This window comes from Rhea pennata, chromosome 2 (genome assembly GCF_028389875.1).
Source record: "Rhea pennata isolate bPtePen1 chromosome 2, bPtePen1.pri, whole genome shotgun sequence".
Classification (NCBI taxonomy): domain Eukaryota; kingdom Metazoa; phylum Chordata; class Aves; order Rheiformes; family Rheidae; genus Rhea; species Rhea pennata.
The window spans coordinates 113,818,510-113,949,847 of NC_084664.1; the positions used below are offsets into that span (position 1 = coordinate 113,818,510).

A 131,338-nucleotide genomic window follows, 5' to 3' on the forward strand; every position below is an offset into this window, starting at 1 on the left:
GCGCAGGGCCCTGCGGAGGCGCCTGACGGACGTCGCCGGAGGAAGCAGCGGCTGTCGCGGCGGCCTGGGGCTCCGGCAGGTCCCTGTGTGCTGCTTGGGGTCCTGCTGCTTATGAGCCCTGGCTAGGGGAATGGACACGCTGCTCTTTAAACAGCCACTCGTGATGCACAGGGAGAAAAGCTGCTTCCACAGGCAACAACAAAATGTGTGCAGGCTGTCCAAAGACAACAGTAACTGCAGTACGCAAGAAAGCATAACTAAATACTGGACCTCTTTCTCCCCAAGTATGCAAGCTCATTCATCACTGACCTAAAATTAGCAGTTGCCTAGGTACCAAATCTGATTAAACTTATTTTGTGCAAACAGAACACAGAACCAGGGAGTAATGTGTACAGTTTGAAGTCTCAAAGAGCAAATTTCACAAGGTTTGAGATGGCTGTTGGCACAACCAACTGGGAATATGAATTCAAAGAGCAAAGTGTCAAAAAGCTAAAATGCATTTAAAGACACTCTGTTGATTCACCCAAAGGCCATGATTACGCAATCATGGAAAAGAAAGCTATTCCGGATGAAAAATATTTAGATTATAGAGAAATGCAGAAGAAAGAAAATTGTCAACAGAAAAATGTTACTTGAGTGGGAGAGGGGAAAGGCAAATCTAATGGCAATTACAATTTTCAAAATCCTCTGTGAGAGATTATTGATAAGGAAAACCAAAGGATTTATGTGATAACAATGGCCAAGAGCACTCAAGACAATAAAAAGAGCAGTTTTAAAGATATTAGGAACAATAAGCACAAACATGAGTCTCAACTACTTACAAAAGCTCTTGCTATTAGGCTGGGATTAAAGAAACTGAACCAATACTTCAATGTATAAAAATAAGTGGAGTACCAGAATGAGACATTTTTAAACCCTCCTCTTCCTTTCCTCAGATCCTTCTTAGCTACCACCCCTGGAAACCTCACCACTACTACCTTCAGCTCCTCTCCAACTTAAAACTATGAGAATTTTTGCTACTGTTTGGTCGTATACATTTGCACTTCTTGCCCACTTTTGTTATAGAAAAGAGATATACTGAAAACAGGAAGGGTCTTGGCAACCTACTACTCACAGAATGTGATTTTCAGTTCTGAACAGTTGAAAAAAGACATACAAAATGGAAGGCCATCAAAACAGCCCAAGGCTTGAAAATAAGCCTTAAGAACTGAGGCTTAAAAAATAAAGTCTTTTCATTTTGTCATGGAGAAGAACGAACATTGATTTCATTGTTCAGTGTAAGGTCGTAAACGTCGAGAGGAAATTAATTTATTTAATGCTTTATAGTCTGAAGTTGAACTGAATACATTCTCCTCCGTGTAACCTTTAGAGAATCAGGTCCCATCTGAAGTCATTACAGAACATTTGGTTCCAGAATTTGGCGAAGGCACTGGAGGGTGCTGTGCTGGAGGGGGAAAAAAAAATCAGAGTTTCTATCTGCAGGAAAACACTTCCTGACCTCCCCAAGATCAAGAACTATACTTCCCTCTTTTCCTCTTCTTTCCTCAGAGATCATTTTGGTCTTTTCCACCCAAAACAGCTTTTCTTAAGTACAGGATCAATAGACAGATGCTGGTTTCCTTGACGCTTGCATAAACTGACATAAAGAGTAAAGAAAAGAGTCCAGCATGGTGTATAAATACGAGTTCAAGAACAGATTACCTTGACTACATTAAAATAGTAAAACACAAGTTAGCATTATCATAGGCATCTCTTTTCGTAGTGAAGAAGCCTTAAAGGAATCATGGCTTGGGTTTGCAGTAGAAGTTGGAAGGAGGAACTGCCTGTGGTGACTCTATCCGTGGCCTTTTGCAGACCGACCCAAGCTCTTTTCCTTCATGTTCCAAGCTAGCTGCATGGAAGCCAGCTTCAATCCAAAAGCTGAGCTGGGTAGTCCTGTTAGCACAATACTGCATGCAGGCCAATAGGCTTAGCAGGATTTATTATGGCTGGAAGATGCGTCGGAGCAAATTCAGATCTGTTCACAAGACAAGTTACTCCATGAAATTTACAGCAGCTCCATTCTGAAAAGCACAGGTAACAAGGGAACCCTCAAACAGTGCAAGCAGATGCTATGGTACAGCAAAAAGGGTGGAGAAGGAAGGCAAGTCCTTTTGCAAGGCATGTTTTAGGCACCCGTGCAATGTCTGTGATAGAACAAAGATAGTGTTCTTCATTTTAAATGATTAAGTCTTAAGAATTAAAATACTGTATTTACATTTCTTATTAAAGGGGAAGATGTGCCATCCTCATCCAATACATTGATATGAGCATTTGTTACTGTACATTTTAATTTCTGTGAGGAATGTAATGCTCTTGGGAAGCTTTCTACGTATGTGTAGTCATAGCACAGATATGATCATACCACACATTTAACTCTTCTCTTACAGAAAACTGCCATGCCTATTAAAATCAAAAGAACCCTAGTTTTCAGTGCTTGAGGTCTGATTTTACATTGTACTAGTGCTATGCAGTACTTTGTTTAAATGCTTAAGCATACGTTTAAATAAAAGTTTTCTTTCAAAGCAAAAGTGCTTACCACAAGTGAGCTCTCAACATTTCTGCAGCACAAATCTTGATTATCTCAACAAGAGCACCCAGAAAATGAACTCCCAAGAACAAAGGATCTGCAAAAACTGCAGGACGCACGATCTGCCCACAATCTCAAACGATGCTGTAGCTGAGCACAGTCAGAGCGGAGATCAGCTAGGCTGCCTGGCACAGCAGGGTCTCCGAAAGCTGCTTGCTTAGGAGCCTGGGGTGCTGCTCGGCCCAAGCATCCACTTTAGAAATCCAGCTATGTTTGGTCTCTATGTCATGGTAAGAACAAACTGAAAAATGCAATGTAAATAAGGTGTGACTTCTACGTGATATGTAAAATGTCATGGCTGGCTAAAGGAAAAGGTAGCAATCCAAGAGCTGTTTCAAGTAGCGTACCTAGTATATACCATTCCAGTGTTACATGCTCCCTTTCAGTGCTTTTCAAACTTCTGAGTTCTAGATCACTACAGGGAAGAAGAAAAATAAAGGAGAGTCAAAAAACAGCACAACCATTCCTATATATAGTCTATATAGACTTTGATACTCTTTTCATTAACGAATAAAAAACTCCCTAGAAAGTTAAATCATTTATGAAATACTTCTCATTTGTTCGAGTTTTTTTTCCTTTAAAGCCTTGATTTTAACTTGGTTAACTGGCTATTAGGTAGAGATTGTGGCACCAAAGTGTCACTTGTTTGGTGATACAATAAATAACAAGAATAGTACATCAATGTGGAATCTTGCATCATCCATTGAAAATTAAGTGGAATAAAAAAAAGCAAAAAAATTGAGTTAGAGGTACAAAATCTGAGAGAGAATCAGGCCGTTTTCTCTACAGATTTATTTTAATAACACCAAAATGAGTATTTCCATCTAAGAACAGTAATGTTTCTGTTGATGTATCTCCGGTCTGGTGTTACCTTGCCCCTGCACTTCTATCTTCACATACTCCTTGTACACATACTAAAACACAAGACAAAGAAGTAATAAAGAAAACAGAAAAGAACAACTTTTAGATCAGCGTCTCTCTGCCCTTTTTCCAAATATCTTTTAAGGCGGTATGACACAGAAATGCTACAGTCCTATACCAATGCTCTTATGATCATTTGAAAACTGTGAAGATTAAAGGAAATGGAAAGCAAGCATAAGAAAATGGAATGTCAACACAAGGAAAAGGAAAACAGCAAAGGAAAAGGAGAGGTAATCGTTTCATATTGTATTTCATTTTTCCACTTTCTATATGTTTCTACTAATACGCAGAAGAGAATCATAAAGAAAATGGGGCAGTCTTTACAGTTACACAAAAAATATTAGTTTTTATGATCAATGCCATCTTTTACAAATTTACACTATTTTCCATTTCTAATAAAAAAAATTATGGTTCCTTTTCTCTATTTGCACTTCTCATCTGTTCTCAACTAGTACGTGAAAAATTACCACTAGAGTTCATCAGCTCTTAAAAGAAAGGAAGCTCTGCCCCTGTGGCCACTTCTCTCAAAGGAGCTGCATGATAGCTGACTTGCTTTTGGCTATAGCCTAGTTGGTTGCTGCTAAATCCCGCTTTCAGGAGATGCAGTATCTTCTTCTCAGACTGCTTTGCCACAGTTAACTACTTTTCCATTATTTTCTTTTCCTGTTTCCTTCAGCAGGAACGGGGAAATTTGAAAAGCGAAAGACACTGAGCAGATTTTGGCATTCTACCAATGTTAATGAGCCTCCAGCCTACTGCACTAATAGAAAACGGAAAAAAACGTGGAAGCAAATGAACCAAAATCAGTCACTTTTAGGCAGAAAAATCTAGCCTTCTCAGTTTTTCAAATGGTGTATAAAACTACATCTTCACTGAAATGACTGAAATCGTGTTGATTTATGCCAGCTCTTCATAGCTGATACGTTCACATATCTTGATGACTCTCCATGGCACCGTATTAGATCTGGCTAGGTAAAACAATCGTGTAAGAGATTAATAATCACAAAGATAATAGTTAAGCAAAGTAAGCACAAAGTTAAGCACAAAAAGGTAGAGTTGTAGTGAACACAGCAGAGAATTAGTGTCTTTTTTTTTGAATGGCTGATAGCTTGCTAAAGATTTAAGAACAATCCATTTTATACCCAAAATATCTGCCTGCACAGTTGAAATTGTAGGAATTACGTTTTAAAATGCTAAAAACATTTGATAAACTATAGCTATTCCTGTAGATAGACATCTTGCTCATACCAGCCTACGTCTGTGTATCAGAACACGAACTGTAATTTACATGTCTAGACTTTATTATTACAGTATTTTAGTTGCAACTTACCCCACATACAAGTCAATGTAATTTTACACTGTCTGCTGCTTTTACAAGCATTGAAAAACAAGTGCAGAATTTCAGCATACTACCATTTCCACAGCTTTTTTAGCACTCTGTGAAACAAATCCATTTTTCCACAGTTCTTCCCTCCTCCCACTAGTCATTATCTATTCATAAGAGTTTTCATGCTGTTTTTCCAATCATGAAACCTGGAATTATGAGATAAGCCTTTTTTGGGTTAAGAAATGAATCAGAGTTTTTGAGGCTGTTCACACAGTCAGTTACACATAAGGGAAAGTGGAAAAGCAATCTAAATATAAATCAGTTCAGCTCTTGAGAATGACCTGACCATAGGCCTTTTCTATTGTTCCGTTTCCTACAATAATGTAGGTATTTAAGTGAGATACATTTACATTTATTCAGCTTACTATATTATTTCCCACTGGGGCATGACAGGCGAATAGAGCAGGTCACAGTTATCACCTGTACTGCTTTGCAAGCTAACGGTCAATGCTGCGAGAGACTGGAGAGCTGGAAGGTAGTCTTTAGCATACTACATCCACAGCTTTGAACACTGCTGACATTTCTGATGTACCCAGCTCAGTAGAGAGGAACTTTCCAAAATCTGCTGGGTTACATACAGCTATTATCTCTACTTCCAACCTATGGGACCTGCAGTGGACCTACAATCATCTCCCTCATAACTTGTGCCTACTCCACTGTCTGGCAGGCCTTAGCAGACTACCCAGGGAGACACATGGACAGCTTCATGGGATGCATAGGCTGCTAAAGGAGGGCAGCCTGGTCCAAAAGTCAGGCTTTTTCTTTTGAACAAACAAGGTTCCTTTTTCTGGATTCCCGCCCCTCAAATAAGTGGGATTTCTGAAACATCAAACCTGCATCATGAAGGATGAAGAACCTTTACACCAGAACCTCAGCAATCACAAGGTAAGTTCAGGGTGGTGGCTGAACATACATAACGGAATCAGGCTGCTACAGCATTAATCCAGTAAGTTATACAAAATATATATTTTTTCATTTGTACAGTATTAATACAATTCATATTAAATTATATTTACTATGGTACTTACTTATACTTGTAGAATAGTAAGAAATTTTTCAGAGTTCCATAGGCATTACGTTACAAACACACCTTGCACAAGAACCCCTTCAATGTCTGAATGCTTACAAAAAAGTGCAAACTGCAATCAGTAGAAAACACCATGCCAGTCATTTTCAAAAGGGTCCTTCCATAAATTACTTTATTTCTCATTAAATGAGCACAGAGTCATTACCTTATTAATAACAGATATGTTTATTATTACATATCCATCAGTGCGGCTTTCAATACCACTTGAAACATGCAAATCGTCCTAAGGACGAATCAGTTTTCCAGTGCTTCTTATTTAATACACAACTGCAAAGCCATTATAAATTACTGAGGAGGTATTTGGTTAAGAAATAAAATAAAATAAAACCATACTGCCCATACCATGAATGTATTCCCGCTACAAAGCAAGAGTTTGACAGCATTTACTGAAAAATCCTGAATTATCTGGAGTTTGGGTGTTGTATGTTTTTGTTTGCATTGCCTACACATCTCTTGCCTTATGAACCAGACCAGTCTTTCTTTGTAAGAGGAATTCTCATTCAAAGATAACATTTAATTTAGAAAATGTATCTAGCATCTACAATACTTCAACCAATTAAAGTTCAGTAAAACCCACTGATATGCAATAGTTTTTTAGAGGTTTCCTTTGTTTAGTTTTAGAATTCTACATTTATTGACATGGCAATAATACAATTATCTCAAATGAAGGCACTAAAATGACAACGTAAAACCCAGTAAAGTGTTCTAAGAATAATTTACATTTCAAACAGTGCATACATTTCTTAAATGTTTGTTAACTTAATGTATGTTATCACTTAAAATTGTAAGGCAATACATTAAACAGTTATAGAAATTATGACCCCAAAATATGCTTCCAAACTTGTTTTTTTTTTACTGTTAGTTTCTAATGCCTCTAGTAGTAAAATAATTTGGTATGGCTTGGCAAAAATGCATAGATTAAATGCAATTACTTGTTGTCCCCCCTTTACAAATTTGCTAAATCAGTGTTTTGTAAAGCATAACGCAAAATATTTAACACTTTGATCCATTCCATAGTGGGTGATTAGCATTAAGGTTGCTAAGAATAAGAACTCTGCAGTGAAGGCACTGAAGTTCAAGTGATAAGGCTTCATTTTTAATCTAGTTCTGCAGTCTTCAAGAACTCAACTTTGGGTCTTGAAAGCAATTGCAGTCCTTCTTGTTGAGAAACCTTCCTCCTCTACGCAGTTTCATATGCTCATCTTTACATAAATATCCCCTTCACAGGGTAAACAGTCTTCTTCTTTCACTGATACGAAGAGAGTTGGCTGCATTTCATCATGATTGACAGGCTTTTTTTTTTTTTAATCCAAAAAGGCAGCACCTTTTTCATACACCTAGCTAAGCTTTATTTGCTTTAACTTGCATTACATAGTAATAATTAATCTAATCTACCTTTAGGCAAACCCGCAATTAAACACCCTCAGCGTGCTTTTGTGCCAAAGCAAGGAGGAGACAATAATAGCAATCTTAACCCTGAAGCCTGTGATAGTTATGTTGAAAGGAACAACAGCCCGTCTACACTGCTCTGTGTGGTTAAAAAAGCCCTGTTTTTCAGACCGCATCCCATGAGATTCCATTAAGCACTGTACATGTGGTTAGCTGGAATAAAGAAGAAAACAGACAATTAATGAAAAATGAATATAAAAATTAGCTTCATAATGTTAATGCATGTTTGCTAAGAGCTTAAATGAAAAATTCTTTATGTAACATCTTTTTTTTTTTATTTACATGTAAAAATATACCTATGCAATCTTCCACAAACTCTTCATAATTTTAAATGACATTAAATGAACACAGAGGTCAGACAGATGATGTTATTCCAGCTTTACAAGTAAATAATCAAGGGTAAACACTCATGGGTGTACTCACAGCAAATGCAAACTGACCCTTTTTTGTTGCAGGACAAGAAAAGGCTAAAAGTAGGCAGACAGCAGTTGCCAGAGCTCAGCTGATGCACCAGATTCTTTCTTTTTTAAATACATATTAACTTTGTCAGGTGCCCTGGTCCAAATAGATTAAAATAAAACAACTCAACCATGCTGATATAGTATGTCTAGCTTAGCATACCATAACTGAGTAGTTTCAAATCTACAATCAGTAATGCAACTACTTGTAAGTTCATAGATGTCATAGAATGGTAAGGTTGGAAGGGACCTCTGGAGATCATCTAGTCCAACCCTCAGCATCATGAAGTCTTAGTTCATATTTATCAGTGATAAGTGATTAATGAATAAAATTAACTGAAATTATAATTACACTTAATTATATATGAAATTCTCTTTACTGGATCTGATACACCTCTCCATCAAGTCAGTAGAGTGGTGCCTATGAGCCACAGAGAGAGATGGATCAAACCTAAAAAGTCTTAAAAATATTCGTTAAAGTCTATGTCCATTCAGCAACACATTTAATGCCTACTTCAATGCTCTGAAGCCTCATCTGGAGTTCACTGAAGTAATAAAAAACCTTAAGTGAATTTACTTGCATAAAGCTAAGCATGTACGAAGTTACTGAACTGCATTGTGGTAGGTTTCCATCACAGATCAGGTTCTGCTCTACTGTCTGACAAGGCAACAATTTTCAAATGTTTGATAAAAGCTAAATGCATGTACTCCATAAAAATCATCACTGCTTCTCTTCCTTTGCATGCTTAGATAAAGAGATCAGGGTAAGCACAAAAAGCAGGGCACAGGACCTTGAGTTGAGGGCAGCTGATCGAACAACTCACTGCTACCTGTAAGGAAAAGGTTCCACTGTTCCTCCACTTGCTCTTTTTCTATTCTTTCCTCCCCTAAATATGAACACCCTCATATTTGCTTCTCATCAGCTTTAGCAATCACCACACTCCTCAGTGGGCTGCTTCCACTCACTAGCTCAGCAAGACCTTTCTGTCTACGGACACCTGCAGCTTTCTGTCTACAGACAACTGGATCATGGACCCTGACTGATGTAGATCAGTGCCGCTGCCTACTCAGGAGCAGACTGTGGAAGATCCATGAAGGAGGAGAGAAGCAAAACCCTCCTTCTCACAGTGGCAGCAGACTATCATATCAGATCAGCTGCTGTGCCGTCACCAGTTAGTACATAAGATCTGTTGAGTTCAGTACATAAGATCTGTTGTAAATAATTTGTTTAATTATCTACTATTTAAATATCTCTTTAAAGTCTGGTAAGTTAAAGTGAACTTTGCTAAAATAAATCCAAGCTTCCTTCTTCTTAGGTGTATAAAATGGAACCAGGTAGTGATATCAGGCACCGGCTGACATCCCATGAATTATTTTTAACCCCCTAAACCAAGAAGAAACAACCTGCCTTTTTCTTTTCTATTCTTCCCCCCTCCCCCGAAAAAGCATTCCTTGATTAATTTCCTGCTGGACTGGCAAATAAAATCAGTTTACTGAGGTAATCTGCAAGTAAGAGCTGACAAAAGATAAAGAGCAGAAAGGTGCAGCTCTCCTCCTTCTGGTGCTAGTGAGCTGTTAGATAGACTCCGTGTATCTCTAGAGCTCACAGCCTTAGAAAATGAGCATTAAAGATAATACTATCTTTTCATTTTAATAAAGTTCCTTTTCAATACTGAAATACGTCTGCAATTCTCTACCACTCTCACATGAAAAATGCCAATAATAATGGAAATTATCTGAATGACTGATCTCCTCAGACCCACTCCTTTAAGAGTTACTGTAAATTTTCAAATATGTATATCTGTTCATTATATAAGAAATGAGCTGCAAATTTATTCTTGCTAAAGGCAACCACAAGTCAATACCTCTATTAAAACAAAGTGAAAAGAATCAACGAATTGATTTAAGAAAATTGATTTATTTCCATAAAAGAGTACAGATGAAAGCTCTTGTGCTTTTTCAATTATCTCTAGGTATACCTGGAAATAGTTAAGATCTGAAATGAAAAACCTCAGAAATCAAATGGTCTTAAAAAAAAAAAGAAAAGAAAAAAGAAAAAGAAAAAACCTACTGAAAAGCTGACAGCTATGAGACATTTGTATACCAGAGCTGTTTTGCCTAATATGGTACTACAACAGAATAACAGCAACATCTTTTTCAAAAAAAGAAAGAAAAAAAAAAGCAGAATTAAGACAGGCACAGATATGTTGGTATATGTATGTTGTGTGAGTGTGGGTAGGTGGATTTCATCTTCCGAACCTATCAGGAGGTAAAGTACACTAACTGCAGCATATCTCGCTGACCCCCTTCCCCTTCTGTCTCCCCCCCCCCCCCCAAAAAAAAAAAAACACCACCAGGGGCAAGCCATGCCACAGCCACAGAGCATTAAACAAATAACTCAGTTATTACAGCTACTAGAGGGCCTTGCAAGTGCAAATGGAAAGAACAGCATACTCGGAATGAAGTCCAAGCAATCTCTTGGAAAAGGGAAAAAAGACTACCACCCTGAAAATCTAAATGTGAAATAAGTAAGTGTGCACTGCCTTTAAAAAGTGAACTCCACATAAGCAAGGTTTGGCAGGGTGAAGAGAAGAATGAATATGCTCATTAACAGAGAAGCATTTCTCAACTGTACTATCAGGATGTTGATCTTCCAAGTGCTGTTCTACATGGTTCCAATTAATGCAGCTTTAAGATGCGCACAGATGGCGTATTAAAATAATTCTTTCCATCTCTACTTCAGTCTCTAAGAGAAGCCTTGGATATATTCCACAAAGATAATAAAAATGCACTTTCCTTGCACTGTCAGCATCCTTACACTTAAGGATGAAAATTCTCACGGATGACAGTGGAACACAACCTATAAGCAGGTATTTCATAATAACTTTTATCCTGAAAACTGTACATCAACTCACTATCTAAGAGCCCCCTGAAATAGTATCCTCTCATGGCACTGGGAGGGTGGGCAGGAGGGGCAACCCAGTAGGAGAGGTTATACCTCTCCAGGACATCAGTTAGTAGTGGAGGGAAGAGGAAGACAAAGTCTGTCTATAATGCAGAAGTTTGCATTTGGTTATTTTGGTAGCACTGCCACCCAGGAAGCCTCCTTCCCTACCGATGCACTCGTTTCCACTTCAATCTGCCTACTCCTTAGTTGTTCTCAGGGAAAGGAAGGGGCACGATGGATAAGGAAACAATCCAGATTAAGAATAACCTAGCAAAAGGATATTTTAAATCTGGCTCTGGTTAATATATAGGCTCACAAACAGCTTTGCCAAAACAACTGATGGAATGGAAGATAACAAAGAATGAGCAACCAAGGAGCAAGAAGGGAATTAATATTTAAGCTGCCACTGACACCAAAAGAAATGGCATTACAATGGACTGGGTATCACAGAAATTCCTCAGTGACCTCAGACAAAAATTCCTGAGTCATTAATGTGTAAAATCCTCATTTTGCTCCATTTGTGGAAGACTTGTAGTTTACACAAGCTCTGCGGGTCAGTCTATGGATGGCTATCTGTGGATCATCCGTGCAGTTAAATGCCACTGCCGAAATACCTGCTGAGCCTTGCCCTTGAACAGCCAAAACTCAGTCTACTCCCTCACATGCTTTGGCAGGCCAGTCACACGTATTTTGTTCCCTCACAGGGACTCTTCTGCCATCTCTACTGTATCTACCCAAATCCAAAGAACTGGTAAATTTACAAAAACAGCAACATTCTGTCTATTTCCCTTCTCATGATCTGAACAAAGATTTAGATCATCAGTTCCACAGTTCTAACTAGGGAATTATTACACAACTTCTGATTAAATAAGACTTCCAGAAGATTTTTGAGTTAAGGGATCTGTAGCTTTTATAGTTTATTTCTCACCTATTTTTTCCAGAAGTATTTTTAACAGCTTTTCGGAATGACTGATTCGCTGATGATCTTGTAGACATAGTTCTAGGAGAAGCACGAACAAAAGTAGATGGCGGTGTCTTAGGGATCTTCTTTACTAAATGAGTCACCCATTTCTTCTGTTCATCTTGACAGGATGCCAATAACAACATATCTCTTGCTGAAGTTACATCATAACTCACTGTAAGTAAAAGAAGGAAGAAGATTCAATCAAAACTATGACTGATTATCAGAATAAAAGTTATGATATGGCAATTGTGCCACTGGGAAGAACACTGGTATCAATATACACATCTAGGCCCAAATGGATTATTTATTCTTGGAACACAATAAAGACGGGAAATTACAAACACAAGAAGAAACTCTATAAATCTCTCTATAGAAAGATTCTTATTTCTCTAGTCTTGTCATCAGATCTCTAGTCTTGTCATCAGAATCAAGGAAGCTCGTGCTATTTCAGTCTGAAAAAACTGGGAAGTTGTGTGAGTGCTTTATGACTGAATTCCAGAGTATACACCCCAAATACTCCACTTTGCAGGAGTAAAGAGAGGAAAGCTTTCCTGCAACGGGTGAAGTAGCTGAAGAGCCGGTCTTCAAAGCTGCTAGCACAGCCTGTTCGACACAGCACTGCCACATCCCTAACATGGGCCATCTATAAGGATGGAGAGAAAGCAAGTAGCTGCTGAGTCTCTGGGCACAACCTTGTAGGAACCTTGTGCTCTCAGAGTCTGCAGCAGAACTGCACTAGTTACACCACCAAAGGCCTCCCTACAGAGGCCTGCCACTGCTGCCTCTTCATAAGCAGTCTTAATGGTCTATTATTTTAACAGCACCTTTCACATCTAAGTTCATAAATTTAAAGACTAGAATACTTTTATACTAAGAGCTTTTATTTGCACCTGATGACTTAACAAGTCTGGATAAAAATGCAGAGAAAACAAGATGCAAAAAACATGAGTATACCTTTGCATGGCGCAATTAATTCCTCCTTTTTATCCAAGTGGTCCCTATGGCACTTCACGTGGCATCTTCGACATTCCAGGGCAGGAGGAGGCTTAAAGACATGCCAAAGAGGTTTGGCACAGGCCTCACAGTTGGCTGGAAAGTGGTATAATGTTGGAATAAATTCATGGCCTTTGTGATTTAGAAAATTTGTCTTCTCTGCTGGCTGTACTGATTCTACTTCCAAATCCTTCCTGCATTCCCCCTCATTTGCATACAGAATCTGAAAAAGAATACTACCACGTTACTGTTGAAACACTACGTATTTTTACACACTTTTCAATGAAGCTGCTAAGCCTTTTTAAGAGAATTAAATAGAAGTAATTCATTCCTTTTTACCTGGAATATCTTAGGAATTTCTTCAGTTTCTGCTCTATATACATCTCCTTGAGTTACAGGTCGGACATGGAACAGTTTACTAGAATTAAAAGAAACAAGATTCAGACACTTAAAGGCTACGTAAGTTCTTGAAACACAGTTAGCAAATTGCTTTGAAAATCTTATAAATAAGTCTTGTTTATGCAAGCAATACCATATACTCAAGGCTGCAATATGATTTTAGGAATTCACTCATAAATCATATAGATCTTGTCTATCAAAGTAAGACTAAAACATTTCATAGCATGGAAAGACAATCTTGTAATAAGTTCAAGATCAAGATCCACCACGGCAAATTTACTTGTGAAAAAGGCTTTCAAATTCTTCCTCAAAACACTGGGAAGCCTAGCTGATTATTGCTAAAAAGGCATACTGATAACCCTGGATAGAGTAATTCTATGAAGTATATTGAGATTCACTAATTTTACAACCAAATCAACTTATCAACTGATGATCAGTCAATGCCAGAGGGTCACAAAAAGCCAGAGGGTCACAAAATGCAATCTGGGGCATGAAGAAAGAGATGTTATTAAAATCTGAGCAAACAATATCCTATACTGGATCAGGACTGTAAGACCATATAGCCCAACAATCTATTTTCAACAGTTACCTTTAAGAGATGCTTATGAAAAGAATATAAGAAACAGCTCAAAAAGAGAATGATTCTTTTCCTAATTAACAGCAATTGGCAGCTTAAGCACTTCCTGAGTTTGAGATTCCATCCACAGCACTGTATTTCTTAGTCACGATAGACATATTCATTAATTTTAAAACCATTTTCAGTTATTCTCTATGAAATCCCATAATATTGGTCAGCTGTTCAAATACACACTCAATCATATAATAGCAAGGGGCTTCTGTGATATTTGATGCATTTTTCCTCCTGCATAATCAATGTGTAGGGATTACAATGCATGTATGCTTCATTGCCTCATGCCCTCTGTGATAATGAGGCTCTTCACTTCCATAAATTCAGACTAGTTAATAGCACAGTGCCACACTACTTCATGTTTAGTTTTTTCTCTTTAGCGTTAGGTAACAGTAGGACAAAGAAACAAGTAGGATCTTCTCTTAAAGATAACAGAAATACATAATTTCTGCATCCTGAAATACTAAGGCAAACTAAAAATTATTTGTGGAATTTTTATTCCACGCTTCCACACCTTTTATCCATCATTTTATAAGAAATGCTCTTTTGTTGATTTACATCTCAAACTAACAGTAGCTTTACTTACTCTATGTCTAGTACCATGGATGGATTAGATTGGTCCTTGTCCTTTTCATCATTATAAAACAGTATCTTTTTACTGCTCACCACAACATACTGGGAAAAGAAAGAGTAAAAACAAGTTAAATTGCATTTTAAAAAGCAATATTTATCACACTCTGCTCCTATATGCACATAAAAAAATCTGAATAAATTAAGGTTTTTTAACCAGATTTTTAAATTACCATGCAGACAGCCATACTACTGAGAGTTGCATAATGCTACAGCTGCAATGATCAAAAACTACTAATGTATTGTCACCATAGCACTCAGATATGCTTGTGATAATTCTTAAAGTCTTTCTATCTATACAGGTAATTCTCCAAGTTCAGGTGCTACTTCAATGTTGCTATGAAAATCACCGCATCACTGAGCAACGCCTGGAGTGCTCATCACTTGCTGATTAGGTTGTAAACATCTCCTCTCGTCTAGAGACTCGCAGGACTTGCTAGTACTCTGTGCCAAACAACTGGTAGTCCAACATAAGTTAGCTGGAGCTGGGAGAATCTATTTCCTACACTTTCCATGTAACACACTGGAAAAATACAGAGCAAAACCATACGAGTAGTAGGAGAGACTACGGCATAGTCTGATACACGTGCTAAATCAAGGAATACACTGAGACAGTAAAGGAAGGGTTTGTAGAAGAGGAGGAAGTAGATGGGTATTCTCTTCTGATGTATCACTTAAATGTCAAACCACACAGTATTTTCCAGAGTGGTAAAGACATTAAAGAACAGAAATGTTAGGTGATGTGCCAGTAAGATTTTCCTGCCTAAGTGTTTTAAAAACCTTGCTCAAAATCTGCAACAACACTATCCCCACAACACTGAAAAAGCAGAGCACTCCAGAATGCACAGGATTCTGGAGAATATGCAAAGAGCTACTGAGAAGGCACTGTATCAGAGCCAGGGCATTGGACTGCAGGCCTCATTTTCAAGAGAGTTCCCAAATAGTGAGTATGTCTAGAACCCAAAAGAAGAAAAAAAAAAAGAAAGGAAGAAAGAAAAAGCAGCCTAATGAAGCTGTCCTCAACCTCTCAACCTGAAGCACATGGGCACCTTTCATCCAACACCACTTACAATTACACAGAATTATAAGCATGTGTTCATGTAGCAGGAAAAACCAAGCAAGATGCTCAGGAAAAAAAAATGTTCAGCATTGTAACCCATAAGCCAGTTTAGCTCAAACACCTCTAATCTAAACTTCCCAGTGAGCTCAGGCCTACAGAATTTGCTGTTTGTTTCTCTTTCTTGGGAGCTGCCAGTCCAATGCCTTGGCTCAAACTGTGTGTAAGCAGGAGCTCAGTGACAGCTGTGGCAGCTCCCTCTGAGATTTCAGATGTTTTGGAAACAAAGTATTAAAAGGTATGAGGTACTTCAGAGGAATTAAAAAGGACAGACTGTTCTGGCTGTATTCAGCTCCAGATTCAGGTGTAATACAACCCAGAAGTAAAGGGAAAGGAAAAAAAAAGTGATTACAGAATCCATCTTGAATTCCAGTTACTGGCAGATAACTGAATGGGCTTCTGCACAATACTAATCCTGATGATTCAGGTAAATGGTGTTTACTATTCCTAAAAGAGCAGGCTGAACCTCCTCATTAGACAGGGACTTCAAGTCTGACCTCACAAACTGAACTCAAACGTTACATTAACAGGTATGCAGAATAATGTTTTGCATGTGCAGAACAAGCTGTGTGCTGCAGCTGCACCTGTCTCCATTACCGGAATTTGGCTAAACAAGCCACAGGAGGTGTGTTTTGCCTCTGACTAAAAGGACTTCAAGTCTCTCAGACAGGGATTATGGCTGCTGTAGCATCGTTCTTTAATACAAAGCCTGATCAACTTGAGCAGAGGCTAAGTTGTAATGACGTGAGCCTCTTGTAATTATGCCCACTGAAGAAAAAAGGGGTTGTGCTTTTATTCCTTTGATCTACTTCAACAGAAAGCTAATGCCCTCTTTGCCTTTAAAGTTTGTGCCTCTGCCTTTCAAGATAAGGGTAAAGCCTTAAGAGGAATACTAACAAATGCAATTTCTGACTGAGTTGGAATTCAGTCATCACACGCGATATGAGTTTTGGTAAAACAAAAATGTAACCTTCCAAAAGAAAAGTTACCTATAAGGCTTACAACAGTCTCAATGTCACTCCTGTTACAACAACACAAAAATTGTTCTGAGAAAAGTTCTGGTTCTACAGTGGTACTTGAAGGGTATTTTTTATCACATCCCTTTGGAATACAAAGGGGGTTCTAGATAAAACTATGGCTAATTCTTTCTAATGTTAGCTTGAGCTATGTTTTCGCTATAACCTAAGTCTTTCTTCTCAAATGAGTCTTTTCCACACCAACACCTTTCTAGCTTAAGCTAAATGATTCAGAAGGCCCAGGGCAAAAACATCAGTACTACTGACATTTAAGTCAAAATGTAGCAGCTGAAGTTATAACACAGGTATCAATCAAATTATTCTGCTAATACAATTCTGCTTTCCTATTAATTTAAATTAATCTGGGCATGCCATATTTAAGGCTATATATCTCTACTAAACTCAAAATTGGAAGCACAGGAGAGTTTGGCACAGAAGCACCTGAAGAGACTGAGTACTTGCCAGCTTTGTTTCAGATGCAGTATCGTATAGTCAATGGAATACATATGTAAGAGACCATGGCCCCTCACTACGGTCTCACTGGTTTGAACCTCAGCTGGTTTAAGAAATCTTATCATCGTGATTCATTTTATGGAAGATGCATATATTTGTAGCTCAAATTCCTTCAACATGTGCGAACTATTATGCAAACTAGGAAAGTACAAATAGAGTAACTGCCTGTAACATCTTAAGAAAATTGAGCTTGCCCATAGTGGGCAAACCTAAAGAACATCAGATAGAGTCTTTCACTGGAGAAGCTACATTTATTGGAAATTTTTGAATTTCATCATCAGAGGGTAAATGAATATACTCCATTTCTAGAAGGCAAGTAGAAAAGGCTACTAGATGTATCCTGACAAGAGAAAGTTACAGCCTAGGTATTCCAGAACGGAATAAAGCTACACAACTTGTGCCTAAACACTGTCACTTCCATTTATGAGCGCTGCCAAAGGTCGAACTGCAACCTGGAGAATCAGTTCTGAAAGAGCAGGAATCAAACAGCCTTATCTATCAAACAGAACAATTTTCAATACATGTGCCAGGTCTGCTCTTCTGTTGCATCAGTCCTGGAATAAAGTTACAAATAGCTATGTTTCCTGTGACATCTGAAGAACATTCAAAGACTACTGCTGCCTGACTCAAATACAGCAGCAAGAACAGCTTCAACCTTGTCTTGATTTCCTGCAGCTCAGCCAGCATTTGCCAAATAGGGAAACAAAGTGAATGGCACAGAAAAGACTAATTTCCTCTGAAACTAATTGAGAAGTATTTCAAATATCTAACAAAACTTGGGTTCCAGACTGCAGTATGCAAACAGCTTCAAAGTGCTGCTCATTTACCTTGCTTCTCCTCTGAGGGTCTGTGGGGAATACTCTGAGTAGCCAATATTTGAAATAGGGTAGAGCTTAATGCTCACTCTCTGCAAACCAGAATTGGTAAGGGTTTTAACTAACAAGCAAACTTTCCCCTCAAGGAGGTCTGATGTTGATATAAAAATAGGTAGGTCTGGAACTGAAACCACTTCGATGGTATGAAGGAGGTCATGTTAACCAAAAGGAAAATGAGATATTTTGAAGGAGTTCAACACCTTAAGGCCCAATACACTTAAGTGTTTCTTTGACAGAAATTAAATCCCTCCCCTTTAAACTCTGTAGGAAACAATTCTGCCACTTGTGGTAAAAAAATGCATGTAAACAGGCACATTTGAGAAGGACCTTTCAATAAAAGCTAGAGCACGAGGTTAAAAGTGTCATGAATATCTGAATATATTCAAAGACTAGTTATTTGAAACTAAGTAAGGAAGACGTTGGGAACAATAAACTATTTCATATAAATTAGTTGCAAAGTTTTCAAAATCCTATTGTCCGTGTTCATTTTTGCAATTTGTTAAATAAAATAGTTCTAAATGATTGTCAAAGAGAGGGGAGGTGGAAAGCCAGAAAACAATCACAAACTGGTTCTAAATTTACAGACATCTCAGGACATTTGAAGTGTCAAAGAACCAGAGGAAAGATGACATTATACCTCTACTTTAGCCTGCTTCTGCAAGGCCTTCTTTTTTGGTATTTCTCCTGAAGTAGCTGTTGTTACAATATCCTCTGCAGAGGAAAAGCAATACTGCTTTCTTTAGACTGGGAATTCCTCCACAGAGGTCCAGTTTCTCAGAGTAAATCAGTTCTTTCCAAGTGAGAGTGACCATCTTAAAATAAGGGAGAAGGAAATGTCCTTGGAAATCGTACATGACAAGTTACAGTGAGAATAAAGACCGAGATAAAATAAGAGGCCCTACCACCTGTTGTGACATACCAAAATCGTAACAACATTCTCACTTTTGAAGAAATTTCATAAACTGTTCTCTTTATAGCAGACTAAGCCTTCATGGTAAACTGTTCTGCATTTTTATATGAGGCCAGAAGTGTTCTGTCTGCTAACCCCCAAAAGCAACTTTAATAACCATAATTGTAGGAAAAAAATATGTATATATATATATATAGTGCAGTATCAGGTAAAAAACCTGAAGGATCCACCTGTGCTTCCCACTCTGCAGACCATCAGTCAAAAAAGACGGTGTGATGGGCTCTTCTACGCCCTTCAGAACATTCATTGGTGGTATTCACTACTCAGAATTTTCTGTTGGCCAAATTGCACAAATAGCTTATATCTCAGTAACAGAAATAAAACGATGCTTACTCAAAGGAGAAATGATTTTTATTAATGGCTCCAAGGCAGCAACTGTGAAGCATTTTCTCACCCACCTTTTGTAAATCTAAACAATGTTATTACTCTTGATTGCAGACTGAACTTGAATTTTCTTGGTATCCTTTTCCTTCAATAAAGTAATATATACATACTAAATACAATTGTTTTGTCTGTTTCTTAAGATGTAAGCTGTAAAGCTAATACTGTCATCACCATATGCCTAAAGAGCAATTCAAGGGAAGGAAAGAAAAAAAAAATCCATTTTTACCTGTTTCTTCCAGCCATGTCGCTTTATATTTCCTTTGTTTGGTATTGAAAGCCAACCTTCAAGTCTTGATTCTGTTTTTTTTTTTTTTTTTTTTTTAAAAAAAAGTTTATTAAATAATTTTAAACATGTAATAATAAAGCAGAACAACAGAAGACAAACTATTGCTAGAAAGGAAAATGTACTACATGCGGCAATAGGCAATTACCTAACAGGTCAGCAAAGCAGAATAAAAAGCACAGCTAAATAAAATACAGATATAAGCATCTATTTCATGCTCCACCACAAGCTAACACTTTATTATACAGTTACTGCAGAATAAAGTGAAGCTGTTTTCCTTGACGCCAGTGTCTAACATTGTACATAAATAGTTTGCAAAGAGCCAGGCAGAAAAGATTTTGCTTTGAAAATGTGTTACAGCTTAAATGGAGGATGATTAAGAGATTTTCAACATAAATATCATTTGACATTCAGAGGGGGTATATGAAAATATTCAGCAGGAAGAGGCAGCAAATGAAACAAACCAGACCCACATTTTCCAAGGAAAAAAGAAAAAAGCGCACAAGAGAGCAAGCAAAACTATACAGGTGTCTCATTACTCACAGAAGATAAGCATAGAAGAGAAATAAATAAGGAATGCAGGAAGAATCGACTAGATATAAAGAATAAGAGACAAACATTTTATTCATTTTTGATTGAATAATTTTCCAATGAGTTTTGTAATAACATTTTCTTACCACATAACTACTGAAATAACAATGAATGATACAAAGTGCCACAAGAAACATAACCCTCTGATGCCTAATACAAAGCACAGATTAAAAAAGGTCCTCTAGCTAACTGATACAGTTAATTTGTTTAGATTTCTTGGTAGATATTTTTAAAATGAGGAAGCTAGGTAAGAGCAATGAGAATCTATCTTGATTCTATTAATCTAAAATGACATGGTAAGGCAGCTCACAATTTTGTAATCAAAACTTTATTTCATATTATAAATTTACCTCAGAGTTGAAGAAAATTTTGTGAAAACAATTTAAAATGATCATAAAAATTTGATCTGTTGCAAATTATTTCAGAGTACAGAAATATAGCTGTATAACACATGTATTCATTACAGTAACCTTAAAAAGTGGTAGCACTGAATACTTTAGGAAGATCAACTAAAAATATACTGAAATATTCTTCACAAAAGTTTACATAAAAAGGAGCTACTGTAGGGGATAATTCTATGTGAGGTTCAGCCTAGTAAGCTCTGAGAATATATACAAACATACAAAAATTTGCCCATATACTCTAGTATTTAAAATTTCAATGGGTCTGACAGCCTGATGTTCTAGAAAGCATTCAAATTCATCATGAAGAAAAAAAAAATCTACTTTCCCACATTAGCCTTACAGTATATGGAATTTAAAAGTGGACTATACTTTAAATACAATTCTACTTTAACATTTCTCCACACACTACAGAAAATCCTCAAAATACTTTGAAAAAAGGAGGGCCCACTGAACCACTGAGATTTAGATAGGCAAAGAACATGTGCACAGGACTCTTTCCATTAAGAAATATACCTGGAAAATTCTGTATTTCTCTGTCTCTTGTAGCTGCTTAAGTATTTGGAGAGGGAGGGATAGAAGGATTTTTTTTTCCTCAGAGCTCTTTACATTCAGCAGCTTTGAAAGAGGCAATGTATTTCCTTGATGTCTGCTGTCACGACGGCTAATATTTACCCTGTTTTGAATACTTGATTGTTAATTTTAAATCAAGAAGTTATTCCATTTTTAGAAATTTTAGAAATATTCTATAGCTGATGTCCTCAATTACAAAGTGAAGTGATTAACTGCCACTAAAGAACTTAGTGTGGACTAATGTGATTTAAAAGAAAGAAAAAGTACACATCCAGGGAAACTGCAACATATGAAAATCTGGAGAAATCCAACAACAACCCATTTTAAAAGATGCATCAGGTATTTTCTGCTTATAAGGGCAGTGTTAAGAGTGTTTTCCTAATTTCACTTCTACTTCAGTATGTTTTGAAAATAATTGTGAAGAAAGTAGAAAGTGGATTAGCTATTCAACATGAATTGATTGGCATTCTTTTCTGCCTATTACAGATCTATTTTAGCAAGCAAATTCTATTTGAATGAGAGATTTCTGAGCTGTGAATAGTATCTTGCAGTTGAAAATAGTAGTTTCTGAACGTACTCCCTTTCAACAGGGCTAACATTCTTCTGGAACCAAACGTGCTCTTGGGAGGGTAGATGAGCCCTTGCATTCCAAACCTTGCCACAAAGGTTTGTCCTGATCAATTTTTATAGTGCATATATTTCCCTTATTAGAGTTAGCTATCATAACTGCAAATGTTCACCCAGACACTTCACAGACATCTGATCCAGGAGAATAGTATTTATGAGTACTCCGATTAAGAAATTAAGAAAACATGAGCTATCTAGACTTAAAAAAAGAAAAACTTTGTTTTAAAAATAGGCTCAAAACTATTGCCTGACAACTTCACTGTATTTTGGAAAGAATTCCAAAATTGGCATTTTGTATTCCCAATGCAAAAAAGCCAAGAGAGGACTCAAAAACATCTGATGGCTAGTTAGACATAATTTGGGTATAAAGAAGTCTACACATGTTGAAGTTATCTCTGTATAAATATGTACGGTTTTACATTCTAAACATCTTTGATTAATATTCCCGTTGCCATGATCCCTCATGATTTGGCACGATAAACATGAGTTCTAATAATCTACATCTTCAATAAAAACACACAAGCAGACCAGGATAGTGCCAATTCTGAGACTGTTGTTACTGTTATTTTGGAGCTGAATAATACAGGTTCTGTTGTGAGTAGTACAGCCTAGCTTTTTAACATTCAGGAATTCCTTCTGTTCAGACTCTTTCCTTAGCATCCAAAAACCTGAAGCTATTTCCTTGATAATTCCTTCCTACCCACCTTTCCCATGTGACTGATTTTCTTTCCCTGTTTATCTTCTGATAGTTTGACACAGACCTTACTAAGGATCACTGGATCTTGCTCTGAGGCATATGCAGGTGACAGCTTCCATACAGTCATCTCAGTAAGTCATACATATATCCCATATTCCATAAAATTGTTGTCCTAAATGATCCACATTTATTTTCTATCTTAACTTTTTGTAAAATGTTATTTAACATGATACTATGTGCTGTAGTTAAACTTTTAGTAAATCTCAATTTTTTAAATTATCTTGCCAGTCAGAAGGAAAAAATAATTTCAGTTAAGGGCATGGTCAAGTGCCCTACTTCTGATTAGGAAAAAACACCCTTAATTCATGATTATGTACTGTTTTCTTAGAACAATTCTATTTACAATCATGTAAGTATTAAGACTTGCTGAGTCCAGCGAGCCGGAAGAGGTATTCTACAGGCCTCATTACGCAGCAAATACTCAAGCTCTTTTAGCAAGGATTCTATTCGCACTGGAGATATCAATTGAGACATGAGCTAGCGTATCAGCTGAATCAATTATTAGCAGTGAGAATTACAGAAAATGCCTAAAAGCAAATATGAAAGAAACCTTCCTCTGAGTCATGATCCCATCCAGAAGACACACAGCCTGAGAACAGTGCTGCTCTAAATGATCCAATTCCAGCCTTGGGAGCAGTATGAATTAGCCGGGGAACTAACAGACCTTGGAGGGTTTTTAGGTCTACGAAACACAAAACCATCTCCAAGTGAGATGTAGCTATGAAGTGTGTTATCATTTGATTTCTTTGCACCTGCTGGCAAATACATAGAAGTATTTTTAAATTTTTTCTCAGTATTAGGAATTCTTTTCCCATATCATGAGAGGGCAAATGCAAAGTCTGCTGACCACAAAGTTTCACTAGATTCTCCTCCTCTAAATTATGAATTCTATCCTTGTAGCCTCTCTGGTGCACAGTAACTTAAGCTCACCAATTTGAAAAAGGACTCTGAATGCTGGGAATCTCTTTGGAATTCTGCCAATATTACGAGAGCATGGTTTCATACCAAGTTTGTCCTCAGTTAAACTAGTGACTGCCCAGACTGCCCATCCTCAAGAACTGAGATGAAGGAGTCATTGTTTCATACGTGTTTACATTATCTTGTGTTTTCGTTTATCCCTGGTGATATTTTTAGCGTGATCTAGAGAACAAGAAACTGAACAAAACCTGCTATAATTATTTATTTAATCATCTACGGTCTGACTTAAACATTCTTACAGAATGTCTTTGTCTTAGGAATAGATGCATCATCCAGTGAATCCTATTGACTACCCATCAGATGCATCTCTGATCAAGAGGCTACCCAAGGTGCTCAGAAGGAATATCTATGTGTGGGTTCTTCGCAATAAAAAAAAAAAAAAAAAAGAAAAAGAAAAAAAAGAAAAAAAAGAAAAAAGTCACCAACCAAAATACCCCCAAAACATTTGAGAAAAACTATGGTGGTGCTACAAAAGCAATGGGAACCTGGCACACAGTTGAAGATAAACAACTTTGTATTACTTAGCTGTGCAAAATGAATTGCTGTGGTCTGCCTTCTTCTGTTCTGAATAATTCTTAGACTGCAGAAAAATACCTGTGCTAGATAATCTCTGCTTCCTATGCCATTAGGTGTTTCTACTTTGAAGACTGGCTTTCTTTTCTTGCTTATAATGCTGTGGCCCTCTTCCTGTACCCTCTACTTTCCTCTGTGTGAAATTTGCCTGTACTAATGCCACTTAATTAAATTTGCTAAATTGCTTCTTATTCAGATGCTAATCGACATAGGGCCTCACTCAAAAAAAAAAAAAAAAAAAGGTGTACAGACATAATCCAAATCTACTGCTAAACAAAGTACAAGAGAGGCCCTAAAAATCTGAAGAAGGCGGCCTACCTGTATGACACAATAAAACCAGCAAGACAACTCTCTAGCAACAATCAATCAGAGGTGTTTGCCCCAGTAAAGGGCAAAAAAAGAAGAAAAGAAAAATGAAACCCTGGTAAAAGAAATAAAAAGTAAGAGGGATCATGAGTATAAGGGAGGAAGACCATAAGAAGGTCTTCCAATAATTGTGATGTTCTAATCAACAGTGGAAAAGTTGCAGCTGACCTGAAAAGATCTTGCACATATAGGAATTTTTTACTAAAAATTGAAGTGGCAGGTCCTACAACCAGAAGCCTGCTTAGGCACATTTGTCTCCAAAGGTAAAAACAAAAATAACGTACATTATGAGACAGACAAATAAAAAGCATATTCCTACAAAATTTCCAAGATCTAAGAGGTAACAGGATCATTCTGACATACAGCTACCAAGATGCTACCGGACAGAGATAAATTTTTTTTGTTTTTGTTTTTTTTACTTTAAACAGCCATTATGCTGAAAAATACTGAGAAGGAAAGCAAGGAAGTTCAAGACTACTCTCTCTAGGTATAATAAATCTAGTCTGTTTTGTTGTAGAACAAGTCAAGCTTTCCAGTTTTAGGAGTTTAGAAATTTTCAATAACACATTAGAAACTGTAGTCTTCTTCATTTAGGAGATGCTATCAAACATAAGGATTGATTCCAAACAGTAATTTAAGGAAAAAAAAAAGACACCAAAAATCTTAACATGTAAGATCTCTGATTTCTTTCTGACTCCATATGATATGGAATAAATTGAAAATTAACATCTAAGAGGAAAAATTCCTGGGAAGTACTATCAGCTCATAATACCAGAATTCATAGCAGGTGACAATTAAGACGTATTAATTCACAGATCTAATAGCCACAAGAACCCTTCAATGGAAGTTTCAATGGAAGTTTAGCCCAAAAGATGTTTCTAAACCAAAATCTAAGTATCTGTTCTAAAGCAGACATTTACTCTTCACAAGTTGATAATAGCCTGCAGGTTTACTGAACAAACTGTGTCAGAATGCAAAAGGTTTCTTGTGCAGAGCAGAAGTTGAAAAATGGACCATATCATTATCTGAATGAAAACATATTTTAGATCATTCATTTAAAAAACAACATCAAGATTAAGAAAAAATAAACTAACGGAAGACAGGACACAAAAACATACACAGAAAAAAGTAACTATGTAAAAACATATACTAAGGCTAACCTACCTGCAAGTTTCATCATTTTAAGATCCCTGGGAAAACTGTAGAATGTGGAAATCTGGGCAGCAAAGCGTATTAACAGCAAAAGAGACACCTAAAATGCTTCTATTTTTTTAATCCTATTACTCGTCCACTGAGGTCTTAAAATACCTAAAATACCATTCTGTTTTCACATATATGAATATATTTTTCTACAATAAAATTAGACTAAATTTGTAAGACAAGCATATTTATTATGAATCTCACAATAAATTACATAATAATAATTATTTAACTGTGCGCAGAAAATAAAACCTATCTCTAAAATATGGGAACGGTTGAGCACATCTTATTACTGCTAGAAGTTTTTCCATATCTGGAGATACAGAAATAGATCATGTAAGTAAAACTAGTACCTAATTACACAAAAAAGAAATCATTATCAAGTGTAATAGTGGGTCTCAAAATGTGATGCTGGAAACTGCAGCTACATGGGAACAGCTAGCAATGCTGTGATGTTTATTCTTGTTTTCGTCTGCTGAATCAGAGTACCATAATGCATAAACGCATTATGGAAACTTCTGTTACTATTTTTCACATAGGCAATTCCTGCCACTTCTCACAAAGGTGTTACATGACTATGAATAAGAACGAACATGATCAAAGCAATTTTGTATTCAAGATATAAGATACACAGTCGTGACACTGTGGAAATGCTGCATTCTTTGATGTATAGCACACTGCATTCATTACAATCAAACAGTAGCAGTGACAAATGTAAGAGTACTCTTTCTACAAAAACAGAGAAAAAGTGTATTGTTATGATAACATCAAGCCATTCAGTCAAAGGAGTGATGTGAGAAGAAATTAAGACTTAACTATAAACAGCCAAGACATGAATTTTTAAAAATAACCTCGATAGAAGTGGAGATATAGAAATTCAGTACAGAAAGAGATAGCCAAAAGGTATTTTTAAAAGGCAGCAGATTGTTTGAAAGATGGAAATAACGGACCATACCTTCCAAAACTATGTGTACACACAAAATCAAGTAGTCTAAATGTACTTTTCTCTTACCTGAAAGATTTCCATCTGTTTCATCTGGCTGGAGACTTGCAACACTGGTAGAATCCATACCTTGCTGGAGGTCCAAAATTTTCCTTCGTAGTTGTTCTATGTCACTCTCTTTACTATCCAGCTGCATCTGTAGCTCATTCCTGTATGTAGATTCTTCTGCTAGTTGCTGTAGTTATATATGCATGCAAAGTTATCATGATACCAAAAATATGGGTGTATAGTATTTTAAAATTTATATAAAAACAAAGCTCATTACTACATTTTTTCCCTACCTACCTCTAGATACATTTGATAGCATTATTAATAGAAGTGCTACTTTCTTAGAAAACAGTTAAATATCAAAGATGCAGCAATGTATTAAAGTATAAAATCGTCTGGTTAATTTATTATGATTTTTTTTGTAAAAAATTCATCTAGCAGTAAAATAAACTATATAAATAATATGCTACAACATTCACTTTTTTAGTCTTCATAATGTATCAATAGCTTCTACAGTTAAGAATTTCAAAAAGGGAAATGAATGATAAACAATAACAAGTATAGTTGCACACTTGTCAAGTTACTGCCTCACTAAAATTCTATAGCCTAGTACATCTTTTTCAGTGGAGAAGTTTTCATACTACGACAAAAACAAAGAATAATTTACCGCTTGCATTTCATTGAGCTCTTTTTGGTATTTTACTACCATCTGATTAAATTTTTCTTTTTCTTGATTAAGCTCTAATTGTAGCTTTCGGTTTTCCTTCTCCTTCTTCCTCAAATCTTGCATGTTAGCTTTCTTTCTGTCTATTTTAAAATCTTTCCGATTCATGATCTCAGCCAGTTTGTTGACAGCCTGTTAGGAAAGAGAAAAAGCAAATTCAGTAAGGATGATATATGCAAGCAAGTTTCACACAAAGCTCCCAAGTTTCTGTAGTTTGAGTATTAGATCAAATATAAATAGATGGATATATAGATATTTAGACATATTCTATTATTAAAATAGAATGAGAAAGTTTAGTTTGTATTACAGTAAAATATCACAAATAAGCCCAAAACTAAAAATATTTCAACACAAATACACTAAACATCTGTACCTCATAGTTTCTGAATCTATTAAACTGACATCCATTTCAAGTGGGGAAAGTATAGATCAGAGAGCTGAAAAAGAATATCCCCAATTTCCAGCTTTTCCAGTCACTTCCATCAATAGCTTTACACATTTAGATGTTCCAGAATATAACTACAGACATGTATTCAGTAGAGCAAAAAGTATCAATAGCATATCAATAGCAAAATTTCACAAATGTAAACAGCCCTAACCCATGTTAGAGGTAATACCAAAATGCGTACTACAGATCATGATTAACATAAATTCATCTCACAGGCACTTATTAGCACAAGAGCTAATTACACAAAAACAATAAAACAGAAATATCCAACATGTAAATTAATTACTACCTCATTTTTTAAACTGTATAGATATATACCTGTGTCTTCAGAGTTCTTTCAGTGTTGATGCTCTTCTCATAATGCATTCTAATATTATTGATTTCCTCTTCTTTTTTCATTTTGTATTCTGTTAAAATAATTTTCAACTTTCTAAGATATTTTAGGGCAAAATAATTATTTCTAAGCTTAATCACTTCTACATTTGCAGGGTTTTTTTCTCCATATTTTTGCTTTGTCATTTAACATGCAAAATACAGTTTGCAATGATAAAGGTTACTGCTGTAATACTACTGCAGTGACAGAAAAGGACCAGGAGGCTATCTTAAAGATACTAAAATGAAATAATAAAGCCAACATATGTATTTTTTGTTTCCTGATGATGACTAAATTTTTTGCCTCCAATTCCTCGGAGGCTACACTATCAAAACTGTTTCTGCAGTATCGAAAACATTTAAGCGAGTAACCAGACAAAATAAGAATGATATGACTGCACTTGCTTTCAGTACAGATTCTCAAGTCAGGCATAATGAGAAAACTGGTAAAAGGTTTTCTCTAAACAATATATGGTTTTGTTAAGTTCCCCACCCACCCCCAGTTACTCAACTCCACAGATCTTTTTATCACACCTCCAAGTTTCCTGATTTGTCCCCAAAGTTGCCAAAACTGTGCATTTCAATTACAAGGATTCCTCCACCAAAATTGCAGATTATCAATGAATAATTTCCAAATACCTGAAGTAACAAACTCCATAAACTAAGAGCTACTTAAAGCTGCTGGTTCACTCAGTCTTCCTGCTTACTAGAGTTGAGATTTTAATTGTTTTCAACAATGAAGGTAGAACATGGAAATAGAAGCAATGAACTAGAAAAAGTGGCAATTTGCCTGGAAGACACATTTTCAAGATTAAAAAAAAAAGGGTGGGGGGAGAGGCAATGACTGATGATATTTTCTATCAAACCATTTCATCCAGAATACTATCAAAGACATCCAGCAATGTGTTTTCACATTTCCCACTTTTGTTTTTCCACATACACTTAAATTAGGCTTCATAATAGATTATTTAAAACACCAAACATGACATACCTTCCTCCTGTTTCTTTATTTTTTCACTGATCTCTGAATTTTCCTTTGTTATTAAATCAACATCTTTGGTTAACGTGTTATTAGTTTCTTCCAGCTAAATGAAAACAAATATGTTTTAAAATGAGCATGCTCTACATTCTAAAAATATTTGTAATGCTATTATTTAAAATAACCTTAAATCTATAATAACCCCTCACAAAGAAAGTCATGCTTGGATTATATACAAGATAACACACTTAGCCTTTAGAATTTAAAAAAACAGTACTTCACTTCTAAGCTGTCATTGCTTCACCAGGAGGTTCAAAATACAGTTGCTCCAAGAAGAATTTTTTTTTAAATGATCTTTGCAAAACTGACAACACTTTCCCAAGATTCAGGAAATAACTACAAGCACAACTTAAGCAAAATTAGATAGACTGTCAGTGATTGAATGTGGCAGTTCTCAGTTAATTCTGTGGCACTTTGGAAGATGTGGTACCTAGAGGCCACATCCACGAGGTCCAGAAAAAACAGCATTTGAAAGATGACAATTCCTGTATTTAGATTGTTCTTCATCATTAGCATTATTTTCAGACCATGGAATCTACTGCTGAGTAACTGTCATATATGATGAGGCACAAGTATAAATTGGCAAAAAAAGAAAACTAGATTTGGTCTGAGTCAAAGTGAATACATACATGAATATGTACACAGATTTGTTAAAAAATAAAAAAAATGTAAAGGAAAGCCATTATGTTTTGAGTATGTTAGCTGCCAGAAGACACAGTCAGGATCACTTTGCTAGCTACTCTACAGATACATATTAAAACCAGACACAATTGCATCCATGAAAGTTTTGTCTGAAGTCTACAGAAATGATTGTGTACAAAGCTATCTGAAAGTTCTTAAGAAATTATGGTGTTCTGAAGAGTTTAAGCTTATAAGATGAAACACATACATGCTACTAGTGTAACAAAGGTTATTTCTACCACTTTAACAGAAATCTAGTATACATGATATTACTAACAAAAAAAAATTTGAGCAACTTTGAGCAACACCCCCAGGATTCTTCACAGCATCTGCACAGATGATGCTAAATTGAAAAATAGTAATGATAAAATAACAACACTACATGTGGCTTGTTATCTGAAAACTTTTGGTTGAGATATATTTATAAACATGGTATCAATACTCAACAGCTATCCTATACAGGACCTTCAAAAATTGTGCTTGTTTTTTATAGCTTACTGGGAAGAAGGTAGGGGGAGGGGTGTGAGAAGGAGGGACAGCAAGGCTTTCAAGCTTTTTTTTTCTGTTAAGATTAAATGATTTTGCAGTAAGACCATCTAATACACAGCTATACAAATTTACAAATATTTTTAAGATATTGAGTAATGACAAGAAATAACTGGAGAGGGTTGATTAATTGAATTACAGACATTGGCTTGACTTTCACTCTGGCCTCAGCTCTGATTCTCATGAAGTCTGTATTTCTTTACAAGTTCAAAAGATGGGATTTAAATGCTTAAGCACTCAAAGCACTCAACTGAGTCTACAACCCAGATACTTAAATAGTTACCACTTATGTTCCCAAGAAGACTTTACAAATTAGAAAAAAAGACAAGTTTCTGTTTCCAGCTGGAGGATATCTATAGTATTAATTACAGCAGACTAATTTACCCTTCTTATGATGCTGTCCTTATCAGTTATTTCTTGTCGATGTCTTGATGCTGCTTTTTTGCTTTCCTGACTCAGTTCAAAATACTGTTCTTCAAGGAGTGCACGTGCCAACTGTTCTGACTCAGCTTTGGTTTCAGCTAGATCCAATTGGGTAGTGAGCGTTTCTCTGTTAAAAAAAAAAATACTCGGATTTTATCTTTTCCTAGGCAAATATCTAAAATTTTCATAGAGAATGAACAAATTCAGATTATATCATTCAATGAATTGCCATTATCTTTGCTTCCTATGAAAACAAGATTTACAAGTCTCCACTCTGTACATTTGTGTACATACGCTAAGAGAAAAGTCTCCCAACAACCTTCCAGCACAGAGCCCATCTTCTACCATATTTGACAGAAGAGTAGAGATTCCAAAGTTATTTTACGTTTGAATATTTTGTGAAACAACAGGTAGAGGCCAGAGACTTTACGAATGCACTCACTGAAGAAAAAGCTACAGGCAAAACCAGTTGTCACTAGGTATCAGAGAATTCACATTGAAAAATCACTGACATAACCGACTTAATCATGAAAAATTCTAACTTGTTTCTCATTAGACCCCAGCAAATCCTCTCTTCATTCAAGGTTTCCTTTCCCACACATATCCTCTAGGGCATAATTAAGCATAAACTGTAGGTGAAGTTCTTCCCAGCAAAAGCCTGTACAATAGCACATTCTGTTACGATCTTCTGAGGTCTATGAAGCATAAGCTACAGCAGCAAGCTCACTATAATTCAATTAAAATTTCAATCAACCATGAAACACTAATCCTTAGGAAACCAGGTGTCATAAATCCTCCTGCCTTTCAGAAATAAAAAATAAAATAAAATAGTAGCAGTGTGGTCCATCAAAATATACTAAATCCTATCAACTACAAACTACTTCTCCACATATGATTAATCCTCATGAAGATGTGTACTCTAGACTATTTGGGCAATGATGGAAATTTCATACAGCGGTGCTAAGTCTACACAATCTTTTGCAGAAAGACAGCTGCAAGTTCTGTTTACAGTCTGAGAGAAAGGGGGCATTAACTTAGGTGCAGTTAATATAATTATACAACTTCTGATCAGTTCAGCACACAAGCCACGCTTTCTTGCACTTGCTTGGAGTACAGGCAAATGTATATTTGGCTGCAAAGAAATCTATATAAAGTGGGGTGATCAATACAGCATAGTTCGATGTACCCAGCAACATGTGACACAGCCCACAGCACGGGAAGGAAAATAGAAACAGCAGTACATGACAGTGGTCCTTCCTGCTCTGCAAAATAAAAGCACGCCTTAACCATGCAATGAAATACATGTTACCATCGAATACATTGATTTGGTATGATTGTAATAAATATAGGAATTTACTATAAACATGTAACTGCAAAGTGTGCGTCAGCAGCTCACATATTTGTATGAAGATGAAAAGATGTCTATAATGAACACAAAGTTGTGGTAAACAGGGAGGAAATAAAAGGAATTGTTAAAAGTAAGTGATAGTGGGAAAAGAAGAGAGGGGAAAAAAGCAACTGGACTGAAGGAAGTCTCTCATTCCTTTCCTCATCTTTTAAGCCAGATATTTGTTATTCCTACAAGCACTAAGTGAACAGGTATTTTCTGCTTATATCATACTTCTGAGCATAACACCTTGTCTTTCTCTCTTTCTCGCCTCACCAAAAAGCACAATGAATACTGTGTATAATTTTCTCCCTTGATTCTTTTCTGTATAACAAGAAATACCTATGTTTTAGAATGGGGAAATTTAATTCTGCTTCATTCATAAGGCTAAAATCCCCTTCTTCAGAATAAAAATGTATTAAAGAAATTGAATTAGTAAATTGTAAAAACAAGATTAAACAACATCCTTCCTTATTTGTTAACTCTGAAAATAATGTCACTCGCAGCAAAGTGTGCTTTATTATTTTAAAGTAATAGGTTTGGCTGTAATTACGATCATAATAAAATTAGATTTTTTTAATTATCTTTCTTTTCTTCAAATTATTTGTTGGCTCTAAAAATACATGTAACAATTATCAGGATAATATAACCAAATAAAGATATTTTACAATCAAAATGACAACTATCACCAACTCAAATAGTTTTTCAAAATTTCACAACCTGCAAAGTTCTCAGAATTCTTCTTTCAAACATTACAAATGTAGTCCAAACAAAGATGAATAGCTGTATTTGGTTCTACGGTTCAGCATAGGTAACATTCTAACTATTTGTCATCTTACAAAGCATTATGGAATACTTCTGAGACCTGTCTTTTCTGAAGAATTAAAAGAAAAATTTAAAGCCAATTCAAAATCTTCATGAGTGAGACCACACAATGTGGAAAAACATATTTCTACTTGAAAAGCAAAGTTAGTATACCTTTCATTTTGCAATTCCTGCATTTTTCTTTGAGTTTCTTTATTTTTTTCATCAATTTCTTCTTTCAGTTCCTTAACCTGAGTTTTGTAAAGTGTCTGTAAGAGAAAGCATAAAAATCATTATTAAAAATCCATACTAAAATTTTCATGATTTTTGGTTCTGGTTGGTTTGAATAGGTTAAACTAAGATACATCAGTACTGCCTTCAATTAAATTTTCTCCTTCCTGCCTGTCCTAGATGGTCCTTTCCAGTTTCCCTTGCGTAGGGAACCAATGTAACCAGGTTAGATTTCAGTTCTCTAGTCTGGCTGTCTACATAGTTGTACAAACACACCTGTTGACAAAAGGAAAGGAAGACATTGAGACACAATTGGCAGGTCTCTTGGACACAAGAGGAGAAACCTGCATCCTCCTGTGGTATCAGTGTTGCAGAAGGTTAGTCAGGCTAAAGCCTAATACTGTCCCATGCTTCCATCTACTGTATTCTGTTTGTATCCATACATCTAGATTAAAAGGTCTTCAGGTAGGGATTAACTTTGTCGTAGTAACTGATTCAAAAGAGGTCCTATCTATATGAATGATTTGTGTTCCTAATCACTATAATAATATTGTTATTAATAATATTGGTAATTCTGTAAATTAAAACTTAATCTTCCATGCTGAAGTACTTTTGCTAGATATTTAACATAGATTATGAATGTGCCTCATTTAAAATCACATTCTTCTGAAAACATAGAAAATTCAGGATGAAACATGATGTTCTGGATCTTTTTAGCAGTTTATGAGATATGTACAAAAATCTGTAATGCTTATAATAAAATCACAGTGATGTGGAGTTCAGTAAACAAAACTTGGGCACTACAGAGCATGTTAGGCTACTGTTTCTATTCACAGAAATGTAACAGATTGAATTAAATCCATGCTATAAAGGATACAGGTTGAGGCTGTATGTGATACAGTAGATTTCAAACTCTCTCTCTAAAGTTTGCAATTATGTCAGAAAAATGCCTCTCTACAATCTTGAGATAGAAGTTACTAAGTTGAATAATTCAAATAATTGAGTTATTTATCATAATATAATACATAAGACTTTGACAAGCAAAGAACTAAAAGGCAACATACCAGATAGAATGTCTGTAATAACATACTAATGTTCTCTAATTTTCTGTTCCTTGTTTCTGTTAGAAGAATTTTGTGAGTTGCTGATTTATGCCAAGTTACCGTTATTTACATTTTTTAAATGCAAATATGTCAAAACATTCACTGTTCAATGATTCTATGTCAAACTGTAACAGTTGTTGCACAATTCTTTGCAAATCTTACCGAAAAATACTGCTCAGCTTCAAGTTGATCCTGAAGCTCACGCATCTGACCTTCATTTCCCCTATACTGTCTTCAAAGGAATAAAGAAGGAAAACATGCAAAAAGTCACTTATTAGCAAATGACAAAGATCAGCTGTTTCCACCCAGAACGTATCAACATCCTATCAACATTTTATATTTGCATACATCCTATTCCATGAAGACTAGGAGTTTATTTTCTTGTAAAATTCTGACTGATTTTTTTTCAACTTGATGACCTTTCTAGTATGAAAGATAAAAGAAAAGAAGTACTCTAATAGGAGAAGTGTTGAGTCCTATTTTCAGCTGAAGGAAGCTGTGATAGAAGCCCAAATAATGAATAATGCTGTCTTCAGTTAAGAAAAAGGACCAGGTAGAGTTAAAGAAAAAAAAAAAAGCTATCTACATGCATGAAGTTCAGTAACACTACAAGTCCCAAATTATTTAATAAGTAGATCACAGTTGATCCATAGAAGAAGTCAAACCTCAGATTAAGTGGTGTATATGCCTTGACACAGAATCATGAGCTAACAAATGTTCCATATGTAGCTCATAGCAAAAATATTCCAACAGTGAAGGCTACATATAGAAATCATAATATGTCGCTAAAAATATACTTCTATTTTAGGAAAAAATGCCTCTGTACCAGAGAACCTTTTAGTGAAGAATAGCAACAGACAAAAATTACATGCATAATTAAGCTACTTTTTTATATTTTACTTCAGATTTTTACTTACTTAGCAAGTTGAGCCAACTCAAATTCCAGTAACCTCTTTGCTTCCAACAACGTGTTGATTTCCTGTTTCAGTTGCTTCTCAGAACCCTTCAAGTTATCTGCTTCAAAAGCTTGTGCCTTTAATTCATTCTGTGCTATTATTCGCTTATTAGTCTCCTGTTCTAGTTGAAGTGTTAGATTTTTTACCTAAATGAAAAAAATGATTTCAATTTAGGAAAGTTTGCTGAATAACCAGTTGTGTGTGATTGGAAGTGTTTCATGTATGGATTATTTTATATGACTAAATACTACACGTTGTGCAATGCATAAAAACATTACTAAATCTTCAAATACTTCAGTGTAATAATCTCACAGAAAGTTGCTGTCCTTACAGAAGGTACTGAGATGACAGTGCATGATGACAAAGCTTCCATGTATTTAGTCTCTTATTTCGAAGTCTCAATTTTATTTCACCTATCTTATGTTCACAGAATCACAGAACAGCTGAGGTTGGTAGGGACCTCTAGAGATCATCCCCCCTGCTCAAGCAGGCTGAGCTACAGCTGGTTGCCCAGGACTATATCCAGTCACATTTTGAGTACCTTCAAGGAAGGAGTCTCCACAACCTCTCTGTCCAAACCACCCTCACACATAAACACACCCAGCGTTTATGCTGAAGTTGAATTTGTTGTGATTTTGTGCCTATTGTTTCTCCTCCTGTCACCGGGCACCACTAAGAAGAGTACGGCCCTGTCCTCTTTACACCCTCTCATCGGATATTTATAAAGATTGATATGATCCCCTGCTGAGACTTCTCCAGGCTAAACAGTCCCAGCTCTCTTAGCCTCTCCCTTTATGTGAGATGCTCCAAGTCCACAATCACCTCTGTGGGCTTTCACTGGACTTGCTCCAGCAGACCCATGCCTTTCTTGTACTGGGGAACCCAGCACTGGAAACAGCATTCCAGACATGGTCTCACCAGTGCTGAGCAGAGGGGAAGGGTCACTTCCCTTGACTCACTGGCAATGCTCTTCCTAATGCAGACCAGGATACAGCTTGCTTTCTTTCCTCATGGGTGCGCTGGTAGCCCAATGTCAACTTGTTGCCCAGGAGAACTCTAAGGGCCTTCTCTGCAAAGCTGTTCTCTAGCAGGTCAGCCTCTAGTATGTACTGGTGCATGGGGTTATTCCTTTCCAGGTGCAGGACTCTCCATTTCCCTTTGCTGAACTTCATGAGATTCCAGTCAGTCCAGTTCTCCAGCCTGTCAAGGTCCCTCTGAATGGCAACACAATCATCTGGTGTATCAACTACTCTTCACAGTTTTGTATCATCTGAAAACTTGCTGAGGGTGCATTCATTCTCATCATACAGGTCATTAAAATGTTCAACAGTACTGGTCCCTGTATCAGCCCCCAGAGGACACCACTAGTGGCCGGCCTCCAGCTGGACTTTGTGCTGCTGATCGCAAACTTGAGCCCAGCAGGTCACCTAGTTTTCAATTCACCCCACTGGCCCCTTATCTAGACCATATTTCATCAGCTTATCTACAAGAATATTATGGGAGACAGTGTCAGAAACCTTACTCAAGTCAAAGTAAACGACATCCACTACTCTCCCCTCATCCACTAGCCTTCTGTGATGAGATAACTGGCTTATCAGGTTGGTTAAACACTATTTCCTCTTTGTAAATCCACACTGGCTGCTCCTGATCACATTCCTCTCTTTCATATGGTTAGATATACTATCCAGGATTAGTTGCTCCATCACCTTCCCAGGAATCAAGGGGAGACTGACCAACCTGTCATTCCAAGGATTCTTCTTCTTGCTTTTCTTAATGACAGGGGTGACATTTGCTCTCTCCCAATCCTCAGGAACCTCTACCAACTGCCATGGCCTTTCATAATCAAGATAATCAAGAGGAGCATCACAGTGATATTGGCTAGCTCCCTCAGCACGCATGGGTTCTTCCCAACCGAACCCACAGACTTGTGTGTGTCCAGTTGGTTTAAGTGTCCCCTAACTTGATCCTCCTTCACCAAGGCTATCTTCATTGCTCCAGACCTCCCCTCTAGTCTCAGGGGCCTGAGATGCTTGAAACCCAGTCTTACTAGTAAGGACTGAGGTGAAAAAGGTATTCAGTACCTCTGTCTTTTCTGTCCTTTGTCACCAGAGCCACGTCCTATTTAGTAACTGGCCCACATTTCTCCTAGTCTTTCTTCTGCTGCTTATGTACCTACAGAAGCTTTTCTTGTTGCCTTTTATTTGCCTTGTCATTATCATCTCCAGATGTGCTTCAGCCCTCCTAACCCCACCTTACATAACCCCTTAACTGCATGCTCATATAGTATGTCTATATTTCTCACAGGTCACTTGTCCTGCTTCTACCTCTTATATGCTTCCTTTTTATGTTCAACTTCAGTCAGGAGCTACTTGTTCATCCAGGCATGCCTCCTTCTGCCTCTGCTTGATTTCCTTCTTGTCCTACAGACTCTCCACAACATCCTGAATGTGAGTTCCTGGCAAGTAGCAAAAATCCCTAGATGGCAGGTTAGGTTGGCAGATGAGAGCCTCCATTCCCTGCAGCAGGGAGTCTCCTACTAACACAGGCTGCTTCCACATGCTGCTCCTGCGTGCTTGAGGCTAAGCTGTTGTAGGTGCTCTGGAAAGTATTCCCAGCTCCCCATCAGCTACAAGGGGAGTGAACCTATTCCAAAATTGCAAATCTTGTAGTAGAGCCTTCATCCTAGCATCAGAAGTCACCAGCTTCCAGCCTTCCCCGTTGTAGGAATTTCTCCTTTCTGACTCCACAGGAACTGACTCTGCCTGCCCATCCTCTACAGTTGGAGGTTCAGATTCCTGAAGCTGCAAAGTCTCAGATAAGATCTGGTTGATCTCTTTCTCATCATCTCTGATGCTGCAAAGTCTGCTGATCTCCCACAGCTCCTGCAGAGCAGCTCAGCTCCTCAACCACTGTACACCTCCTGCAGGCAAAAAACCATAAACCCCAGCCTCAGCCAGAGGCCCCAGGATCTTGCTACCTGCAGCCCAAGACTTGCAAACCTGCATCCTCGCTTCAGAAGCTCCTTCGGGGTCGAAATCTTTGACGTGGCAGTAACAGTTGCTCCAACAGCTGTTGGGAACCAGGCCCAGTAGCCCTTTACTACCATAGCTGAAGATGTATATGCTAGTCTGAGCAACATTAATAGGATCTTCTTTGAACCCTTATCTGTGAACTGCTGTCTTTTAGCTGCCTCCATTAGCTGTGCTCTTACAGGCAACAATGGAAAAAATCTAAGTTGTCACCTGGAAGGTTATGAAAAACTGTGGATTTCAGATCTTAAAAAAATCTCACCCTAGAAAACACTGCAGCCTAGTAGCTATATAAAAACTGATCTGCAGAAGTCATGACCCATAAGAAAGGGGTTACCACTTTCCTTGCAAGTGTTGCATAAAAAGTGGGGATGAAACTCTTCGTATTGATACCTAATTTTCACACAGAATTATCAAATCGTTTTTCTTTGAACAAATGCTCTTCTAGAGAATGCAAATTCGGAACTGCAAACCATCCAAGTCAATCACACTATTCAGTCAAATTCACATGCAAGTTTTTCCTTAAAAAAAAGGAAAATGAAATTAAAAAAATGGATTAATAGCTAATAAGAGTTGAAATATCTAAGGCATCCAAAATCAGGTAACAAATGGAAATTATCTTACACTATTTAGGCTAACTACTGTCTTCAGTAGTTATACTGAGAAGTATACAATACACACATTTCAATGTATGTGAATTTAACTTTCTAATTTTCAATGAAACTAAAACTTCTTATTTTCATTATACAGAGAACTGTCAGTGATGAACATTTTACTTACTTCATCTTCCAGTCTCTCCTTTTGCTCAAGAAGGTGTTCCAGTTTCTGCTGAGACTGCTTCAGGTCGAAGTCAAGCATGGAACACTGTTTTTCAGCCTGAACTATTAGATTTTCAGCCTTTTCTCTTGCTGCCCTTTCTTCCTTTACTTTTTTTTCCATTTCTAAATAAGATTTAAAAAAGAAAGAAAACATAGCATCTACAAGAATGTCTTCCTAAACACAGTCTTAAATACTGTAATACTTTTCAGTTTTGTTCAGTTATTTATGTTCTCTGCTGCCAGATGAACTGATTACTGAGCAAAAACTTTCTAGCATTGTTGCAACAAGCACTTAAACAGAACTATTAATTCCAATCTGAATTCAAAACACTGGAATACTATCATGACAACTGAAAGATAAATAGTGGAAAAAATATACACATTAAAGATATACATTCTTGAAATAATCATTATGAAGTATTATAGGAAAAGCCTGATTTCCATGAATAGATAACAGAGGGAAAGAAAAGAAGCGCAACAATTCAAATTAGCTTAGTAAAAAAACTACAAACTAACTACATGTGCAACTACTGATGACCTCCACAAAGAAAACTCAATTTATTCAACTGAGATATCCGTGAATCAAAGATGTGCCATGATATCTATCTATGCAAGAAATTTCACTGTGTTCTCTACTGTTTTCAGACAAGTCTGTATGTACAGTGCCTAACACCACCACTATTTTTAATGCAGTTACACAGGAAGGAACATGATCCAAGACATCTGTCTTATTAACATACTCTTTCCATTCCATTTAGCATTTGCCAGAGCTTAGAAGAGTCAATAGAATTTCAGAAACCAAGGCAGGTTTCATTACTGCAAATGCAATAACTATTCAAAATGTTATAAAACAATGTGATTTTTTTATTGTGTATGTATCATGTTATTTCGTGAAAAATCATTAAAAATGTAACTCATTATGTTTTATAATTTTGATGTGTATTTTCTTTATGGTAGGGATTAAACTGTTGTATGAGAATCATACATTAAATAAATACATTTTAAGATAATATCATAATTAATAAACATTAACTATGTACTTATATCAGAATCTGAAACTTTCAAGAAACACTTACCACACATGGCAACTGATTTTGCCTCCTCTATTGATTGATGTTTGTCAGTTAACCGAGCTTTAGTCACTTTGTGTTCATTTACCTCCTGTTCTAACCGATCTTGTAATGATTTGAGTTTGTAGTTCAAATCTATCTCTAAATTATTCTTTTCCTAAGAACAAGAAAAAAATATCGCAAGGTTTTAATAATACTTCTAAAATATCTGAGGGAACAACATTTCCTTTTATTTCCTTTTTTAGTGCTCATTTTTTGTTATTAAGAAATTATCAATATTATTTTCAATGTTTAGAAATAAAGATAATAGATAAAACCTGCATTCAAAGTTCAGGAGAAAATTTCATTAATTTTATTCAGTAGCCTATAGATACATATAAAAACAGAAACTTCTTGTTCTGAATAAACTGCAGGATGTGCTATTACATAAAGACAATTTCTGTAGTTTTTTCTCATCAGTGGTCACCTACACTGGAAATGTCAACTATGCTGTGGACAGCACTAGAGCACAGAGGAAAGGAACAGAATGCAGAAGACTTAGCAGAAAGGATTTTTATCTCATTTTCATTCCTGTTATCTACATGTTATTCAGTTACTTCATTGCTGGGAATCCCAAGCTTCAATAGTAACTCATGAAGCAAGCACAGTATGAGTTTTAATGGACAGGGACTTGATTTTGGATCACTGCTTTATATTACTCCAAATGAAAAAGACTGCTTGCATCTTCACTCATGAGAAAATATATCTCTCTGGTTCATATTGGATGGACCAAACAGCACAGCAAAGCTTTACCTGACCTCAAAAAGTAAGGTTAGCTATACAGCCTGTTTGGAAAAATGGCGCAGGATCTCCTTCTATGCTTCTTTCCTTGTTTCTCTATCTTGGTGAGATCAGGGACGTTAGAGAACATGCTTCTGCCATTCTTCAAGAAAGGAGGAACAAAATTCAAATGGCTCAGTTCAAAAGTTGATCAAAAACTTTGACACTGACTCAACCAAATTAAAATCCAGTAAGACTAGAAACTTAAATGTCAGACTTTAAAAAGCTCAGATTCAAAGATTCTCAGCAGGCAAGCCTCTGTAGTGGCAGTCAGGCAAGCAGAACAAAAATAACTGGGTATTGGCAGAAGAGGTGGATCCTTTAGTAAGTAACAACAAATGACAGACAAGAATTTTGTTTCCAAAGCTACAAGCAAGAACTATGTGAGGACTCAATAGATCTACTGTCCCAACAGGATCTTAAATTAGTTAGCACTACTTAGTTCACTGTTTTAACACACACGGATTACAGGAAGAACATACAACTTACAACAATAAATACTATCTGAAAATCTGATGAGAACATTTTACCAATACCTTTTCTGAATGATTAAGCATATCTTGTGCTTGTTTTCTTTCTGCTTCCACTCTTTCAAGATTATTTTTAAGGTTTTTGACCTCTTCTTGTAAAGTTGTAATCCGAACTGCCATTAAAAAAAATCATTGAACATTAGTTACTAGACTTAGATCAGTAGTTTTTTTAAACTTTCTTTATTTATTTATATTTTTTTTTATTAATCTTTTATTTCTGGCCTCCTAAAATATTCCCACCTTAAAAAGTTGTATGTATGTGAAAGCTATACATTGTAAAGGTAAATAATCTTTTCAGCTATCCTTTATGCACACCATTAGAAATAGTCCACAGAAAACAAAACCACACGCAGAGCAAGTACTTGCCTCCTATCAATCCTAACAATGATATGCAAAATTTCTTTAATTAAGGCAAGTTTTCCTTTGGCATGCAGTAAATATTTTTTCTAATATTAATTCCACTAATATTGTGTTATATGTATATAAGGCACATTACACAGAAAGTCAATCTAATAATAAATCTAGAGGTGCAAATGCAATATACATTCTCCTACTGTGACTGAAGTGCTTTTCCATAGATAGAAAAACTATTTGCCCCCTCACACTCTTCCCTCAGCACTTTATCTGCTATTTTTCTAACTGAAAGTTTATACTAAATACTAAGTAATATAATATATTTCTAGACTGAAGAATTTGCATTAGTTCCTTCAAAATAAATAAGTACATAAAAAAATTTTTGTATTAGTTTATATTACACCAACTACCTTAGATAAAATACATACATAGTAAAAGGCAAAAATATACCTATCGTAATTCTCAAATACTTCTGTTTATAGTGCACCATGCTTAGATTAATTTTAAACATGAAAAGGCATAGAAAAAGAGAAAGTCTTTTAGAATTCTGTATTTTTCTTACTCATTTAAAATGTGTTTTTAAAATCAGCTCTATCTGTTTGAACTATATAAAGGTATTTGGATATGTACCAGCAAAGTACCTTATGCTATACCCTTCAAAAGAAGATCCCTTTTCTGCAGGCAAAAGTGGACAAAGTGCACAGAGGAGTCTTCTCAGGTCATTTTACCTCCTGCTTGTAATTATTCATAAACTTGACCAAACTACATTCAAGTGACTCCAGAGGAACTTTACAGTCATTCAACTGAAATTGATTTACTATATTTGAAGCATAGTCAATAGGCAGCTTGATTCTCAGTAGTTTTTACCTCATGCTAGAGAATATCAAGTTTACCTTAGAAAACAAAACAAAAAACTAAAAATCTCAACACTTCTTTTCAGGCTATTAAGCAAAAGACTGTGCTTCACAGAAAATGATTTTTAATACTGCAGATGGATGGTTTAAATTTGCAAGTTGAGAGATAGGACTGATTAGCATAGGTATAGTTATGAATAAATATATCTATATAGTTTCTGGTATGAAGAATCAGAAGTAAAAGTGATAAAAAGTTCCAAGCATCTGTAAAAAGGGGAGTTACAAGGGTTTGCAGACCTGTATCCTTTATGATGCTTTTCATCTTGTTCATAAAAGTAATCTAGAAGCATCATAAAGGAATAAAAAATCCCACAGTTTAACAGTAAAGTAGCTTTCTCCACAAATGAAAGAGAAGGAAAGGCAGAGTACCTCAGCTATAAGAAACAGTGTTATCTTTTCTGTAACAGTATGCCATCTTTCACCATTTTTATAGCATTCGTCCCATGCTTTTAGTCAGGACAGCCCCATAGACTTGCAACAGATGGTTCCCACAGCTTGCTCATTGATACTCTTTCCCAAGGGCCACTCAGACACAATTAGGAAGCTTGCTCTAAACTTCAGGAGTTGTTCTAGTGAGTCACACTCAGTTTGCAGACCGGATTTCCTGACTTTATGTAACTGTACTTTTGCAATTAAAATAGGATTATTACAATTTTTTGATAAAGTTATAATTACAGAAGGATTACCTTGTAGCTCTCCAATCATTTCAGATCCATGACTTCTGTCTCTTCGTTCCGATTCCAGAGCTGCTTGCAGTTGATAATAATCTTTCTCCACCTGCAGCTTTGTGCTTTCTAGAACTCTGCACCTTTCCTGCAGTTCTCTGTTCAGTGATTCTACCTGATTTAATGACTTGCTCATTTCTGTGTTACCCTTTCTCAGTCTTGCTGCTGTATCTGATTCTGCCCTTAGCAAATCATTGGCTTCTTCTAGCTGTTGAAATAAAACAGACAAGATTCTCAAATATAAAAATTATCAGAACCAATTTTGTTATATCTGAATGCTCCAAAATGCTTTTCAAATCTATGAAATAACAGAGACAATTAAAAGAAATAACATACTTGTTTCTGTAATTGTGTTATCTTCTCATTTGTTATTTGTGAATGCTGACTAATTTTTTTCAAGTCTTCTATCTGATCTTTTAGCGTGGACACTAAAGAGAAATTATAGTATTAATACTGCAGATCAAAACATAAACATGTTTAAACAGAAATTCCTAGCATATAATAGATATTCTGTTGGCTTTTTTGTACCTCCCCCATCTTTTTTTTTTTATTTTAATCATTTTCTAAGTCAAATTCTACAGTTGTAGAATAACAATATACGTATTGTAGAAAATAGAATATGACAATAAGATAAAAATATTTTGATTTTTAATAAGAATGTAAGATACTGAAAATTTTTCATGTGTTGACTTTAAAAGGTCCCTTTTAAAATTACGTAGCATTAAAGATGCTAAAATAAATAATTATTACTAAAATCACATCATGCACCTCATCAGTTCAGACATCTGGAAAACACGGCATACCTTCATTTTCCATATTCCGTCTTTTTTCATTCTCTTGTTCAATTTTTCTTTGGTAGTCACTTATCTTATGTTGTAATACCATTTTTTCCTTCTCAATCTGAGACATTGCAGTTTCTAAATTCTTCCTTTGATTTCCCTAAAATTAAAAGTATTGGCATTTTCTATTCATATTTTAAAGAATGGTCCAGATTCAGTCCAGAAAACAGAAGTCACTGCGATTTCTAAAAGCAAAACAATTTCTGAAAATGTTTACCAACAAAAAATATACACCTCCTGACACTAAATTTTGAAATGTGGTAGTTTGGTCTCAAATATAAATTAAGAACAATCTTTTAAGTCACAGAACAAATGTCTTGAATTATGAGAGTACTATCTACACTTTTTACTCACGTAAGAAGACTTCAATGAGAAAAAAAAGTTACCTCTTCATCCAGTTCCTTCATTATCTTGTCTAGCTTTATGTTTGAAGTTCTAAAAATAACAAATCATTTAGTAATATATGAGATGGATATATTATACATGATTAGTGTTTTACTAGTTAAATAATTTGTGATATAATAAACAGTCACATTTTAACTAATGCTATTTTATTACAAACAAATTGTAGAAAATCATCAATCATTCGAAATAGTTTATAAAATACATTATTAAATATTCAACTTATATACACAAAATTTTACCTCTCATATTTTGTCCCTAAATCTGCAAGTATAAGAATGAAATATGTAAACATATAATTAAAATTAGGATACCCTGGTGAACTGTTAGTTTGCAATGGTCTACAAAAATTTCATCTAGTTGTGAACTTCCCAAGTAGCTAAAATGGTTCATTCATTCAACAGCAGACAGCTCCCCACTAAGGATAAAGATATTTTATTTGAAAGTCTCTCTGTTGAAGTAATGTAAATGTCCATAGCAAAATCTCCCAAAAGTAGTTTGACTGCCTTAACACTGATACTACACTATTCTGTTTTTGTAGTTACCAAACCCTCTTCAAAGTGACAATGACAAAAAACACTCAGAGAATGTTACCTGGCCAGCACAATAAGTAGTAGTTACAGAAATATATCCAATCTACTAACTATACAGTATACAGCATGACAAATCAAAGGAGACACTACTGTGCTTTGACATCATCATCAATATTACTTCAACAAAATAGCTGCTGAAGGGGAATTTAGTCTGTACAGAATCTGAGTAAAAATGCTGTGATTATCAGAAAAGAAGATTCTCAACTGTTTGCTCATAAGCATGGGTGCAAAAAATAGGTAACAATTTTTCAGATAGATACTTCAACATGGTAGGCAAAGACTTTAGAAAGAAAAGTGTTGTTCTTATGTATCAGTCACAGAGAAAAGATGCAGATTTCCAACAAGTACTGTGTATCTACAAATAAGAGAATGTCAATTTTAATATTCCAAAATATGCAGTACATACAATACTTAAGAGTTTTCAAAAATCAGTATGTCCATTGTGTACATCAGTTCAGTAAAATACAGAACTCAGAGCCATCAGGCAAACTCATATGGTTAAGTATTCAGAAAGAAAATGTGTGTTACGCGGATGCCCATGAAAACAAAGAATCTTCTTCATACTATACACAAGAAAACCATTCAAATATTGTTTTAGAATGATTTAAACCTGTGCCTAGAATTGCTTAGAGGACTACAGTATAATTTTTAATGTTATTCAGGTAATCCCTAAAGCAATAATACTGAAGTGTTAGATGTACTTAAATTATGGAAAAAATTAAAGTTCAAAGTCTCACCTGCACTTTTGCTCCATTTCATCTTTCAACTGCATTTCATTATGTAGTTGTTCTTCCAACTCATAGATCATCTTCTGCATATTTTCCAGCTTTAAATATATATTTGTACGTGAAAGAACATGCATTAAATTTATGAACTACAAAAAAGTATTTCAGAAAACCATGTGCAGCTATCACAGTCTACTCACTTATATCTAGAAACTATGTTTTTAGTATATTAAAATGTGATAGTCCCACCAAAATAGTCTAAAAGTAAGTTAATTACAAGAAACAACTCTAATATTATGTAAATATATAATATGAAACCACATAAAATTTTACAGTCATGAATATTTCCAGTGAAATTCATGGGGCTAAGCCAAGTCCTCCTTATATTTTAGATGTAGGATATTACTGCACAGATTTAAAATATTTTTATTAGCCTCAAAAATTCTCTTTTTCTAGCATGAACAACCACATACATTTTACAATGCATCTTTAAGTCTCAACTAGTCCAGGAAGCAAAACCAAGTCTGTCAGTAATTATTAGTGGGAGGAAAGGGCTCTTAGTTGAGATATTTTTTACAGATATTACTGTACTAAGCTTTGAAAATAGTAACAAGCTTCAGATGTTAATGCAGAATGTTACTGCATAGTATTTATTGTTGTTTGTCAGCAAGATAAATTCAGAAAAGCATTCTTTTCATGCAGTCTATCTATCTTTCACTGGATCTCTGGGCACAATAATCCCACTTCATAACATCAGCAAAATCCTCAACAACAAGATGGTGTCAACTTTAAGGAAGCTCAGTAAGTCAAGCCTGTATTGATTCACTCACTAAAACTTTCTGGCTCCTCTTGTCAGGATTTCAGCCTTATTTACTTTCCCACCTCTCCTTCAACACTCTTGCAACTGCACAGAGGAGAATCACAATCCTAACCTAGACTCTCTACAAAGCAACATGTAGTTCTGACATTTTCTGTCTTGGTGTTTGTTCCAACTTCAAAAACTCTGGCAATCGCCTTTCTTTTGCACAATCATCCCAGAAAAAGCAGCAACAGAACAGCTCTTCATTCGTCTATCTCTTCCTTTCCTTCTTCTCCTACAAAATGCACCAAGAGAAACTAGAACTGCACATTAGGATAATGAAAAGGAGACAAACTATGCTTATCTCCATTCTTCCTTGATAGAAACAGTGAATATGCTCTCAGCAAAGACTGTTCTCTGTTCAGTTCTAAGATCTCATGTTTGGCAAGGTATTAAAGCATGCTTTACCCATATTAAATTAGAAAACTGTATGCGAGATTATTTTGCCTACTTCCAGGCAGGCATTTTTTCTTACTTCCTACACTTCAAATCATTTCTCTTCTTCTATTCAGAAGGAAAAAACATGGAGCACTCAGATGCTCTCAAGAACAGGAGATCCTTTGTCATTTCCTTTTTTTTCTTTCACTCTCTTAAGCTGCTCTGAAATATTCAGAGGAGGAACAGAGACACGGCAGCTATAACTAAAAGAAACTTAAATATTTTATACATTCACCTTGTATTCTATACATTTACTGCTGCACACTCTATATATTTACTATCACAAGGCTTTGAGAGAGGAAGGAAATAGTATACTTCTGCTTACACTAACAAAACAGCTCTGGCAAACTAATTTCTGGTGTGACATATAACACCAGTTAGATGAGACAACAGTTGCAGTCAAAAACCAGAGCGATGAGCTCTGAATCAAAACTTTGAGGATAAGGACAGGAGAACTAGTACATAAAACATTTCATTTGTAGGAACCACTAAGAAATAAAGCAAGTTTAAAGGCTAGCTCTCACTGTACTAATAAAGGACCACCGATAACACACAAAAATGAAGGAGCAGGAAGTTGTTTCTATGTCATTGCTCTTCCATTTCTTGGTTGCTCATTTCATAACCCTTCCAGACAGGCTGCATAAAGGAACTAAACAAGAGGGGTAAGGAAGAGAGGTCCATAACGACATCTGGCAGCAGAGGTATCTGTACTTACTTCTGCCTGCCTGGACCTCTATTGCTCCTCCTGCTTCTTTCTGTCTCTGGAAGCCTTTACAGTACTATACCCCAAGGGGCTTATGTCAACACACTGTGTGGTCAAATTACATTAGTACCGGAACACAGGCTTTCAGAGAAGTTTTTGCACAATCTGATCTCAATAGCTTAAAAAAATACCCCAAGAAAATCCTGTGCTATAAGTAGCAGTTAGTATAAAAACATCTCTTTATATTTTAGTTTGTTTGCAGTTTCCATCTGGGGAGTGGGAGAGGGAATATGGAAAAGTCTGCCTAGAGCAGAGAAGTCAGTAACAAAAAAAAAAAAAAAAAAAAAAAAAAAAAAAAAAGGCCCTCTGAAACTGCCACACATTTTTACCACCAGCACTTAAGTATCTGGTTCTGCATCTTGGACAACGAAAAAAGATGAAGACCCACTGCAGAACAATCTGTGAATCTCCTCCTTCCTAGTATCTTCACTGCTTACAGGAGTTTATAGTAGGCCTAAATCAAAGTAAATAATCAGATCTTCAAACAGATTTGAAATTCAGTTAAAAGATATTGAATCCCATTTTTCTCCAAATTCATGGTCCAATTCTGTTAAGTTTTACACACTTGCAAAACCCAATGAACTTCTCGGAAATTTCTCAGTCTCTTGTTCTCCCCAGAAGACACTCAGTATCATGCGGAATTGCAGATAGCCTAGGCAGTATCTTGTGTTATATTTCCATAACTAATTAATTGCTAACCATGTGTCAACATTACCGTTTTCATTGCAGCATGTAATGAAAGAAAAACAGCTGAGAAAGAAGCATGGGGTAAAAATACCTTGTAGTAAAGACTTAACATTTATTTGTATCTCTCTATATCACCCACGTCCTTCCAGAGCTTCACCTCCCAAATTCATTAAAATCACAGGATATTTGAATACATCTGACAATACAGACAGTCTCTTAAGGTATTCTTAACTATACAAAGCTGCCTATATCCCACTAATTTTGCTAAATCTTCTAGCAATTCTTTTTCTTTGGGTAATACCACGTATCATGAAAACCTTTATATAACAAGTTTTTATAAAAGAGAACAGGTATTGATATCTGCTTGTCTTCTACTCTAAATGGAAAATAGTAGAATAAAATACTAACAGGGTCAATCACAGTCCAAGTTAAAAGCTTCCTTTTAGAGCTAATTATCAATTATGTTGACAGAGTGTTTTCTACTGGGAAGAATGTCAATTTATTAAATACCAACCCATTCCATAGGAATAGGTTAATTTACATCAGAACTTAGAGAGAATCCAAGCAGACCTTGTTTCCTGCACCTCCATTTACTTTCCTGGTAACCTGACTGCTAAGAAGCTCGGGAAACAGTAACTGAAAAATCTCCTGAACATCCATGGGAGCTTGCTAAGTGAACTGTCCTCCGCGCCCCAATTCCTAGTGGCCTGTAGGGCTCTCTGGGAAGGGAGTAGAATATCCAAGTTTGGGCTATTATATTTGAGAATGAGCAGAACTCCTGCTCTGCTAGTCCTTCTACCATGCCCTCTTAGCTCATGGCAGCTCCAGCTCCAGTGTTACACCAGTGGGTTGATGGAAAGCCCAAGCTTTCTGTCACACTCATGTCCAGATTCCTTTGGTTGTCACAAAGCAGATGTCACCTGTGATACATGTCACTGTAAAAACACTGCTGAAATACTGATACTTCTAAAGGTAAAAAAAAAAAACTGAATTTCAATTCCATATTAAAAAAAAAAAAAAAAAAAAAAAAGCAGCAGCAGTTCCAGCTTATTTTGTCCTAGTTGGAGAAAACTAACTTCAAAGTTTTATGAGGAACTCAACCCTGCTTTTTGCTTTTTCAATTAGCTTTAATAGGCATGCCATACTAAAAAGTTAAAATTAATATATCCATTTTCCATATTCCAAAACACGAAACAATTTGAAATATTTAGAACTCAAACATTTGATACTTATATACCCAACAGACTCTTTTCTAGAATCTAACAAAACTTAAATTAGTTAGACATACCACACTTTTATCCACATTGGAGCCTGTTCTGTTATCATTGGAATTTTCTGCAGACACAGCTAAATACCTATAACAATATATAAAAAGTTATTTTAAGAGTTGTTTAAAAGCAAGGTTGTGAAAGACAGAATATAATCAAACCAAAAAAATATATATTTTTTTGCTCCAAATGTGGATTTTTCATTTCTGTACTTATTATACTTTAAGATTTAAGTACATTTAATTGAAAAACCCACATAACTTATTGTACAATTTGTCTTTAAGTGTAAAGGAGAAAGCTGCAACAGAAGCCCTGTAGAAAAAAAGGTTTCTGCCAAGTACTAATACAACTACTTTTCTTTTTTATAGCTATGAAAAAAAGTTTTGCTTTCCATGGTTACCACACTCTTGTTGGCTCTTATTCTATAAATATTTACTCAGACACTTATGCAGTGAGTAGTACCAATTAAGCAAGCCCTACAGAGACTGTGCGTGGAACTTCCAACAAAGTTACTAGGAGCTTCACAGACAACGAGTTGGCCCTGAAGCCAGTATTCTTATGTTACGTAAGTGTTTTCTAGAATAATAAGAATTTCTAACTTTTATTTATCATGATTCTGAAAGTCAAATAAAGAAATACAAATGATTATCTAAAATTCCTTCAGTACTTGATATGACATTCTTGGCCTGATAACTGACCCAGAGAGACGTAAAGGGTCTCTAACTGCAGCAGATCTTGCAAGGGAGAACTCTCCAACACATGAACTGAGAAAGATGGACACGTTCCCTTTTTTGTTACACAAGAATATCTTCATATACACAAAAATCTCTCCAAAAGATCAAGGAGCGGAAGATCAAAGACAACACAAAAACAAAGGTCAAATAAAATGTCACAAGACTGCTTACATACAATCAAAAGACAGAGAGACAACGTGACAACTCTCTACAGAAAAGGGCTTGACAGCCCCGAGTACAGAAGCCAGCGCCTCCTGCACCCAAGGGCTGTCGAGCAGGGAGAATGCACTGTTTAAACAGGCACGACACGAGGGGTGATAGCCTAGGAACAAGCCACACTAGGAACAAACCACACCAGGACACAAGAAGAGACCACAGAGCCACACAGCTTACAGGGCTGTGAACTGTTCTCAGCCACGGTTCCAAAATCTGTTTTGGGACGGACCAGAGAGCACACCTGAGCAAGCAAAGCCACGCTGGAGCTGCCTGCTTTGTTACAGGTGAAGCTCCATAATGAACAACCATATTTCCTAGTTTATGATCAAATTTTAGAAAGAATTTTATACTAAAAGATTGTTTCACTTCATTTAAGGACAAAAGTTGCATCACTTTACTAGTCCCCCATTGCCTTAAACTCTCCAAGCATATATGAAGTGAGATAAAATCTAAGGAGAGTGGAGGGCAAATACACAACTCGTGGGATTTTTCCCTATGCTTAAACTGTTTTCATCACATAAAGGGAATAAAAATTAGGATTATAAATTTAGAAAGTTTGAATGGTCATTTCAGACTTTCCAAGACTATCACATCAGCAGATTACTATGAAATTAAAATCAATTCTAGGACAGCACTTTAGTTCTAGTAATTCTACAAAATAACAACAGTATTAAGTAGCAGACTTCTTTAATGACAACAAAGCAGAGCCTTTTAGTGCTCCAAATGCCTAGTACTGTCCCCCAAGAAGGAAGAGGTTAAGAGAAGAAATTGTTCTTAACGAGCCTCCATATGCTCCATTCACTTTCTTGATAATGTTTTCCAAAATTTTCCCACATTAATGCAATGCAAAATTTAGAACTTTTTATTAGAGACTAAAATCAGAAATGTTGGGAAATTCATGGACTGGTAGACTTGCACAAACTGTCTACAAAACTTGCAAGTCCTTCTACTCCTTAATAAGCAAAAAACAAAACAAGAAAAAATCCAACTTTTTGCATAGATGGGAAGAATTTCACTACAGGCTTGGAAAAGCATTTCCTCTTCCATACGAGGATGGATAACAGATTTATTTCCTTTAAGACTCTCCTATCCCTAAATCTCCTGTAAGATTCAGCTCTTATTAAGCCTAACAGACCTCCAAGCACAATTAAAAGCAGTTTTCAAAGAAGTTACCAAGATTTTTGAATGTACATAGTGTCTACATAGTGAATGACTATTTAAATATGAAAGAATATAATTTTAACTGATATCATTTAAAGTCTTTTAAGTAACAGTGAAATTTTTAAAGCATCACAATCTCACTCTGCAGCTGATGAGTACCTTGGAAAAAAAAGACAAAATTTTGAGGCAGATAATAGGCAAGTAGAAAATACCTTACTGTTTCTAGTAAGTGAGAGATGTTAAGAAAGGGTTTAATTTATCACATGCCAGCAAACTGACAAAAAACAGGGAAGCCTCATATATAGTGCTTCATAGTGACATCAAGCTGTATTTCTTAATGCCTTTAACCTCCAGGTTCAAGTCTCAACATATACACTTCATTGCTCTGTAGGTAGCTCTGCCTAATAGTGGCATAGTGCATTTTTCTTGATCAGTTGCCACAGCACTACCACATAATATTGGTAGCTCAGAACAAGACATTCACAAAATCAGTGTGACAGTTTACACTACTGATAACTAGCAGTCCTGGCTACCATTGTCATGAAATTGTCAAGAAATGTAATATAGTAGGATTCTGAATTATTACTAAAATCCTGAAAGAGCTTATGTAACTAAATACACAGAGAATCTAAACACTGGTAAGAGTCAGAAACAGTCTTGATGAGAATATACTGTTAGCTCACTTTCTCTGTACATACCGACGGTTGCTGTAGTACGTAAATCCTACAAAAGGTAGCTGGTTTCCCACAAATGCTTTTGGTATGGGGAATGTTTCTTCCTCTCCTTTGTCTTCTTCCAAATCATCAAAGTTACTAGTGTCAATGTCACTACTTAAGTCAGGCACAACTGGTGCTACAGCTAGAAAAAGAAAACAATTGTAAGGTAATAGTATCACTCAAGTGACATAACCAAGAGTTTGTGAGAATTTCTCTGCGGTGTCTGGGAAATCTTGTTCCTTAGTACAGGGTAAATAAAATACTAAATACTAAAAAGAAAAATGGCAGTCATTTTGCTAACATGATATGTAAATAAGCCAGATCAGTACTTCTGAAAAAAGCAAGATACTTACTGTCTCTGAGAGTTTCCCAAGCCCACTGATCATTTTTGAAGAAAAGATGCCGTTTAATTTCTTCTACACCATTTCGTCCTAGCCTCACTTCCCTGCAAAGAGTTTTTGGTTTCAGTGTACCACAGAAGATTACATAAATCATTCTTAAGGAAATAAAGACTCATTCTAAGGCACATCTAACAATGCAAAAAAATTTCTCAAACTAAGGTAAGAAATAGTCTTTAAAGTTTTCATATGACTATAATTACACCAGCTCAATTGGTGCATTTTGCAATATAATCTGGTTTTAAGCCTTGTCTATAATAATGTGCTGCTGCTGCCCCCATCACAGCCTGGTTGCACTGCTGTCAAGCAGCAGCTAGATTCCACTCTTTCTGGGAGTTCATGCTGTTCTTAGACTCCCATGCAGGCCAGCAGAGGCAACAGCCTCCCCACTCTTGGTAGCACCAGGTCTCAAGTAAAGGTTATGTCTACATTAACAAACAGAATGATACAAAGGAGCGTATCCACAGAGTAAAACAGTTGGTGCTTGAAGATCTACCTAACATCCACATTTCAGATGGGTCTCCATTGGACTGACTCTACTCTGATCTTGTAGACTGAATACCAATAGCAGCTGGAAGTGCACTAGGGGCATTCCCAAAATGTACCTATTGCTTTAGTTTCACCCAAAAGGAATCTGTTTTTCATGCCCCTCACAACACTCAGCAATGCAGACCAAAGTAACTGTAAGTGTTACCAAGGTGTAATAGTTCTTATTCAAACTAAAAATTTATGGTAGATGTTCCCACAGTAGCAGCATCTCCTCTTCTCCACCATACATGAGACTATGCCAAGAGAGCAGCAGCAAACATCAGTGGCTTCCCTCCCAACTGCTGAGACTGGACAGGATGAAACTGATGTGTAACTACCACCTGTCCAGCTGTCTGGAACATCAGTTAGTAACTATTTTAGATTCCACAAAACGCTACTTCAAGTTAGACAAAGTAACTTAAAGACTCTGACAGAAGCTTTAAAAAATACTTGACTAACAAGTTAAAATAGCCTTCCACTTTTTAAGGATCAATTAGCATCTTGCTTACACTGCTGTAGGTAAGAGAAGAATAAAGCCCAAATCCTATTAAAAAAAACCCTCAACCGATGGAAATGGATTCACACCTAACCATGGTAGCACCTACCTGGAACAGTGTTCACTGCATTCATGCCAAGACAACAGCATTCCACTACTGTTCAGTAGTTTAGAAATCCACACAAACACAACAAAAAACATGTATGTTCTTTTAACACGAGAAGAAATTCTCCTAACAAAGGTTTACTTTCATTTTGAATAAAGTTTAAATCTTACCTATCAGTCAGAAAGGCACAAATAAGGTTTTTTGCCTCTTTAGAGATCTCATTGTCATCAGGGAAAGCAAGGGAGTTCTTATGATTCATAATCTTACTGTATGTTCCAACCAAAGAATCTGCATAAAACGGTGTATCACCTGAAAAAAGCAGAGTGCAAAAATTAAAAAGCATAGCATCAGAAGTGTTGCAGATTTGATTTATAAAAGCATTTGAATTACATAAGCACCATACATAAGCAATTGTTAGTAAGTGAACATGAGGCAAACATAAATGTTTGAGAACTGTGCCAGAATAGTACTGAAATATATACTTAATGCCTCTGAAAACTATAAATATTTTGTAAATACTACAATCAGTACCAAGCTTACATTGCAAAAAAAATAAATGAAGCACTTAAAAACAATGGTGATATTTTAACAACAAACCTAGGAAGTACTGCAATCAGTTTTGATTATCTTATTACTCACCTACAAGCATCTCATACAAAAAGACTCCAACTGACCACCAGTCACATTCCCGTCCATAGTAACCATCACCACCCTGTGACTTCAATACTTCAGGAGAGATATAGTCTGGTGTTCCCACAGCTGTATCACATCGTACCATACCTTCCTACAAAGAGAAAGAAAATAGCCAGGCACAAATGTAAGAGCCAAAACCACAAACCATTTCAAAGAGTTTATGCAGCCTAAGCAACACCTCTGTTCTTAAACAAGCGTTCTTTAAGTTCTCCCACTCATGTCAACATAAATGTTGCATATACTGACAGAAGTACCATGTTTTTAGATGTACAGTAAATAGGGAAAACAGCTCTGTTAGCATACGTGGGTCAACGTGGGATTTTGCTGACAAAATTAGCTAAAGCGTAAGTTTTTCACCTTCAATTCAATATACTTTACGCCAAGAAAACTGCAAAATAGGCAGTCTTGAATGCCCAAGTTGACAGACTTTGAAATGGGTAACACATAGGAATGCTTCATGTTCTTTGTACCACTGAAGAAAGAATTGACAGAACAGATGCAATCACTTGCAGCTGTGAGCTATAACACTGAATCTGCAGTCAACACCACAAGCTGCTTTCCAGTATTCAGACAATTTTGAAATAATCCTATGCTATTTCTAGAAATAGATCATTAGAAAAATGTACATAAGTACATAAAACTAAGTAAATATAAGAAATTAAAATCCAGTCTTGCATATGCAACAAATTCAGAATGAACCTAAATCACAGAATCACAGACTGGGTAAGGTTGGAAGGCATCTCTGGAGATCATCTAGCCCAACCTCCTTGCTCAGCAGGGTCACCTAGAGCATGTTAGACAGGGTTGCATCCAGGCAGGCCTTGAAGATCTCCAGAGAAGGAGACTCCACAACCTCTCTGGGCAACCTAGTCCAGTGCTCCAACACTCTCCCAGTAAAGAAATTCCACCTCACGTTCAGGCGGAACTGTCTGTGCTTCAATTTCTGCCCATTGCCTCTTGTCCTGTCACACGGGACAACTGAAAAGAGTTTGGCCCCATCCCCTTGACACCCTCCCTTCAGGTACTTATCCACATTGATAAGATCCCCCCTCAGGCTTCTCTTCCCCAGGCTGAAGAGGCCCAGCTCTCGCAGCCGTTCCTCATAGGGCACGTGTTCCAGCCCTCTGACCATCCTCGTAGCCCTACGCTGGACTCTCTCCGGTAGCTCCATGTCTCTCTTGTACTGGGGAGCCCAGAAAAATTAAATAAATTAAGCTCCTATTTTCTTTTTCAGAAGACTAGAGGAGCCTAAGACTAACCTCTTGCACCTGCTTTATTCAGTATAGTACAAACTGTAAAGTGTTGTTTACACAAGTTTACTTCTGCAACAGTAACATACAGCAGAGTTTTATCATATGGATTTTTCTTTCTTTTTTAGCACTTATAGCTTAAGCACTAGGATAATACTTCTCTGTGTATCAAAATACCTCACTGTTAAAAACAGGATCAGCCAACGATTAATCTGTAGTAAGTCTGAAACAAAGCCAAACTGTGCGTCAGATATTCCACTGAAATGGACTGGCTGTGACTTGAGGCAATTCCTTGAATTTTCATGTGTAACTTGAAGTTGGTTTTCATTGGCGCCTTTGGTTATGGCAAAGCAGCTACACAAAGTCATATATTCAGAGCTCCTGGAGTATGTTGGGAAGTCACTATGTATGTATTATGCAGAATCTATTAAGTATAACCTTCGTCAGATTTTCCTCCTAGTATATAGGTGCAGGCTGACACAAACGAATCAGAGTTTTACAGTACTTGAAATACAGGGGTTTGTGGGGTTTTTTTTAGTGATCTTGGGGACATATTTTTAAGAATAATTTCACAACATTCTTTAACCTGCTTACTTCAGGTTTGCATTTTTATGCATAAAGAATAGTAGCAAGAACAGACTGGAACCTTGGACTCTTCTCATCTGGTTGAAAGGTTTTCAGTAAATTTTATATTCACAAACATAAAAGCAAGTTTAGAAACATATGAGTACCTTATTCATCTTCATACAAGTACCAAAATCTGCTAGTTTTAAATGACCAGCTTTATCTAGCAGCATATTATCAGGCTTCACATCTCTGAAAGGAAGAAAAATATGTGTGTGTAATAGTTAATAAATAAATTTAACTTACGAAAACAACAGAAGTCAACTATTTTTCAGCTTTGATAAGGCAAGGAAAAAACAACATGAAAATGCAACCACTTCCTCCATTTAGACCCATCATCTCAAAGTATCATGTCCAACAAAGACTGTTGAACTCTCACATTTAAAAGAAAAGAGGATAATATGGATGTGGGAATAGAGTCTCTTGAAACAACCAAATTTAACAGGTCTGGGCATCACTCTTGAATCTCAAGTACCTAAAACTATTGACTTGTTCAAGTCCTTGTTCACTAGAATCCAGTTAACTAATATCAATTACAGAAAAAAAATCCCTTCTGACTCCAAGTTAGCCACCTCAAACAGACCTTGAAAGCACAGATCTTTCTCTGTACTACTTCTATTTTAAGAGAACAAATATATGTCATTTTCAGAAGTATACTAATATGAAGAAATATTTTGCTGTGGCTCAAAAGTAGCATCTCCTTATGCCTTTCCACAAAGCAGTTCTGTTACAGAAAAGAAGTTTTCATAAACTAGTAAAGTTTAGCAAATTAAAATATTATTAAATATATTGTAGCAGAATAATGGTAAGAAACCTAAGGCAAATTTCAGGAGAAAGTAAATTTCCTTAAAGAGAACTTCTGGTCATAACTGATAAAAGGAAGATTTAGCTCAGCTCAGAGGATACAGTGGAAATACTTTTATATATTCATAGAAAAATTTTGGTTGGGAGGGATTTCTGGAAGACATCTGGTCCAAATGCCTGCTCAAAGTAGGGCTAACTTTGAAGTCAGATCCAAATCCAGAGTTACATCAAGTTGCTCAGGGTCATAGACAATCAAGTTTTGAATTTCTCCAAGGATGGAGATTCCACAACCTCTCTAGGCCACTCTTCCATTGTTTGACCATCCTCACAGTGAAAAAATGCTTCCTAATGTATTCCTTTTCTTCAAATTGCATACATTGCATCTTGTCTCTTCACCATGCAACTCAAAATCCGACTCCATCTTCTCTATAAACCATTAGGCAGCTGAAGATCAGTGCATTCTGTTTCACCTATTCAGTTCATAAATTAAGACAGTGCTGACCCCATTATTGAAGCCTGAGGAAATGCCAGTAGCTGGCTGTCAGCTGGAGTCTGTACTACCGAGCACAACCTTTTGAGCCAAGTTTTCCATTCACATTGCAGTCCACTAGTCAAACCATCTCTCTCCAATCTGACTACATCAAAAGCTTTGATAAAGTCAAGACAAACAGCATCCACTGATTTCCCCTCATCAGCAGGGCCAGTCATCTCATCGCACAGAACAATCAGGTCAGTCAGGTACGCTTTGCCCTTGGAAAACCAAGAATGGCTGTTCCCAACTACCTTACTGTCCTTGGAAATGATCGTCTGAGATTTCACTCCACAGTATTCCCAGAGACTCTGGCTGATCTAACTTAATTTTCCTTCACTAGGTTAATACTTCACTCACTCTGACTCTGGCACTAGGCACAGGGACCCAAGAGGTCTGAAAGTGAACCTTATCAAGCATTCAATCACTGAAAGTGACCCTTATCAATGAAGACTGAGGCAAAGGCAGGACCCCAGCCTTCTCTGTGTCTCTTGTCGCAAGGCCCCTACTCCACTGAGCAGTGGGCCCACATTTTCATCATTCTCCTAATTTGGATGGACCAACTTCAGTTGGAAACAAATTCCAAAAAGCTCCTGGTGTCAAAGTCACCTAAAATGTTACGGAAGAACCCACAGTGCTGCTGGCAACTTCTAGCACCTGCTTTCTAAAGTTTGCAATACATGTGTACAAATGATTCAGCTAGGTAATTTATTTATCAGATTTAGCACAGCAACACTATTAATGCTACTCTAGATCCTACTCAAGCAATGGATTAAGAGACTTTCTGTTTTGTTTTATACTTTTGCAAAAGCTTAGGTGTTAACACTGATATTCTGGCAAAATCACAAATCAAGAATTTATTTACTATGTCTGAAACTGTTCCTGCACTTTCAAGTCGAAAAGAAAAATTCTTCTGCTTCCAGTTAGTGTAATAAAAAGCTAACATCAGATAAAAGTTCAAATATCAACCAGAGCACATCTCAATCTATCCAACAAGTGACTACAATTCAGTTGAGGACAAGTATATAATACACAGACTGAGAGCTAAGTTTCCGCTACTCTGTGCCTCTATTTTCCTGCTTGTTCTTTGTCTTCTTGTTGCTTTACAGGTAAATATGTGGCTACATTTTCTTCATACTGTTCTCATTTTCTTGTTTAATAGGTCACTGACACCGGCTGAGGCTTCAAATACATACCAGAGAGTTAATAATTCCTAATAGCGGGTACTACTGATATCTAATTCCCCAAACAACTTTTTATAGTCAAGAGAAGTGAACAATTTGGGGGTTAAACTGTTCATCTCACTTTAGTTCTTACATCTTTTGGTATTGTGGTAAAATTCTATTATGTCTCAAACAGATGAAGATTAGTCCGTTGAAAATCTTTTACTTGAAGGTGTCACCTCAGACTGATAATTTCATGACAACAAATTTTGAAGTTGTAAGACAGAGTAAGAATGAAATAATAATGAAGAAGTAACATCAGCAATTTTAAAACTACCTAAATGATTATTCAAGTTGTTCTGACAGCACTGGAAACAAAATATCTCTAAGTAACAACAGTTCTTTGGGGGGTTTTGTTTGTTTTTCTGTTCTTTACCTGTGTATAAAACCCATTGAGTGAATAGCATCTAACGCAAGAACAACTTCAGCAGTGTAAAATCTTGCCCATTTCTCAGGAACATCATAGTTGCTCATTAAATTCACAAGGTCCCCACCAGGCATGTATTCCATCACCATGTAAAGGTAACGGTCATCTTGGAATGCATAAAATAACTGTTGAAACAAATAAACAAAGAACATGAATACTCCAGGTATCTTTGGTTAAAATCTTTAACCTTCTGCATGTTGAAAAGCCAAAGAATTTCTGCACATAAGGATCTAAAGATTAACAGACTTGTTGCCAATACTGTATCAGCTTTGCGTGATTCAGCTTACCTCCTTAAAAAGTTAACATCTAGAGCCTATTTCTACCAAATCTTTTGTCCCTTCCATTATAATGTTATAATGGAAGGATTATGGTTCTAGTTATGGATTATGATTATGATTTATTAATCTAGTGCAGTAAAACTTGAGATCATTTCAAAGACTGCTCATCTGCACAAGTCAACAAGATGCTTCCATACTCCCTGGGATGCTAGCTGATCAATATGTTAATATAACACTATTGCATTGCAAATATCTACCAGATTCTATTTGTGTTACCAGCAAATATTTATTATTCTATTGTGAATTTATTGTTTGTCACTCACTGTTTAGAAAATGAGCTTAAATTTTTAAAAATTCAGTAAAAATGTTTTCCTTTACAGTTGTCAGTGCTCTGTTTAACATCAGTAGTGGGAGCAGATTTAAATTTTGTAACTTAAACAGTTTTTAAAGTCATAAAAGTAGTATTCTGGACAATCACTCCCAGAAAGATAGCAATGCAGTTACCTATTTGATGCAGGTAAATCTTAAATAATTTTGCTTTTTTCTAACCTAAGAATTCACATGCTTAAGGGTAAGAATAGTTTAAACAAACAAGTTAGCGTGCACACACACAAATATATGGTCATTCAGGCACACTCTTGTAAACTTCAAAGGCAGCAACACCTCCAAAAAAATTGTCAGTGATAACACTGAAATGAGGAAAAAGACACAGAGTGGGCATACTTTGCAGTCAGACACACACATAGAAATTAGAATATACAGAAACTATTTCTTAAACTTATATTTCTGGTATATTGGATGCCTCAAAAAAATTACTATAGAGGAGGTTCACCAGTTTTAGGTTTTATCTGTTAATATTTTTAATAATAAACAGAATAGCTCATCTTGTAATTGTTTAGACAAAATACAGCTTGGAAGAAACTGTAATATCTGCTATTTGTAAGCATTTCTAATGTTAATAATGTATTTTCAATATATTATCAATAATATATCAATAACATATATCAATTATTATTATCAATATAACCAAAAAGGGAATTTGAAAATCTAAAAATGAAAATGTATAATTCCAAGTCATAATTTGATTTACACAGTGCTATACTGAAATGGTTCTGCAATGATAAGCTTTTTCAAAGGAATATCACTATACCTGAACAACCCAGGGACTATTAGCAAAAGCCATAATATCCCTTTCTTCCCAGAAGAATGCAGAATCTGATCGTTTTATCATCTCAAATTTGCTCAGAAGTTTCATAGCATAGACTCTCCTTGAGGATTTATGCCTTACCTATGAAAACAAATTTGACATACAGAACACATTAGTTTTGCATATTAATATATGAAGAATAATAGCATGCATATTATTTTCCTTCTTCACTCTATTTAACTTGTTTTAAATATTCTTCATCTTGTTTTATAAAACATGATATACTGTAGGTCTATAAAATTAGATTGCATTATCTTACAATATATGTATTACTCCTAAAATACTTGCTAAAACTGTTCAACATACAAGTCCCTAGTCAAAATACTCACTTTGTAATTTGTAGGTATTTGTCTTAGAAAGAACAAATACTCACACCTGTTAAATAAAAGTAAACCTACAAACATTTTCCAGAGGTGATTAGCAGACATGTATGCTTAGTGCTGTATTTCACCAGTTCACAGTTCAGTAAAGCATCATGAGCAAGCCCAGTTGTTAATTTGTTGTGAATATTTTTCAGAGAAATGTGTCCATGAAATTTTAGTATAAAGTATCTAAATCTGTAGAAATTCTTTTAGTCTTGAAGATTTGTTCAAGTGTCCACATAAACAGTGACAAAGACTGATTTTCTTGTTACAAGCAATACATACTCTGCTTTATTTTAACACATGGCTACAAAACAGAATGAGTATTTGTGCACACAGAGTACTGAAAGAGGAAAGCCTCAAGAATATTTTCATAGGATAAAAAGAAAAAATCTCTGGGATTAAAGCTATAACATTATAAGACTTTGTCTTTTAAATATTTTATTCAGAAATAGACATATAAGCAAATACTACAAAAACATTCAAATGTACAATAGAAACATAACTTACCAACTGAACCTCCCCAAATGCACCTCTACCAATCACCTTCACTACTTCATAATCTTCAGCTTTCATGCGCAGATCTCTCATTTTATTTACTGTGTCTTTATCTACATCAAAGAAAATCACATTTCATATATAATTAATTTAAATACATTCATCTTTCAACTTTACATAATTATTAGATACATTGCTTAAAGAGGGAACCTTCTTTGTAAATTATCTATCGCAAACCTCTCAGCAGAAAGCATGAGCTCGTTCCACTACCACAGTAACTGAAACTTGACACTAACATAATACAACTCTACTGCACAATCAAATTATCAGAAATCTTTAAAAGATCTTTAAAATAAATACCTGCAAAAAAAGCTACACAAAAATTTCAAATTCAGGTTAATCTGGCTTGTAATAGATTACTATGAAAGATTATTTCTGGGTAAATACACAACATATCTGAGAAAATAGCATTAAGTATACATATGAAACACTTGAAGAAACTATTTAAAAAAACACACTTTCAGTATTCTGGACTTTTATTACTCCTAATACAGAAAAAAATAGATTTTAATTTAAAACATGCAGTGGGAATCATTGTAATTATTTATATAAACCTGTCATTCTATAAACTACAATAATTTACAAACTCCCAGTGGGCAGATACTCTAATTCCAAATTTGGTCATAGATTAAAACAGTCTATTTTAATCCATGTGGGTCAACACTGGCATAAGATTACATGGAAAAGCTTCATGTTTCAGCATTTTTAAAAGTAAGAAACTACTAGACCAGATACACTTCTAATAAAATAAATTATACAAGAGCATTTTTATCTTCAAAAATAGCATTCTAGGCCCAAAAGCAGAGTTTATAAAGACGCATAGGTAGGAGAAGAAAAGGGAGGAGAAATGCCAGTTTACATTTAAAAAATGATTTGGCATAGAATAGCAAATTAACATTAGAGTTCTATATATACTGGTCATTACCTATAAACAAAGAAAGCACACATGCAAAAGGAATTTCTGTATCAAAATGGACTATTCTAAAATAAAGACATCTGATTAAACATAATAAAAGTACGACAATAAAGCATATGGTTGACAATAAAGTATATGAGTAAAACTCAGTAAGATTTTATTATAGCTTACAGGAACTCAAAGATAGTTTTGTTTGAATAAATATTCTATTATTGCTTAATGTAAAACCATCCATTTACACAAGGCAGCATACCACTAGCTCACTAGTTCAATAAACTATACCCTAAGAGGAGCTTGATTATGAACATAAACTGAAAAATGGAAAGGAGCTGAAACGCACCAGTCCCCATGACAACAATTTTCTCATTAACTTATTGCCTGACAGTCTCCTAGCAGGAAATCCACCAACTCTGAACGAAAAATCTTTATAATAGTGCAGACGAAAGTTAGGCATAGTACGAAAAAGCCCCTGTTAAATGGTTTTCAATCACAAACGTCACCCACAGTCAAAACAGTTAACCACAGTTTCCTTCAGAACGTTTCTCAAGTCAAAATGATTCCAAATACACAGTACAGATACCAAGTTAAAAAGGGTACTAGAACACAAGATTAAAAATAAATGCTGACCTTAATAGCAAAAATAAAATAGTTCAAATAGTTCCAGGCATTTGAACAGTTTTAAAAGCACAGTGGTAGTGAATAACAAAATTTAGTGTGTCGTAGAGACACCAACGATGTAGCGCAGCTCTGGATTATTGCTAGCCAGCCTCACTTTTAAATGACTACCGCTTGCACTTCCTTCCTAACTGCTCTCAGTAACCTCCTAAGCAAAGTAATTTATTCTCTTCTCACGCCCACTTGCCTCCAAGCACCTCTTGTGCTTCCTGTAGAAGGCACAACAGAGAATTTTAGAATTTCTAAATTAGGGGAAATCTATTTTAAGAGTGATTTGAAGCTAAACATTTTTAAATGATGTACCCTGGGCTTGTGAGCATCTGCAAGTTGTAACAAACTGCTTGAGAGACATATTCAGTACCTTCAGACATTTGTTACTTGGTACAGTAACAACAGTAAAATTAGGAAATTTTACCACAAGATTCAAAGATCTGTTAATCAATGTTTTATCAGGTTGCAACACATTTCAATAGGCAGTACCATATCTGCCCCTAATAGTGGAGGATACAGCCAGGTTACGCCACGTGAACAGGTAAGACGGCTCCCGTAGCAGAAAACAGCATCTCCAACTTGGCCTGAAATTTCATTATAAGCTTATATGCCACCTTGCAGTAAATTGAGTTTCTGCTGCAAAGGCTGGAATCTCAATCATCCTCATAAGATGTGGATGTTCCTTTTTCTTTAAATTCTATATAGTAGAAAATTTTAAAGGTACTGGTTTTGCAAAAATAACCACAACTGTAGGTGACAGAGGCAGATATTTAAGACTCCACAGACATAAAATCTAAGTCAGAATTTTTTTATTAGGGTCTGAGAGAAAATAAGAGGGGATAAGGACTGTCTCAGTGGGCAATCACTGGTCTATAAAACAGAGTAAGCAAACTTCCAGAATAACGGTACAAATTGTTTAGATAGCAACTACTGTAGAAGGTGTGTTTTTTTTTTTTTTTTTTTTTTAATGTTTTCCTTTAGAAATAAAGTAAACATGAAAATGTTCCTGTATGTCTTAGGTTACATAAAATAAAAGCCCCCATTTTTTTTTTTTTTAATCAGAAGTTCAAGACAAACTAGATTTCACAGTTATCTTTAAGGTCACCACTCACACAAAAAGTTCTGGCTTTCATATTTCAGTAAACATAGCAACATCCCTGTCCTAAAGGCTGTCTGAAAAGAAACAGTTTGCTCTGTTCTATTTATCATCACCTTCATATTACTTCAGGTTACATCTTACACAGTATATTATTTTTATCAATGGAATATTCATTTTAATAGACTGTAAACATAAATTTTACTTCACTCACCCCCAAATGCAAAAATGAAGCTTTTCTAAGACCTAATTATTTCACTAATGATGAAAATTACATTCAATTTATCTGATGCAACGAATACTTCCTCTGCCTAACTCAACTTCTCTTTTTTCCAATAGTTTCACCACATCTTCTCTGTAAACTACTAGGTACACAAAATGTGCATGTATCAGGGTATGTGATGTCAAATATAGTTCGAAATATGAAAACTTAAACAGAACATCTGATCTTACCAGCAACCAGCTTTCATCAAAATGAGCCATCAGTTAAATATAGTGAATTCTTATTCATTTCTTCTAGAGTAAACCCCATAAATTTAGTATTACAGCTAACAGTTGGACAAAGTAAACTATTTAAAAACAACTTGAAAAGAGAAGCAAACTCACAAATTTCAAAGAACTATTAAGACAAAAATTAGCTATTTGAATCTTAATTACTTCATATTTGCCACAAAACCCATTTAATACAACATTTAACTAAGATGTTTAAACTTGTAAAAACACTAATAATAACATAATTTAATTTCAAAGTCTGCCCATGCAGTCTACAGACAGCAGCAAGTCTGGTATCAGCAAACATCTATGCCATGATTTCCAGAATTTATCAATTTGAGAGCCTGTAAAACAAGCTTAATTCTTTAATGATTTTTTTAAAATATATGAATATTATGGAACTATTGACTATCAAAAAAAAATCTTTTTTTTTCCATTATCAAAACTACTGCAGGGAAGAATGTGTGGGAAATCTCGTAGAAAAATACACAATAAAATAGCAAAAATAAATAGTAAAAATAAAGTTATATCCTTCCTAATTTTAACAATAGCTCTGCTTGAAGGGTAAAATTAATTTAAATTTATGAATTTGAAATTATTTCCAAAAGGCAGAGGAGCCAGAATTAACAAGATGCCAAAACAGGACGGTGGTATATTCCAGTTATTAAAAAAAATAATTAAAAAAATAAAAAAAATAAAAATAAAAAGCCTGCCCACACACCATATTGTAAAATTTTTTATTTACTTATTCTTTTTGTTGTTTAGATAATGAAAATCAAAAGGCTATTTTACATCTGTTGGTTTGTTTTAACTAAGGAAACTACTACGGTAGAATTTCATATTTTTTTCTATGCCCCCCCCCCCCAAAAAAAAAAAAAAAATCCTGAGAAGAATTCTGCAGAGGCATCAACTGCATACACAAAGAAGTCTAGCAAACTATGCAGTGTAAGAATTTAATGGGATAATTGTAGAACCACAGAATGGCAAGGTTGGAAGGCACCTCTGGAGATCCTCTACTCCAACCCTCAGCATATCCCTTACGAGGACTGAACCCACGACCTTGGCATTAGCAGCACCACGCTCTAACCAACTGAGCTAAACCTGCCCCCAACCTTGAATACTAAAAAAGTCAAAAAATACATGTTGCAGTCTGTTAGTATTTACTACAATGTCTTGACACTACATATACGTTATGCCACTTTACTCCTAATTGCTTATGATGCATTAGTACATGAAATTACAAAACAAGTTAACAGAATTCAGATGCTTGTTCAGAACAGAAGATATAGATCTTTCTTTTAAAAGGTTCTCTGTCACTGAAAACACTGTCATTTACTTGGACAAAAGCTTGGATATTTCCAGCAACTGTGGGGGATTAAATCTATAGCAAATTGTATGTGACTGTAATAACTAGAGGAAAAAAAATCCAACTCTTAAAACAACTTCTACCAAAAAATTTAAGGTACCCCAGAAATCCCTAGTTGCCACTGGAAAAGTTAAAACATCTTTTATTCCTATTTTTGCTGATATTTATACGCTTTCTTCATTATTTAGTAACCAAATATTAAATACTTACACCTGTTTAAGAAATTATCAATGTTTTTGTTTTTTCTTAAGGCAGGAAAATCCAAGTCATACACCAAAGCATCTAATCCATCCTGAAAAAAAACACAAACAAAATTAAGTCTTCTGAAAAATAACCACACTTTTTGCTAGTCAAAAGACACATGATAAAAAACATCTGTCCCTACCAATTTTCCATACAAATGAAATAATTCACATTTACTTAATGATTCAACCATTAGTTATACCTTTAAAGGACATAAAAACAGGAAGTAGCTGTTGCTCTTCCACTAGACTCTTCAAAATTTAATCTCCATTCATCTCAAAACAAATTACTTTTATGAATTGCTAATTATCTTAATCAGCTCCACATTCACATGAAAAAGTAATTTTTCCAATTATAAAAATTGGAAATAAGTAGTTCTAAAAAGGTCCATCAGCATTAAAAAGTCACAAAATATCACACAGCATATAAAGGTACTTGGACAGAAAGCTGCAACTGGCAAACAGAACGGCATGATGTTAATTTATCGCCAAGAGTCAACTCACATTTTTTATTCATAACATTTAAGATAATAGATTTACAAAGGAAAAAATTAATTCTTTGTGCACACGCGTAACTTAATTGAATTTAGGGAGAATACTCATGAACAAAATACTGGCTTTATGCACAAAAATTTTATGTGAAATACTAACTTAGAACTAGAAACAGCCATATTTCCATCCGGCAGTACTACCATTAAATACATCCTCATGGACAAAAATAAAATTAAACAAAAAGGTAGTTCTAAGGTGTTGTAAACTTCTCGCCCTGAAGTTTATGGCGGTCTTAATTTTACAAGCAGCACACACTATTCTTGAGTGTATTATGTCTTCTGAGAGGAAAAATTAAACAAGATATTCTGGTTGGGTGCTGCAGATATGGTATCTAATTAAAAACATTAAGTCTTCCAGAGAGTTATATTACAAAGAATTAAGTATCATTTATGATAGGAAGTTCCCTTTATCAGCTCGGTAATGTTTAAGGGACAACTGCAAAAATAAGGAGGAAGTTCCTGAAACAAACTACTGGCTGCTAACAGAGTATACCGGGGAAGCACCATTATTTACTTGTCCTGCTTCTACATACCTGTCTGCGCCACCTATTATTGATCTGTGGGAAACTAGATATTAGACAGGTCTTTGATACGACCAGTTTAGATCTGATTACACCTGGTTTGAGTGTTTTCAGGTTTTTAGAAAATCCTGCAACACAGGATTCAAAGTCAATCAGCATGGATTCACCAAGGGGAAATCCTGCTTAACCAACCTGATAGCCTCCTATGATGGCATGTCTGGCTGGGTAGGTGAAGGGAGAGCAGTGGACGTTGTGTGCCTTGACTTCAGCAAGGCTTCTGACACTGTCTCCCATAACATCTTGCTAGATAAGCTCAAGAAGTGTGGGCTAGGCGAGTGGACAGTGAGGTGGCTTGAAAACTGGCTGAATGGCAGAGCTCAGAGGGTTGTCATGAGCGGCTCAGAGTCTAGTTGGAGGCCTGAGGCTGCTGTAATTCCCCAGGGCTCAGCACTCACTACAAAGAGGCTGTGGAGTCTCCTTCTATGGAGATATTCAAAACCCGCCTGGATGCAATCCTGTGCAACACGCCCCAGGTGACCCTGCTTGAGCAGGGGGTGTTGGACTAGATGATCTCCAGAGGTCCCTTCCAACCTCAACCATTACATGATTCTGTGATCCATCAGGGCTTTACTACTATTTCTAACATTCCTTAAGAAACTATGCCTAAAAAAAAAGCTAGAGTATATGCTTTTTGAAAGATTATTTTCCAGGAATATGGATTAGAGACTCACTTGAAGATCTAAATTAAAAATTAGTCTGTGATCTCTCACTTCCAATTCAAATCTAGTCTGTTTCACTAGTCTATAGAAGTTTTTGAGCTTTAAAAAAAATCAATGCTATCAAAATCAAAATTATTTACAGGCTTGTGGTCTTCACTTTTAAATTATGTAAGAAAGAAATCATTTACTTCAGCTACAATGAGAACAAACAATAAAATCACACTAGAATTTGCAAACAAGAGTAAGGAAATAAAAATACAAGGACAATCAGAATAACTTTAAAAGCTGGTTATTATTAAACCTGTTAATTTCCTTCCATGAAAACATTCCTGTTTTAAGTTAGCTCCCCATACAGTGCCTTAACTGAGACTCTTAAATAATATTAAAATGGAAATGACAATTCACATTTAATTTGAAGATATTGAGATACTTGATTAAATATGAAGTCAGTTTTTGCATCTTGGCTCTATTTCCATTTTGTAGTAAACTCACCTTTTTAGATTTATACTAATGATGAAAAAGAAAAGCAATTATGATAGAAAAACATAATAGAAAAACTACTTAAGGGGCCAGTTGTATAAATGAGAGAATAAGAACCAGCAACAACTCAGACCCTAGTCAGACATGGGGAAAGGCCACACGGCCTATGCGCAAATCATGAGAAATACTTAGCAAGCTACTAAAAGACACACTTTCCAAACATATATAACAAACATCCACAAAATACACTAAAGAATTTCCAATTCCATGTTCACAGAACTATGAAAACTGGTTGTAAAGCAGTACAAAGCTCTACACGTTGAGTCCCATAGCATGAGGAACAGTAGGTAAAGACCCTCTGCAGGGCTGCTACGTCAGAACCGTGGATTTTTAAGAGTGAGCAATGACGATGAATTGCCCAAGGCTGGGGTCCATTCTGCCCTTAATCCTTCAAATAAGATAAGCCAATTAATTTGTCCAGGGTCACAAAGACCAATTCTCTTTTACATGCAACAGCATGTAAAAGAGCAATGTAATTCTCAAAATTCTGATTTCCTCTGGGCCAGTGCAATTCTTGCATCCTGCTTCACTGTAGAGCTTGTGTCAAAAACCAAAATTTAGTCCTTTTATTTATTTACTTTTTTAGGGAGAGGAAAACTGTAATTTTTCAAACACAGAACACAACAGGCAGAGATATTTACAAAATTTTAATCTAACTTTATTTTTGCATGGTACTTGTATTAAACTGTATGTCTACCAAGAAAAAAGAACGCAAAAGAGAAAAAAAAATCCCCATGATTTTATTGGTCTGTCAGGCTTTGGGGTTTGTGTTTTTTAAAACAGCTCTGAAAGTAAAGATAAAAGATAATACACAAACTCAGTTTTTGACAGGCAAAGGATTAAACAGATTAATACTGTTTAATTCAGAATTGACTCAGAAAACATTGTCTTTCAAATCTTAGAGGTGAATTCTTTCAAATAAACCATTTAACTTACAGCAAAAATAAACTCTGAAACAGAAACACAGATTCAAACTCCTTGATGATCTTAAGTTCATCTCAAATCACACTTCAAAATCATGCAAACAGCTACGAATGTCAGAAGTTTCCTATTTAAAACAGTCTCTTCAATAACCAGCTCCCCTTTGCTACAGTATTCATACAAGAAACTAACCTGCCTCCAATCCTTCAGAAAAAAAGGAGGGGGAGGGAGAGACACGGAGAAGGAAAGTCTTATAAAGATTGAGAGACTTGTAAAACCATAACTCTGAAGATCATTCATTTCTCTGATTTAAGTATGTTTCTGAAGAAAACCAGTATGGTTTTATTTTAATGATGGACTGTAAATACAAGACTAAGCTCTAGCTTATTTTACAGAATTGAGATATTCGCTTTAACTAATCTACACCCAAAATAAATAAACCTTTGTGAATAAGGGAAGTCAAATATTTGAGATACCCAGTTATTAACGTAAAACATGAAATAGCCTTTTTATTTCACTTACATTAACTGAACTGGAAAAAGTGGCAAACTCTCCAACCTGGGCAACTACAAAGGCAAACTCCGAGGTACGGCTATTTGAAGTGGTATCATCAGTAAACCAATAAGGAAGAGAACGCAAGCTCAGAGGATGAGAAGGCAACGACCCTCCAAAACTGTGCAGCTCAAAGAGCCGGGAATGTACTCCAGGGCTTTAGCAATTACACTTAGGAGAAAATAAGGTAATGGCCAAACGGAAAGAGACACATGTTCATTATTGTTTTCATCCCTTAGATGGCTGCAGAGAATTAATCTCAGCTCTCTTTTCCTCCTTGCTCACCAGTCTTTCAGTACACCATCTGACCTTCCTAATACAGAGGGGAAGGGACATCTTCCTTCCAAGACCTACAGAGGACAGAGGCGCTTTCTCTTAAACAAAAAGGATAGTAAGACATCATTACAAATCAGTAATTATACATCCAATAATTCAATATGCTTTATTACATAAGCAGGTATATTTTTTACGAAGATTTCTTCCCTATTTGCATGCGTTCAATATATTTTTAATATATATCTTCTTTAAATGGAACACATTCACTATTTCTTAGAAACATGTTGCAGCTTAGAGATATTTCCAGCTAAGCTTAAGTTCCACCCTATTCTGTCATTATAAAGCAGTTTTCTTCTCTAGCTTTGAGTTTATACATAGGCATTTTCATTTTGTGTTAATAGCTCAGATTACTAGAATACATCGGCTTATAAAAGCAAACGTACTCCGTGATCAAACTTTCATCTTACTTGCTAACAATGTTTTAGAGATCATAAAGAAAGAAAAAAAAAGGAAATGAAAAACTTCCTTCCTTCATTCAAACAGTTTCATAGCCTCACATGTACCCTATTTTGTACTATCTTTAATGCAATTATCAGTAGTTTAATTATCTATTTAAAATACCTCATTCTAACCTGCAAAATAGAAAAGAAAAAAAAAAGGAAAACACAAAACCACATAAGTGAGGACATACTATTTAATCATACAAATAGCATTACAAAGTGCACAGAGTTCTTCTGTATCAAACACTTCCATATGTTTTGTTGATTTGTTCGTTCTTCTACTGCATTTAAGAAGGGTTCTAGAAGAAGAGCTACATGGAGTGAAATCAGAGGTCAGTCTGGACTTGTATCCTGTCTCTGGAGATGACCAGTAACAGATACCTAGGGAAGAGCATAATAACAAGTCCAGCATATGGTAATACTTTTCTGATGCATTTGTGACCAGAAATGGCATCTTCATATTTAACAGCTCTAGTTAGAATTCTCTTCCGCAATTTTGTCTAATCGTTTTCTGTACAAGTTTTTGGCATTCACACTCACTTCCCAAAAGGAACAAACTCCCTACCCATCTGGTCCATGATATGATTTTACATGCTTTCATCACTTCTCCCCTGGTCATCTCTTTTGCGATTATTCTTGCATGAAAGCTATTACACATTGTCTCTGTCCTCTATCACACTCTGCTTTTTTCTATTTCTACGATGTACATTTTGAGTAAGAGAAAGAAACTGCAAATAACACTGAATATGTAAGTATGCCATAAGTATACACTGCAGCATAATGTTTTCTGTTCATTAGGTTATTATCTGAAATATTTGAGTTCTTTTGATTGTCATTATATACTAAGTTGACGCTTTTAAAAAACTAGCTACTATAAATCAAAGTTCGTACAAATGCCCCAAAACAGACACTCAAAAACAGATATATAAAAAAATAGAGCTTTTCCCGTGTACTCGCTTAATCTTTATTAATGCTAAATTTTACTTATCATTTTCAATCAATCAGGCACCAAGGAATGTTCATTTCTTCCGCAATTTGTTAAAGCTTTAATTTTTACTATTCTGTGCTCAGTAAATTCTCTCATTATTCATCTTTTTAGATCACTTTTTACTATGTGACATAGCACAGATCTGTTAGACCCCACTGTTTATCTCTCTGCTTTGACTAAAGTCACCAGCTCTCACCTTCATTCATGTATCCGTGAGACAACCAAAGCAGCTTAAACAAAGAGCCTTAACAAAAGCTTTTTGGAAATTCACACTGACTGCAGGAACCAGATCTGTCTTATCCTCATACTCAGCAAATCCTTTAAGGAACTCCACTAGGTTAGCAAAGGACGAGTTTACAACACCTGTGTTAACTCTTCCTCAACATGACATGTGCAGGCTCACTTTTTCTGCTATGAGCTGGGGACACCTGCATTCCCCTCAAGAACTTTCAGTTTTCTTTCAAAAAACCAAAAACCATTTACCATCTTCCATACCAGTGTCACCAAAATAGTTTTAAACAATAAGGCATACAAACACTACAGTTTTATGAGAAAGAAAGAAAGAGAAAGAGGGAAGGAAAGGGAGCTGGGGGAGGGAGGGAGGGAGAGAGCGAGCGCATATGTGTACATACATGAGTATATATCCTACTCCCAAACTGTCCGTCCTAAACTATACTGGACATTTGCATTACTCTGTAAACACATTCCTTAATCTCAAAACTCATTACAACACATGTAACGTCGTGTTTATTCAGATGCAGAAAATCTATAAATTCCACTACAAATTGTCTTAATAATGCTAGGATATTTCAAAATATACTGCATCAAGAAAATCCAGTTGGCAAAATTGCATTAACTTAGGATCCCTAAGTGATATACAGTAAAAATTTAGTGTATGATCTACATTGCCAATGCACAGTTATAGCATGTTTACATCTTGAAATTTGTTACTGAGTACAAATTTCATTATGACATAATATGGTCTTGTGAAAGCACAAACAAAAAGGTAATAAAGCCCAGATGAAACTTTGCTATTGAGACATTTGTTTATTTTACTATTTATCTGTCATTCAAAGAACTAAGAAGAACGTAATGGGTATTATCAGCATACAAAAGTTGCATTCCTTTGACTGACTGGCAGTTACCCAAGTTTAAAGTCTTTGCTGCTTTTCCTTTTTTGGAGAGAGCACAGTAAGTCTTAACATCTACAACCATAACTATCCATATTTTAGTATCCTGTATTGCAGCTATTTTCTGTTTTTTTCTATAATCCTGAAGCTTCCCACTTATACTTAAAACCAACAAACCTGATGGAATTTGACTTTCATGTGCTCAAGCTGATTTGTTACAATGTCTAGCCATACATATATGATCTCTGTGGTGATCTCTATCACTACTGAGTTAGCCTATTTAACTGGTATGAGTGAGTAGTTAATTTTATACATTACTTTCAAGTGTGCATGAAAAGCAATACTTTGACTGTCATCCAAAAAAATAGAAGTTTCTTTGTTTTCTCTACAGCACCAAAATCTCCTTCTTCCTCAAGACTTGTGCTTTGGGTTTGCATACAAGTAGCTTCTGGAATGAATCATCCCATTAAAAATATCCTTAACTCCCCACCAGTAGGGCTAGTGATAAGAGGTCAGACCCCACTACAACAGCCATTACTCACTTGTGACATGGACAGAAACTTTCTTCTGATGCTATCATCATTGCTATCTCAACTGAGAGAAGATCTTGGACCACTCTACTGATTTAGGGAACACTCCCATTTCACTGGTAAGAAAAACACACGTGCACATTGAGGACTCTCCTCTAGTGCCAAAGATTAATAGCCTTTTTTTAATAGGCAAGGATAAGCTTACCTGAGAAAAAAGTACTAAACAGATCCATGCAATTCACTAATTTCAGACAAAAACACTGTTTGAAAGCCAGCTTTCAGGCCAATGCCAATATGGCAACATTTAATTACCTCTAAAGTATAGAGAAGATTCCTCTGAGTACCTAGTTGTAAGCTGATCTCACTCAATTCATTTACTTTGCTGCCTAGGGTACATAGTTTAGTTTAGTAGTAGATGAAGTTTAGTACTTCATCTTTGAAGTATGTAAGTCAATGTACACAGAGTTATGGCACTCCATTTAAAAATTTTTATTAAATGGTTATACCAGGCAAAGTATACAGCACTGATATGTTAGCCTACACACCAGACGCTCGATTTACATTGCGATCTTGTTGCCAGTATGATACAGTTCTACACAATTTGATACTTCTTTGTTTCTTGCAGCACCTATAATATTAACCTAAATTAGCAAAAGCTCTTTAAGACATACTCTTTCACGAAAAAACCTTCTTCTTAAAACCTCAGTAAGGAGATCTTAAAACCTGAAAGCAAGATACGTAGCCGCAAACGTCACTCATATCACATTCTGAACAGTTACATATATGAACATGTATTTACATTCTGTTCAAACATCAACTGTGTAACATTTTTAATGACAATTTCTTAGACTATACACTTACCGCAGGGCTCGGTACATTTTCACATACATCAAAATACATGCTGTCGGTAACTCTATAGCCCACAGACCTCCCACAATAATGCTAACATCCGTATTAGCACAGAAGGAAGCCTTAGACACTTGTCTATAGATGTGTATGCATACAAGTAGTAATGCTCTTTCTCAGACAGGAAACATTTCTAGGTCTGGCTGTTTTACCACAGCAGCAGCAAGTCTTGTCACCTGAGATTAAAAATAAAATGCAGTGCAATTCTGTGAAAGTAACTCAGCTATACTAAACATGCAGAAGTAACATCAGTATCCAGGGGCACCTACAATCCCTAAGCTTCCTACACAGCTGAGGGCAAAGGGGTAGTTTCCTCACATCAGAGCCCTTCTCTGCCCACTTACTCTTGGATCCGTAATTCTGGAATGGTGGATCCATAATTCTGAACTGCTCCAATTTGGGGCACTGAATTTTATGCTGAAAATTGTGCATAGTGCAGATTGTCTGAAGATGCAATTCAGACCTAAGTTGTTTTTTTTTCTCTTCTAACTCAACATTTTACTACCCTACTACACTTTGTAAAAAGATATTTTTGTAGTTAATGATCTTTAAACACAAAACAGACATTCAGCATATCAGCATATCATTTCAGTTTAGCATCAGAATTAATTCTATTTAATATTACATCTTTAAGAAAAGCTAGCAGATGAGAGCAGTAGCTTCAAAAAAGACGAAGAATATAGACCAAAATATCACCAATATTTCAGTAAAATTTATGCAGAAATAGGTTCAGTATATATTGCTTGAAATAGTTCAAGGACAGGCATAACAGTATTAAAAGTTGACTGCTATTAAGCTTTATTATTATTATTTCACAAAAAAGAGATCTTCAGATATTTGTAATTTATTTTCCTTATAAAAGGTTAGCTCGCATAGATTGATATACTACCTGGCAGGTTTTAGAAACTACATAAAGCTTCTACATCAAGTATGGCTATTTCTGCCATCAATAGGATACCTTATGCAAAATTAATAAATTGGTTGTAGACAGCTGTTCAGATTCTCGGTATTTTAATATGTTGAAAATAGATGACATTTAAAGCTTAAATGATTTACGAAGCTATATTTCAATTCACAATAGGATTAAATATAATGTAAGAACAGCTTCTTAAAACTGCCTTTTTCAATAGTTATATTGAATGTGTTGAATGCATGTATACTTAAAATATATATTTTATATACATATATATATATATATATATGTTTTTAATACTGTTAAAAGAAAAGGAAATATTGGTAGTTTCAGAACTGACTGATGTCAGCATGGACCTGGCATTCCAAAATTACTTCAAAGCTTAGTATTATAAAGTGTCTCATAAGTCTAGAATTCCCAGCTACTATAACAATTACAACAAGAGATAAGCAGCCCATCTGATGTATGGCAGGATAACATTATCCACAAAAATGCCTTGGGGGAGAAAAAAAAAAGAAAAAAACCCTAACTTCACATCCTTTCACATTCTCAAAGTTATATTTTGCCCAAATATAAGGCAAATCCTGTTCCCCACACCACCTAAAATGTGAAATATCAGCTTAAAAAAAAAAGAAAGAAAAGCCAGAATGCATTTAAAAACCACATCAGCAAAAATCTTTGCAAGATCTCCACAGCATTCTTCAACTGAAAGCATAGACTCTTCCACACGCAGAACACACAAATCTACCATTTAAGTCATCACAACAGTTTTATTTTAATAAACACACTTAGGATTATCAATTTAGATCAGCAGGAGTAAACACTTTAAAGAATACTCATTAGAAAGCATAAGTAGAATGGATATGAAGTGACACTAACTATGCAAATACTGGTACAGAAACATCCCTTCAAAAGAAAAAAGACAGCCAGACCAGAAAACAGCTGTTTGTCTCCTAGATTTTTTCCATGAAACCAGACTTCAGGTAGTAAACTTGGGGCAGTCGGATAAGATGTGAACTAGCAGGATAACAACTTATTCACAAGAGGAAACATAACACATTATTGCAAGAAATACAAATCAAAGTGCATTACACCCTAATATGTAAAGCACACAAACTTTAGATCTCTTAGCTCCACACATTATGATAAAGGTAGAGTAAGCTCTCCCCCTCAGTAGTTTAAATTGCTGTCTCCATCTGCCCCACTAGAACTTTGAAAGGTGTTATCTCTGTTGCAGGTAAAAACATGACTAGTAATGTTTGCAATATGACAAGTCAGTGGAAAGATAAACTTCTTAATAAAGCAACAATAACTCATCAGCCATATAATCCAGGTCAAGTGGACAACAAGTACTTTGCCACAAAATAAAATTGTGCAGCTACTAAAAAGTCATGTAAAACAATCAAAAGGTAAGTTCTCCAGAGCTTGAATTGTCAATACTAAGGTTAGACTAAATTAGTTAAACAAATTCGGTTTACAAAAGATGCTATAAAAAGCTGTACCAAAGAAAGTATTTCTAGCAACAGAGGATTTTTCCATCTAGCCTACAAAAATGTTACAAAAAAGAATATAGTGACTGGCGGCAGAGGCTAGATAAATTGAGAGAAAAAAAAAATAAAAGGTACTTAATTTTTAACAGAGGACAGACAACTAATAAAACAGCTTTTCAAGAAAAAGTGAGCACTTTTACATTTTTCCAGCAGAACCTGGAAACATTGCACACAAAAAAGCCCCAACCCTCTTCCTCCCACCACCAAAAGGGAAACTCTTCTCCAAAATCCTAGAACATGTTAAAACACTTTCAATTGGAGAAGAAAAAACTGGCCATGATAAAAGTCCAAGTTAAGGTAATGAAAGAATGATATCAGGAAGAGCTTGCAGAAACTGAAAGAGTCATTTTTAAAACTATATGCCTTTCTTTACTGTCACATGCAAACAGTAGTCTGCAAACAACATGGGAAGTTGAGCACGCGAAAGAGTAGCAACTTTGCAAAGCTTCACGATTGCACAATCTCCTGTCAGAGCTCTAGCTGCATTTCCGCAATAAACATTCCATCACAAGCAATCACAAGTCAAGCAGATATTTAAAGTATGTAACCATACGGGAACTTAGCAACGCTTAAAAAATTGCATTATGAAACTGCAAAAAGATGCCCAGACACTACTAAAGCCTATGGACTTCTTTTTTTTTGTATTGATTAAAATAAAACTTCTTTTCAATAAAACAAAAGATTTATGCATACTTCAAAATAATGCTCTTCTATATTTATTCCCCCTTCCATGATAAATATAGCCATAAGGGATGATTTTAAAATAATGCTCTTTAAAAACGTAATAAAAATTCCATGTATATTATTTTAGATATGGATAAATTGCCTCTACTGCCAAGTACTGAGACTCTTCAGAATTCACAGGATTTCGTTACTAACAGCAACAAAACAGCAAGTTCTTCACATTTTTCAGGGATTTGCACCATTCTAATATTGAACGCAGTGTTTCTGCTAACAAATTGTTTCCAGATTCCCAGAATCCAATGCATTAAATATATAAACTGACCTACAGCAGCATACTTTTGCCCACTACCTTAGGCAGTACCTAAAAAACAAACAAAACAAATAAAACAACAAAAAAGAAAGCCTGTGATGCAAACTTTTGTAAAGGAGACAAATGCTCTCATTTTCAAAATCTACCTGAAAACATGAACATTGAGCAAAAATGCCATCAGTAACATAAAATCACATTTAAATACACTGGACATTTAACTATGTTTTCAAGTCACTAATGGTGACTGCTCTCAAGCAAAGTCTCATCTGTTTTCATCAGCAAAATCAGAAATTCTAGCAGGTTTTAATCAGGACTTCATCAGTATTTAAGATCAATCTCTTTAAATACTCTTTTTACCCTTTCTGACATCTTTATACATTACTACATCACTACTACAATCCCTATTGTTTTGTACAGCAACTAAAAAAAAGGGGGGGGAGAAAAAACGGCTATAACTACAAAACTGAAAACCTACCTCATGGTTCCACATTCAAGCACCAGAATTACAGAATAGAATCAAAGTTGTCCATGGAAGCTCAGGGGGGCTTTTGCTACTCGGAAGTTTGTCATATTATAATCAGTAACACAGTAAGGATACAAGCCAGTTTACCTACAATATTTCAAGACCAGAAAAAGAGAGGAAGCAAGTTCATCAGTGGGTTCCAGCACTCTAATTTAGGAAGGGAGATGTTGCAACATATTAGGTTTGGAAGTTTGTTTAGGGTCTTTAAAATAAACTGATCTATGTTTCTTCTGAGCCTTGAGGCTCAAGCTTGGGGAAAGTTAAAGACAGCAGTTTCAGAAAGAACGTATGTCTCAACATAGCCACCACAGTCGTTCAAGCATGAGACAGCCATAGACAACAAAATATCTTAAAATAGCGGTCTGCAACTTTTACAATGCTGGGTGTTTCCACAAAGCATAAGTATTGCTATGGTAAGGAAAACATTGAAAAGGGAAGAAATAGCTGAACAATCACTCTTCTAGGAAGTTTCTTTAGATGCATAAATATGAAAGATTTGAATATTTCAACTCTTACCTAATAACACTTCAGAACTTGAGAAGAATACTTTCTTAAAAGGATGCAATAGGTTGATATCTTCCAAAGGCACAACTTTCTTTTAGTTTTAGAAGAGGGGAGAAACAAATCTCAGCCCAAGAGGAAAGAGCCAGGGCTGTCTGGACCACTGCTATTACCACAGGATTTTGCTCAAAGTCTCTCCTGCCTGTCCTTACAAGGGAACAAGGCTAAGCATGGGCTGATTAAGTTAATCTCTGCAGGAGATGCAGGTGGGCATTATTTTTGTCACACCATAAAAGCCTGCCAGGAAAAAAGAATCAGAGCACACTAACATTGCCTTTTCTGTTCTTCCACCCCACTGACCATTCTGAGTGGCTGCTATTTAGTTTCTCATTAAACAAAGAACAAAACAACTACAAAACCTTTTTCTCAAAAAACAAAAAACTAAAAGAAAAAGTAATGAACATGGGCCATTTGATACCTGCACAAACAGAGTGTACACAAACAGAAGTGCAAAACCCTTGACCAGTCAGTTCAGGTAATATCTGCCATTTCCAGTTAATATAAGCCTTGTCTATATCAGTAGGATGCCCAGCAAAGCAGGTTCCCAGTTTGCAAGTATTACATAATATCAGTGAGTGCTACCTCAGAACAAATTTAAAAAGTATTACTATCATTTCAAGAATTCAGACTTATCCTTTCATCAGCCCTCCTGCACTTCACTTGCTAAAAATCCCTGCTGGACTACAAGGCCAGTTTCTGGAGAACTATATAAAAATACATGACTATACATCCTAATTTTGGAAACAAATGCTTGTTATCAGTCATGGTCATTTTATAACTGAATATAATTGAACATAATTACCAGAATCCAAGAGCTTTGGAGCAAATTAAGAAAACAATTAAATCTTTTATAGCATCCAAACAAAGAACGCCTGCTTGGAAATTAGCTCTGTCATTTAAAGTAAAATACCCTCTCAACTGTGGGTAAGCAATTTGATTTAGAAGAGGAAAAAAAACAACTGTTCAGCATTAGGAAACGTGCAACAGGAAGCAAATACATAAACAAATATGTATTTGTGTTACATATGCAAATACGTATATGTGTTACAATACAATACACACAAACACCTCAAATAGCAAAAACTTAAGAAAAAATAAAAAGGATTGATTATTTGAATTTTGATTCACATTTTTAAAACTGTTTGCTCAGCAGGAGAAATAAGAAAATCTACAAACTGCAAAAGTGAGAGAATGAGACAAACCCTTTGCACTGGATGAAAAAGTGCAGTTTAAGATGCAAAGCTCCATGCTTAAGACAATGAAGTCTTCAGAGGCACCAAGCAATGCCACGCTTCATCTAATAGTCTGTCACATAAAATATACCTGAAAAACCTTCTTCAATCAAGATGCCACAATGTATGACTTAGAGAAAATAAACAACAGATTTTCCCTTTTTAAAATCACTAGATATCAACTTTGAGATCGCATCACTTTCAAGTTTTTAGAGCTTCTTTCCTTGTTCCTTTCAATTTGGATTTAAGGGAACTAAGTATATGAAATATGATTTTGTCCTTCTCCCCATCTGTCAAAATATGCCAGGACAGATCTCAACTCTTGGCAAAATAAAATAACCTTATCTCATTGAAAAAACTTCTAATCCATTTACTCCATGGAAAATAAGACGATGCTTAGTTCAAATTAATTCAAAACTAGTTTTCATAAGTGATAATACAGGTTAAAAGATGACTATTGCTTACTGTATCATTGACTATATCTCTCACTTGGACACACTGCTCTCAGGTAACAAGAAGACATCAGAAGACTAACAAACACTAAGAGCCTATTCATATATGATTTGGCTAGATAAATTATTTCATCTGAAAACAAAATACAAAAGTTTATGGCTGTCCAGAAGACAAGTGTAAGTTAGGGCAGAGCAGTTCCAAATTCTTACAGGCTGTTTACAGTGGAAAATAATCTTCTGAAGAGCCTACAAAGGCTTACTCTGGTTCCAGACTGAGTTCAACATTGTAAGAGTGTCATAAATGTATTTAGGATTTTTAATGGCAAACCACGAAGAAGATCTTATTATAACTTGCATATCTTATTCTATTATCAGATTAAATTTGCTGTTTTCTATAAATGAAAAAGGTTGGATACCTGGGTCTTATAAGACAAAGGAGACTTACATGTTCAGTCTGTCAAGAGTCAGCTACCAATGCTGAGTACTATGAACTAGTCAAAATACAAACAGAAAGCTGATGGTAAAAGAATGACCAAAAGATATCCAGATTTAGTCCCTCTTTTCACAGAACCACAGAATGGTTGAGGTTGGAAGGGACCTCTGGAGATCACCTACTTCAATCCCCCTGCTCAAGCAGGGTCACCTACAGCATGCTGCTACAGTGTGGTGGAGTAATACCACTAGGATTTGCCTGTCTAGCTCAGCAAATGCTGGAGTAGTTACTTTCTTCAAAAGTGAATGCAGAATGCCAACAGCCTTATATAACTGCATTGGAGAGAAGGCATTAAACACTGGCTGGAATTTGGCCTGCTCTTTCCATTGAGTTTTTCTGAGGTGTTTTTTATTTCACCTAGCACAACTTTTGCCCCTAATCACAACATCTGTCCAAAAAACTAAAACATAATTAATTTACTTTTTAAAAAGTCAAATTTAAATACAACTGTTACTGTTACTGCCCTTGTGCTACATGAAGTATTAAAAACTGGTTCACAAAACAGACATAAGAAGCTGTTGCAGCAGGACTGTCTGAACTTAATCTTAGTGGGCATTTCCCTGGGGATTGTTGCTACAGATGACCAAAACAACACCCATCTCTACAAACATGAAATTCTAAGGAAAATCTATCATTTATGACACTTCTAAACTTTTTAATGAGGTAATAATCTGTGGATTATACTTGGAATTAAAGCATAGTGTGAGAACTCCCCCTTTTCTTCCCCCTCAATTCTTAAGACTTCATTAGAAAGATCTCAGATTCAACCCAGTACTTTGGCTGTCTTTTGAAACTTCAAGTCATGACTTTATGCCCAAATTGCATGTCTTCACACCATAAGACTTAGCCAAATTCTTGCTGTTGACTATGTATGCTGGACAATCTTCCATAATGCCCATTTATCTACATTATTGCTGCACTTATGCCAAAAGAACTGTATTCTATTTACTAAAAACTTTAGTTTACGCTAATCCTTAATTTGGGGAGTTGTACAGAAAATAGGGCACCTTATCATGTGAGATCTTCTATTAGACACAGAAGAAAGTCACTACAAGAAAAGTAAAAGTTATTGAGTGCACAGGACCTCTTACTAGTTCCTGACTGTTTTGGAGATTGCTCTTTATTTAGCAGAGATCTTTTCCCAATTCAAAAAGGCATTGTGAACTTAAGGGTTTAAACCTTGAACTTTTTTTCCCCCCTTCTAAGGGGCCTTCACTTCAGCTTTCAAGGTACCAAATGTCCCAAAGAAAGAATTTTAGCTCTACAAATGTTGTTTTATTCTATTGTAACTCTATTTTATTTAATGCAGATTAAATTGCAATTTAGCTATTCTCTTACAATTTTTAATCCTAACAGTTGCAGCCATTTCTCCTCTTATCTATTTAGAAACTAGATTCTTTATGGATGTGCTCTGTGAGTTGCAGTTTCCTCTATATTTTTTGTGCCACGGGGTTTAAGTATTTTTTCATTCTGACCAGATAAGATATTGCATAGATTGTGCTGGAATAGCACTGCCTGAGAAGCTGGGATCTTGATAGCTATGCCAAAAAAAAAAAAAAAAAAAAAAAAAAAAAAAAAAAAAAAATTGTATATACTGGCATATACTAATTACATATATTAGGTAGCACTGCTGTATATGGTTGTTGAAACAATCCAAGAACTTCACTGGTGTTTTGAAACCAAAGCTAGAAAAAGCCAAAGGAAAAAAAAAAAAACAACCAGTGAAACATGCCACAATTATTTTCTCTAAAGCTTAAGCTCTCTTTTTAAGAATGGTATATTTGGACATCTTACTAAAATTAACTAATTCAAATGTGTTAGCAGACTGCAGGTAATTCCTTGTGCCATTTTATGGATGGTATCATGTAGGATATAGAAAGTCTCAATGTAGTTCCTTCTAACAAAAGTTTACAGAGGAATTTGTAATTTCATGGCACTGAGAATCAAAACTCTTACCACTTTTTTTCAAGCCTATTTTAAAGTATTTCAACTGGATTTGGAGTGTTTTGTTTTTTTAAAAAAAATTAAATGAAAATGCAGAGCTCCAAGAATCCTTTGTGTCAGGACTTAATCATGTTTTTCATTCTGTAACTGCCATTAATACAGCAAACAAATCTTTCTCCTGGACAGCTTTAATTTCTTTAATGACGATCTAAAATGATTCATGAAACTTTTCACAGAAAGGCTTTCCTGGAAACTTATGAAGTAGACCTTCAGAAGCCAAGCAAAAGGCAAGCAATGCTGAGACATGAACTAGTTAAGGAAGAAAAACACCACATACTTGAAGCATAAGGCTAACAAGGAGAAGTCTTTCAGAGAATTAATGAACTTTATTTATTACAACTCTCAAAAACTATTTAGGTCAATGGAACATTTAGCGATCCTTCCCCCTTTCCTCCAGCAATTACAGTACTAGAAACAACAGCAAACAGGAACAGTATCCCACTATAATATCAAGTATTATCAACTGATAATACAGTTTAACTGTACAGTTTAAAATGCATACATCTTCATTTCAACAACTCCATATACATGTACAACAGAGAGCTTGAGAAATTAGGTAGTACTGAACTCTTGCCATAAAAAACAAATTTCATGAGGCTCTTGATTAATTTGTCTCCAATTTTTCCCCCAGAAAATATAATAAATCCCTACCATGTCGTCTGTGCAAAATTTGAGGCTGATGTCAGCCACAGTCTGAACATTAAAGTTTCCATGTTACTTAAAGAAAAAAAAAATTAAGGCAGCACTAAACTTTACTTTTATTATAGTGAAGGAAGGCAATTTTTAGGCTAACATATGAAGTACTAATACACAAGAAGGCTTTTCTTTATTTAGAAATAGTACCTGGTAGTCATAAGCCTATGTTCAAATTCAATTCCCCTATATCTGTTGGAACATCTGCAACTAGAGGAAATGCAATACTAACTCAAAATACTTATCGCAGGGTAAGAGACATGGAAACAATGGCTTATATTAAGATAGCACCATTTAACATCTCATCTTCACTGATATGTGACAGATTCACACTTTCCCTTTTAACTTAATTAAAAAAAAAAACAGTGTTCAGTGTGTGTTTGTGTGTGTGGGAAAAATATTTGCTACACAGCTGCTTAGAGCTTGATGCCTATTTTTCAAATAAGCTACCGTACTACTAGTGAGACTTCCCTACCTACTACAAAAGCACAAAAAAAATGTGTCTACACTATCAAACCTACAGACAGCATGAAAAATAGTACTTCCTTATTTTAGAAATAGGAAATAAAAATTAAAGGGTCTTGCAAGAAGCCTGAAGAAATCAAACCCTGTTTTAAGTCACCAGAGGCCAGACAGGCAACTCCAGGTAACACATCAGCCTGAATTATAATCTTCATAATTTCTCTGCCTTTGTTTTCCAAATATTTTATTCATATTTTTATCTTACAGACAGACAAGACTTCCTTGTAAACCAAGGGCATCTTTTTCCATACTCATTTCCCCCCAACACCCTTGAAATCTGAATATTCTTAACTGTAGAACACAAAAAGGCTATGTCAGAGTCTGAACACCAATGTTCTCTTTTTTGTTACTTCATTTACCAAGAAAAGACTACATAAGAAGGATATGGCACATCAACTTTGATTTCAACTTCTGTGTCTCTTCAGATTCAGGCTTGAGATTTGATTGGGAGTCAAAATTGTTCAAAAGACTGACTTTCCACTATCTCAAAGTCAAATGGATAAACAGTCGTCTTATTATTATTAAAGAAGAAAGGTAATTGATGGTAGACAAATGTATCCGTTGAATGTGCTTTCAACAATTACGATTAAGTCTACTGCCCAAGAATAGACAGTGGAAGTTACTGACATAACGATTTATCATCTACCTGGTTATGCCCTCTTCTTCTTCCAATAAGAATTCGATATTTCTTCTCTAGTAGAAGCCAAATAGAAATTATCTACTGAGATCTCAATAACAGATATCCTCCTTCTGTATTAAAGTCCTGAGATGCTACAAGTTGTGTTTTGAAGGGAATCCCAGAAGACACAGACATTTCTCCAACTTGAACAGAAGTTCTCTCAGTCAACATTTCTTCCAGACGCAGAAATGATGTTTACCTAATAAAACATTTCTATAGGTCTCAGGTAGATAAGCCATACTTCTTCATACCTGAAAACTGTTTGTTCACCATGATGCAATTTCAAGGCACAGAAAATCTACAAAAGATTGAGCTAAAGCTCATACTTAAGGTTAGACAAAGCTGTAAGCTGCTTTTTACTTTAAGAGAAGATGGTGACTTTCTGTGATTAAGGAAAAGCTTATGTTTGATTCTAACTCCAAGAAAAGTTATGTGTGTGTATATATATATATATATATAAAAATAAATAAGGAAAGACAGAAGATAATACTGCTAGACATTCACAGACCTTCACCACACTGCTTTACACCTTTCATGTTTCACTTTTGCTTAAAAAAATATTTTTTTAAAAAAACTAAAAACTCATAGCTCCTCTTTGAGAGGAAAGCTTAGTTTCCATTTCATTCGCTCATTTGGTCAACTTGCTTCTAAAATACACTTTCATTAGATATTATTTTCTCCCAGAAAACACAAATAATGCAACACCACTACCAAGCAAGTTTACTGACCTAATGGCACACAACTAAGGTAAGACAGCTTTCACTCTCTATTATAAGCGCACTTAAACGACCTCTCTCAAGACAGCCCCATTTGAAAGAGAATCACCAGCTACTTTTTTTGGTCCTATTTAAAATTAAAAAACTACATTTGGGCTTCCAGAACATCAGATACTGGGGAAGAAACTTCCCAATCTGCAAGTATATATGTTCTTAATGAAACAAAAAAGTTTTTATTAATATTTATATTTATTAATATTCCTATGTTCATGAGTTTGTAAAAACACAATGAAAAGGGTTTATTAAACAGATCTTTTTTAAAAAAATGCATCTGTTACAAGTGGTTCTCCAACCTTTGTTTCCTATGAGCATATCAATAACTGTGACAGCAAGTAGTTACATGAACACGAAGTCTGTAGGTCTGAGTACTGTCTCTACCGCAGGCTGAGTTTGTTATGACCAAAAGAAAAGGTAAGGTCAAAAACAATGCAACAATCTAGACTTTCCTCTGACACTAAACAAATCCACTAGCGTTCTATCAGAAGAGTTATGCAGTAGTCATTTATAGATATAGTCCCAGAACTGAAGCACTAAAGCTTAACACACTCCAGTTTCTTCTTGTGAAAGACATCTTTGATTACAGCTCAAGTCCAAACTACTGAGGACAAGAGTGTTATGTGCACATACCATTAAGGATAAAAAGCTTTGTTATGAGAGCCTAGAGGCATTTTAGGACAGAAGAAAAATAATAGGGAATAACTGCAAAGATTTCTCTGATATTAACACTCAAAAGCAAAAGAGTCTTTTAGTATTTTTCTTCCTTTTTTATTCCAAGTCTCCTTCCATTTTATTTCAATTTCTAATTCCATTAACTGGAACCAATGCACAGCTCTAAAGATGCAAGTTACTTGGCACAAGATTGAATTAGAAATCTATTCTTTACATAAATACTCCCAGAATCTCCTGAATACAGTCTTCCTTAGAGGAGTCTTCACAGCTTGTCCCAGAAGCATAAACTGACCAGATCTGAAGATTCCTCCAGCAACTGGTTTTGATTTCAACACACAAAAACATCTCGAAATATTTCTCTGGCATATGCTATGTCCAGAAACTATAAGCACAACAGTTTGTGGGGTATGAGAAAGGTTGAAAATAGCCAGGGGCACTTCTGTCAAAGACAGAAGACAAAAGCTCTTCCAGGAAGTATGTTAATCCATTCACTACAAGGAGTGTAACTTTTTAATAACATTTCTAACTCCAAATCCAATGTTCAGTTTGGGTTTTTTCTTTTTTTAAATCTCAATAATTCGTTTTTTAATAGACATTTTGTCACTTCTGCTGCTGCTTTTCTCTACTAACATTAGGAACAGTAGTGCTCATTTTAAAAGTAGTGACAACTTGCTAACACTAGCAGAGCTAGCTAGAGTGTAAGCATTTAACTGGCACCATTTTCAGCCTTTTATACCTATGCAAGTGGATGTATAACATGTAACAACAAAAATCATACCATTTATACTAGTACTCCAGGTTTTCAGAACCATTTAATTGGCCTCAAGACCACTGCAAACCATACCAGTACATTCAGCTGCCAACTGAACTTAATTAGTACTAATTAGAGCTGAAGGAGAAGGACAACCACTCACAAAAGATCCATTACAAAGCAATAAATTAACTACTAGGTAGGTTGATGAGGCAGGACAAACCTTTCTTTTTGTAAGGGTAGAGCAAGTTCCATGAGCTTAACATTGACATAATAATCCTTTCTCTATCTAAATTCAAAGTACTTTCTAAGAGGTTAATAAGATTTCATAACCAAAAAGGGCTCCTGATGAAATTTCATATGCTTCCTCCTCTCACACCTACAGTGCGTACACAGCATCAAAAAGATAAACTCGTGAGGCACCAGTATTACTTTCATCTTCATCAGCTTTATGTCCTGCTCTGAACTGTTTCTGCACAACTTCTCTTGTATGAAGAAAGGCATGGAGCAAGAACAACCAGCATAAACTTTGTCCTATCTTCAGGCTCTCCTCCCTGGAACATATTCCCCATCCATTCCTATCCAACCATCTCCTAGCTGGAAGTGCTTCTTCTCCTCAGAAGTATATTAACATATTAACATTGAGTAACTCCACACACGGAGTCAAAGGTACTCTAAATCTCAGGACTGGAGCAACTGTGCCAGACTCTGGCTGGCATCCATAGTTAAGATCATGGTGGTTGTTGCACTGATACCTTGCACTTCAACTTCTACTATGGGCAGCCTCTCCCACCTCTTTGTCCATTCCCAAGGGACAGGATACTGCCCCACTGATACCAGATTAAGTCTTCCCCATTCCCATGCCAACAAAACAAAGCACTAACTAGCTGCCCTTACTGCTTCGCTAAAGGAGAGTGATAGTATCAGGATACACAAAGCACAACACTAAACATCAGAGTCATGAAAGACTGAAGTATCACGATGGGTGTGTACACTACACATCAGAACAAGGCATTAACATTTTTTTTTAAGCAACAGAAGAATTCTACATCTCATTAGCTGCAGCCCCAAATTAAATTCCATACAAACTTCTCAACTCATGGCAACTTTCACTTCAGATGTTTTTACACTTATGTGCAACATCTACAGGTCTACAATTGTCTCTACATAGAAAGTTCCTTCTAGTTTTCAGTAGCAGATCACTTCCAGAAAAAGTGTGATTCAGGATACAAACAGAGGTTACTGAAGAGAGTAAAAAGTGGCAACTGGCTACCGCATGTTTTGCCAGGTACAGAAAATATGTTAAGAGTTATGCATTACAATTCCAATAAAAAGCAAAATGGGTAGTGATGAATTTTCTGTCTGGTTTTGGCAAATTTAATTCTCTGTGATGGAATGTGAACCAACTAAATATACTACTGAGAAATACAAAATTATGATCATTTGTACTCAATACTGTGTATAGTGTTAAACACTGAAAAGGCCAACTTTCAAATCATCTTCTAACATAACTGATTTTGAAAGAAAAACAATTACAAATTTCTAAAGAATCTGAAAAAGGTTAAGTAAAACATACAAACATCAAATAAGCAACCTCTCTTTACTTGAAGACTTTGTTTTCCTGAAGAGTGTACCTAAACAGAGGCCTATCAGTAAGAATGAATGGCCATTCATCAAGTTCTTCCCTCCCTGAAATTTTCCAGTTCAAAATAACCATTACACTTATAATAAAATCATACTAACCATCTTTTGAAAAATGCCATTTCCCCTACCATAAAGAAGGGGAAAAAAAATTCTAGTTGAAGTCTCTAGATGTCAAGAGACACTTCTGTTCTTTCCTTCTTTGGAAAGTGTAATTCAGATGCAACAGATTTGTTGTCAAAGCTTTTTTCTTCCCACTACTTACTTAATAAATAAGAGTGAGAAAGAGCAAATGAGAGAGAGAACATTACAATAGTATTTTCATAGGAGTCAGATCACAGGAGGAAAACAGCCATCTTTACTAATAAATTTTAAATATGAACATCCAACAGACTTTATTACAAAGTATATTTCCACTGAACTTTGACTAATCTGAATAGTGACAGCAATGCAGCTTTTAAAAGACCAAGAGCAGACATAATTACTCATCAGTACTTGCCTAATTATTACAATTTAAGGATTTCTTAATTTTATTTTTAAAAATGAATGCTGAGTTAGAGATCTGTAGAAAAAACAAACACCAATTCCACTTGTGTTCTCAGATAGTGTTCTTTACTCCAGACCCACAGAAACTAGATATACATTCAGGTAGTTCCAATCTACAGTCCAAAATAAAGCCTTAATCAGCACAGTGTTTTCTACAAAGGCTTCCAAGTGTAATGTTTGCATCATCATAAGATCACACTAAGACAATTCACATATTTTTCCAGCCTATAAAAGAAAAAAAATGTACGAAATTTAAGAGAAAGCTGAACCAAAGAAACCAGCAGGTGGATTTAAACTAGGTTCTACAATAAAGAGATCTTAAATACTGTCCTCATGACAGTTTGCATTGTATAAATATTGACAATTTCCACATTTCTGTAGAACAGGAGGCCACAGTCCTGCAGGGAGTGGCAATCTTTTAGTTAGTTAAAGCCAATCCTTTACAAGACTTTGAGTATCAGAACAGACTTTGACCTGTACTCTAATTAGAAGCTGGTACTGATCCTGTGGCTGTTGTCACTTAGTAACATGAGTAGCTAAGCAGACTAAGCAACTGCTGGTTGTCTAAATAGTCTCTAGGCTTTGCACAACTGAAGATGCACCTCAACATGTTACATTTTGCTGATATTCTTTGCATGCTTAGTCCGTTAGTACTGAAAACCTCCAAGAAGGTACCTAACTAGAGACTACATTACAGGAAAGTAAGTTGTCTCAGTAGTGCAAAAAACAGCAGAAAACACTCTCCAAACCACTTCTCTCCTTCAAAAAGGTCAAGTTTCAGCTCTTCTCATCAGCTCTTTAGGAGGAAGTTTATTTCAGTGAAATATTTAGTAAGCTAGATGAAGGTACTATTCACATTTGTTTAAATGAGCTATAACTGAGTGTGTTCATCGTGCTTACAGTTTTACCCATACTGTCCAATTACCCTTCTGCCTTTTTTACATCTTGAGCAATTGGACAATTTAAACCAAATGCAGAATAGTTTTCCAGCATTCTCCAATTTTGTTCTCAAAGAGGGAAGCCCAACTTTTCAATATATTTCAATCTATAACTGCAATTTCTGGATGAAAGGAGTTTTGATAAATAGCATCAAGTCAACAAAAAAAAATAGGAGTTCTTAATTATGTATTTTGGATTTTCTCAAATTCAAGATAAACATCCTGTGTTGAGATAAACATCTCAATATTACATCGTAAAAGACATAGAAAAACTTTTTATTTAGAACTAAATTACATTATTGGTAATTCTGTTAAAAACTACCCATATCATCCAGTCCCAGCACTTCTAAATATTTATTTAATTTTCATTGAGTGCCTCCTGAAGCTGTCATCTTCTACAAGTCAAAGATTTCCAGACCAGTGGGTTAATTTTCAATTTGTCCAATGAACAGATTCCAGGTGTTTCCCTCTTCCTTCCACCACCTCCAAAAACTCTAAAACACACTGCTGTTGCCAAAGAAATTGTTTACAAATATTTTTGCTTGATATGAGTATTTATAGTCTACTTCATTTTTCAATTCTTCTCATCGAAGCACATCTTAACTTACCAATATCAACCTTCTCTATCATTCTTAAGACTTACATATTTTGTTTCCCTATAAAAAAACTAAGCACCTACAGCCTTGTTTTATGAGCAAAGCATTGTTCAAGCTAATTATTCCTGCGCAAAGAAAAGATGCACTGTGAATCCAAAGCTACCATTTTGACAGTTCCCTCATCTATTGTTACTCTCTAGAGGCTCACATAATATTACAGGACTCCTAAGACAGCTAATCTAAAACAAGAATCCACGAAGTTACTGTATTTGCAAAGCCAAGGTACAGTTACATTTTTCCTTTATTTAACATATTCAAGTTACATATTTCATCCTTAATTTCACATCAGTCTACATATTTTATAATCCTGACTGACAAATAGGCAATATCAGCCTACAATTATAGTTAGTTTTATACATAAAACTTGTATATGGTAACTTGAAGATCCAGAATTACATTTTCAGGTCAGCCAGAAGTCTCCTTTCAGATTCACCTGAAGAATACATTTGCCAAATCTAGAAAGTGGTGGATATATGTTTAGAGAAGCTTTTTTTCAACCCTGACATTTCACCTTACCTTTAACTGATGTCAGACAACTTCTGGAGTTGCAATCTGAAGCTGACAGTCTACGTTCAATCTGTGTGCAAGTGTTCAAATTCTGCCTTCTCTATGCATAAACTTCATTAACAAAGGAGTAAACTTCTGAGATAGCAAACCTCTCATCAACCGGATTCTAAAAGCACCATTCACATGGTTTCAGAGAAGGCAGTTTTTAAACAATTACCTTGTCACATAACTTCTTAAGTGAAGTTATTATGACTCACATTCTTTACTATTTCTTAAATTCATCTGCCAAATCCCTAGCCACTAAGTCTTCAAAAGTGCTTTTCTACACATTTGAATGAGAGGTTTAAAAAATAAAAATAAATAAATAAATCTAGAAACAGATTTTAAACTCCAAATCCTAGAGAAGATGAGATCTTTCCACCTGTTCATACGCAGGATGTTCAGATTCATATTCAGACCTAGAAGAACCAGGAAAAGCATAAAAAAACCCCCAACCTTTGCACTAGCATATTTTTGGTATAACAGGAATGGTTACCTGTTGAAACTAAGATAAAACAAGTCTGCCACACGCAGTGATCACTGTTGTCAGTTATTTTGAAGATGAACAAGCTTCAAACTGCTTGGACATCTTTGATCAAGCCAAAGATTGACATCTTTGAAGATTAAGACTATTACACATTTGACATTTGCAGAAAAAATATCAAGCCTCGAGTTACTCAAGTGTCTAGATAATATTAAACTCACAAAGAAGTCTTTTCTCATTTTGTCAGTGAAGAGAGCACTAAAAATGTATTTTCACGAAAACTTACTTACTAGTTACTTTTGAAACAATCACAAACACAGGCAACTTCAGCCAAGATGTACCCCCAACCAGTCAACTAATCACACTCCTCTCTCCTCATTCTCCAAAAATAAGTTCATAAACCAAGGATTTCTGAAAGGAACTCGGGGGGGGGGGGGGGTAAAGCAATTTTTTAAAAGTATATTCACCAAAAACTGCCTTCTACTGCTTAGTATTGTTCATGAAACACTAAGCTTAAGTTAATAGCTACTTACTTACATTGCCTTTGGCTCTGTCTAGCACACCTAAGATGTTCACCACCATCTGATTAGTGCACACCCTAGAGTGTGACCACACATCTAACACACCCTTCACAGTTTTATTAGATCTTTTCAAGATTACAAGATTCCTAGGGCCTGGTATTTTGACAAACTCCAGCACAGAGCATAAGTGGAGTATAAGCTCTGGCCCACTTGTGGTTTATCAGAAAAGAGAGCCTATCACTTCCCAGCCTAGGACAAGTAAAGTGCATGAAGTTCCAAACAGACAAACAAGTTTAGTTACCGTTGTAATTCAGAATCAGTTTTCTTACTCTACTTCTATTACAGTTCTGTTTATTTTCCTGTTTTCTGTTATGTATCTCTCTCTCTCTCCTGTGACTCTACCTTACGAATTTCAACTTACATTCTGCAGGAAGGAAGTTATATAGTTCTCAGTATGTCTTTTCCTCCTGTTTTGTTGTCACAACTCTCTTCTCCCACACCTTCCTGAATCCATAACACTCCTTCCTTTGTATTAAACCTTCCCCCTCCTTCATCTTTTCTTAATATTCTCATACTACTTCAAACATAAAAACTTAGAATATTTCTAGCACAAAGAACCTAGTTCATTTCATCCACAAAACCAAAACAGTTACTGCTTTAAAGGTTATTTCACATCTGCCTGTTAGTCTGCAGAGGTTACAAACTGATGGGGATGGAGGTGATGGTGGGTGGCAAGAGTAAGAAAGGAAGCAAATCAAAGAAAAGCTAAAGAGGATAAAAATTATCTAAAGATCAGCCAACGACATTGCTGAAAGCGTTCTTCACACAGTCAAGAGGTTTTTTTGAACCTAAAAAAGTTCCAGCATTTTTAAGGCTACATATAAAGAACAACAGTTGAATTTAAAGTACCTTAGCAATGATACTTATATATTACAGCTTAGATACACAGTTAGCTGACACTTGTGCTGAGGAACAGTGAAAACAACTATAAATAACATCCATTCATGCTTTTATTCAAAGTTTTTTAGAGCGCTGTAATAAATAAGGATAAGTTTATTTTGTATCAAATCTGATCATCAAAATACGGGTTTTTCTAATGCATCAAGACTGAAGATTGATTTTTTTTTTTTGCTAGCAGGAGAGGAGGGGTAAAGGGATGGCATGGAGACAGTTCTTGAACAGTGTTTTAAGCGGAGATCAGTTTTACCTAAGCATTTCTTTCTCTTAAAAGCACATTCATATAGATTGTTATGATAGATTTAATATGCAATTAGAACTTTATGCCAAAAATTATGCTGGTCTTGCAAATCATCATACTAAGACCTGGTGGAAAACTTTTAAGCTCTTTAGAAAGGGGTAAAATAGATACTTAAACTCTATAGAAAAGAACTATAAAACCAACCAACTAGGATGCTGAGTCCAGCCGGAGAGACTGATACAGTGACTAAACACATACAAAGTTAGCCTTTCAGCTGATGTCTTTAGGAGAAGCACTTCTTTGAACTGATACCTATAACAAAGTATCATAACTGGGCTAGTTTAAAAGAAGGCAATTCTATTGGCTACAGAGAAAGAAGTTACCTCTAAAGTAATACTCAAAAGGTATGCCAAAGTCTCAGAAGTCATAAAAAAAAACCTCTCAATTTAAGAGACATTCTTAAAACCTGAGGTGCAAGCATTCTAAACCTTGACACAAGCATGACTGGAAGCATCTCAACAAGACCAGTTCCAAAACTGACTACAGCCTAGCTACAAGCTGTAATATGCATTAACTGGAAAACAGCAAATGCTTAAACTGATTAACAGATCAAGGAATACAGTTAGAAATACTATCAACCATGTTTGATTATCTGCAGTTTCCTATTGCTGCTGAAAGTCCCATCAGTATGGCCACCATCAAAGCACATACTAGAAAACTAAGACAAAGTTAACACAGAACTCTGACACTTTATTGATTCTATATTATTGACTTCTACTAACAGAAGATAGGTATGAAATGCAGAATTTTGAAATACTGTCTCATATCATCAAAACTGACAAAGTTCATTCAAATCATCAGACCAGTTCTCATAAGCAGCAGCTCTCAGAGGCCATAAATCCAGATCACAAAATGAGTAAACTAGATCAAAAGAAACAAGTTTTCTGCAAGATGTGATGCTACTTTCCTTAGTGTCAACAGCATCCACACCAGGTTCTGCTTTTATCCAAGGAGGCATGTTTGACCTGTCAACACTTAGAACCTCACAATTCAGTAATAAGAAGCTAAACCAAGCACAAGATGTCATGGACCCACACCCATTCTTTCATTCGGGTCTTCTCACCTCTTTCTTCCGCATCTTTTATGCTTAAGCGAGCTTTCTGGTAAAAGCCAGAAAGTAGATGAAGAACAATTATTAACAGCTATTTCCATCCCCACACCTTCTCCCTACTCCTCTAAAAATATCAGAATTCACACCAGGAACAAATTCAATTAAAATTTTCTTTTTTGCAACAGCAGTAAACCAAAACAAAAATTAAACGTTTTATCACTTGCTCCAAAGAAAAGAGATTAGCTAGATCAGCATAAAAGCCTACATTACATTTCACTACTATTTAAGGACATCTCTAAGAATACCAAGTACCAAGCTACATCACAAAAGTATTCAGCTGGATTCGGCATACACTTTGTTGAGGTACTTCAGAATTGAAACACTACTCACTTTTGGGCAAGTAACTATTAAATGATGTTAGTTTATGCCAGGAATGAAGTATTATCTTTTGTTTTCTTACGATGTAATTATACGACTGACAACACTGGGGAGAACCAAGGAACCATCAGGTATGATCAAGAAAGAAACTTGGCTCCTACCCTGGTCCAGCACACCAACTAGTTCAGTATGCATTTAAACCCATGCCATTGGTTTACATCTCCACTTGTAAGGGCACTGTAACTTTAGGACTGTATTTTACAAGTCATATAATTAATATATGAGTCAATGCTGCAGCACTTAACCACAACATAAGATCACCTCACTCAAAAAAAATGGTGAAGAGAGAATTAGTGCATCAAAGCTATTTACAGCCTTTTGCTTAAATACAAGATTGGCAGAGGTAAGTAAAGAAAGGTGCATGAAATGAGTGAGATGGCAAGTCTGAAGCAGGTGACTGGGAAGGCATCTCCCCGGTAAGAAAGCTACTCGCCCAGCAGAAAGATTCACGCACTCTTAGTTCAATATTGGGTAAACAAAACGCTACTGCAGAGCTGAGCGGGTTGACTCAGCCACAAGTGAGATTCACTCCCACAGGGTAAGAAATTCGGGGACACGGGACGGAGGGTCCCATCGACGCTCGCTACTTACCAGCAAACAGTCCACGTTCACTTCGGATTTGGGGTCCTTTAAAGTCACATCGATTTTTTCAAACCGAGACTCAAAACTTTCTCCCGTCGACATGTTTCCGAAGATAAAAAGTTTCCCTTATTCCAGAGCAAAGTAAGAGTAAAATTAACGAAAAAGAAAAACAGGAACAAACAAGCACAAAAGAGAAACCACACAGCCTATACCAGGCTGAGGGGCGCTTCCTGCAAAATCCCTTCAATCACAGAAGTCGCTAGGGCAAGTCCCCCACGCTGTCCCACGAAGGAAAGAGAAAACCAAAGGGGAGTTCGCAATTCGGGGTGTAGCAGGGGAAGGGGGGGGGAAACAAGGCTGCTTCTCCCCTCTCCTGCACGCAGGCACTTTCCTGGGCTGCTCACAACTCTGCAGCAGGTTTCCTCTCCCTCCCTCCTCTACTCGGGCCCCAGTGTCTCTGCAGCCTCATTTTCCCAGCCGGGGAAGCCGCCCTGGGAGCCAGCGTAGCGGTTCCTCCTCCTCGCCCTGCAGGATCCGCGGCGGGTTGGTGCCAGTTTCCGAAGCGCAGCTTTCTTCGCGGAAAACCAGAAAAAGAGTAGCAGCAACAGGGAAGAAAAAAAAGAAAAGAAAAAAAAAAGGCAAAAAAAAAAAAAAGCCCCGAGTCTGCACGCACACCACCACAGGGGAAAAAAAAAGAAGTGAAATAAAAAAGAGCCAGGAAACTCCTCTCGGCGGCGTGTCTCAGCCCCTGGGGGTTGCTCCCTCCGTGGAGCGAGGGAGCCCTGGGCGGGCCGGGGGCCGCGGCTGCCCCTCTCCTCGGCTGTGCCCTGCTCGATCCCGGCACGGCTGCCAGCTGCGCGCCCAGGCCGCCCTGGCCCCCGCCGCGAGTGCCCCTCGCGGGCAGGGGACGAGCCGCTTCAACGGCGCAGCGACGGCAGCAGCAGCAGCATCTTCTTCCCCCCCTCCTCTTCCTCGCTGAGCGGCCGCCGCCGGCTCTTCGCTGCCTCCCGCCGCTGCCAACGCCGGTTCCGCTCCCGCTCAGCTCCTTCGCCTCACGTACAGGACGACCGGCCGGGCCACTTCAGGACAGACCCGAGGCTGCAGCGTGAGCAGGAGGAGGGAAGGAGGCGGCCGGAGGGGAGGGGAGGGGAGAGCGCAAGGTCCGGCGGCAGCGGCGGCTGTGAGGGAACCTGCGAAAGCTACAAACATGTCCGCCTTCCTGTTTGAACACTTGGGGGGGGGGGGGGGGGGGGGGGGGGGGCGGCTGGGACCGGGGCGCACCGCGCATGCGCCGGCGGCACGGCTCCTCGGCGGGCGGGGAGGGCGAGGAGGCGGAAGGTATGCGCGCGGGGCGGGGGCGCGCGGCCCGCGCTCCCGCCCCGCCCCGCCCCGCCCCGCCCGCCGTCGGCTAACGGTCGAAAGGGGCGTACGCGCGCCGAGCCCGCGAGACCCGCGAGGAAAAGGGCGGGGGCGCGAGGGACTGTGAGCGCGGGTGGGCGGCGCGCGCGCGCCAATCAGCGGCGGCGGCGGCGCGCGGGGCGGTGGGGGGAGGGGGGAAGGCGCGCTGGAAACGGCCGCGGCTGAGGCGCGGGAGGCCGTTTGACAGCCGAGCGGCCGCGGAGGCGAGCTCGCTCGTTTGGCTTTGACGTCGGGCGGCTGCCGGAAACAGCGCCTGCAGGGTTTCACCGCCGCTGAGTCCCGCTCCGGCTTTCGCGGGTAGCGAGCGGGCCAGAAGGCAGCGGTGTGGTGGCTGCCGGTACGCGGCGAGGAAGGGGCAGGGGGCTCCTCGCCCGGGGAAGCGGCGTCCGCTCTTCTGAACGCCGCCCAGGGTATGCCGGCCTGTGTTCTGCCAAGAGCCATGTGCTAGAGATGCGCGTAACTTGTCGAGAGTAAGGAAGGGATAGATGCGGCGTTCAGCGTTTCGCCGGTGTGGTGTGTCGCGGTGTTTGCAGCTTAAACGTTAATCTGAGACTCCAGCGAGGCCTGTACCTTCAAAAAAGAAACTCAAGTAGCGCTTTTAAATAATTTAAGACAGAGGCCACAGTGCTGGTCCAGTGCTTTGACTTCCATTGCAATTCCAGAAATGGCAATGGCATTTTTACCAAAAATCATTACAAATTAGAGAATACTAAGTCATTGATCACTGCTCACTGAAAAATTGCCAGTAACAAACCTGAATCACTAGCACTGTGGGTTATTTTCAAGGTCATGATTATGAAACAATTACATCAAGTGCTAGGGCATTCGAGCTATTCAGTCTGGAATATTCACTATTTGCTATCTTTATTCAGAGAAAAAAACAGTATTCCTCATTTTGATTTTCCATGTTCACAGCTGCTTGGATTTTTGGTTTTGAATGAGAAGTATGTACAGTTACAGCAAAGATACAAGGTACAACAACATTATGCTCATGCTTACTGTCACTCATTTTGTGATGGCTATTTCTGGCTATTGTGATGGCCCTTTGATTCAGAGGGTTTGGTTGTTCTTGGAAATGCGGATGTTCCATTTCAACAACAGTGCAAAGAAAACGTGTCATGTACCCTGCAAACTACTGTGTGTAGGCCTGTGATCATTTCATACAAGATGCAGCAAATACAATCCAAATACAATGCTTCTTGCAATTCTCATATTAAACAGAATAAGAACAGTCATTAGAGATACAGAGCCTAATTTGCACTGCTTTTAGGCATCCAGTTTGGATATTAAAAGATATATAGGAAAGATGCCAGGCCTCCACAGGGTGATTTAAAGCACCTATCTGAAAAGAAGGCAAAATTCTTGATGCCTGTAATAGAGTATGTAAAAGGAAGCCTGATTCTGTAGCTCAGTGGGGAGGATCACACCAGGAGCGACAAGTTCAGAGCCGTGCTCCAGATGGTATTTAGATGGTTTATCCAATGACTATGGGAAAATGGACAGGTAATATTTGAAACAAGATTTTTTTTCATCATTTCCCGCTCTCCTTCACAAAGTTACGTGTCTTGCTCTCACTTGCCCTGTGAATCTTGCATTACTTTTTTACAGCAGCCCAGCTTCAGCGCAACAGGTGGAGAGAAGCCCTCATCCCGTTCATGCAGCAGTTCAGAGTATTCACAGAATATGAGAGCTGGGGATTGAAAAGGGCCAAGAACACATACATTTCTTCGCTAGAAAATAATCCTGCCACTAGAACAATACACCTTAGCACCTCTTCCAGTGTTTCTGGTGAGAGAAGCTGCTGTGTTTTGTGATCAGCTGTATGTAAACTGAGTTCATGTCAAATACTTCTGTCAGATTGGGATTTTCTAGCAACTACGGTCAAGTAAAAGCGCTCATCTGTCTGTATGAAACTTAAAATAGAAGTTGTGTCAGAGATGCTTCACCCAGCTGTCTAGGAGACTCTCAGGTGGAAAATAAGGCATCAATTGCTTTTAGCTTCCTACAGATTTAGGCAGTGCTGGAGATAAGTTTTGAATCCCTTTCTGAGACTTAGAAGCATAAAATCTGCCACATCTCCCACAGAGGTAGCAACTGGACAGTCTGAATGTCATTCCTAATGAGCACTGCCTTGAAAATGTAAAAGGGAGACTTTGTCTACAAAGACCAAAAGGAAAATAAATTCTAACTGTAAAAGCAGGTATGAGTTAGAAGTAACTGGTGTAATACCCAGGATGCTCACTTTGTTACTTAAGATGTGATGAAAGCATGCAATGAAATAGTTTCTAATCCAGCAAACACTCATTCACATGTTTTGATCTTGAAGCACAAATTTTTATGAACTTCAGTCAGATTATTTGTAGCTATAAGTTTAAGAATTTGTGTATTTCTAGAATTGGCCACTTAGAAATTATATTAAGTTCCATAATACTTAGCCTTGAACACAGTGCTTTAAGATTTTTTTTCTCTGATAACATATAAACTAAAAATGGGTAGTTTCTTCTTCCTACATCTGTTGCTTCACTTACTTTGGAATTTAGCTAACTTTTGTTGAAGGAAATGAAAATTACTCAACCTGTGTATGACCTGGTAACACTGAGCTGATTAAGCATGTAAGCCTGAAATTTTTTTTCTTTCTGTCCAACAGCATGTAGTTTCTAACACTAGGAAGTGTCTCTTTATGTAACTTCAAGTCCATGCTCAGTAAAAAAGCATATTAATATCCTCAACAAAGCAGGAATCATGATCTTTATATTCATGTTGTCTTGCCGCCTTGCCTATTTTTTAAGATATTTAAATGGTCCTGATTTTAGTGTGATTCAGATATGACAAACTGATGCTGACTCAAGAGCTGTATGTTAACAAAGACTGCCATTTCCTATTAAATGCAGAAGAAAATCAGTAGAGAATTAGTACATTGACTTCCTCTAAAACATTAAACCATACATATAAAAAGTATATTTAGTAGTGTTTATCATAAAAATAGTCTTTTAATATATTACAGTAATCAGTACTGTATTAGAGTAATCAGACTTACCAGAAATCATCAGAATTTAAATAGTAAATTTACACAGCACTGTCGAAGAAGGCTGGAAGCTAGTTGGTTCTCGAACAAAAAGAAGAAAGGCCCCTAATCCTCCTGTAGACCTGGAGTTACATTTGAAGAACAGGTTTAGTGCACTCCAGGATGAGGAGAACCCGGACCTGGCCTCAAGGGAAGCAACTGGGCTGTCTGACCCTGTGCCTTGCATGACCACTTGGAAGAGGTGACTAGTGGTTGTAGTGGGTGATTCCATGCTGAGGGGGACAGAGGTGCCTATCTGCCGACCTGACCCCTCCTCTAGAGGGGTTTGCTGCCTCCTGGGGGCAAGGATACGAGATGTCTCTGAAAGGCTACCAAGGCTTGCCTGCTTGTCAGACTACTACCCTCTGCTGCTCTTTCACGTGGGTGCTTACGATACAGAGAACAAACTAGAGACAAAGAAGACTTCAAGGCCTTGGGCATGGTGGTCAAGGTGGTCTTCTCATCGGTCCTGCCGATTAGGGGGAGGCATGGGAGGAGGAGTAGGAAAATTTGCCAAATCAACAACTGGCTACGCTGCTGGTGTTGGCAACAGGGTTTTGGATTCTATGACCATGGAACATTGTTCGAAGATCAACAACTGGTGGGGAGAGATGGGATTCACCTCACCAAGCAGGGCACATTTGCCTTTGCAAACAGGTTGGCCAGCCTAGTAAAGAGGGCTTTAAACTAAGTAGGAGGAGGGAGAGGGGGTGTCATACAGACAGGGTAGACAACAAAACACAAGTTGGGTTGGGGGACCTCCAACGGGTGCGTGCAGCTGGGGATGTATGTTTGAGACATGGCTATGGGGATCCCCGCACACCCTTCCTGGGAAACCTGCAGGCATGACCACCTCTTTGAAATGCTGGTACACCAATGCAGGCAGCATGGGGAACACACAGGAGAAGCTGGGGATCTGTGTGCGATCGCAGGGCCATGATCTCATTGCAATCCCAGAGACATGGTGGGACAGCTCATATGACTGGAATGCTGCCATGGATGGCTATGTGCTTTTTAGGAGAGACAGGCCAGGAAAGCGAGGTGGTGGAGTTGCTCTTTATGTGAGAGAGCAACTGGAATGCATCGAGCTCTGCCTAGGGGTAGAGGAGGAGGAGGCAGCTGAGAGCTTATGGGTAAAGGTCAAAGGGCAGGCTAGCATGCCGGACACTGTTATGGGTGTCTACCACAGGCCACCTGACCAGGAGGAGAGAGTTGATGAGGCCTTCTGTAGACAGCTGGAAGTAGCCTCCAGATTACAGGCCCTGGTTCTCACGGGGGACTTCAACCACCCTGACATCTGCTGGAGGGACTACACAGCAAGGCACAAGCAGTCCAGGAGGCTGGATGATAACTTCTTGTCACAAATGGTGCAGGAGCCTACAAGAAAGGGTGTCCTGCTGGACCTTGACCTTACCAACAGAGAGGGACTGGTTAGAGATGTGAAGGCTTGGCTGCAGTGACCACGAGATGGTGGAGTTCAGGATCCTGCAGGAAAGAAATAAGGCAACAAGCAGGATTGCAACCCTGGACTTCAGGAGAGCGGACTTTGGGCTCTTCAGAAATCTAAGTGGTGGAATCTCCTGCGTAAAGGCCCTAGAAGGAAGGGGGGTCCAGGAGAGCTGGCTAGTATTCAAACATCACTTCCTCCAAGCTCAAGAGTAGTGCATCCCATCTCAGGTGAGACCTGCATGGGTGAGCAAGGAGCTCTTGGCCAGATTCAGACAGAAGAAGAAAATACACAGAATGTAGAAGAGGGGGACAGGCTACTTGGGAGAATTATAGGAATGCAGGCAGAGTATGTAGTGATGCAGCGAGGAAGGCTAAGGCCCTGTTGGAATTGAGTCTGGCAAGGGATGTCAAGGACAACAGGAAGGGCTTCTTCAAATACATCAGCAGCAAGGGGAGGACTAGGGAAAATGTGGGCCCGCTACTGAATGGGGCGGGGGCCCTGGTGACAAGGGATACAGAGAAGGCAGAGTTACTGAATGCCTTCTTTGCTTCAGTCTTCAGTGCTAAGGGCAGCCCTCAGGAATCCTGCAGCCTGGATGTGAGGGAGAAAGTCTGGAGAAGGGAAGACTTTCCTTTCGTTGAGAAGGATAGGATTAGAAACCTTCTGGGCAGGCTAGACATCCACAAATCCATGGGCCCTGATGGGATGCACCAACGGGTACTGAGGGAGCCAGGCTGCTCTTCATCATCTTTGAAAAGTCCTGGAGAACTGGAGAGGTGCCTGAGGACTGGAAGAAAGCCAATGTCACTCCAGTCTTCAGAAAGGGCAAGAAGGAAGATCCAGGCAACTATAGGCCAGTCAGCCTCACCTCCATCCCTGGAAAGGTGATGGAACAGCTCATTCTGGATGTCATCTCCAGACATATGGAGGAAAAGAAGGTGATCAGGAGTAGCCAGCCTGGATTCACCAAGGAGAATTCCTACTTAACCAACCTGATAGCCTTCTGTGATACAATGACTGGCTGGCAGATGAGGGAAGAGCAGTGGATGTTGTGTATCTTGACTTCAGCAAGGCTTTTGACACTGTCTCCCATAGCATCCTCCCAGATAAGCTCAGGAAGTGTGGGTTAGATGAGCGGACAGGGAGGTGGATTGAGAACTGGCTGAAAGGCAGAGCTCAGAGGGTTGTCAGGCGTGGAATCTAGTTGAAGGCATGTGGCTAGTGTCATCTCCCAGGGCTCAGTACTGGGTCCCATCCTGTTCAACTTCTTCATCAACGACCTGGATGAGGGGACAGAGTGCCTCCTCAGCAAGTTTGCTGATGATACCAAGCTGGGAGGAGTGGCTGATACACCTGAGGGCTGTGCTGCCATTCAGAAAGACCTGGACAGGCTGGAGAGCTGGGCGGAGAGGAACCTCCTGAGGTTCAACAAGGGCAAGGGCAGAGTCCTGCACCTAGGAAAAAATAACCCTAGGCACCAGTACAAGCTGGGGGCTGACCTGCTGGAGAGCAGCTCTGCAGAGAAAGACCTGGGAGTGCTGGTGGATGACAAGTTGACCATGAGCCAGCAATGTGCCCTTGTGGCCAAGAAGGCCAATGGTATCCTGGGGTGCATTAGGAAGACTGTTGCCAGCAGGTCGAGGGAGGTGATCCTGCCCCTCTACTCAGCCCTGGTGAGGCCTCATCTCAAGTGCTGTGTCCAGTTCTGGGCTCCCCAGTACAAGAGAGACATGGAGCTATTGGAGAGAGTCCAGTGTAGGGCTGTGAAGATGGTCAGAGGGCTGGAGCACCTGCCCTATGAGGAACGGCTGTGAGAGCTGGGCCTGTTCAGCCTGGGGAAGAGAAGACTGAGGGGGGATCTTATCAATGTGTACAAGTACTGAAGGGAGGGTGTCAAGGGGACGGGGACAAACTCTTTTCAGTTGCCTCGTGTGACAGGACAAGAGGCAACGGGCAGAATTTGAAGCACAGGAAGTTCCGCCTGAACGTGAGGGGGAATTTCTTCCCTGTGAGAGTGACAGAGCACTGGACCAGGTTGCCCAGAGAGGTTGTGGAGTCTCCTTCTCTGGAGATCTTCAAGGCCCGCCTGGATGAAACCCTGTCTAACATGCTCTAGGTGACCCTGCTGAGCAAGGAGGTTGGACTAGACGATCTCCAGAGGCCCCTTCCAACTTTACTGATTCTATGATTCTATGAAATAGTGCATATTTCAGGAAATTAATAAAAAGCAAGAACAAAACAGCAATGAAATACTTTACAAATAGTTGGGCCCTTTCTGAAGCTGGTACTGTCACACCAATCCTCTCATGAAATAGCTAGGAAAGATTAAGTCAAAGACCTTGTAGTAAAGTTAAAGGAGGCCATCTAGATTTTTAGGCCACTGAGTGTGCACCTTTAAAATGAATAGAATAAAAGAGAAAGCCAGGATATGCTAATTTCTGATGTAACTTTTGACTTCAGAAGAATTACACAAGGCACAAATGAAACTATATCCTGTTTACCATATTAGGCTAAGTTAGTAAAGTGTGTACCTTCATGTTCAACTTCCTATTTAGTCAACACGAAACCTACAGCAGTTAAATCTCATTACGTTAAGGCTGCCATTGGTCATCCACCCTCTCAGAGTTTGCTGTACAACATTGACTCAGAATCACTTCAGCTTTAGTCTTCAGCTCACTTCGTAGCACAGATCAATATCGCCCAAACCTCTGAGAGGAAAACTGGTCAACAAAGGCACTCCTTTGGGAAAATACTCTACCGTAACTAAAGCTCATTTGTGCAACAGAAAGGCCTTTCTCAGGAGCTTTCTCAGTATTTCAGGCAAGGAGGGATGGCAGCTCACGTAGAGATATCTGCTCTTGCTTTCAGTAATGATAAAGTAACACCAACACTGGTCTCAGTAGATCTGCAAAATCTGAAGAAAAGGCCATGTTAAGTGGTGAATGGCAGCTGCTCTGTTGGCTGTAGCCTTCCTGTTGTGCAGTGCAGCTTGCAGCTCCCTTGCTTCCTCTGGACACTGGCAGCTCAACATGAAAAAATCCTCAGGGAATTAAAGATCATAAGCTTGAAGTACAAAATGCACAAACTGTAAACATATTTAAAAATTCTACCAATGAAAGAGAATATTAACAAATGTCACAGGTATTAATAGTACACTAAGAAAAGGCATTTTGGTTCTTCCAGAATGAGGCAAAATGTAGCAGATAGAGTAGAGCAGAGCAGAGCAAAGCAGAGCAGAGCAGAGCAGAGTGCAGTAGAAGTGACCTAGAAAATAAAAATTGCTAACAAGAGAAGACAAATTTGAATAGGAGATAAAAGAGACCTTGGCGTAAATATACTCAATGAAAGTAGTACCTTTCAAACATTCGAAGACACTGAAACATTCCAACATATGTGTATGTAAATATATATGTTTTGCTGCTTGTTGTAAGCTTTAGCTCTAGGTACATAGCCTTATTGACAAAGGATAGTTACTGCTTTTTCCTTCTACAAGGCAGTGCATTTTCAGGCACCATAACACCTTTTAGATGTAGCAGTGGAACGCTGGAGAGAAATTGCTCCATAGCCTGGCTGTAATGAGTGATGAGCAAGACATGGGGCATCGGGATCTTTGTTCCTTTTTCTGGAAGAAGGAGCAAGAAATAAGCAAAAAAAATATCCTTTTGGAACCTTTCCAACGGCCAAGTTTGATGGAGGGGCCCAGGTCTGCAAACAAACTGCTGCAAGCCAGGAAGTGAACTGGATCGGATTGTCTGCTCCAGCGGAAACACAGAGGCAGTTGCTGCCAGCAGAAAAGGGCACAGTTATATAAACAGCTCAGTATAGGCTCACCCAAAGTAACTTTCACTGTATCTGGAAAGGAGGGGAGCTGTGAGTCCAGAGATGGATACCAGCCCACGGGGTAAGTAACTGGTCACCAGATGGCTCAAACCAGTGTCAACCATGAATCAACCCAAACAAACACAGTGCGGGCTCCCTTTGCTTTTATGCTTTAAAAGTGCAAAAAAAGTCTGTGACTGATATATGGCATAAGCTCACAATGTGATTTTAAATCAAATCAAAACAAAATTCCACTAGAATGCTGAAGGCTTCATACCACAATAAGGACAATTTCCGTGGCAAATACCATTTTCCCACTGAAGCCATTTGGTGGGTACAGGAAAAGTTAAGATGCCAGAAATTCTTCTTTTAGCCTGGGAAAAGGCTTTTTTTTTTTCCCCCTGCTATCCTGAAGCTTAAAATTGGCCCAAATACTTCTTGCTTGCAATCTTCAAAAACCCAAACAAACTAAGCTCAGTCAGAAGCAGCATGGAAAACTTTACTCTGTAGTGAAGGTTGCAGAAAGTTGGGAGTGTATTAAAGCAGGAACTAAAAATGAGTCTTCTGATGGTATCCTCTATCAGGATACAATACTGAATTATTTGTGTCTTCTCATTGCCCTTATAAATAGAGTGATTACCTTCGTTATAGACGGTGTAGCTTAATTAATAATTAATTAATTAGATTAATTAATATTCTCTGTGTAGATTAAGCTACCATGAACCTGACTTTCTGCTACTAATTTGTTAGCTATGAATCATCTACAAGATAGTAATTTTTCTTCTTCTTTCTCCAGTTATTACTCCTAAGTACTCTTTCTTTGAATAAACTTCAAGCTCTATCTCCCATCCCACCTTACTCCCACTTTAACTGTATACACATGTATTTCCTGCAGTTGGATTAGTTTTGCAGTCCTTACTCAAATAGTTCTTATTCTGAAGACAAAAGTTTAAAAGCAAACTAGGCTGAGTTTAAAAGTAAACTAGCTTTGATTTTTCTGGCTTTGCTTTTATGTACATCATACTAAATATCTACCTTCCCTGTGGATGCTTTGCTCTGCTGAAGATTATGTCAAATCCATAATGTCTCTAACTGGAATTAGAAAATAGAATCTTTGAGCCGTCTCACTTCAGTTTTTCATTCTTTAGAAATTTTTTTTCATAACACTTACAGAGTTTAAAACAGATACAAAGTGCTTTCAAAACAATAAATAAAGTATTTCCATTTTCAAAAGCATGAATCTAAAGAAGTTAAGACAAAACATAAACATTAATTTCATTTTACCTTCTCCCTGCAATATGGAGACACGTAAGAACTGTTGGTATGCTAAACTTGTTGGGACGTCCTTAGGCTAACTCATTTTAAAAAATATTAATATTTCACAAGAAGCAGACATAGAAAGCTCTATTTTTTTCTTTGGTCTGTGAAAATTTTAACAGTTTTGGACTTTAACAGATAATTAGATTACACATTTCATAACTTTGCTGGAATAAATGGAGTTGGCTTTGTATAATCCTTCTCTAGGTAAAACTGCAGAAGTTGCATTACTTAAGATTCACAGAATATGTTTTGCAATACAGAAGTTACAAACAGCTTCTTTTGCATTATGAAGTTTCATGTGGTAGGATATAGTTTATGTCTTGGTTCTTAGCTTTAAATTTAAAGCACCCAAATTGCACCATATGCAATTTCTGGAGTTTTGGGAGCTCTACTACTCTTAGAGCATATCTGTAAGATTTAAGAAAGTCTAGTCTTATAGGACAGAGATGATTTACATTTGATTTTTTCTAATTCTATTTTCATTTGGCTCTAACATTCCAAAACCTATAATGGAAGTTTTATAGGTGTGATCATAGACAGAAAACTGCTTGTTTGAAAGAATGAGTAAACTCTTTCCAAGTTCCAGAAGCAAAGAGTTAATCTCCTTTTTCTTTTTTTGTCTCTCCTCCTCAGAGATAAAAGCCACCAAACTTCCTATTTCTCATTGCAAAACACCATTTGAGTCTGTTGGGTAATTCAACTCTTAATAATTGGAATGTGGCAATTTGATATCAATTTTACCCAGTTATTACTCTAATTACTCCAAGTCAGTGGCACTGCCTTAAACTGGTACGAATGGAGAAAAGGGCCTGTAGATAATTCAAATTTGATGACAACAAAAATGACCTGACAAATTGACAAAGTAAAGACTATGAACTAGCTTCTTCTTGAGATTCATTTTAAAAGTACTACTCACTAGACTCGAATACTACCTCCTCAATAGTGATTTCTTAGGCAAGAGGAAATTGCCAAGGAAAAAAGCCAACTTAGCCTCCAGCTAAGACTCAAATGCAGCACATCCATAAGGACTGGAAAAGTGGCAAGGCTGAAGCGCTGTGCTTCGATTATCCTAAATTGGTTTTGAGGAATTACTGACATCTGGTGTACTTTGGAAGAGCTTCCAACATACCTGACTGCCTAACAAACTCTCAACAGGAACAACTCTGAACAGGAATTGAGCCTAGCAGAGAATCTGGCCTTGCAAATGCAGCAGAGACTCATATGAATGATGAAAAATCTACAACATACTCTAATTGGGATATTGCTAGACCTAATCATGAATTGTGGAATTTCCCTCTATATGTAATTGTGCATTGAATATGTGGGTTGGATCAGTATGTGGATAAAAGACATTACTTTGGAAATAAGAAAGAAGCAAGTAGAAAGGAAAAAAAACCCTAGGAATGCTCTAAAATATTTACATGCGCTTATTTTGTGTATCTTACCTTTCATCTGCAATGTCTTCTCCTTTATGTAGTCAGAGAGAACTTTTGTTAAAGAGTAAAATTAAGTTTGAAATTCTCTGTCCAAATCTTGTATTGCAATCTCCTGAAATTTCATGTTTGCCTTTTTTTTCACAGTACATTTGTAATGACACTGATATCGCTGTGTGACATAAGAAAAGATTAGGTTGCTCTGTAAAGTGCTGGATTAAAAGAAGTACAATCTGACTGACTCATTCATGGCCCATGGCCATACAAATGCTTGCAAAATTGCTTCCGGCCTACATTCTAGCAACACTTGCCACAGAAACAAAAGGTAGTGTGGCACAGAAAGCTTTCTTTTATATGTCTCATAAACTGAAAAGGGTATCCCTAAAACAGCATATGCAAAAGCAATGTTTACAATACAAGGGTTACATGTTTAAACCTCTGTAATCACTTATTCCTCCTGGTGTGTCAAAACATGGAACAGTGGAATAATTCAGGAATAAAATAAGTGCCCTCCAATAAATTTGCAGCAGTTGCGTTCTCTTACCCCAGACCTGAACTGCATACTAGCCCCACTTGATAAGACTATCAGTTTGTCCTTTTGCCTGCAACAGGGGTATCCTGAAGAGGGGTATGCAGCTTTGCACCTGTAGATTTACCAAACTAGCTTCTAGCTAGCTAGCTAAGGTACCAACAGCAGTGAAACAGGCATGAGCTTCAGCAGCCTCTGCTGAACATCTTCATACTTGTTCAGCCACCAAAGCTTGTGTTGCTGCATCTTCACGCAGCTGTTCATCAGCTAGCTGCACAGTCACATCTGCTAAGTGTGGTGCAGCCATAGCCTTGAGTTACAATGGACATTTTTTAGCACAGATAGTTGCTACCTTTATAGTTGAATAAAATGAAGGGATTGCCACAGCAGAGGAATACTCGGAACTACTTAGAGACGAGATAGTTTCACTAAAACAAATTTGGACTCTATCATATGTTGGATATAGTCCTTGTAGTTTCAGTAATCTGAATATAGTAATTGTAAATATAAAAACATCCAATTATAAATATTCATGCAGTCAGTGGTCACTAATGTTATCTGTACTGGGCATAAATGTGGCAAGAATTTATTGTGGCCAATAGTTCTACTACTTGATGACCTCATGATTAATTTTGGTTAGCTGCTACTATTTCCTTCTTGACTCATTCCTAGAAGGTACTAGAACATCACAGTCTTATCACTCAGACAGCAGTAACTGCAACCACCTTTAAATCAGTTTTACAAACTCGCTTCCAGAGCATCTCATACTAAAAGGGTATGCATTCTCTATCTCGTCAGCTTGAAACACCCCATGTCCTTTGACATGAGTCATATGATTCAGCATTTCATTCAGTCTCACCGAGGGGCTCACAGAGCTGAAACCCAGCAGAGATAACGCTGTAACACCATAGTGCAAGAAACAAAGAAAGAAATATCGGTCTTCTGCACTGGGGGAGATGATCTGCTCTTAGCTGCTATTGTTCTCAGCTTAATGGAGATTTTTAGACCATCCCCTCGACAGCTGTTAGATCACAACAGTCATGTCTATAGTGTCTGTGTGTGAGCACTGCTGGGGAGGGGGGCAGCTTTTAGTTCTGAGCACAGTCCTCATTACTGGCTTGGTCATGTCCAGGTCAGACTGTTGCAAAATGCTGCATGCAGGCTACCAAACCTGAGTCATGTCCACAGGCGTGGATGCCTGTGAGCTGCGTCTGTGTGCACAAAGGCACCGAGCTGTGCAGAAAGTACAGGACAAGACCACCAGTATCCATTGCACAATGTGGCACCTTGTTTTTTATGAAGAACATCTTGCTGGAACCAGGATGAGGGTTGGTGAATCTGCCCTGGCTGCTTTTTAGCTTCCACGTGAAATTTAATGGTTTCACTGTGACCGCTGAAGTCTGGGGCCTGGCTGCCTCTGAAACTGCCCCCATGTGAAATACTTGCATCTGCAAGGAGTTTTGAGCAGTGCTCTGAATGGGTAATTCCCCAGAGGGACTCAGGGCTCTGGAACATGATCAGGTCTGGACTCCCACTTCTCTAGCCTTTCTTCATTTATGGTATATTCTTATTTGTCTGTTGTATGTTTTAAACCTACAGTCTACAATCCTTTTCCAGTACACAGAATCCTCCACTGGGAGAAGCAGCTGCATTACTCATACATCATTTCAAAACTGTGGGTGAACTGGCTGGTTTCTTGCTCCCAAAGACATATGACTTCATTCTCTCTAGCTTCCCAACTTCATACATTATCACTGCTAGATTTATACAAAGATTCTCTTTGCTTCAGAGACAGATACACATGGCTTTATCAGCAGTTGGACAAAAATTCCTTCCTTATCACCTGTTGAGTTGAAGGATCAACGTGAGCCGCAGTGGAGTAGCTGTGTGATCTCTCTTTTGTATCTATCTGTAAATTAACTGCATTGAGTTTCGATAACTTGACTTTTTCAATATTTTAGTTTTATTTCATGTTACTTTAGCAAAAGAATGGTTGTTATGGTAAAATGCAAACCCTTTAAGCCACAGAAGGCTAATAAAGTAATGATGACAATGTTAAATTATTTAGGTGTCAACTGAAGCTACAGAGAAGAGGCATGTACCAATATTGAACAAGTGAAAAATATTTCCCACTCAATGACTCCTGAGCCTTTCACAGCACAGTTAACTAGGCAGTTTACTCATGTTATTCATAAGGAATTTGTGATTAGCAGTATGCTATTAATTGCTGAAACCATCTGATTTACTGTTGTTATCACTAAGAATGAGAAAATCTTTTGTAACACAGTCAAATTCAAGCCCTAATTTACTAGGATCAAAATTATATTCAGCAACTTGTTCCACCCTGCTCAGTGTGTTTCCTTACTCTATTTCCTAGCATCTATTTCCAAGCTTCTATTAAACAATTACTTTACTTCAGGAAATACCATCTGTAAGACTTATCTTGAATTATTTTTTCAATGCTTATTCGCCTCTCATTGCACAAAAAAACCCAAACTGCAAAGCAGCTACACAGTCTTGATATTGAAAAAGAACAATACAAATTTAAGCATCTTTTACACTCTGTAGCTGTTTCTAGTACTCTGCCTTTGTCCTAAGGATTTAATTAAATCTCTCACAGAAAACAGAATTTGCTAGTACTTGACCTTTGTTTTCAGACACACAAAACACAAAAGGCATTTAGAATCAATGACAATGCACAAAACACAACACACTCCAGTTATCACTCAGGGCAACACAATACTCCTCCTTTACATGGAGAGACCCTGGGTTAAAAAATGGTTCACATTAAGTCACTATATTCCTTTCTAAGCTGTCTCGGTCAGGATTATCTCACAGATGATGCCAAACACTACTGCTAAAGTAATCTCTTTTTCTCACTACATAAACTGTCACCCTCCGCTCCTTATTTGACTACACTGGCTTCCTTCCTGTCTCTTAACTCATCACTTCAAGCTCCTCATCCTCTCCTTGAAGACCATACACAATCTCCCTGCTCCTGTTTTTGCGCCCACTTCCTCTTCCTCTCAGCAGGGCAGCCCACAGCTTTCTTTAGCAGTTTCTCCTCTTTTGTTTTCCAAGCACTCTCCCCTACATCTCCTTTACAGTTACATCCCTTACATTTACACCACTCATATCCCTTCCCTACAGAGTTCTTTGCAGAGATACTTTACTCTCTTTCTTTCTTTCTTCCCATCCACTTTTTGTTGTATTTTTTTTCTTGTTCACTTTGGCATTAATGTTTGGGGGAATAGAAGTTAGGTATAAATTAACAGAACAGTCTTGCAAAAATCATTCATGCAGGTCTGAAAATTAACACTCTCAGCTGAACTGAAAACTGATCAAAAGCCAGTTAAGGGAAAGAATTATGTTAAATAGCTTTGAATTCAATAGGAAAAAGTTGCTGAATGAGAAGTTCCTGAGAATAATTGTGCTTCTGGTCACATTAACAAGGGTCAGTAAGCCACTGTTAAGTTAAAATAGTTTCAAGCATCTCTTAAGTTTGAAATCCTTTGTAGCCCTTGCAGGGAGGCCCAAAGCAAAGAAAGGTGTGCTCTCCTTATAATGCCTGTCAGACAGACTTATAACATTTCCTCGTATTCCTCTTTTTGTCATTTACTATTCCATGACCTGGAAGAAAGCACAGTCACTGCATCTTTCCTACCCAACAATGTGCTACACCTCTCCCTGCTATTCATGCAGGTGTAGAAAACTCATCTGCTTCCCTGAGTCAAAAAATGCCTCTCTGTATCTTCTAGAGCAATGTTATTCTGCACAGCTCTCAACTGCAATAGTCACAGTTTGGTTTCTAGCTTAGAATCATAGAATCACAGAATGGTAAGGTTGGAAGGGACCTCTGGAGATCATCTAGTCCAACCGTCAGCGTAGCCCATACAGGGATTGAACCCGCAACCGCAGCATTAGTGGCACCACGCTCTAACCAGCTGAGCTAAACCTCCCCCCCTGGGCAAAAGTTCTTTTTTTGAAATTCACTTTGGCATAGAATAAGCAATAATTACAAGCTAGTATATCTAAGGGAATTCATTTAAATTATTTTGCAACTGATGTATGCACCACCAGTATCCTGCAGAAAGGTCACTGGATTTGCTTCTGTGGTTTCAGAACCTCCATCATATTGGACACACTGCAAAGGGGCCACCTACATTTATTGCTTCTGGGATCCTTGATTCTGACCCATATGATACAATCCACTTCACATACTTTGAAGCCTTCTATAGGAAGAGCACAAAGTCTCCAAAGCTTGTGAAAGCAAGGAAGACTGGGGGAAATGCACCCCACAGAGACCGTGGCAGTAGTCCCATTTCTGTGCTCCCTCTTGCTTAAACTGGCAAACACTGTTTTTCAGAACAGATCTACACAATTTGTAGAACATTTATACAAATTCTCATAATCTCCACACTAAATCTGAGGACTCACAATAGCTTTATAACAGTGAAGCTGAGAGAGGAATCCACTTCTACCTCAACTCAAGCCTTCTTAGCAGCTCCCCTGGCAGAAGCTACTGCAAGGATACATGAATCACTAAGGTGTTCCCAATTCCTGCAGGCTATTTTGCAGGCTGCCAGGCAAGTTGTGCTATTATAATCCCCTGCCTCGAGGACTCACTATTGCTTGTGGCCTGCTGCCGGGTTCTGCACAAGCAGGGGCCTGATTCCACCAGCAGATGAACACGGAAAAGACAGATGTTCTCCCAAAGGAAAAAAAAAAGCAAGACCTGTAGATACATCCTGTACCATGACTGCACATGTCTAAAAAAATGCACTATGCTACTCTGCTACAGAAGCTGCCTCTTCAGGGCTTTCTTTTCTTTTGATTTTTCTATTACCAGAAATAGCAAATAACAAATTGGGAATGAAAAAATATATACCCACCCCTAAAGCCCTCAGAATTCCACAGAAAACTCAAAGAGGCTGTTTTTCTCCAGCATTTTTACAGTAATCTATTAAGCTATTTCCAAACTGCTTGAACCAAGAATAGCCAGAGAATGTCATGTCACCCAGTACATGTCTGTACCCTTCATTTCTCTTTGAGATGTATTTCCTGACAAGCGTACAGGCCTTGACAACTATATCAAATGTTCAGATCAAGGAATGCTATGTCCAAGATGCAGATAATTTTCTCCCGCATCTAGAAACAGGCAATACTGTACAACTTCCTCTGTTTCTTCACATTACATATGCTAGTCGCCGTTGTTTTCATTATGCAGTCTTCATCCAGAGCTTTGACCTCTGGTTGACTTTGAAGTTTACATACTAGGAAAAACAGGCAAGCAGCTGCTAAAACAAGCAAGCAGAGATCAAACAGTTCTGAAAGAATTAAAAACAAACAACTTTAATCTTTTTCTTTTGTGTTTACTAATACATTAACAGATACAGATAGATGGAGAGATATATGAACACGTATACATGTATTTTATCCGATAACATACAAAAATTACGTTAAAAGAATATTGTTTAGATTAGCACAGCCAAACATTTGGAGGATAAGGAAATTAGGAAAATTAGGAAATACCAGATTAAGATTGCTATGCTAATTTATTTCTGCCACTGGGTGTGATTATCCTGTGTTGTACAGAATGAGACATACATCCTGTGGGAAAGTCTAAAATATGACTGTGTCATGAAAGAGTTTATCAGAACACATATGCACCTGAGGAGAGACAAAAAAGATTACACACAGAATCTTAAATCTGCCATCTTCTAATTTATCAAGAACTGAGTCTGTCGCTTAAATCACATTATTTTAATGACAGAGGACAGGGAATAGGATGTTCCAATTCATTTATTAAGGGAGAAAAAGCTAATGGAGAGCAGATCCCCTACAACATGGGTAAACAAACACAGATTCTTGCCATTTATTCAGTAAAACAAGCAGCATTTACAGACATTTATTCCTTCAGCTTTGGGGGGCAAGATATGATGTTATGGGTAGGAGTCATTTGGTCCAGATTCTGGAGCTGGGAGACCAGTTAGGAGAAATCATTTTTTGTTTCCTCAACCTTACTAGGCTCTCCCAACCCCATTATCTATTAAATCTGGTCTAGAAATTTCATCCTGCTTTTCTCTGTGCAGTTTCTCCTAATGCTTCATCATCTATTACTGTTTTATTGTCAGTGAGAACCTAGGTCCTCAGAATGGTTATGTTGTCTGATTATTATTTTGTTGTACTGTCTGGACTTTTCCTTGAGAAAACCAGCAAGAGAAAGACAGTGGTAGTTTCCAACAGTTCACATTTCAATGAATCTCAAATGGAAATTCACAGAATTCAGGTAAAGCTTTTCTCTGAGATAAAGACTTTGACTTCCAAAGGCCTACTGAAAGGAATAAGGATGTTAAAGTTCCCAAAAGAGTGTTTCAAATATCTAAAACTTTTTCTACAGATATCATACAGGGATAACTAATAATCTAAAAGGTGATGCTTTTATTGCAAGTAAAGGTCTCTTTGCTTCCTTGGAAGTTTCCTGTTTTGATACTAAGATTACCCTAGCCAGTTAATCTGAACCCTGATGGGCTCTGTAACTTGAGACAGCAGCAAACCTGCCACTTGACGTTGCATATGGAGTTAAGATAATTTCCATTGTCAGGTTAATTCAAATCTTAAATTCTTTTAAAAGTGTTAACTTATTTTTAAAGAAAAATACAATATTTTATTCTATTGTGGAAGGAATTAAATCCTATGTAATGACAACAACTCTCTCCATTTTGCCTCTGTGGCATAGATAATCCATTGTCTTTCACATAGGCCAATCCTATGACCTTAATAAACCACAAAAAGGGCATTTTTGCATAAATGCAAGTATGTGTTCCTGGTTTTTTTCTTATGCTAAATTTCACAGATCTGTTACAACAGACTTTGTAGCCCAGAGTATCACTATAAACAGAAGCAGAATCAACTTTAAAGTATTAGCCTCACAACTGAAGTAGTTTGTATACAACTATCTTCTCTATCTATCCCTTGGGTATAAAGGCAGTAAAAATTCCTAAAGAAGGAAAGGAAATTGCACTGGCCAAGATCAAATTGCAAGTATGCATAATTTGATGTACTAATGACTGTCCACCAGATATTGCTGCAGGAGCCTTGCCAACATGTTAATTGCCCCAAGGATTGGAATTTGATGCTTAACAAAGATCTCCTCAGTTTAGTCCTGGAATGAAAGTTATGACAGCTGCAAAGATTACTTGTCTTAGTTGAATGTGCAATAGTGAGTTGTACTGAGAGAAATCTTGATTTTAAATAAAGTTCTCCTCTGCTTGCAAGTAGTAGCTATTGGTAGGGTTACTGCATATATAGCATATACTGCATGTAACTCCATGGCTTTGGTTGGTGGGGTCCAAGGTTATCTTTATGGCTTGAAATTGGCTTACACTCTAAAGAAGCATGTACTTCTGTGTAGCACTTTCAACTTTTGAAAATGTCAGATTATGTACAGCAATAGTCTCACATGATGCCCTCCTTGTGTATGACAACTCAAAGCTGTATTTCACTGTCTTTGTGTGGAAGTTAAAGCATGGACTTTGCACCAGCAATAAGTTCCGGGTATTTTTATTTCTCCTTTGGGACCCACAACAGGAAAAAACACTTCGTGCATGCATTCATTTTAAACCTATCTAATTCCCAATGGAGAAATTTGAAAACGGAAGAATTTGGGGAAGTATGCACTATTTGCAGTTACATACCTCTCAAAATTCAGCATCATAATCTCTTCATACAAATTATTATAAACCGTATTACTGGTACTATCTTTTGCCTTTTTTGAACTGTCCTGGAACACAGTAGAAAGGATGATAAGACACATGAAGGATACTGCCCAGCTTTGCAAGATGTCATTCATCACCTCTCATCTCAAGATACGAGAGCTGACAAACGGAGAGACCACTTTGTATACTGTTTTGTGAAGCAAAGAGGTCAGTCAATAGTCCATTTATCTGACTTATGATGAATGATATATTCCTCAGCATAGAAGATGCTCTTCTAATCTGACTTCTACTAGGCAAGCTTGCTAATGATCACCTCACTGCTGACCAATCTCCTGAAGATATTGTTATCTTTGCTATCATATTCCTGGAGAGAGTTCTTGGCAACAAATATAAGATCAAAGAACAATAAATAATAGTGAAAGAAAAGGTATCAAAACTGAAGAATTACTGAACTGCAATGTTCTAAAACTGAGTCTTCAGTAGGAATACATCTGGATGCTTAAAAATAACGTGGGCTTCAAACCTCTATACATATGTGTAGATGATGAGCAATAACATTCATGTAATGACCCACCCATAATTGCTACCTGTAAAAATAGGACACTGTTCCTGAAATCCTTGTATATCTCAGAGGATGCTGTCCAGTGATCTCATTTAATCAAAGTGTCAAGTAAGTCATTAGCCTATTTTCTCCCAAGTCAAGAAAACTGCTTCTCTGGCAGCAGTCCAGAGCTTAACTTGAAATAGGTTGGCTGAGCTCTGAGGTAGAGTGGGCAGCTCCTCCTCTTGCTTTTGTTTTAACCTCTACTTGCAAGGAGGTATTTATCCTACTGCATTTCACAGACTGCTCCAACTTGCCATACGGTTTTTCTTTCTTTCTACAGCATTTGAAAGAGTCAGGACTGTAAATTGCCTTTTCTGATTACATCAAATTGCTTTCACCAGCCATATTTTATTTTGCCTCATGTTTCCAAGGACTTGGTGGTAGTATTGTGATGCAGGCCTTGCTGCTGAGCCTCCCCTTCCCTGCATGCACGTGCAGCGGGCACCCTGCTGGGAACGTGTACGAGGGAGCGGCTTTACCCCATCACCCAGGCAGTTCTCGGGGTTGATGTGTTTCAGTAGCCGATGGCAGAGAGGAAACCCCACTGAGCTACCCCCAGAGGAGTTCACAGCCTGGGGAAAGGGCAGCTGGGAGGCCATGACCTAAGAGAAAAATCTCCTTGGACACTCAGAAATGTTTTGTTTCTAACAGCCAGGGAAAATACTGACATTTATCCTTGGTTCTAGTGCCAAAATACATTTCAGCTTGCGCACGCTGAGGAACTTTCTGGCTGGGATAGAGAGAAAAAAACAGGTAGACCACAAGGCTTCTTAATGTCTTGTGTTTTGTCCTCCTCTGGGCCTTTCTCCTCTCTAAAGCAATTCATGCAGGATAAGGAAGACACGACTGTGGCAGTGAAGCGCGGCAACATGCAACAGAAGCTGGAAACAATAACTTGCATATCAGGGCATGGTGACCAGCAACACAGCCCGGAGCTGGAAATAATAGGCAGGGCATGATAACCCACACTAACAGCTGGGAAACTACTTGATGTGCTTCCAGGTTTGAAAGCCTATTGCCTCTTACACCTTCACCTTCCGGGGAAAAGGTATGGAGTTGCTTGCTTGCTGCTGTCTGTGTCTCGGGACAACTCAAAAGAGTTTCTCAGTAGTTAGTCGTTGGGAGGTGGAGAGTTTTGACTCATATAAAAGTTTGTATTTTATTATTGTAACTTACATAATCATAAATGTTATTGATTAGTATTTGGTATTATATAGCTTATATAAATATATTTGATTCTTGAACTCTGATTTGGACTGCTGGCTTTCCTGAGGAAGAATTCCTGTTACATGAATATCCATGCTCAGATGAATCAGCAAATGTTTGTTGCCCAAATGCTGCCTTCTGCGCAGTAAAAAGTGATGAAAAGGAGTTGCCATTGGTGATTGCTCTCTTAGGTTGAACTCCTGAGGATAAGCAAGAAAGTATGAGGAACAAGATAGCATACTGCATTGAATTTTGAAAAGGTGAGCAGAGGATCAAGGCACTGATTTTATAATTTATTTCCTTCCCTTATAGGGCAGAAGTAGCAAGAGGAGGGGTCCTAAAGTCCTGGAACAGACAAAGGAGACAAAACTGGGGTTGCAATCATATTTCAAGTGGGTAGCAATCTTCCTGCTTTGAAAGAAATGAATTTGTCTGCTCTCCCATCCTGGTCTCCTATTTGATCTCTTTTGCAGAAGATGTTGGCTTGGGTCACTCGTACACTTGTATATGGGGAGAAGACTCTGCACGGCTGGTCACTCTTCATACACATGTCCCACCACTACTAGGGCACTCTGCTGTATACTTCTAAATGCCACTGCTGAGCATGTTTATACAGAGTCTGAGCTGATACACTCCTTGTTAACCCCATGACATTGCCTTGACTTATGAGTGGAAGAGCTCTATGGATGCCTGCAGAGGGAGGTTTCTAATTGTGGTTTCTCATCTCAGCTGCATTGGTGACAGCACAAGTGCCCTTCATTTATGGGAAAGCAGAGAAGGGAGAAGAAGCGACTGAGCTTAACAAGTAGATTTGTAGCTGCTTGTGCACAGGTTTCCAAGTCTCACTGATTCAATTGTCAGGACTCAGACCTGTATTTCTGTGGGTGTCTGGCTCCCTATCACTTGCCCACAGAACCAGCTCTTTTCCAGTCCTGCCTCTTCCTGTTGGGAGGGAACTGGGGCGAGTGGACCAACTAATCCTGCTTGCTCTGGGTGAAGCAGCTTGGGCTCTGGTTCATCAGGGCTGGTTTCTGTATATCTACAAGCTTCCTTATTCATCACAGACAACATGACCATGGTGAAACCCCAGACCCTCGTCATGGACTATGATGGAAGCTAAGGCTTGCTACAGGCCAGGCACGATTTTTCAGTGTGACCCTCACTGAAAGAAAGAACAGGAGAGTTCAGAAAGGGAAGCCAGGCTAAGCAGCCCTGGGCACTGCATGCACATGTGTGAAGGAGACTGTAACCTGCATACACAAAGGATCCCAACTCACCATGACTTGTGTCTCTGAGTTATTCCAACTACAAATTTGATATATGAGCTTTGCTGTGCCTGTGTACACCAACTTCATGGTATATATCTAATGGATCCAACTCACCTAGCATCAAAGCTATTGGCAGATGCAGCTTTCTGCCTTTCAGATTGGGAGTCCAAGGCTTACATCCATAAACTTATGCCTTAAGATGGCACTGGAGCCACTGTGTTGAAGCTTGCTTCTATCACAAGAAGAAATATGTGGTGGATTTGTTCTTTTCTCTGGGGTAGTTACAAGACTGTTCCCTTGAATGCAGCAGAAATCAAACAGCAGGAGATAGTTCCTTGTCTTGTACCCATGAGCTCCTTTCAACCAGAGTTCAGCTGAAGAGGCTCTGTTTCTGCTTTGCTCAAAACCACACTCCCCTGTTTACTCCGATACCACAGTATCTAATACTCTCTTGTTGCTTCATCTCTCAAATTTGCTGGTCTTTTTCTACTTTTCTTTCACGTATTTCCAACCTGTACTGAACATTGGTCACAATAGTTTCTCCTCTCAAACATGCCCTGCGTGTCTGCTTTGTTTTGGACATTGATTTACTCCAGTGGAGATTGTTGCTGTTTGCATGGTCTAGTCACACTGAGATCCCTTTTCATGGAAGTATCTTAAGTGAAGGACAATGGTTAGTCAAATACAGAGCTATTTAAAGTATAAAATATCCAAGGTCTTTGAAAAGTCCCACACTATTTCCCCAAAGTTAAAAGAAACTTTTCACTTTGATCTCTGTATCTTGACATACCCAGATGACAAGCCTTCATTTCACTAGAGCATTTGAAAGACAAATTAATATATGTATGTGAAGCTTTCAGATATTGCAATAGTGAGAAGCCCAGAAAAGTCCAGGAAGAAGTTAATATTTCAGTCCTCTGAAAAAATGGAGCTTAGGTCAGGGGAAAATCCAGTATAGTAAAACTCAGTTCTACTAACAACCTTTTCCTTCATTCCCTGACAAACTTTGAGCCCATCTCCTAATATTATGGGGCATGGGGGAACATCTAGAATAGGAGGGGTTACACTATGTCCACCAGATTACAGCAGCAGAGATTCCCTGTTCACAGAGGAGATTCTACTGTGGGAATCTCCAGGCAGCTGAAGTTCGCTCTGTGTGCATACGCAGAGCAAACTTGGCAGGCTGACCAGTCTGTCCCTTAGGAATATTGACACACGAATGTAAACTCAATTACCTTGCTTTTTCATTCCAATCTAGTTACTTACGCTGTATACTAAGTACATCAGCATCTGGAGTCACTTTGAACAACAGGAGAAAGCGTTTTCCGGTGTCCGCAGTGGAATTTTGTACAGTATTTATAACTTGCAAAAAGTCAGGGTTTTGGCTATGCATTGTTTCTCAGCCTCCTGGAAAAAACAAACAAACCAAAACTATATACAAGGATCATCGTCTCCAAGGTTTCTTTTCATATAGCTAAGGATTGACAACTATTTTGCCTCTGAGCCTATAAAACTCAAGTTAAAGGTGTAAAACTAACTCCTGAATTTTCCTTATCGTTCTTCCCCTCACCCCTCATCTTCACTATCCATTAACCCAGCTCATTACATGAAGGCTGAAAACACAAAAGGAGCAAACATTAGTTAATGAGGTTTGCACCTGGGGATGGTAAACAAAGCTGCTCTCCATGCCCATGAGCTCTTGAAGGGAAACTTGCTGCTGCATTAAAGCAAATCTTCAGCACAGGAGGGACAGGTCTGCCCGATACCGGGGGTGTATGTGCAGAGAATAGGAAGAGTATTTTCATCTTTAAATTTTCATAATTAGCTAGGGAGTACTGAGATAAAACATCTTTCCTAAATATGTCCTTCCAATTAGAAAATATATTTTTGTTATCTTTGTTTTCATTGTCATCCGAGCTTTTTGTCTTGGACTGACAGGATCAAGACCTTGTCCTGGACCGAGAGAATCGAGACTTTGTCTGAAATGCAGTAATACAGTGCATGCTAAACAAAACAAGTCTTTGTGTACAATCGTTATCAAAACATTATAACACCAGGAAATAGCAAGACTTGGACTTTCCTTTGCTAGTTAACTCCTACTATAGAACTGTTAAAGTTCAACCCATTTTACTTTTAACATTTACTGTTATGCTTTGGCAAAGAAACAGCCTATAAAATGGTTCTTCATAAAATGCACATGTTAAATTAGTGTATTTCCACCTCACCATTTCCTTTACTTCAGTCCACGCTTCTTTGAATTTTATTTTCACCCCGCCGCGGAGCGTGGCCGTGGGGCAGGCAGGCGCCCGTGGGGCAGGCTCGGTGCTGAGTGCCAGAGCCAGGCTCAGTCCCGTCCTGAAAACGCTGCCGTGAGCTGTTCAGTGGAAGAAACGGGCTGCACGGTTTAATTCCTGCGGCGGAGTCGGCTCTCCCTCTCCGTACGCTTCGCCTTACAGGGCTACGGCCCGAACTAAAGCAAGTGCCATAAAAGCAATCTCCCCGGTCATACATGAAGGGATGGATTTTCTTCTTCTGTTCTTCTCACGCTCAGATCAGGGAGAGGATTAATCGTATGGAAGACAAAGGAGCAAAACCAATACAAATAAAAGGAGAATTGGACCATAGATATAAAAAGAATCAGCCCCTATTACTTCACAGACTTATTGCTGTAAATATGTAAAACTTCGTATTAGCTGACTTCAAAAGTCATAAAGCCTTAACTGTGTGTGCAGCCTACTTGTAATGCTGTGTACTGATGATGTATAAAACACGCAAAGATAGTACACAAATACACTCAGCCTGGGCTTAAATTTAGCTTCAACCACACAAAAGATATCTTTATAACTAAGGAAGATAGGAAGAAAGATCTCATTCCAGAACAGATGAACAACTCATTTTTTCACTGATCCTGGATTTGGCTGACCTGACTCAAATGTGACCTAAGACATTTCTTAGTGCTTTGGAAATTGCATCAACATACTTGGGCTGGAGATGCCACAGTCAGAAAAAAATGGTGATTCTATTTATAAAATTCTGCTGTTCCTTTTTAAAATAGAACACTGAAACATAAGTTTTCCTATAGCTGTAATTTTTCAGGATAAGCAAACTCCTTTAATTTCAAAGACAGTGGGAACAAGGGGTCACTTGGGGCCAGCCAGAAAAAAAAATAACTATTTGTTCTTTTCCAGTAAAGGGTTTCTTCACATTAATATTATTGAAAAGAGCCTGCTTATAAAATAAAAAGTAAGCTATTTTTAAAAGAACAAACTTAATATGTAGCAGTGTATGAGAATGTATGTATCCCACTAACAAGGGATGAGAAACAGCAGGGGAAAAAAAGCTAAGCAGTTGCTCAGGGCATCATTACAGCAGGACAAGATTTTGCAAAACGACAATTGTCACTAGGTAACTGGTGTCATTTTTGGGAGACTGATAGGAGCTAGGAATACCCTGCAGCAGCAGGAGGCTATTGCCCTACAGAGTACAGCCTCTTCTGACATTACTGTCGGTGTCAAGAACGCCGAAGTCCTTCCCTGGTAACATATAGTAGAAAGTCTTCAGACGTAAGGGGAAAAGACCCCACGTGCCAGCAGCATGGCACTCTTGAACACGTGGCACAAAGAGAACGGATCCTGGATTTGTGTAGTGATTGTTTTCTATCAGACAGCTAGACAGCTTCATAAAACAACTGTCTTACAAGCTAGTGTGATTTTAGATCATGCTTTTTATACCAATACCCAAATAGCCCTCAAATATTGAAACAAACACAGCAGAACAGAGCGTAGGAAGCGAGGCTGCGCTTGCCATTTGAACGCATTGGCTGGAGGACGGAAAGGCCCCCGGAGGCGGGGGGCTCACCTTTGCGCACTAGTCATTCCCCAGCTAAAGCATCCCTTTGAGGACAAACTGCCCTTGCATAGCTAAGAGCTGCTGATTCCAGTAGGGGCTCCAGTCATCTGTCTCTAAAAGTTATTGGCCATCTTCCTGGCCGGTCATAGGGAAGATTAATTTTTGTCATTACTTTACAAGTATGGGAATAGCATAGAGGAAAAAAAAAACAACAAAAAAAGCAAATCCCAAATAGCTTCCAGTTTGATGAAGCAACAGTAGTTTGGAACTGGAAAAGCTTGGACTTTGTAGTTTGAGACCCATGCTAGGGAAACTGGGAAAGACAGGCAGGCTTTGAAAACACCAGCTATCTTCTGTTTGTTCGTATCTATATTTACATTGAGATAAACAACTCTCAGCAGAAGACAAGGCAATTCCCTTAAGCATTTCAGCCAAAGGACAGCAATTATAATAAGATGGCACTCCTTTCCCTACTTTCGAAGTATTTGTTAGTATCAACAGTGAACCTGAGACCAAATCTTGAGGCTTAAATGGCTTCCAACTAAGCCGGCTTGAGATTTTAGAGATCCCATATTTGGATTAGATATTAGGCAGTGTAACAAACATTTTATACATAGAGCATTTTTGACTCGCTGATTACAGAATGGAGATTACTTTGGTATACTGCAATGGTGTTGCAAAGTCCCTCTACAGAAAGGAGTTTTTCATGGTACAATGGCAGCATGTGATCAGCGGGTAGCCCAGATGCTAAGACCTCCGGCCATCTGAATGGTCCAGCAGTGCTTTCTGAAACTTCCTCAGTTCCTTAGCTGTCCCAAAATGTGCTGCCTTACTAAATCACGTAAAGAAATGTTTAATGATACTTTAACCTACACAGCACTGATCACACGTTGTTTCTCAGAAAAACACAGCAGTAAGGATTTGAAATAAAAAAGCTTGGCCTTCTGGAAGTATCATCAGTACAGGGAATATGCTGTAGCTACAGCTTGGAGTAGCTTCTCATGCTGGCCCTGACAAAACCAAAGGGAGCCTTGTGCAGTGTTCCTGAGATTTTCATGAGTTGTTTGGGACATTTTCCACATTTGAGGAAAAATGTGTTTCCTTACTTTATAAACAATATACACAGTATATAATGATATATAAAGATTTTTTTTTTTCAAAAATCAAACATAGATTTAGGACATTTTTAAAGAAGAACTCTGCATTTGATTTATGCAGTGGCATCTGATTAATGCAGTGATATGTTTGATCCTCACTAGGGTCTAAAGTACATAGACAGCATTTTAATAGATTACAAAAGTGACATTCAGCATAGTCCAGTGTAGGAGAATATGCAGAGAATAAAGAAACAAGACAGTTAATAGCTGCTTCTGCTTTTGCCTCATTGGCAGAGCTGAAGCAAATAATTCCCCTGGTTTTATCAGTTCTTCTGCCAGTGATATCTGACCACCTTCATAAAATACTTCAAAATATGTGGTTTAAAAGTGCAATATAAAGGTTAATTTCTGTTTATGTTGTATTTTTTTACTGGAAAATCTTGCCTACTGAAGGAAACACGCCTTCACTCTTTCTTCTTCTCGTAACTTTTCAATGATTTCTAAATGTTTCATTTTGCTTTATTTTTTTCTAAAAAAAAGCAGCTTAAATATTATGCCATAATTGCATTTGTGAATGACCCTCACCAGGCAATCAAGTAGCTCAATGTAAACTTTTTGTCATGTTCAAACACTGCAGATACATCCTACATTAAACACTTTACTGAAAGCTTATCGCCTCAGACAATGGCTAATCCAAACTGTATAATCTAAATAGTGTCGAAGCACCAGTCAGACGACAAATATGCAAAAAAAGAAATTTAAGATATTTTAAGTAGCTGCAGTTCAAGGACACAGTAGATTTTGCTTTAGAACCTGTACTACCAGATCAAAAGTTTGTAGCCATATATTGTAAAGCTTTTATGTAAAAAAATCATCATATTGCCTGAAACTTGTTTGAAAAAAATGTTAACTTTGTGCAGGTGGCTCTCGGGTTTGTTTTGATACCATCTGTGCTTTGATTTTATTGGATCTCCCAGGGGAAGGAATCTATGGTCCTTTTCACCATCCAGTTCTTGAATTCTTTTCATTTTTTCATCTCCAGGTCACTCTCACTGGTCACTGCCATCCTTTAACTAGAGAGTCAGAGCCCTTTCACTTTTACTTTAATCCTTTCTGTACTGTAGCTACATCACTTTGCCTAGGATTTCTTGCAGACTTGGCTTTTATCTTTTATTTTGCTTCAGTCCTTTGCCTTGGTCCTTGCCATGGCCTCTTATGCTGAAGGCGGAGAAGCAGCATTAGATGATCACAGAGCCACAGCCAGGTGGGCAGGCACACAGGCACACTGCAAGTCACGTACACTTTTTGCATTTCCCTAGTCCTGCCTGCCAGAAGTCCAGACTGGATCCAGCTGAGGAGCTGGGCATACAAGGACCAACAGTGACAGCTGCTGTACGGCAGCCTCTTTTCGGCAGCCTGCATAATGATGAGTTTACAAGGCCGTTTCCATGCAGATATTGCAGGGTGGACACCAAAAGGGCAGGAGCTTTGTAGGACGCAGAGGCAAAGCTTTGTAGGACGACTACAAGGAGTCCAATGACAGGCGTGGATCTCCTGGTGCTATGGTATTCTTCTTATTCATGAGGAGACTGGCTACATCCAAAGCGGTTGCACTGGAGTTTTGAGGACAGAGTGTCTGGGACTTCCTTTTGAGCTGAAACTCTCTATTCTGTGAAAAAAGGGGGACGCACGCTTGGTGAGAGGACTGTCATGGGAGATGAGGCCGCAGGGGAGAACGGCAGGCAGGCAGGACCTTCTCTATCTTTGAATGCTGCTAACAGGAGGGCTTCAAGACAAAAAGAAAACTGAGTAGTTTGCCTCTAAACCAAGTAAGGAAGCCTGTCCGAGGGCTTCTTTCTGCTTTTATTTGTTTGTTTGCTTGTTTATTTCATTTTTTATTTTTTTTGGAGTACTCTTATTTTCTGGGCATGCTGCCAGGCCTGCCATGCTTTGCCAAGCAGCTGTCCAGCAGTCTCAGGCAGGCAACATCCTGGTTCCACCCTATCCTGGATGGGGTGTGCTCGTCCATACACGTGTAACATCAAGTGCAGTTTATTTCAGAAAGGGAGACATTTGGTGAAGTGAAGTGAGGCTAAACTTGTATTTCTCCTATGAACTAACCTTAGTTGCTGTACCAGGAGTTACAAAACTGAACTATAGCTTAAAATAGCAGTGTTGTATCTCTCAGAGAAGAGAAGCTCCCCTAGCCATGCTAGGGCTCTTTTCAAGCTGAGGTGTGTAGTATCTCCTTAGGCAGCATTTGCTGTCACTACTTATATGATTTGACTTGGATGGAAAGAGTCTTACAGTGATTAGAAATGCCATAGATCACTTTTATATTCTCCGCAGGGCAGAGATTTCACCTGTGGACCATCACTTTCTGCTCACCCTGCCGCTTCCCCTTCTCCATCCATCAGATGTCTATCCGTCCCACGCCTTGTCTCCCACATAGGGGCTTTGGGCTATAGCCCTTCGCTCTTGGAGATAACCCAGCCCAGAGCACGGGCACAGAGCCCTGCTGTCACCAGAGCGGGCGCACGAAGAGGAATAAAGCTTGCAATGTAACACGGGTCTCAGCAGAAAGGGAAGAGGGGCCTCTCCGGGACATCTCCCCCCATGCCAGCGGCGAGTGCCGCCCTGGGCTGTAGCCCACCTCGCCGGCCAGGGCCAGGGCCAGGGCCAGGGCCAGGGCCAGGGCCAGGCGGCGGCCGAGGCCCAGGCCGGCCCGGCTGAGCACACTAGGTGGCACTGCCGTCGCACCGCTCATACCGCGACCCGAAACACCGAGCAAGAAGCCCCCCAGCCGGGCAGGCTCTCCCGCTCCTAACAGCCAGCCGTATCAGGGGACTTTATACTCGCAGCTTTTCTTTTCTTTTCTTTTTTACCCCCCTCCTTTCTTTCTTTAGCAGACATTGACGCTTGCGGGAAGCTAACGCTGAGCTGTGAAAATATATTAAAAGCCCAACGCGTGCTCAGGTGCTCGTGAGCCAGGATGCCATCCTTGGCGCTGCTCCTGCATGAAAGCGGGCCTGCGAGTCCCCCCATCCCTTCCCTGCGGCGTTAGAGCTGATACGGAGGGCTGGGCGGCCAAAGGGATCCGCGGAGGCGGACGTACCTAGGGCGCGCTCCGAGCCGAGCCAAACGATCGCTGGTAAGTAATCCCTCCTTCATTGCCAAGGGTCTCCCCGCATTCCCACTTGGAGGAGATCAGCCGGCAGTGTCCCCCGCGGAGAATGGCGTGTGAAGAGCGCTAGGCGAAGATGGATTATAGCCCTGCTTTACTAAATGAAGTACCGGAGGTCAGTGCCAAATCCCGTGAGTCATGCTCAGTAAAAGTACAAGCCGAGCTCCAGTTTTGTTGTTCTGCAACAAAATCTCGGCGACTGGAACCAGTCTCAGACAAGCTCCGGGGGTAGCGGTGGCCTTAGGAAAGTGTCTCTCTAAGCCGACGTGTACCGATTCCCTGGCTGAAGAGTAAGTGCTCCATATGTCTCTTAATCCTCTGGGATTAGCTGGTTACCTTTTACCAGCCTCCTCCGTATTTAGACATCATAGTGGAAGGCTCTCTCTCTCTCTTTTTTTTTTTTTTTTTTTACATTTAAAAAGTGGAGGTTCAGCTCTAGGTGAATATAGAGTGTCAGAAAAGAAGAAGGGAGAAAGAGAGTGTAATAAAAATCATTTTAGGCATAAAGATGGAGTCTCATAAAAGCTTTCTTTTTATGCACTGCTGTGGAGGTTTGGGAGGCCTTCAAGGCATCTGAGCTCAGCAACCCAGTAAGTGATGGTTATCAAAAATACTATTGTGACATATAGCAGCTGTTTACAAGGAAAAAGTGCATAAAGTAGCACATTAGAAAGAAATGAAGTAGTACTTACTCCTAACCCTGCCAGGCACACATGTACTTTGTACTTTCAAGAAGATTTATTTTACATAGCTGAAAACTTCAAGCCATATCAGCTGCAAGAAAGAATTTAGTAAAATGTGGTTGATACCTTGGATGTATTTAACAACATTTTAATAGCTCTCCCACTCTATGGCAGCACTGATCAAATCTAAACTCTTTAGAGCTACAAAAAGCTCCACCGAAATTAGAGAATTATAGGTAACATACAGAAGAAAGGTTGTTTTCATGGCAGTGACTAGAAGCCTCTCATTTAGAAACACGGAAAGTTGCTAAAGGAAGCGCAAAGACACTGCAGAGCTAAAGAGCAGCAGAAATAAGGATAATAACAGTTTAAAATGGAAGGCAGTCTTAAAATTATAGGAACAAATGTGATTTTAATAATATACTAGTCACTTACTACATGGAAATAGTATAATTATCCATAGTAATGCAGACAAGTGAGACATTTTAATCTACGTATCTGTAGTCTATTTAGGAAACACTTCAAGGGAATTTGTTATGATTCTCGTTTTTGAATCAAGGCTAGTCTGGCTGCCTGGGAATTTTGGCTCTATAGACATAGTATAAACCATCAGATAGACAAAGACTGGCAGTGGTCTTGCTTCAGAAATAAATACTTCTGTTCTGTATTTGGGGAAGAAAACAAATTGTATCATTGCTGCTGATAAAACACTGGTGCCTCAAAAGGCTCTAAACAACAGCTGCTAAACTCAGGTACTTTAAAATCAGCAAATATGTATCGTTAGCATGCCAGAATTTTAAAAAGACTTGACAAAAGAATGCTTTAAGTCACTAAAAATCATTTTCAGAAGAACTGTAATTCTAGGGTTATCTCCAGAGGGTGGGATAGAAGTTCATGCTGGAACAATATTTTGTAGGTATGTAGAATAATCCAGGCAGTCAGGAGGCCCATAGCTTGAAATTAGTGCTGGCCAAAATAACTGAGTAAATAAATACAATAGTGAAAGGAAGTACTAATTCTTTATGCCAACTGACATGGATTTATAGAAAACAGATTTTGCTGGACTAACGTGGTATCAAGCCCGATTCATATAGACAGTTACGTTCACATAACAAACTGCTGTAAAGCATGAGGCCCTTCATTTTGCACAACTCTTTGATCAAAAAGTTATGGGAAATTAAAACACTAGATGGGTAAAAAACTGATTAGCTTGATTTTTAGTCTCAATGCTAAGCAACAAATCATTGTTCAGTGGGTGCGTTACTAGTGGAGTTGCACTTGAGTTGTTTCTTGGCCATTTTCCAATTTTATCAGTAATATGGAAGAAAATACAAAATCTTCATAACCAGAAATTGCAACAGACATGAAGACCAGAGGAATAGAAACAAAAATAGATCACCGATATAATCCATTAGTAAACAGAAAGCAGCCATCTATTACTTTATTACACATAAACATGAAGCTGTACATCTAAGAACAAAGAATAAAGGCCACAGTAATAAGATAGAAAGCTATACTTGGAAGCCGTGTCTCTGAAAAGGCCTCAGAAAGAAGGGGCATAAGAGCGGAACACAGACTCCTATTGCAAAGGGGACCTAGAGAGGCAGTGTATATAGACAGGGGAGTTTTGAGTTGGGCTGGTGAAGTTACAGTATTTCAGTATTCGGCATTAATCTAGCCATTATGCTGAATTACTGGGTCTAGTTCTATTCTCAGGTCAAGAAGGATTATTGCTATATTAGAGGG

The 131,338-nt window shown here is 37.6% G+C and overlaps 1 protein-coding gene across 1 annotated transcript; it reads right to left on the bottom strand.

Annotated features, from left to right (window-relative positions):
• Positions 1 to 6,107: 6,107 nt before the first annotated feature.
• ROCK1 (Rho associated coiled-coil containing protein kinase 1) lies at positions 6,108 to 98,148 on the bottom strand. Its single transcript, XM_062570211.1, has 33 exons — positions 96,959 to 98,148; positions 67,311 to 67,392; positions 62,517 to 62,617; positions 61,588 to 61,725; positions 60,109 to 60,284; positions 57,284 to 57,368; positions 55,249 to 55,393; positions 54,780 to 54,918; positions 53,435 to 53,526; positions 53,064 to 53,223; positions 50,275 to 50,341; positions 46,252 to 46,340; positions 44,906 to 44,954; positions 44,484 to 44,619; positions 44,017 to 44,108; positions 43,642 to 43,888; positions 41,694 to 41,800; positions 40,345 to 40,495; positions 39,231 to 39,391; positions 35,383 to 35,567; positions 34,628 to 34,697; positions 33,306 to 33,400; positions 30,902 to 31,067; positions 29,243 to 29,336; positions 28,198 to 28,286; positions 27,375 to 27,563; positions 26,729 to 26,894; positions 19,594 to 19,664; positions 14,449 to 14,537; positions 13,175 to 13,253; positions 12,797 to 13,058; positions 11,807 to 12,014; positions 6,108 to 7,626 (listed from the first exon to the last, which is right to left on the bottom strand). Exons 1-33 carry the CDS (start codon positions 97,049 to 97,051, stop codon positions 7,623 to 7,625), a joined length of 4,077 nt encoding a protein of 1,358 aa, XP_062426195.1. The 5' UTR covers positions 97,052 to 98,148; the 3' UTR covers positions 6,108 to 7,622.
• Between the last annotated feature and the right edge of the window lie 33,190 nt (positions 98,149 to 131,338).

Coding starts and splice junctions, on each gene's coding strand:
- ROCK1 (XM_062570211.1), bottom strand. CDS start 97,051: ATGTCGACGGGAGAAAGTTTTGAGTCTCGGTTTGAAAAAATCGATGTG. Junction 29,337..30,901: donor AGGACAGCATCATAAGAAGG/GTAAATTAGTCT, acceptor GTTTTCATTTAG/CTGGAAGAAACTAATAACAC. Junction 13,059..13,174: donor AAATTCCTAAGATATTCCAG/GTAAAAAGGAAT, acceptor ATTCTTTTTCAG/ATTCTGTATGCAAATGAGGG.